The sequence below is a fragment of the Anas platyrhynchos genome, chromosome 1 (genome assembly GCF_047663525.1).
Source record: "Anas platyrhynchos isolate ZD024472 breed Pekin duck chromosome 1, IASCAAS_PekinDuck_T2T, whole genome shotgun sequence".
In the NCBI taxonomy this organism is placed as follows: domain Eukaryota; kingdom Metazoa; phylum Chordata; class Aves; order Anseriformes; family Anatidae; genus Anas; species Anas platyrhynchos.
The window spans coordinates 108,328,196-108,472,374 of NC_092587.1; the positions used below are offsets into that span (position 1 = coordinate 108,328,196).

A 144,179-nucleotide genomic window follows, 5' to 3' on the forward strand; every position below is an offset into this window, starting at 1 on the left:
CTGCAAGGGCAGGGATTCCGAGTCTTTTTTTTTTTATGCACCCACCTGGCTCCATTTGAGGGCTGTTTGGAAGCATCATTACTAATGTAAGTCTGGGCAGCAGAACTTGGTCTGCTGCAGAGGGTTTGCTTTTAGTTCTGAAGACATGGGTTCTTTAGGTAAAGTCTTACTGGGACAGAGGAATGGGAAGAACGGAAGCAGTAAAGTGACATCATTGAACCAAACTGCAACACCTGGAGTAGTGAGACTGTGGTGGTGATGGCTGCCATGGCCATTTTAATAACTAAATCCTTAGGTTGCATAATTGCTACAACAAAGCTTTATCAAGCAGTTGCTTAAGATTTTCTTAAAATCTTAAGATTTTTAAATGTGTGCATTTTTCCTTAAGCATACTTTTCCCAGAATAATCAAGGGAAACCATGGAAAATAATAATTTATTTCCATGGATTTTTATTATAATATTTTTTCCCCTACATTTTCACTTCAACCCTATTGCTGGGTCAGTGTAGAATGCTGAGTGGTGTAAGCACAATGAATTTGTTACTTGGGTCTTTGCGTAGCGTAAGAAGAGTGAGGCAACAGTGTAGGCAATGTGGAAAGACTTGAGCATTTTCTTGTTTGATTACTTAATATATTTTGGTTTCCAAGATATTTTTTAAAGGATCACTTTGGCTGGAAGACTAAAATTGAATCAAATGCATCTTGCATCCCAAACTAAAAATGAGACTTGGGTCTATAAGTTCTGAGTCTTGGGAATAAGTCTCCCCCATCATATGTAATTATGTGTGGTTTCTGAAGAGGTGAAATGTCACATTATGAAGAGATGGAAAATACATTAAGAGAGAATGAGTTCATCTTCTTGATACAGAACAGTCCCTGCACGGTAATGGAATTATGACAGCCTTGGACATTTGAGAAAGTCTATACTGCTGTATTTGATTTGTATATGAATGGATTTCCATTCTCAGTAATGGCTTTTTCTGAGCTACTGCATATTCTAAAATAGGAAATAAAAACATAATTTTGTGAAGATAGCACCTGCCATAATCATTTGGTGACACTGCAGCTTGTTTTGCAGACAAAAATATGAAGGAGGTACTGAAGTATCACTGAGGTGTTAATACTTGTGGAGTCGTATAACAGACAAAAAATACTTAAAAGTAGAGGACGAAATTATGGAATAGGTTGTACAACTGCTATTTCTACTTGCAGGTGGGCAGGGGGAGATGAGGAATGGGTGGAGGCTTTGACCTGACCCGGGACCTAAAAAGATGAAGGGAAGGCAGAAAACCTGTTAAGTCACTTATTATTGAAGAGACTGTGGAACAGGTGAATAACCTCCCTCAGCCCTTTAGGCAGGATAAATGGTAAAAATGCACTCTTGCACAGGATTTTCACTGCATCCTTCACTGATGTTGAACATAGTATTCTTTCTGATGTGCAGTGACCAGTCTTAAAAACATCTAGTGTAAATGTGTAAACAAGGTTTTCTGAAACTTTTATATACATACAGAGTATATACAGATATATTATATTGTGTGTATATATATATTTGTAGATCTAGACATGTACTGTAACAAGCCTGATAGTTCTTATGTAATGTGGTTCAAGCACACTTGTATGTAGTGTAACAGATTATTATACATTTTGGGCCTGTCTTTATAAGTACTGGCTGCTCTGTAAAGCTTCACTGCCATTGTATGAACAACCTAGGAAGAAAAGCTATTCTTAGGCATGAGTACATGGTTTCTGTAAATAAGAATCAACATAATTTAGAATCTGTAAAACAATATAAATCAAACAAACAACAACAATAACAAATAAGCAAAGTCCAAAATTCAAAAAAATTTCAGCAAACAATAGATTAGACATGCACATGGATGGGGTGAGACAGTTTTTGAGTTGGGCTTGCTTTCACTTTTGGAAAGAGCACATCATTTTAGGGAATGTGAAAAACTCCAACTTAGTGTTACGGAATTAGAAAGGATAAGCAAGAAATCAGCATGGAAATTGAATTATAATGCATAATATAATAGTGCAGTTCTGTTGGAAAAGTAAGTCTTAGTACTAAAGTGTTTTAAGAGCCATGCTTCAACTGGAGTGTGTAAGTCATTCTTTCTTACCAGCCCAATCGCCTTAGTTGCTGCTTTTCTCTTTCCTTTGATACATGCTTTACTACCGTTTTTGCACAAACTGTATGTTTTCATTACCTGTTCTGGCCGGTTTTTACTGCTTTAGTTAGGTTTACATTGATAATTATGAATCTCACTCTGACTATTTTAATCCACTGTCTAATTCTGTTGGATGATGCTTTTGTATAGGTCTCACGGATTTCATGGGGGCTTTGTAGGGGCTCGGGTGATCACCAGTGTATACCATATCTACTGGACTTTGTCTAAGGCTCTAGAAAGGTACTGCACACACTGTTTTCTGCACTCCTCTGTTATACTTCATGACTCAAAAGAACACTTTCACATAAATCACTTAATTTAGTGATCAGCTCAGTCTCTCTTAGCTTACCTGTCATTAGTGGGTCACAAATGGCAAACAGTAGCCCACAAATATACCATATAGAACAAGTACCTGGACCTATGATACAGTTTATATTTATTACTTTTTCTGAAATCACAGAATCAAGTGTTTTAAGATTACAACTGGTAAATTATACATATGTAATAGTTAACAAAACAAAATATTGGCCTTCAATGTGTCATAGTACAGTGTAGACCTTGTACAATTCAGTTCAAATGAATTTATATTTTGCATAACATATTAATTGTGGTGTAAACTGGCTGACATAGTAGTGCTCTAAAAATGTTAATTCTCTTATATTAGACACAAATTAGAATGAAAAAAAGTTTTGTGACACATCTTAGTTTTCAAAGGGTACCAGTATTTCAGTCAAGTTATCTATAATGCACAAAGTGACACTTTCCGGAATATGTTGACACCAATAGAGTGTACAAAGAGGCACATGAAATAATCTAAGAAAAAATAAAGGTTGTGCTTTCCTGTTAGTCTTCCCTAGAATACCTCTCTAATTTTATCTGATGTTAGGCAATGACCTGACAATAGAAATTAAGTATTTTTCATTGCTATACAGGGATACACACTGTCTCCAATTTACTTGAATACAGTGTATTATTTCCTATATCTGATGAGATTTTAGCAATGCATATAAGCTTGACTGTCAAGGAGTATGTTTCATATGATAAAACTATTAGAAAACTTCACAGTTCATACGATAAATTGTGTAAACCAGTTCCTATAAATTACAAGAGAAACTATGTTGTCACCTAGAGTGGTATACGTCTGAAGCAGCTCCTGCAAAGCCAAATGATGTAAAAAAAAATTACTCTGAATTTAGTTGCACTGGTGTTAGTTATACCTACATATTTTGCCCTGTGAATGGGACTAATGGAGACCCAAATACTTGTTCGTGTGTATGCGTATGTGAACATGTTTATACATCCACATGTATATGCAAGCGCACATACAAAAATATACATTTCCATTTAGCTATAGCTAAGTTCTGTGTGTCCACCTATGCATTTCAACACGGACTATACGAGATTCTATCTGACATATGTGGAAATGTTTTTAGTGTCCTTACAGCTACTGTGAGCCTCTGCAGACAGGTTTCAGGGCAAAAAGCATTGTGAGTTTTGGGTTCAATCTGTAACTCTGTACTGCGCAGAGTGGCCGGACACTATCAAGATGTTTGTTACAGGGTATCTGGAGAGAAGTTCTGCAGCCATTTACCTAGAAGATTAACAAGGTGTTTGAGGCTTTTCAGTGTTTGTATGCTGCCACTGAAAACTGGCAGAGCTACCCCAGAGCTATATATTGTGATGCCAACTGACTATCTGACAAGTTGTCTCAGGTTAAGAGTCATTACCACTACACATGATAAACCAGAAATGTTTGCATTAGCAATGTTTTTTGAAACAAGAATGTTGAACTACCTTTACTACACAAGCTGGCATTCAGTGTACCCAGAGTAAAACAAAAACAAAACAACAAAAAAACCTTATTGAAAATGTTACCAATGGCAAGTATGAATGCAGTGATGTACTCTCATAACTCTATAAAAACTAATCGGTTAATTAAAAAAAGGAACAAAGACCTCAAAATCAGCAACTTTTTTTTTTTTTTTTTTTTTTTTTTTTTTTTTTTTTTTTTTTTTTTTTCCCCTGAAAATTGCAGCCCGTGCTCAGAAAATCTAATTTTGGCTCTTGCCATAGGCTCCATCTTCCTCAGTGACAAAAAACAGCACAGCATTCATGAACATGAGAAAAAACAGTCACCTAAATGTTTTGCTGAAAACCCACCATTATTAATGTTTCATCCTTATGAATCCTATTTAAAGCCTGCCCTAAAGATTATCAAAGTCAAGGCTTACTGTCATTTCCTGGCATTTTGGAGTGGGTCTTAAGGGAGGCCATTACCCATTGGTTGTTGTAATTTTATCTAAAGCCTTGTGGCTGGTTCAGGGTCTTGGGTAGTGCCTTGACGGCAGGAAACAGTGCGCACAGAGGCTGAGCTGGAGTTTAACTTGTGTGAATTTAGACACTAATGAGAAAGGTACTTTTTGGTCATTTGAAATAGATTATTTGCTGTCTGTACTACTGTCCTTACAGGGAAGTGGTTACAGAAATAATTTGTATTGTTAAATAAATTGATTTTATGAGTTTATTTATATTGCATTTTTTACCTCATAATGAGTCCAGTGCAAGTTCCCTTGAGTTCAGCAGAATTTGGACTGGACGAACAGTGGAAGTAAGCAGATACCATTATTTTCAAGGAAATACTTGGAATGCATGCTTGGCTGGATGTTAGTGTCTAACTTTGCCTGACGTGGTGTGATGAGCTGGAATATAATGAAGCAAATGTATGTAAGTATATAAATGGTGAAAAGACTGAAAAGGCAGCTTTTTTAATGGTTCAGTCTGCATAAACCAAATCTGGTGCAAATGGTAGGACTCTTACCACCTTCAGTGGTAAATTACCGAGGTGCGTCATAAGAATTGCACACACCTTTCGCACCTTTATGGAATCTGTTGTCTGATCGCTTTAGGAGCATGGAAGTGTTTTTATTTTTTTTTTTGGTGATCCACAGACCTCTAAGACTTGCTAGCTAGAGCTGAAGTGTAACAAAGCTCCTTTGAGCACGAGGTGTCACAAACTTAGAAATCTACAACTTGTCTAAGGTGGTAGCAGAAAAAAGAATATACATCTATACAGTGTACACACACGTATACACATATACTCCTGTTTCATGCAGAAAGATTTCTAAATAAAAACAAACAAAAAAATAACCAGTGCCATACATTATGTAAACTCACAAGGTGTACTTTCAACACAAATTTGAAGCATAAATTAGAGAGAGAGCAAGAAAGAGAGAGAGAGATGATAGCAAACATTTTAAATATAGAATTTGCACAATTGGTATTTTTGTTAAATAAGAATAAATAAATTCATTACATCCGTTCACATACCAGTTGTAAAAACAATAAATTATTTTATTTTTTTTTCAGTGCTGTGTTGCTTTTTTTTTCTTTTTTTTTTTTTTCTTTTTTTTTAACAATTGTGATTAATCCACAAGATTATTTCCTCTCTCCCTTGTGATAAAACTGTTTCCACAGGAGGGCAGCTAAATTGAATTTCAGGTATACAGACAAAACAAAGATGATAGGCTTTTTCATAACAAGGCTGTCATATTTGAAAAGCAGATGCTCTGAAGAACACAGATTTTAAGGGGCTAAACTCCACTGAAAGCATTGGAGATGTGTCCCAAAAAACCTGCAGTGAGTTTAACACTGACTATTGTTTACTTCCATGCACAGAGTAATTCTCTGGGCTTCTTAGACAGTGTCTCTATCCAGAGGAAGCATTTTATGAATCTTATTTGGCATGACTTGGTAGTAATATAAGCAATGTGTGACCAACAAAGAATTTAGTTCGGAACACAAGTTGAAACGACAAAGTCACATACCTCGCATCGATTTTTCATTCATCAGTTACACGAAATAGCTATGACTGAAAAAAGCAAGGTTGGCAATTAGAGTCTGATTACAAAGATCTGCTAAAAAGCAAGTGTTAAACAGAGCAGGCTGGTCTAGTTCATCTTGCATTTTTAGGATTGCTTCCTTTGTCTGTCCCCTTTGCCCTCTCACCATATAAAGGAAACTTCTTTTGCACATATATTTGCTTTGTTTAGTTCCCATATTTATTTAATTTTTATAAATAATCTTTCTATGAAAAAGATAGTCTTGATCTAAGAAAGCTTTAAATTTATACCAGCTTATGGTATTCTTCCGGAATCTGAGCAGCATCCAAAAGCTTTACTCATTTCGTTCACTAATAATAAATTACTACTATGATGCAAACACAAATACTTGTACATTCTCTTTTCTGATAAAACACAGGAAAAAGAAATGCCACTTAATAAAGCAGCTGTATGCCAAGACAAATATTAAGTCTATGCACATTAAATCTCCTTATTTTTCCTCTCCTGATGGTTTATACTTACTACGAACTTTCGTGAGAGGTTCTGGAACATTTGTTTAGATGAGGCAAAAATCTTAACTTTCCAGAAATTTGCAAATATTCAGAGCCTTGATCTAAGTTAATGGGGTGATGTCAGTTATTAACAAGGGAATTTTCCTCAAGACCCATATTTTTTATAGGACTACTTCTATTAGGTCATACTATTCTTGAAAACTGAAGATGACTAGTAACATTCCTTTGTAATTCAGTTTTAGGGAGGATGAGGCCCTAACCCTATTCCTGTTTACTTATAATAGAGTACAAAAACAGATATTTCTCCAGTTTCATACTGGTAGATGTAGCAACTCTATGCTGTTTTAAAATCATCACATGCTTTCTAGAATTCACACAAACACGCCTCAGTTGCAAAAACATGTTTATGTCAGCCTGGAGTGAGACCTGACCTTCTCACTACACAAGCCAACATGTTTTCTTTACTGATTTCATGACTGGGATTTTTCCTAGAAGAGTCTAGGGAAGTTCAGTGCTCAAATACCACTGACTCACAGTTGTGTCTGAAAATGCTCCTACAGTTTTACATTCTCCTGGGTGGATGAACTGAAAAATAAAAGACAGATGGGCTTCTATTTTCATTAGTAGATCATGACCATTTCTTTTGGTACCTGTTATTCTAGGGCTTTATTCAAACCCTGATGATAAAAAGGAAGCAATTCTAACAGGGTTGGTGTCAAGCCTCCACCTGTTACCTGCATATGTTGAAATACCCTTCCTCGGTCACACAACTTCAACCAGACAATAATGGGATTCAGAAGCTGCTGCCAAAGAAAATTATTACTAGCTACTGCCTGTACTGTGGAAACAGTCTTATTGATATTGGGTAAGTCTTCCACATCCTGATGTGGTTTGACTTTCTAATGACCCCTCTGCCTCCCAAATGTGGTAGATATACAAAATATGAATAAGTTCTACAGCTTAAAAAAAATAAAAACAAACAAAAAAAATCAACAAACAAAAAGACAAATAGTTACAAACTTTTGCTGGTAAGATGAATACCAGAGTTAGACATGATGGACAAAACAGTGATAAAATATTAACTGCTTGCTGTGTTTTCCGACCTTTACAGCCTCTTCAAAAGATGTAGGTGCATTACACATTGTTAGATTCAAGGTGGAAGCCATAGAGAAAATAACAGAGAAAGCAGTTGTATACAGCCTCAGAATATCTGAGTTAGAAGACACTTGTTTATCTTACCTGTAATTTTTGGTTCTCTAACTAGTTTCTACAAAATACAGTATGCCTTTGTTTTGTGGATAAAAGGAACTAGCAGCTATTGTTCATCGACAAGAAGGACCCCGTGCTGTGACACAGCTGGAGCTAATGGAAAGTTTACTAAGTCGAAGGTATACACATTCTTTCTAGCAGCCAAATCCTCCTGTTATGTGTGTGTGACATACACATAGTAAGGAGCTGCTGATGGTGCTGGTATTTAAGCAATGTACTTGTGGGGATCCCTGGTCTGTGAACTGCTGCAATGCTCCTTTTGAGAATTTCTTGGTGGAAACACAGTATTTGTCAGAATTATGATCTGCTGTCAGGAAATTCCTGGAACAAAAATGCATTTCCTTTTGTCAAAACCAAAAAGTATTACTTTTTAAAACCAGCAGCAAGCTCTTCATTTTCCAGTAAAACATCTGCAGCCATTTCTGAAGACTGGACCAAGTCCACAGGGCTGTAGATATACTTTGGTCAATCACTTTGCTTATATAGTTTGTCTTTTTTTTTTTTAATAGAACCAAGTGATATAAAGTGACATACCAAATCAAATATATTTACAAAACAGTATAAAATAAGCTACTGTGGTATCATGGGTACAAGTGACATTTTCTAAGGACATACTGTATTAGAGGTAGGTGAAAAATGGGGAGATGATTCTGTAACCTTCAAATATCCCAGGATCCTCCATTCACTAGTTTTTCTTCTTTTTTATTATTTTATTTTATGTTTTTGCAGACGCAGAGGGCTTATAACAACTTTAATGCTTAGGTTTTTGACATATTAAGATCACCCTACTATTTTTTAAAGCAGTGCACATCTTCATTTGGTCCAAATAGGCAGATTCTGCCCATAATTTGAGACTATATGTAAGTACATCGAAGCCTTTGCTTCTCTCTGTCTGGGCAGACCTAATACCGGTATGTCAAAAATGGCTTCATCAAACCTCTTTTAAAGAAGATCACAACCACAGGTTAACACTTTTTCAACAAGCACTGTTTAAATGCTGACGGTCTCTGAGAGAGAAGACATCCTTTAGCTAGTTTTCCATGCCCATCTTTGCACTGGACAGTCCTGGTGTGCCATCCTGTGTCACATGTTCGAGAACAAGAAAGCCATGGCCCCGTAACCCACCGGGGTTGCATGAGCTGTGGAGTTACTTTGCTGTTGCTGCCACTGCCGGTGACAGAGTTAGTCATTTGCCCTTGCTTCTTTGGCACGAAGAAACTGTAACGTACATCCACGGGTTGAGTTGGGTCAGTCGCAAGTATCTGCACAATAAGAACCTCTTTTGTCGCAGAGTGTCCCATCGCATGCAAGAAATCATCTTTGTGACTCCAGCCACTATAGTTCATGACAGTCCCATTGATGTCAATGATTGTTTCTGAAGTGGAGATCATATATTTTCCATTGACAAGGTACTCACCATTTTTCTTTTTCAGGGCCAGGTAGGCAGTAAACCTGCTCTGGTCCTTAGTCTTGAATTGCCGAACTTTGATGTGAGTTGCCCCTTCTGGGATTTTCACTATATCTGTGTAGCCCTTACTGAATGAGGGGGGGGGAAAGAAAAAAGAGAAAAAGAAAGTACTCAGTAGCTGGTGTGAAATAAACTTTAAGTCTAATGAAGTTACCGGTACGATGCATCTTTACTTGAATCCATCTGGCTAGCGGCACATCTAAGATTAGTTTAATCGGGTTTCGTTATTTGTCTTGTGTACTGTTCTTTATGTTCTTGAAGAAATTTCTACTGCACTTACTTCAAATTGCTTAATCTTTAGCATTAGTAATGATTTTACATGAGTCAGATACAAAAGGAATGAAGAATAACAGATAGCTTATATATTTCAGCAAAGGGTGGGAGATATGAAATACGATGCACGTTCTGCCTGCCAAGGAAAGATAATGAGATATGCATTGGTTACAGCTGTTTCTTGCTGTCTTTGCTATAATGATGATTAAGGGAAGCATGAGCAGAGCAACAGCTGGATAGAGGTACCTTGGGAACATTTTAAAATAATCTTGATCACTGAGAAAAAATTTGTTTACTTTGAAATTCATAAAGCTGAAGATTAATTGTTAAGTGTCTAACACAAGGTACACTCAAATGTTTAATTTGTACCACAAAGTTCTCTTAGCTTCTACTTTGAAATGTTTTAATGCAGACTTAGAAGAAGATATTTAACTTTTCTACCAAAAGTGACAAGCATTCAAAACCTGCAAGTGTGCTAAAACTTTTTACTATCTCAAGTATATTATTTGTTTTAACTGTATGGATAAACAGACAAAAGTCTGAATGCTGCACAAAGCTGTACGCTACCAGCTGGACTTTGGAAACATTTATTTTCATTTCTAATCTTGTGATAAAACCATTCTGCAAGTACCTCAAATCTGAAAAGGTTAGTGCTGAAACATCTAGAGGAAAGGGAATGAGAAAATATACTTAAAATGTATAATAGTGAATGGGGTCCCTTGGAATTGTTTAAAGAATAGACTACTACCTTTGCAAATTTTTGGTTGCAAAAGTAAAGACTGCAGAGACTGCAGATTAAACACTAGTGCTATTCCCATGCTATTTCAAGCAGTTATAGGACAACTACTAAAAGTCCCTTGATTTAGCAGCTCTATAAACGTGAAGGAATATGGTGCAAAGAACAGCACTGCACAAATATTTTTACTTAACAGTTGCCAAAAGAGCTCTGTTAAAACATATTATTAAAGTTACAAAATCATTTCTTCAAAAATTAAAAGAAATGCTAGAGAATGCAACATTTTCTTCAATATTTCATGTGCAAAAAGAAGCATGTGCATCTTTCATTCTCCTATTTCCCAACTTCTGACTATTTAACTTTACAGCCTTTTAAAAAAAGTTATTACGAAAGAGTTCTCCAGAAGATTGTGTTTTGATTGCTTTAAGGGAAAAAAGTACAAACAAATGTTGTTATGGCAATTGTCTACAATGGAAAATACTAGTTTTCTCTTACACATTTAATAATTTCCCTGTACATTTAAAATACAGGTTGGTTTATAGTGGATAGCAAAGAGGGAGCTGCTATTTTTCAGTGGAGAAAGATAATTTTACTAGAGCCACTGCCCTTTTATATACAAAAATAGTTTACAGACAATTAAGATTTCACTATTTTAATGAAGTTTTTTTTTTTCTTTTTTTGAAGTCAGTCACTTGCATAAAGGAATCATCTCAAACAATATTCCCAGTAAAAAATAAATTCTTGACAACGCAAATTCAATCAAAATCAAGTTAGAACTGTTTGATTATTTATTACTTTCTATATGGGACAGCTCTTCAAATGCACTGAGGTTGAATTAATATTTTATTCTCTGACTGGTCTCATTTCAGTTAAAGTCATGATTTTTAGAATTAGATGGTACCTTCATAGGTATAATTACAGTAGAATCTCACTGATTCCAAGTATATCTACGCTACAAATCTGGCTTCACTAAAATTCATGGAGTCCCTTTAGCATCTTTGCTGGAGCCTGGTCTGCACCACAAGGATCATTGCTAAAGCACATGAATATTTTGCACTGCCTTCTTCATTTAGACAGCTGAGACATTTCAATATTTACAGATTAGAACAGATCTGGTTTATATAAATACTAAATTAGATGGAAATTCCATTCTTTTTGGAAGAGGTGTTTTGGCATCCCTAGGTGAGTAATCATTGGTTTACTGAGAAGAATATTGGTTATATTTATTTTTAGAAAAAAAAATCACTCAAAGATATTTTTGACTGCTATTAATTAGTATGTTGAAATGTATAGAAATAAAAAGTCATTTCAGGACTCAGATTTCAACTTGTAGTAGCATTCCATATGATAATTTGGAAGACACTAAGCAAAATAAAGTTTCTGTAAATTTTAAAAGATGGTACACTAATTCAGTTGCAAGATTCCGAGTATAAATGTTCAGCTAAAAGTTCCTAAGAGTAGGTCACTACAGCGGTCCTCTAAAACCTTGGAATCTATACAAATGATAGTAAAAAAATTTTCATTCTTTTATGAACCTTAAGAATGGAAGGGTTAGGGAAACAAGAATTCAGACAGAAGGCAGACTTATTTGACATTGGTAATCTGTAAAAAGCTTGCTGCTGCTCTCAATATGGTTAGGAAAAAACATGGGGATGTTGCTTTTCTTTTGTTCATATTAAGAAGTATTGTAGTTAAAAGCTGAATTCTGACAGAAAAACGTCTTACAGATAACTGCAATAAATATTTTAACTTAAAAGAAGTACATCTGGAGATCAATATGATCCTAGTGAACACTAAGGGATGTAGAAAATGCCACTTCTGACATCTCATCTAGTCATCTAAGCTCCCTGTATACTGAGTGGTGTGAAAAGGTACTTTTAGGGTATAATCCCTCTCAGCTGCCAAGGACAACTTTTACAGCTGTGCTCTACTGTTGTCTGCTGCTTCTCTCCACTAACTTACACAAGGATTCTGTCACTTAATCAGGTGGGATATACTTAGTGTTCAAAGATAGATGAGATCAAACAGATTCCCAGAGCATAACTTCCTAATGCAGCATCACCTGGGAAATGCAGTTTCAGATACAGAGTATTCTGACCTCAACAACTGTCTGATGCATCCCTCTCTTCCCTTCCCTCTCTTCTCTACAAACCACAAGTCATCTGCCACAGCAAGACTGGCAAATAACATAAGATTCTATGCCTAGGTCTGCTCACCTGTATCACTTGTACTTTATGTCAGAAATGAACTAGGTACAGTGTTTTGACAGGTGATTATTTGCAAGTTTCAGGGTATTATTAAGAGGCCAGCTGTAAATATCTGTAAACATCAAGTAAATTGAATTCAGAGAAAGAAAGAAGGAAGGAAGGAAGGAAGGAAGGAGGGAAGGAAGGAAGGAAGGAAAGCAGGCAGGCACAGACAAGTAGAGATACTATTTGCAAAGCAAGTATTTTTTAAATATTTACTAATACTCAAGATCAATACCTCTTTTTGGTAAAGGTTCCCATGACCTTTGTGCAGCTGGAATTGTCTCCTCCACATACCCCGCACTTATCATACTGGAGCTTTGAACCGATGATGCCATCACAACCAGTTCGGATGCATTTTCCCCGGACGCAGACCGAATTACTGTATGGTCGACATTCAGTACCATCAGTTACCTAGGTAATCAAATGCCTGTTAGTTAAAATTACCACAGATAAAATAAAAATAAATTGGTTTGTGAATCTAACTGGTAAAAAAAGTTACTTATTTACGTGACCCATACAGAACAGAGTTCCTATCCTGGCAGCCCAGACTGAGTTTCTCTAACATTCACAGCACTAAAGCAGATGAGGTTTAGGCAGAGGCTGAAAGCAGTGACAGATAACTCTAGCATAAAACACTAAAATGACCCTGACTTTAATGATGAGCTTACAGTTTATTAATAATAATGATATCAGTACTTGTGCATAGCCTCTCACTTGAGCATATCAGTTCACCTTATTAATGCATATATCCTCATAACATTTAGAGGCAGAAAACTGCAGATATAAGTGTAGGAGACAGTTCAAATTGCATCACTGCAAGTCAAATCTACAATAATTGGCTAGTTATTTTATATTAATTAGCTTTGTTTGAGTTACTCTAGATTCCTTTAATATATTAAGACTCCCTTAAATTCAGGGTAAAATTTATTCTTTTACTTATGGCACTCTCTCTCCTCCAAAGGCCACCAGACTCACAGATGAGTCTGCAGGCAAAAAAACATTTATCCGCTACTGAAAAGAAACCAGTGCAGAATCCACTAACAGACCCATATTTTTATGAACCCACATATTGAAATGTGAAAATACTTGACTAATTTCAGAGGTCAATTCTGGTCCTACTGTATAACCACTGGATCAAACCATTATATTTAATGACACAGTTAAAACTTTGAATTATATGACTAACTTATTTTCCCTTGCTGTTGGGAAAGATTTCTAAGATACAGGATACTTCTCAGCTTGAACATGAAGTCATGACTGGAGATGAAATTACCTTTTGAGAAAATACCACATAATAGCCAGTTCCTTTGGCTCGGCAGGTGAGCTTGCAAACATCTCCAGGAAGCACTCCAGCATACTTGGGGACCCATTCAACAAATGTTTTGACACCCTTTGCATCAGACTGATAGCCATTCCTTGCTTCACACTGCTCTTGTCGAAAAGATTTAGCTGTAGAATTATTCAAATCATTAGCGACTATTGCAGACTGTGCTATAAAAATCATCACGCACTCACACCTATTATTCCAATTTCTTCTTAACTTGATTTTTGAAGTTACAACACTTCATCTCTCTTTAACTTTTTTAGCAATCTTCCCATGCTATGAAGGACTAAAGCTAGCATGATGGTTCATTTTCCAGGACAAATTTATTTTCATTTCAACGTCCTTTCTGTCTGCAATCAGTGTGGGGTTGGGGGAAGAATTAACATATTGTATGAATGTTGAATGTCTTGCCTTGGTAAGCGCATTTTAAAGGAAGTACAATAGATCTTTGTTGTTTCCTTTCTCAGTAGATGTTCAATGTTTACTATCTATGAAAACAGAGGCTGGAGCAAGTACATAACATACCATTTGCTGGGCAGGGTGTGACATTGCAGGAGCGATAGATGGCTCTCTTGCCAGTGCAGTACCGGCCGTTGTTTCTAGGAGCTGGATTGTTGCAGTGACGATACGCAAACTGAACGCCTCCACCACAGGTACGGGAGCACTGTCCCCAAGGTCCCCAGGACCCCCAGTTACCATGGCTTGATGCCTGAAACATATAGAACAGTGGGAGGTAAGGGTGTGAATAAAGGTGCTAAATCTCAGAGACACTGCTGATGTTTTCCACAATTGAAAAGGCATTTTGTTGGTCATTTTAACTGGGGATAAAAGGCTTTAGAGCCTTCTTTTTTCCCAGTGAAATTTATTTCTGTCTTTTATCTGCAGATCGATGGCACCTGATTTGTAACTGTGCATGCAAGCACAATATAGGCCTTACTCTTAAAGCCAGCTTCAGCCCGCTCATTGAAGAAACACATGCATCAGAAATATGGACTATATTCTCATGTGCTGATCTCTTATTTTTTGCTATTCCCACCAACAGGCCCCCATAAACTAGCTCCAGGGGATTCAGCTCCCAGAACATGTTCATAAGGCTACCTACGAATAATAAATGCAATTATTATGATGAATAGGTATTGCTCTAAACAACATACGCAAGCGTTCTTAAGTATACCTGAATGCTGAATTCTAAAGTACAAGAGGCAAAATCCCTTATGTTGATGAGGGATGCTACAAATACAATACATGCTACAAATACAACAAACCACCCACAGTTTTGCCAAATGGATTATCTGTCCAAATTGTGGTAGTAGTCTACTAAGTTTAGGTGATCGCTGCTGTTTTTTCCTTTGTAAATAAATCATACTGAATTTCAGAGTGTTTTAAAGGCAGTAAATAAAGGCATAAAACAAAAATGTTGGCAGGAAAGTGGAGTAAAAGTTCCTTCCGAACCAACTAGTTAACATTTCAAGAATACTGGCAAGAGGTGGAGCCGTCAGATGCAGTTTGCAACTCTGCTATTTTGGCTCCCTAAATACAATATTGCAACAATTAACAGACGTTACATGAAGAAATATACCATTCTACAAAAAAGAGTGTTACAAAGGCTGTAACTTGATTTGAATGACTCTCATATTTTGTAAGTGTCTTTTCAAAGCTCTGCAAGGCTGTCTCTCTCCTGTAGGTGTAACAGAAAGGGCAGTGCTACTTACTGTCTTCCAAGTTAATTTCAAAGCATTTGAACTGTGCAGATGGCAATCTCATGAACCTGGCCACTCTCATGAACCTGGGGACTCTTAAGAGCTATTAAGTTGACAGAGGGGACTCTGTCACTATAAGTATAAACTATCTGATCCAGAAATTGTATCCTGTATGAATTTCATCAATCTTTCTCTTCACTACAGTTAGGTCCCTGGACACTTCTGGATGAGGGCTGTGAACTAGATTTACAGATTTAATTTACCTCAGAGTCCACTGCCAAGAAGTCAGGAAGCTATGAATAGTTCCTTGAGAATCTTTCCACACATCCTGAGACCTGACTTATTGAATGGGTGAGTCCTCTAGTCTGAAAGGATGTTCTCAGTTTTCCATGATCGAAGGCTTCCGTACTTCAAGAAGAAAACTTCCTGAATGAAACTTCCTGAAACTCAGTAGCATTTTTCCTGCATCCCTTACCAGTAACACTCCAATTACATGCTAAAATATACAGTAACTTTCAATCTGACTTTTGCCAAGTCCCTTTCCCTCCCACAAAAATCAGTGCCTTTGAGGGTTACTCCTTCTAAAATTCCCTAGGGTCATAGCAGGTAACTTACTGAGTAGTATTTTTTCTTCGTTTTGTCAACACATTTTCCCTGGAGGCATATCCTCCCTTTTCCACATGGTGTCCCTTCCACAGCAGGCAGCTTCTTAGTCAGACATACCATCTGACCTTGACGAACAACTGCACACCACAGGCGAGAGCACACATCCATACCAGGACACACTGTGTATTCGGATCCAAATGCCAATTTGCACTGACGAATGGCATCATAGGTTTGCCCTGGAAGCTCCTCGGGGCCCAGGATCTGCTTTCTTGGTTGGTCCAGCAAACAGTTACCTAAAAGAGCAATCCAATCTATTATTACTCATTACCTTGTTTTCTCTGCAGTGCTACTAGTATGTCATTCATATTACGAGAACTGATAATGACAGTGAGAATGACAGTGTCAAAGGACACTGATGTCAGTGGAAAGACTTTCTGAGGTGTCTGAGGTTTTGTACAAGGTCATATTGCAACTGTTGTGTCTCCCAGGAGTATACCAGGTGTCAAGCTATTTCCAATCCAGGAGTGTAAATTGGTTTTATTCAGGTCCTTTGCTCTTTCATTCTGTTTTCCTTTATTTGAATTGACTCTGAATACATTCCACTCTATCAATATGTGATTTAAGGAATGATCAAGACTCATGGAAAAGTAAACAAAATTCCCATTTGAATTTTGAGCCAAAACATCAGTAATACTGAGAAAGAGAAGCCAGAAAAATCACAAAAAACAGACATCTAGCTCATGAGGCACTTAAATACAACCACCACCACCAACAAAAACAAACAAACAAACAAACAAAAAAAAACAAACACAAAAAGATCAAAGGAAAAACAGAAGTTGCATATTGAAACTAATGTTGGTGGTAAATCTGGACTGGGCTTCCCTTGTAAAGATAGTTGGTGGCTTCTGGGATTAGTTTGAAGAGGGCTATAAATTTTATACAAAAATGCACAAAACAAACACAAACAAAAACCAACAGACAAGGAAAAAATAGCATAAATATAAAATACAGAATTGAATATGTGTGTTGAAATATACTGCAGAAGTAAAAATTTGTCTGGCACACTCTGAAAATGAGAATTTGCATTTAGGTTCTAGACAAGCTACTAATAGATTTTTTTTTTTTTTTTACTATTGAAAAAACTCAGTTGTTAACATGCAGAGCTATTTATTCAGCATAATCTCTTTTACACCCCATGAAAGGGATATGTGGTCTGGGCAAGCTTCACTTATCTTTGGCCAAAATGACTTACCACAATTTACATCACTTTGCAACATACACCAGTATTCTTTGGTTGGATCATGAATGAAAAAAGGCTATCTAGAAAAACTTTACTGTTTAAACTAACTGGAACTGAATTTCAAGCTATAGCAGTGAATTTAAGTAAATCAAATACCACATCACTCAATAGCTTGTTTTCCCTCTAGAACATACACTGTAGCTATTTTTTTTTTCCCTCTTAAGGCTAAGGACAATTAGCCAAATGAGCCAAAAAGTCTTTCTACATCATCGCTTACTACCAAAAAGCTAACTTGTCAAACTTGTTGTATTTATCCTTTGCTGACCCAGATTTACTCTAGCTTTATCTTTCATCTGGATTATGCTAGCTTCTTAAATAAAGACAAGGTGTGCCAATGCTAACTGATGAACTGAGCATCGTGAGATAAAGGCATTTAAAAGTATCCTAGCATTCAAAGTCTTTTATAGTATAAAATATTAAAGATATGGTAAAAAGTGAAGAAGCACAGATTTTTTTCTTCCTGTGGTTGTCAAAAATCTATTTTTTAAAAGCAAGAACAGCAATTCACTACATTATAATGTACAGAACATGTATGTACTACTACTCTCTTTTTTTCTCCTGAGTATCAAAGAACATTAGGGTGCCTTGGTCTAGAGCAACATACTTGACTGATGACAGTATTAATCAAGACACCTCATTCTCTTTCCTCAGTGTTATGTGCAATATAGCCTGGAAGGCAGAATAAAATTTGTGCAGGAAGCAGATAACCAGGATATAAATTAATTAAATTAGAAATAGTCCTTTCATTTTTTTTTTTATTTTTTTTTTCAGGTTACAAAGAACACCAAACACTCTGACTAAACACAATAAATTGCAAGCAATAATACTACAGTCTAGTGGCTGGCATGACAATAAAGGCAATTATTATCTTAGGAAAGAGTTGGCTAAAAGCAGATGGAAATAAATGTCACCGTATTCTGGACACTAATTGAACATTTTCTTTCTAAATGTCAAACTGCTGTCTGGGGTCATCTTATGAGTGTAAAACAAATGGTGATATAATGATAACAATGATTAAAGTTCTCAGAGTGGGCCTCGGGAGAAAAAGAATCAGCATCTTGATCGTCCCCAGCCCTCCTGGTTGACCTTGGGTGAGACATTTATACTGAAATTTATTTAGCTGACCATAACTGTATGTAATGCTGGTGTCTGCAATTCAGTCAGCTGTCATATGTTTTACTAGTTAGTACAGGCAAATGAGTCTGTGGTGTAATTCAGGGCCACTAATGCAACTGATGACATCAAACCACTAATGCCATTGATTACTCCCCTTCATAATGCAATGGGAACTTAAATATCTGCTTTAGGTGGAGCTACCTACATAGCAAATATACACTTTTTATAAGATGAATCCACTTATCAATACAACTTTCCAAATATATAAAATACAAATCTCAGTTCTTGAGAAATGGATGTCACAAAATTCAAGAGTTATGACGATGTTTGCTGTTAGAGTGGTATGGAGCAAGTTTTTAAATCTATATAGATAACTTAAAGCTTTGATACAATATTGACTACTTGTTTATAATAAAATACCATTCAAAGATCCAGGTTTCTGGACTTTATTCACATTTCATTTTGTTTAGTTATAAGGAGCAGTGGATGAAGTACTTCATATATTTACTTCCTCACACCAATACTGCTATGCCTGGTTTATCACAAAGCACACTTCATAAGCTCATGCCCATTCAGACCAAAAGCACTGTGCAGAATGCTTATGTTGCACATTAAAGAATGGGAGAGTCTCTTCTTGCTCAGTGTTTTCCACATAAACTTCCTGTGACTATACAAAAACCACTCACAAGCATCTTAAAAGAAAGCCTGGTATACGAAGATCTGTATTTTCTCATCCTTCTGTTGTAACTGATATTTTGTGCCTTCTTTGACAACATTATGCCTGCAGCACTCCTCAAAAGTACATCTGAATGGGTATTTTTTTTGTTCTCTGCTAGCAGCACTTGAGAGATATAGGATTTTCTCCTTTCAATGGGAAGACTACAAAAGAGCACCTTATCTAAAACAAAAAGGGAGAGAAAGCATGGTAGCTACACAAGTAATAAGTAAGTACATCTGCCACAGCTAAGGAAAAAAAACACTAAGAACCCCAAAAGCAGAAGTATGCTCATTCTGAAGCAAACATGGAAATATGGCACATTTGCTCTGTTTTATTATCAGCCCAAAGCAGTCTGAAAGGCGGCGTCATGCTCTACTAGGGTTCTGTGGCTTTTGGTATACTCAGTATGTGTTACAAATGAGAATTACAGAGCTATGGATTTATTCACTGGCTGGAAGAAAATAAAACCAGAAGCAGTTCCATTCCTATAACAATACATGTCCTCTCAGCACGATAATTTGTAGAAACTGCACTTTAAATCATTGACCTTCATCATTATTTCATAGATTGTATTTGTGTTTTGCCAAGACAAATCTTGATTTAAAATAAATAGCTAAAAATGATAAACTTCAACAGAAAAGGAAAGCTGTTATGTAGACAATGTCTCTGAGGGCCTAATCTATCAAGAAAACAGATTTCCTAAAAATTGTAGTTTTGAAATTGTAGCAATAGTATCAGTAACAAAATTACTTCATAGATCTGACTGAAGGTTCACATTTTCTGTGAGTTATTTTGTCCTATTGATAACTCTTTGAGACTACACGCCTGAGTGGTAACTACTCATGAGTATCAGAAAGGGCAATATACCCTAACCCATCCGTTAACAAACTGACAGATCCTAAGCATTTTGTGTGCAGCAAAGAATACATGACTTTGTGAAAAGTGTCAGCAATGGAGAACTGTTAAACTTCTTGTGCAGGAAGGCAACACTCATGCTGAACATGGAAACCATAATGCAGCCCTTAAGGATTTAAAGCACCTACCGACTTGTGCTGAAAAAATTGCAAAATCATATTTTTAGACCTGTAGGACAAATTGTTACAGCCCTGCTTAATTTCCATGTTCAGACTAGGATCAGACCGTGGATAAAAGTCCAAATTTTGAGCATTCTGCACTGCAAACAAGCCAAAGGTGAGATGTATGGTAGAAATGCTCTTTCTTTTTGTTATTATTGGAGGACGTAGCTGGCTGGATGAATAGGAAGGTGAAAAATCCAGACCACAAAAAAAGGGAGAAAATGAATACAACATTTCAGTTTGGATTGGAGATGAACAGAAGAGGATAGATATACTCATAGATACATACAGATAGATATATTCATAGATCTTTATACTCTGTACATGGTCATACATGGGTGGTGAGGAAGGTCCCTTTTTTACCCTAGTGAACACATACTGTAAAATTCCCAGGTGAGAAGAAAGGCAATAAATGTACCTAAACTCAAAAAGGAAAGATCTCTTCACATGTGGAAACTAACTTGGTAATATTAAGTCAATGCCAGAGTAATATGGACCATAAAATAGGACAGCACAGATTAATGGATCTAATAAAACTGGAGAGAAAAAATGAAGTCATTCTCCAGATAGGAGAAAAAAGGAGAAAATATTTCAGAGAGCACTAAAATTAGCCAACACAATATTTAAAAGCAAAAACTTTACATTCAGCAGACTTACCATACTTTTTATCCATAAGTATTTCAGTTACCATAACAACTTGATCCATTCATTCAGTTATGTCATTTTTATCTCAGCTTTTTGGAATTTGAATGGTTTAAGAACTGCAGTTGCTTTGGAAGCACAATGCAGACTTTAAAATTCATTTAAGAGTGCAGACTATTATTACTACTTGGTGGAAAAAATGAAAGTTTTGTACTTATTCTCCAAAGGGTAAATGACATGTTTAAAGAATATTACTTCTAAGACTTGGAGGGTAAGCTGCTGGGGCAGAAGCAGACTTTTCTCATGTACAGCATAGAAGAGTCTTAATACTTGCTTATGGCTCCTTTACATAAACATAATAAATATTGTAATAATAAATGCTGTAAATGGTAAGAAGAACATATACCCTTTGCTCGTATCTATCATTGCTCATATAGTCCAATGCTATGTAGATCATAGTAACCTCAGTTGCTGTGAGGAAGAGGAATTTGCTTGTGTCCTCTGTTTAAAATACTTTCTGAACTCCTATCTGTGGCATAATTATATTTTTAGACTATATTATATTTTAGATTATATTTTAAATTTTTAGAAAAAAATATATTTTAGATATTTTAGGGAAGAAAAGTCTAATTTCATGTTTAAAAAAGAAAAAAACAAAACACTCTGTTTCAAAACAAATTACTGCCAGCACACACTCCATCAACTCTGTTCTTTTCTTGTGCATTTGAACCATGCAAAGTCGGGGTGAGACCCTGACAGTCTTTTAGACTTTCGCGTTGTTTTGCAAGCACTTCCAAGATAGTTCTAAAGATGAGCAAGGAAAGAAAAATCTGGCATAAAATGTTCTTATTGCAAAAATGGATTGCAGCAAAAACTGACATGTAACCGATGCAAAGTGTGTGAAGCAAAAGATACATACCATGACCATCATCAAAAAACTCTGTTATAGTTGCTGAAGTGCATTTGGACCAGGGTTTGGAAGCATCAATGCTAGTCAGAATGGAGGACATTAGGCGCTTATCTTCCATGGAGCCAAAGTTTTCCTCACAAAATTTGGAGTCATCATGGGAGAGACCAAGCAAGTGGCCTGTAGAAATGAAACAAATATATAAAATGAAACAATTATCCATAGCAGAGTTTACCAGCCGGAGCTCACAGTCAAAGTAAAATGAAACGCATTATTTTTTCTCAAATTTCCAACAGCAGCCAAAAGCTTGAAATCTGGTATCTGCTCAAAACCAAAAAAGGTGTAACAGTTCATACCATTACATATAGAAATGCCCGCAGCTTACATGCCATCAAATTGTGTTGATTTAGATCTGATGAAGACTACGGTGAACTGTACTTTTTTATATTAGCCATGAATTTAGTTTTCGATGTTTACCAAATCATCTGCTGCAAGAAAGACTGATACTTCACTCTACAAAGAACTTCTGTGACTTCTTAGGAAGGTGTTACATGATTTTTCTAAATGAACACAATGATTTTTATTTATGGAGTAACTGAGCAAACTGTATGTGAATTCTTATACTGCACTCCTCATTGAAGAGTGAGCACCTGGATGAATGTGAGCCAGATGTGTGCTCAGGTGGCCAGAAGGCTAACAGCATCCTGCATTGTATAACATGGCCTGCAGGACTAAAGAAGTGATTGTCCCTCTGTACTCAGCATCGAGGTGCTGGGGCATGTCCCGAAAAGGGCAGCAAAGCTGGTGAAGAGGCTAGAGAACAAGTCTTATGAGGAACAGTTGATGGAAATGGGACTATTTAGCCTACAGAAAAGGAGGCCTAGGGGAGACCTTATCTCTCTCCAACTACCTCAAAGGAGATTGTAGCAGGGTGGAAGCAGACTCTTCTCCCATGCAACCAATGATAGAACTAGAGGAAATGGCCTCAAGTTGCACCAGGGGAGGTTTAGGTTAGATATTATGAAAAAAATGTTCACTGTAAGGGTTGTAAGGCATTGGAAGGGGTTGCCGAGGGAAAAAGTTGAGTGACCCTCCTTTAGAGATCTTTTCCAAACTAAACGATTCTATGTTTCTACCCTCTACAATATATCAAGCAACTGGAATAATGTTTTCCAATAGCCTCTTCCATGTATTGTGCCTTATTTTGTGGGAGGGTGCTTTTTAGTATTGTTTTAGTTAGGGTTTTAGCTTTATTTTTAAATGTATATGGTATTGGGTATTTATATCACAGAACACAAAACAACGTGAACACAGAGCAGCACATGATGTAACTTGCAAAAATCCTGAATAGGATTTTTGAATATGGTAGGTAGAGTTCATTCCAGTGATAGATGATTTCCTATAAACGTGGCAGCACCTTTCACTGTAGTTCAAAGATCCCTACCTTCTCTAGCCTTTGGGCAACAATAACAGATTGCAGGCAACCCACTTTGTTCCCTCTGTAAATATCCTGTTTAACATTTCCATGCCCACAATGGATTATCTCGTTGTCAATTTACTATCCAAGAGGTAGAAGACTGAATGGGTACCAAAGCTGTAGGGAGCTCAGGCCTGAACTTAACATTCACAGCCCAGGAGATGGTTTGTTGGACATCCAGGGTTTGACCAAGAGGGCTTTAATGATAAAGGCAAAGACCACCAGCCCATCACAGACACTGCAGAGGAATAAATGTGACATAATTTTATGTTTTGGTATAACTGCTGTGCCCTAGATTAAAAGTGGCAAAAATAGAATGGCAGAATATCATACTCTGATAGCCATGACAACAGTAATAAGAATTACAATGCGTACAATACAGTCTGGAAAAAGCAGAGTAACAGCAAATATCTATTTGTTTTATATAAATTTTCTGCTATATTGTTATCATCTGCTTTTGGGGAGAAGCCAAGAGGAAAGGGATGGAGGCAAAACTCACTGTCTAGCCATACTTGAGATTAGGAAAATAGCTATCTGATCAGAAATATATGATAAGGCTGCAGAAGACCAGAAATCATGGTTTCTGGCAGCTTTACTCCCAGTGATGCTGGGTTCCTGACCTAAGGATGTAGCTACAGCAGATGTGACAAGAGGCCCTTGATCTGTCATTTCAGTTGAACCAGTGATGACAAAGAACAGACAGTCTTACATCCACAGCTACTAAATCTGCACTGGAGGGGAGAAGAAGAATGAAGAGAGCATTTATTTTTTTCCTCTCTTCTGATGTGCACACATTATCATAGAATCACAGAATCATTAGGGTTGGAATAGACCTTCAAGATCATCTGGTCCAACCAATTAACCAACATCATTCAGCTATAGCTACTATTTGAAGAAAAGGCCCTGTAATATTATACAAGCTATCAAGAATTTATCCAAGCTACCTGGGTTAATGGTGATAAGAGTCAAATAATTAATACCCCTTTCCTTGCTGCTATTTGCTATTGCCATGCTGCACTGTTGCGTTCATAAATACATTCCCACAGGAACAAAGTGATTCAAACTTTTACACCAAAGGCACATCTAATTATTCCTGTGTTTCATATGCTAGATTCAGGACTATTATTTTCTTATAGGTAAAAACACTTTCCTCTGGTGATGCTTATTATATACGGGCCAGATAATGCTACTTTTATTTTGCACTGTCAAACAGGCTGAACGTCAGAAGGTACATGCCAAATTTCAATCTGATATAACATTATCAAAATACTTGCTCTGAAGATATGACTTCTTTGTTTTATTTAAGCCAAAAGCTGGCGTTGAGCAAAATAATTCACTAGTAGGACTATTATTTCAAACAGACACATTTCTCTGACAAATAACCAAATAATCAGTGCATCACTTCTAACTTTAAACAAATTCTCTGGGTGTCACAGGCTAAGCATTCAATGAATCAGCAGTTACTGTGCCAATGAGGGCTACCTCCAACTTTGCCAAAGTCTTAATATGCTGACAATGAATATCTTCAGGAAATATGAAGATGGTGTTGGTTTTGGCTGCCTTTATATAAGATGTTATCACTATGCTTGTATTGATGCTAATGCAGTGAATGGCACCAGGTCACACTGCATGTCTGAGAAGAACAACAAGCACAGCTGACATGTTAATGAATCTCAACAAATATCTAGTAGTAATATAACTAGAACAATTTTCTGCTGACATTATGTAACGTTTTGTAGCAAGTAAGACCAGTATTCTGCAAACATAAGCAAACATTTACTAGAGAGGGCTTTAGACCCATCCACTAACTTTTGTTGAGGTACTCCTGTATATACAGTGTGGTTCCACACTTCAATCAGGTCTGCATATACACTGTTTTGCTGAGTTGTTCAGGAGTTTCAGCCAGTTTCTAGTGATTTACTTGCATCTGTCCAGTTGAATATGCATATATTTCCAACCAATTAAACAGAAATATTTGCACAATATAAGCCCAACAAAAATGAAAATACCATGTTGATTAGACCTAAGTCTCACTATAGCAACCTTCTCTGAGGCAACTTGTATGCTTAAAGGTCACAGGAAGAATGCTTTTGTATTTATTGTCCCAAGATGGCTCATAGTTTTAATTTTAACACTGCAAGAAATTACTTCACTGCAGCATGTTTGTGAAACAAAGTAATGAGGTTCTGTTAGTGAAAAAGAAGTTTCATTTTAAGCCACTGTACTTGGTACTGAACAGCTCTGTGTGAATAACAAAAGCTGGAGGACAGTTCTAAAAGGTACATCTGACTAATGCTATATGTCACAGAGTGCATGTTCGGTGTAGGATATGAATTATAGTTGGATCTGAAACAGCAATTAGAGAGCCTAATTCTTCGGAGTGCTCAACATTTTGTACCATCACTGAGAACTACTCCAAACTCGGTGATATGAAGTATTGAGTCTTGTAGGGCTGACTTCAAGTTTCTTAACCTTAACACTCTCTTGTACCACTGCAATGCTCTTACTTAAGATACAACTTCACTTCTATAAGAATCCCTTTCTTGCCTAATCATTCTTCTCTATTCCTAACTGACAGAAACCCTACATGAAAACTTTTTTTTCCCCACAGTTTTTAGCCCCTGCTCCTTTTGCAATGAGATTTGTGAAAAAACAAAACAACTTAGCTTAGACTACCTAGCTGTCAGAGCAATCTGGTCACAGCACATTAAATCATGAAATCCTATAGCTGGGCAATATGAACGCCCCTCGCCTGAGTATGTTGTGCTTGAGCTTGCTCTTGGCTTCCAGGCCTAAAGATGGTGTAGTTTTTGTGCTTCTTTACTCTTCTCTCCAGCCCAACCATCCTCTCTTATGTTCTGTAAGTTGAACACAATGAGGACGGACCTCTCCCTGGACAGGAATCAGCACAGCTGATGTTGGAGTGCTGGGGACCTAGCAGTGGAGCAGCCTGCTGAGGCTGAGGGAAAGCCCTGACCAGACTCAACAGCCCTGAGCTACAACACCTCCGAGATGCACTGTCTCTACAGAGAATTTAACTCCTGAACTGCATACTGAAATTAGTTTCCTTCCTTTCCTTTTTCCTCCTCTGTATAGGACAAAAAAGAATATCCTTCATAAACAAGGAGCAACATTATAGTCAAATTTCAAGCTCTTCACTTTGAGCAGAGAGGCTTCAAGTTTCCCCATAAAATGGTTGCAAATTAATCTCCCTCTTGGAAATGGCTGGACAGTCTCTGTAGTTCAGAATAAATAAGATGAAATGCTTCTTAGACAACTATTCAACACAGAACATTTCAGCCTAAATACTTTGGCAAGAGTACAGGAAACTGAAAAAGGGTCATCTTCTGGAAAGTGTCAAGCTACTGGCTTCACCTTTAATTAGAGTGCACTGTAACTTCTAAACTTCATGGTGATAAATGAGGTGAACTGAGGACATACCTCATTAAAAGTGTCTATTTTGTCATATTAAATTAGGCCATTGTTCTAATGCATGATGAGAACTAGACACTGGACACAGCATACCTAAGCTTTTTGTGAAGCTTCTCAAAGTATTTGTAAATGTCTCTGACTACTTTTAAAATTAAAAAAAATATCTTTGAACAAGCATAAGAAAAGAAATTGTGAATAATTTCCAAAATATTGAACTCTGATTGTCAGCATTTGAGCTTCTAAATAAGCCATCAATGACATGAGTGAAGGTAATATCTGTTCATGGCATTAAATATATGAATTCTATCTGTCCATATTGGTTTGCCTGTTAACTTCGTATATATGTTTACAAACACTGAGAATGCAACTTTGAAATAATTTTATGAAACTAAAATTCCTAATTCTTATCACAACCTAAACCTTTTTCCATCCTAACTTCTACCTTTTAAAGCATTATAGCCAGACTAAAAACAGTTTAAAATATATGACAAACTTCCAACGACTCTTAAAACTGTTTTGGCTTCTCATTAGAAACAATCAAAATTCAAAATATCACAGCAATCTCTGATCTCCAAGGTATCCTCTTTTTAGTACAGATGTAACAGCAACAGAGTACTTCTGTACCAGTGCCCTTCATCCTTTTGGATCTAAGAACTAAGGTAGGGACACTTCCCTTTCTACTTGAAAAGTCTGTCCCTTTCCCACTCACTTGCACGAGCATGCTGGTATTATCACATATTGCTCAGGATATTAGGGTAGTTACTGGCATTGACTGGTAAGGGTGCTTCTTGTCATAAGAACCAAAGTGAAAAGGTTATAGGTGATTCTTCAGGAGATCCTCTATGTAAGCATGAATTAATTCCAGTGAAAGCTTTGGGCAAAAGCTAAGAGATGTAAAGAACACAAATTTTACAATGAAAGCTTTTAAAAATTATGCCAAATTTAGAGAACTTCAAACCAGGCTATTCAAAAAAGAAAAAGGGCTCCCAGCAGCTGTGTAAAATGATGAGTGATTGAGAACGGGTTAGTAGATCATCTCATGTTTTCTGCTTAATGAAGCATCTTACTGGTGTTGACAATTCCCACTGAGTGAAAATGACATAATATAATTTTACCAGCAGGATGGTGTTTAGTTAAGTTATGCTGTAGGAATGCACAAAATGGTAAAAGAAACAGATGGAGAGAAGGCAGGGGTTTACCCTACATGCAAATGAAGAGGAGCTAGTCTTCTTGTAAACTGTTCCCTTCCCAAACAGCCAAAAGACCAACCAGCTAGAAGGACTGACAGCCTTTCCTAACAGCCTTTCATCTCCCCCTGAGGTAAGAGCAGGTGTGACTACATCAGTAAACTGTCAGAACAGTATGAAAGCAACCTGCAGACTTTGGACCCTAATATATTTTGGAATGTAATCTGCAAGGGACTCTTGGCACAGCTCAGTCTGTTTAGATCCTCAGACAAGAAATGAGAGAGTCATCAGCAGCCATCAGCCCCCAGACCCTAGTTCACCTCCACTTTCTGCATTCCTGATAGTGAACCTTGCACTGCACAGGCTTCCTTACCCAAACAACTATTGGAGGCCAACACCTACTACAGCCCAACAGGGAACAACCCCAAAGGGATCAAAAAGGAATTCCTGCATCTGGTAGGAATGGGCCATATATTCCTGAAATAAGGTGGGAATACGCCGAAGCATTTATGGCAAGTCAGCTAAAATTTCTGTCCTCGCCAAATATCAGGATGCAAAGAGCTCTGCAGGTAAATCAGGAGCACATCAGAACTATGCTGGATATGTGGTAAAGCACATTATACAGCAGCTGTTTTCTTCCCAGGAACACTGGGAAGCAAAAGAGAAGTTTGGATATTTCCGAAATTTTTTTTTAAATATGTTGTCAGACTATCTGTAGAGGTTCTCTGAGTCTATAGTGTGCAAAAATTACAATAATCACATTTATTTTCCATTGATATCTCAAGCATAGTAATACAGACAGCAAAAAGCAGCACCAATGTATGGCAAGTAAAGGACAGCTTTTGCTAAAATGTAAACCATGATGGTTCATTCTTTTGGAGGAAACACCCTTGTTTATGGACGTACCGAGATCTCTAGTGCTTGATCTGAAAAGCATACCAAAGTATTGCTCTTGCACTGAATTTGACCACAGCACACATGCAAAGTGACACAGCACATTAAAAAATGCTACAGGCATTGTAATTTGTTTTCTTAGAAAAGCTCAGTGCAGATTAAGCACGTGTTTTTTAGTGAGCTCATGCCTTTCACCTAATTTTCAGTGGGGATGGCTGAGGTACAACAGAAGGTCAAGTGACTTGCCCAAGGTTACCCAGTGAGTCACCGTATCTCCTGGGATCAGGATTCAGGAACCTCCTGGCTCAACATTCCTTGGTCTAATCACCACCCCATGCATTCTGTGCAATCCTTTTGCTCCCTCCTTTTCTAATAGCAGATTGCATGCAGCAACTCTTTTAAAATAAAGCCATTTCTTTCTGCATGCATTGTTTTTCCAATTTGTACAAGAACTTGATTCCTCGTTAAGAACTGCACAGTGGTGTCACTCATAGATGGAAATCCTTTTGAAGTAGTCATGGGAATTTTGAGTAACAAATGATGAACCTAAGCAATAACAATTAATATATATATTTTTTTTTTTTACAAAACAGCAGTGTTTTGAATTACACAAGCTTACAAAAAACATGCACAGAATGTAAAACTGGCTATTCCCCTTTCTTCATACTTGAACTTTCCTTCCAATATTCTTTTTCTTTGACTGCTATCCATCACTTATGAAAGGAAAAAAAATATCACTCTCTCTTTTAAATCCCCAGCCCAGAGGCAGTTTTTAATATTTCTGGCTTAAAAGAATTCTTCGGACTGAAAGAAACAATAGTCTGAAGTGCAGTTTCTTTTCAGGAGCAGACATAAAAAAAGCCACAATCAGACATTCATACACCAGTCCTGCAGACTTTACACAAAACAAACTTCTACTGAAACGTCTTGTTACAACAGACTTCTGTGGGAGATCACAGATACATAACCCCAGTCAGACAGACAATTTGCAGGCAAGATTCTGTCCAGGCAATGCAGACTAGGCAATAGAAACCACTGTGACCACAAAGACTCAAATTATCATTAAAATATGTTGTCCATGCTACATCTGCTATGCTATGGGATGTGTACAAGAGAAGTCAAGATTTTAATGAAGTGAGATGTGGCAATTCCCATTTCATGTCTCCCGATTCAGAGTAACTCACAAGGAATATAATTTGCTGTAGCTTATTGTAAATGAATGAACTCCAGGAGAGTAGATAGTGGAAGAACGAATACATTACATTGCCTGCTGTATTTTTTTTTGGTAATTCTGCCTTCTTCTATATGGTTGGAGTACTAACTTGAAAAAAACTACTTGATAGTGTTTATCTGCCAAAGAGGAAATCAATTCCTACTTTATTCTGCAATATGGAAGACTGTGGGTTCAGGCATACACAGACAAAGCAAACTTGTATTGATAATGACTGTTCTGAAACATTAGGCAAAACCCTGCTTCATTCTCAATTCCCTTATGATTGCACAGATACTGATACTTCACTCTATCTATTTTGCTTCATGTTATGATGTTTCAGAATCCACGGCAGCTTCTCAAAGCATGGCACTGCTTAATCCAATTCTTCATGAGGTTACACATATACAATGATCAACATAACACCAGAAAACCCCTGAAAACTCAGGCAATGCTGCTGCTGTGTCTGAGTCGCTTCCCGAAGTCTCTGGTAGAGAATTTTGCCCTCAACCCCCTCGCTTCTCTTCAGAATTGCTTCACAGTTGGTGGAAAGGCAAAGATCTCTAATCTAGTCAGACTCAGCAGTACATGGTAGATAAAGAAAGGCTCAAGCATATTCAGGACCTGGGGACTCATTTTTTCCATATCATACCAATTTCCTCCTTCCCTATCTCCAATTATCCACACAAAGGCCATTACAAACTGGCTCAGCTTCACTAAAAATGCTAGATTTAATCACCATGTGTGCTGCAGGTGGAACAATTATGTGTTGCATTTAACTGAAGTTAACCACACTGTTATAGGACAAATGAGGAACTTTTAGTCAAAAATTTTAACCAGCACCCTTTTGTACATCAGATGCTTGTGTTTTGAAACATCGTTTAAAGTTTCTGCCCTACTCTTCACCTCTCATGAAGTTTTGACTGTCCATCTTCTCTCACAAGCAAAGGGGATATGTTGATGAGGGCCTAAATCAAGTGCTTCTGCTAATAGAATTTAAAATAGAACCTTGAAAAAGGTTCAAAGAGAAGGAATCAAATAATACTCCTGATGTATGTCATCAGAGTAGATTTGGATGACTCTACACTCTCTCTCTCACACTCCCTTTTTTGTTGTTTTAAGAAAGCAACTCTGTCTAATTATCATTACCTGGATATTTGCCTAAACTTTGTCTGTCATGAAAGAAATATAATATGAAAGTCAAATATCCTTCACCATCTTTTCATGTTCCTCTAAGATTCTGTGCCCTTGGCAATGTATCCCCCTTGAAATGAAAGGCTACAAAAGATTTGTACCTGTCAAGTCTGAAGCTTTCTGTTATCTGCTTTATCTTGACAGCCTTGAAATCAAAGGGCTAAATGTTCAGTAGTGGCAAAGAAAAGATGACTCTGTATTTAATTATGTTGAGTGCATATAAAATGACCACACGTGGTAAAACACGGAATTAGAGTATTTTTGGTTCTCCTATGTACATCAAAAGCAAGACTACTACTTAAACATCATACATATTGTTCTTGGTTTCAGTTTCTCCTGCAGAAGGGTCAGAGTCATATAGTTTTTTTCTAAAGTTTACATAGGTTAGATGTGGTATACATGGCCCTCTTTCTACAACTCTACTTCAGGCTCAGGCCCTGAAGAAATACTTTCAACCCCACTCAGAACTCTGTATAATGGTATTTTTGATGTATTTCAGTGAACTGCCTCAGTTCACTTCAGGAGTGATACCTCACTTCTGAAATGGTTTCCTTACATAAAATTGTGCTCTTTAATAAAATCACTACACTTTGTTGACTGCATTCATGTCATTGTTGTCTTCAGTGATGGTACGTGCCACAGAATGGGGGCATACGGAAAAAGATTTGCCATTAAAAATGTTGTTCTCTAGTTTTAGTTTCTGTATAGGTCCTTGATTTTAGGTGTTCAACTATGTAACACAGCTGGAGAGGAGGCTGGAATAACATCAACAAAAAAGAAATGAGGCTGAGAGGAGACCTTGAAAAGTCATCTTGTCCATCCCTCTGCCATGAGGTAGGATCAGCATCCCCTAAGCCACGGCTGTTTGGCCAGCTGACTCCTGTAAGACTCCACTGATGGAGATTTCACAACCTCCCAAGGCAATTCGTTCCTGTGCTGAACTGTCTGTATGGTTGGATGACTTTGGCTAACGCTTAAAGAAAAGCTCCCCTGCTGCAATGCAAAGGCCATTACCCCTTGTGCTGTCCCAGGTGGACATGGAGAATGATTTATTATGCAAATTTTTGCAACTATTATTAGATATATTTGAAGACTGCTTTTATGCCTCCCCTTCAGTCTTTCTATCTCAAAAGTCACATGTTAAAGATAAAGAAAATTAATGAACAGAGGTTTAATTAGTTCCATGTAGAATTTTTTAAGCTATAATCTAAAAATAAAATACTTGGAAAGAAGATCAGTAAACCATATTACTCAGGAGGATACAAGGAGTAATAGCATGCCAGCACAATTATATAACAGAGAAATAGGAACTTTGCAAAAGGTCAAATGGACAAGAAGGCAGAGCTTTCTCTGTATCCCCTCTTAAAAAAAATAATCTTGAAGATTGATGGAAAGAATAAAGATGCATGTAATTTAAGTTATTAAACTCATGTAATTTTCACTGAGCTAAACTGGAGCCTTGCCTGCTTAAAGACTGCAGAAAGGATGCTTTTGTGTTTAAGGAGTAGATTGAAACCCAAGAGGCAAATTTAATCCTTGGCTTTCCTTAAGACTTAGTTTGTGATTTTGGCAGTCACCAAATTTCGGTATCTCAATTACCAATTGATAAGATGGGCAGTAGCTCCAGTTCTTTTCTCCTGAACTCTTCTTATTTTGTTTTTGCAGATGATACACCCTTCAGGCTGTTGGATTGTTTGCAATGAAGCATTAAGGACTCCAGCATAGGAAGAGCTGAAGTCATCAGAGCCTTCTGAAAGCTACTTCATGACAAAACACAACACCAGGCTACTAAACAAAGAATTGTCATTATGCAAGAGAGACACTAAACGTAACTTGAAATGTGTTGATTGTATCTTTAGAAGATGTTATATTACAGATCTTTAGGGGATGCATAGGCTGGTTTATAATTCAGCATCATAAAGCCAACAAAATCTCCTATCAAAAGGCTAGAGTATTAGAGTAAAAATTAAAATCAGTTCTTTTTGTTTCCTGACAGTTATTTTAATAAAGGATATATGAATTAGCAATATGCCAGCACTGACCTATGAAAATATGTTAAATAAATGTTGAGATCATGGGTAATCATGGGTTCTTTAACACTTTCCTCCAGATGTTTCTGTGATGCAGGGAAGTACATGAAATAACAAAGCATCATTTTTTTTCTTTTTATAGTCCATAGTCTGATGACAACAAAGACTTGGAGAATATCTATATGCTGTGCCTAAGACAGTTCTGAGCAGAAGCTATGGAGTGCAGGGCTATGGAGGAATACCATGAAGAAGTTGCTTAAAGTCACATAAGACATCTCTGTGCCACAACATGGAGTTGAACTCATGATTTCAAGAAAGAATCCAAAAGACTGTTTTTGTGGCAGCAAAGCTACTACTGTCTACACTGATAACAATGTGAGAAAATAACTGCATATGGATTTACCACTAGTGGCTGAATGTCTCGACAGGCTATGATTTTAAAATAACATTTATGATGTAAGCACTTATACTCTTCATTCTGAGGAGAGACTATATTATCACTTTCAAAGCTACAAGATATCCTTGTTAGTACTGTTTTTGTTGTTTTTGTTGTTGTATTTTCCTCATTTTATGCACTTGACACTGTACAGAAATTATTCCTGATTTTGCTACATGCAACTAGGACAAGATTTGGGTCCTAGATGCTTTGTCAATCTTTATAGACAGGTCTTCACATCTTGTCATCTAACCAGCATACTAAGAATTTGGTTGTATCTATTTCTTTCTGTGCTTTTGTTTACAGCTCTTTACAGATCTTGCCTGTTGATTCTGCTCATTCATATTCTCCCCCTCAAAAACTACCAGTCAAAATCCAACTAATTTTTTCTAAAAGGAATAAAATAAACATTTAATGCATAATGTGGTAGAAACTCTGGCAACTCAAGCAGCATGCTTTACTCCACAGCAGGCTGCTTTTTGGCTTCCTGTGCATGTATCCAACCTGAGTCCTTGGGCTGTGCATTGTCCTGTTTGGTTGAGCTGCAGTTCCATTTACTTTGGTTGCCTTCCAGGGAAAGAACACAATCCTCAAAAATGCTCTTGGATCCTTCAGAGAGGAAACAGGAGCACTCAGGTCACCTTGAAGTCAAAGTAAGGACACCCAGCCTTTCTTCGGAACAAGTCCATACTAATGATGCTGTATCTACTACAGATGCACACTTGGCAGGGTTATTTAAAAGCTGCAGATAGTGACTCCAGTATGCCTAGCAGCTCACCTCACTCTTCATATTGACAAAAAGGAGCAGCTTATGCTTCGAGCCCTGAGAATCCCCTCTGTCTTGCAGGACATCTCCTACCCTGCAAAGTGAACTACACCGAATAACTAAGCTGCCGTAAAATTAAAACTACACTCTACCCCCAGGACAAGGGGGAACTTTAAGACTTCTGGATTGGAGGAAGAAATCTGGTCTCCAAATAAAATAAAGTAAGGTTTTCCTCAAAGTGCTTAACTAAAGAGTATCCGTGCCATGCTTCAATTTTTCATCCTATTTTGACCTTTAATTTAATGTAAGTACTCAAGCAATTTTAGCTGTGTTTTCTTCTGAACATCTCCCACTTGAGGCCACACACACAAAGGTCATTCTGTGATTTGACACCCCTCCTTTCTTCAAATTTTATGGTAAGGAGAAAAAAAAAGGATGTTATTTTAAACAACCTCAAACTAGAGTTTTTTTGTCCATTAGGGTACTTATTTATCCAACTGTTTCAATTCATGCCTTTTTTACATTGAAAATTATAGCTTTTTATGGATTCCTATAAACTTCCAAGGTATGAAAATGGCTCTTTTTCAAAAATGTGCCTCTAGATTACTAAAAATAATTCACTTGTGTTTACATTTTCTTTGAGTGGAATTCAAAGTAATAATATGCATATTTTCTGTTCATCCCTATCTTGACTGATCTATGCTTTTCATTTCTAATCTATTTGCACATATATCTGTTGATAAAATGACAGTTCAGACACATTGCCCATGACTTCACAAAACAGGTATATACCAACACCAGCATCCCCAAAGGGTCCTTCATACAGCCACAACAATGCCTACAAACTGTCATCAGTAATTATCATTTTTGGATGTCAGAAGATACAAACCATCCCTCTATCAAACTGGACTCTGCATGATAGCCTAAGTGAGACAAGCTATCTTTTTGTCCCAGTTCTAGTCCAGATTCATGATGAGTTGTCAGCTTTATGGCATCCAGGTTTGATGCCACTAAACTCACCTGTTGTTCAGCTGTCTTTGATGTATTGCCGTACTTATCTCAAAATGCTCTAAACTAGCAATTTCAGAGAGCTTTTCTTTTATTACCAAACCATCTTGTTTATTGAAATAAAGTATCTAGTCTGGGGACTCATTGTGCTGTAAGATTTTATGCTTTCATGCAACACATGATCCCTCTCCAGCTTCTGACCTCAATTCTTTGAGGCACTGTAAGCTGTAGTGTTAGTATCACTAATCATTGAAGGGCCTGGATACTACCATGCAAGCTGATTTTTCATACTTGGTGACCTCTGTTTTCTGAGCCAGGTATATAGCAAACACAGAACTCTTAGGCTCTACCTGCTAGCTACTTGAAAATTGAACTATTGCAATGATACTCCCAAAGCAAACTTTACTTTGGTTTGGCAAGAGGTACAAGGCAATTCAGAATTTGGCTCTCTCAAAGTTCTCCTTTCCTTGTTATTTCCTTCCAAGAATGTTAAAAAAAAAAAAAAAAAGTTCTCCACTTTTAAATTGCTGTTCACTCACCAAAATGAATAGCCCACATACCAAATGTATTTCTAGTGAACACAGGTCACGAAACATTAGTAAATTAAAAATAAGCAAGATGGCAGCAGTCTCCCTCAAGGAATGTATCATGCCAGAATACAAAATTTCTTCTGTCACTAATTCTATCTTAGATCTTTTGAAGGATACAAGTAAGGTTGCTACATTAAATTGCTGTACACTGAAGTGGAGACTGAAATGAAGTTAAGCAGTTTTTTAAACAAATCTTTAGCACCTAAATACTATTTCACTTATTTCAGGATTTAGATTAGTACCACATTTTACCATAAAGGTGGAATTTCAATACCATTAGAAAAATATTAGCATTTTGCTGTTTTCCACTAAAGCCTTGTCTGCAGGCAGTACACCTTCCCAAGAAAAAGTTTCATAACAACAGAGCATGCAAGTAGTTCAAAAAGGTGTGTTACTTTCCACTGTGTATACACTAAATGAATATGAATTATACCAGATAAGCCAATAAGCCAAACACCTTCTCAGGAGGGATATGTATTGACATTTTTGGACAGTAGCAGCAGCCTTTGAATTTTCACTCTGACTACTGCTTAAAAACGACACTGTCAGAAAGGAAACACCTACTGTGCGCCTTCACTTGCCTTCTGATCCCTTATTAGTTAACCCTGAAGTGCATATGTATACAGCCTTAATCCCCAAGCGAGTATCTGGACCAGGGGAAATCTGGAATTAATTGCAAAGTATTTTGGTTACTAATGCAGCTGTTACAAGTGTTTGATTTGGCAAGCGAACAGAAAAGGCACTACATACCAATTTCGTGAGCCACTGTAAAAGCTGCATGGAGGCCGTCATCTTCAATCACTGCACAGCTGCGCTCAGGAGAGCATATGGTCCCAACGTCTGCCATTCCCAGAGTATCACATGAATGATGCCCACATAAATCCTGCCCAGGAAGGAAAAAAAAGAGTCATTAAAATAAATTTTTACACCCATAGGTAAGAACAGGCTAAAGTCACCAGTCTTTTGCAAACAGCAGAACCAGCAAAATAAGTTTTCACCTATAGATCTCAACGCAGTTTAAAAGCATGATGATCCAATCCAATCCCTGCTAAAGTCAATGGGAGAATTTTCATTGCCTTTAATGGGGTTTGGATATGATCTATAATTAATTATTGTTATTTACATTTGTATTTCTGCAGTGCATACAGATGCTCAAACTTCCGTTGAGCTGGATACACAAAACACATGACACAGCAACATTTCTCCACTGACAATAAAAATAGAAGAAATATTGTCTTTATTTACAGAAGGTGAACCCAAACCCTGAGAGCAAGTTTCATATTCCTAATCAGTTCTTGAGCTACAGTTTGCCCTCCTTTTCAAAAGGCAAGTCTTATACTTGTACCTAAAGAAATGAGATTGTTATATATTAAACCTGATGTCACATCTGTCAAGTAGTACAATGATTAACAATGTATTACCCAATATACCAAGTATTTAAGCAATTCTCAAGGGTTGATTAAAAAGTCAGCGACAGGACAGAGTGTATTCCTTGATTCCTAGTCCTACTAGCTCAATGGCTAAGTCACGTACTTTCTATTTGCAGATATGGGGTGTCTCCAGAAACCATGCAGGTAGCACTAGTTTTTTTCTTTCCATTCCAGGATAGCACTACTACTGAAAGAGGCAGCTTTGGTCAGACATACAGCATTTTAATTGTCAGTAATAACTTTTCAGTACTGCTGCTGAAGCAGATGAAAGAATATCAGTTTGAATGGACAGATGTACATACGGTTTTTTGATTGAGAAGGAAAAGTAGGTACCATGGCATTTGGAGCACTCCCAGATTTTTCATTGTGGTTGAATGAAAATGTCATTTTCAAGGCATTACAGTATTATCAAATGTTATTATCAAAATGATCAAAGAGTACTTTTTTCCCCTTCATTTTTAAGACTCTCTTCTTCCCTTTAGATCTCCTTTTCTAAAGAATTTCTTTAATGAAACCTTTCACAATTAATCCATCTACAGATATCCTGTATGAGGCTCCAGGTCAACAATATTCACTGATTATAGCAGTACCAAATGTATGCGAGTTTGAAAACACATTCAAGTCCCACTGAAATCAAAGAAAACACTGAGTTAACAGATAATTTGAGGCAATATATCTTTACAAAAAAAAAAAAAAAAGTCAAGCTCAAATTAGATGAAATATTAGATATAAGGAACAAGAATTTCTGATCAGTTTTTCCTGCTTCCAAGTGTCTGGGTATCTGGGAACTCTTTTTTGTAAGTGCATTCTAGGTGCTACTTAATGTCAGAATTTAAATGCCAACATACCAATTACCAAAACAGTCTTACCAGAAGAGAAGGAATAAAGTTCAAAAACATTTCAATTCCCAAATTTTCACAGGTATAATCCATGGCTTAAGTAAAACCGCCTCTCTGCAGCAATGCAGGGAATTTTATTTATGTCTGAGTCCTCTCTAACTTGGACATTCAATTAGATCCCCAGATTTTGCTTCTGGATCTGCACTGATTATGGGAAGATACAGAATAAGGGTGCATGTTTTCAAGGACTCTAAAAGAAATACAGTTTTTCAAGTTTTATTTGGGCAAATATTATCATTTACAGCATTTCTGGACCAAGGTTGGAGAGGCCCTGATTGAGGTCATGTAAGTATACTGTCTATGATCTGGGGCATATTCAACAAGGAAGATGCAATACTTAAATTCATGTTAGTTTTGCTTAGGTTCGTATCAATCTAGCCCTCTATGCATCACGCTGAACCTGGCCCTGTCAACCTAAGGGTACATTTTATGTAAGGCGATTTTAAGTGGTTTACCTACAGCAGCATAGTTCGGGTAACAAAACTCAGAAAAACACACGGGCATCGTACCAGTATAAATACCTTTTCATGGTGATATAATTGGTCTAAATGAATGAGTATAAGCTGTATAGGAAGTAGGATACCTTTATAGTAGTTCAATTTTAACTGAATCCACACAAGTAGTTGAACTGAAATTCTTACGCAAACACCAAAAAGCACATAAATCAGACAGAAAGCAACTTACTAGAGGAGGTCTGAACTACTCTCATGTCGAGTGTGCCAAGAATGGTGTAAAATACATTAATTCGAGCCTTGTGTCTACATGCAGATTCTGTCATTTGCTCTTCTGTTGTACCTAGGGTGTCTTTATTACTCTTTATTGCTTACATTAGGACTACTCCCAGTATGGTACAACCATATCAGCACACATATGGCTCATGCCAGTGCATGATTTATTTCCATTTGTATACAGGAAGAAACTAAGCCAGTGATATGGCTATGGAGCTATACTAGCAGACACAACCAGACCTCACAGTGATTATCTGGATTAGACCACACGAGTATAATTAATATAATGCAGTCTTTCCAAATAGGCAATCTCAGAAACTTTCTTAGAGTTACTTCTGATGGGATCTGTGGATTCTGGAAAGTTATGCCAGGGCTGTTAATCATAAGCATCTATTCTGACTTTTGGCTGGTTAGTAACACTACTCTAAAAATTTCCAACACTATGCACGGGTTTTTTTATTTATTGTGCCACCTTCTTTAGACATCAAAAAAATAGCTTTGCACATATGCAACCACAGAAAGAAATAACAATGTTCAGTTACTTTTCATATGTTATGTGTTACTGACATTACACTATATTGCATGTCCAGTCACTTCATCAAAGTGTTGTTTTTCCATAACTTCCCAGAGTATGAAACATATTCAAGCATCTCAACATCTTACTCGTAACTTTCAAGCTCATTTGTGTAATAGTCGTCTAGACATAACAAAGCAGGTTTTACCCTTTCTTTAGATATAATTGAACTTCAGACCAGATAAAGTGAATTTCTTGATGGACTTTATCAGTTAATGGTCACTCCCAGAATATCCCACCTACTACCTAGCTCCTGCAACATCCCACGGGCAGCTGAAAAACGGTTGTCCTCAGATAGCAGGAAGGTGGTGGTGTGGGACCAGAGATCCCATAAGGGAGAAGAGAGGAGAACAACTTCACTGTGCACAGAAAGTGGTGGACTGATTGAATAAAATTGCATGTCCTTCAGGCAGCTAAGTGACCACATCTGGACTGCTCCCCCAGCATACTGGGCAAGACGGTGTGGGTAGTCCTGCAGCCAGCTACTGAATTCCAGCTGGGCAGTGGTGAAGCAACGTCATAAAGGGTCTTGGAAACAGGGACAGGAAATATTTTCTGGTGTTAGCTTCTTTGCATGAAGTTTTTATTGGAGGGATGTCTACAGGTTGCCCATCTGCTAGCAGAGCAGTGTGTGACTAAGCTCTGAACAGAGAACATGCACAGAGCCTTCTGGTTTTCATTGCAGATGTCAGTCCTCAGTGATTGCACAAGACGAATTTTTTAAACTAATGCTGACATTGTCAATAATCAGGCAGATTATCCAGGACTTGGCTCCACTCTGGTATCAACTCACAATCTCATTTACTCTTTATTTCTCTTGCCTCTGTATGATTTGAACTTTACATTTCTTCTCATAACATCCCATGGTACATACTACAGACAATTAAAGGCTATCAAGTGGCACTTCTGAGACAAATATTCTGAAAATTTGACTACTGGGTCTTTTCTTTCTTAACTCCTCATTCCCCAGTTACATACTCTTTCCCAATAGCACAATTTTTTCTTATGGAAAATCACACCTGTTTACACTTTCACTCATTTAGATCTTTATGGCAAACTTTCTTTTGACTTACACCTCCTTGACACCACAGATGATCTGTTAACAGCATCAATATCTGCATTTTTAGTTTTCCTGGACAGTTTTGGAAAGCAGTCTCAGACTCTTCTAAAGTAGCTTCTGGGAGATTAAAAGTTCTCATTTCCCTTTAAAACAGTTTCTCAAAAAACAGGCCCTGATATAATGATGTAATCTAAAAAAATCCATGTGCATCTCTTTAATTTTTCAAACTCCAGCTAAAGCACTAGGACAGCAGGGAGTCACATGATGCTTAAGATCAGTTTTGAACAATTATTTCACCATGGTGTGTAGCTTCCATTTAAAGAGTTGGTTGCTTATTAAGATTTGAATACTCATTTAATTGCCTCCAAACAGCAGCAGAAACTTCTAAGAATAAGTGTTTCTTGATATTTCTAAAGAAGGAATGCAGTCTGGCTTTTGATCTAGATTACAGTAGTTTCAAAATAGAGGGGTGAATAGGAAATGCATTTGCTGCATGAGAGACAATAGATGTTAAGCCTTAAGCTTTGGCAAACAAATGACTTAGGAAAAATGAGCTGTACATCATAAGACTAGCAGTTAATTAGACAGCCTATTAGAGGCCAGGTTTTCTTGGCATTTGTAAGTACATCAAGAACAGCTGGCTGTTAGCCAAGTATACGTGGCATTGTTGTGAATGAAGATAACTGTCGTGGCTCCCTGCTGAAACAGCTCATTTATTACACCTGAAATTCTTTCATTTGTGCAGTAGCCTTAAAAATGAGAATAAACTGTTTAGTGGAACCTGATATTAGACCAGAGACTGTGGACTGGATCCAAAACAGTATTTAAGCACCAACACAAACAGTTTGGTGGAATGTAAGTGCAGAAGAACAAAACTAGCTCATGTGTCTCCTGATATTTGAGTTCCCTATCCTTCATGGGGCTTGTAGCTTGTGACCTTATGGGCCCCAAAGTACCACAGTTTTACAGTCCTGAGCAGCTTAGCACTTAGGTTATACTTTAGTCCTTTATGGGAAACCCAGCCTACAGATGCTCTCAGACTGTATCTATGAGATGGGATTATTGGACACAGTTCCACATCACCTTCTTTTAAATCACAGCTAAAAGCTTTTATATCTCTGTGTTTGCTTGCTTGTTTTTCTGCTTTCATTATGATGGCCCAGCAATTAAAGACTTTGCCCCAAAAGACTCAGCTTCAAATTCCTCTGAGGGATGAGGACACTTAGAAGCATGTTTCTTAGAAAAATGCCCTAACCACCAGACTATGGTCTGCAATGAAGTCATGCACGCGTCTGTGCGTGTGGGGAGTCGGGGATCCTCCTGTTGCAGCCCACGTGCCAAAGGTTTCCATAGCCCAGACTGCAGTTAGTGCTTCCAGCACTTGATTGAGGGACCTCATTTTTGGTCCCTGTTCCTCAGACTACTTCTGTAATTTACATTCAACAGCCCTTCAGTAAATTGCAGAAACAGTCTTCCCTATGCTTTGGGAACACAGGCCTTCTTGCTCAAAGCAGTTCACTCCAATCGGCAGCTTCAGGTCATGATTTCTCTCCTTCCCACCACATGTATCTTGAATTACTTACTAAACGGTGACATAGCTTTGGTTAGAGGGGTGGAAAGTTTCCTTAACACCTGGAACAGCTTACAACCTACTGGTTAAGGACCTCTCCTGGGAGGTGGGCGATACAGACCTAAAATCCCTCAGGCAGAGGAAGGAATTAAACACGACTTTCCAACTTCCTGCACAAGTGTTCTCACCGCAGGCCTATAAAAGGAGGGTGGGGTCGCTCCATACTCGGGACCCGCAGATCCGTCCTCCTGCGCTCAACCCTGGAAAGTGGGTGAAAGTTTATTAACCTTGCAGCAACCGGGAACAGCACCTTTGGAGACAAGTGTGAATAAAAAGAAGGTAGAAAGACTAAGGCTTATCCAAACAGAAAGGATTACCAGTATCACCCCAGGAGAGCATGATGTCTGGAAGGTAAAAGGAGTGCAAGACTGAAATTGACAGACCACTAATGGTACACTGGAAACAAGGGCTAACTTGTAAACAAAGTAATTAGGGAATGGTCTATTTTACCCTTCAACTGATACTATGACACTTAGAAAGAGAGACTTTACAAGCCCAAATGGTTCAACACTGTTCTGGAGAAAGCTTGCTGTGAGAAGTCCTCCTAAGAAACTGGTGGGTCTGGCTGATGGGGATGTCCAGGTAGGGGCACAAGGGAGCAGGCCTGGCAATCGCTATAAAGCAGTCAGACCTGCTCCAGACAGACCCACTGAGACACTGCTTTGTCCTCACCTGCTACATTTTGAGTGGAAAGAATGAAGCCTGGTTAACTTTTGGGGAAAACAGGAGTGGCTATACCTGCCATACTTACAAACTGAAAATCATATATTTCCCTTCAGTAGGGAAACTTAAAAACTGAAGTCATCTTCCTTTCAGGTTACTACGTAAAAGTCAGGAATAAGTTTGGGGTATTTGAATACTGAGTAGTCTTTCTGAATTCTAAGTGAGGAGAAATTCAAGAAAATCCAAGGTATTTGTGATGTCCTGTTGGGACCTCCTGATCGGACTAGTAATTTAGATGTGTTCTTACTCTTTCTTTGCCATCCCAGGACACCCCGCAATGAAGTATTAGAAAGGGTCTAAATTGGACTAAGCCTTTGTGCTCTGAATGGACAAAGTAACAAAACTACTTTTATTCCTACAGCATTTAAGGAAAATGCAGTGGGATTACGTAAAGCACAGATTATTTTAAAATATTGACAAAATGCACAGAAAGCTTTTGCACTTTGCACGGGGAGGGAAAAGGCAAACACAATTTCAGTTGCAAAACAGGTGACCAGTATTTGATTTAGCTTTCCTATCCCATAAATCTTTTGCACAGAAACTCTACACAATTTCTGTGATTAGTGCGAATCATACTGCTTCTCCCACACAAATAAAATGTCCCATCTTATTTTTCCCTGGGACAGTATCTAAATGTTTTAGATTTGCAACAAAACTGGTGAAAAACCTACAAAACTGATTGATATCACATTATAATTTCCTCAAAGTAATGAAAATAATAATTAGTGAAATATGTTCTATTAACAATTGGTATGGTGACCTGTTTACAGGATAATAATTGTGAGGGGATGATAATACAGAAAAGAAAAAATAAAAAAAGAACCAGAGCCAAAGAAAGCATGTGCTCCACTCAATGAAATTATTATCTATTGAGTTGAAATAATCCAAAGCTTGCTGTTAAACTTCAACAGCACTGTCAGATTGACAGTTAAACTAAATCACACACACAGTTACTCATGTAATTACTGTGTGGAAAAAGGCAGGACAGTGGCCTTTGGCTCTAGTATGAACTTTATGTTAGCGCCAGGCTTGATGGCACTGTCACAGATGATACTAGCAAGCACTTAGGAAAGTATTCTTTCTTGTTGCCTGTATCTACTGTGAGAAATATGTGTTTTAATTTTCACATGATTCAGAGTTGGGGGGAAAAGGAAAGGAAGAGAACTGGATTTTGTCCAAGGGCACTCAATAGTTCACTTGAAATTTAACTAAGAGCCACTAATGAAATAGATTGGAAGAATTCTAAAGGATAATTACAGAGCAGGCTGGAACTCAGAAAAGAACAGTTGGAGTTCAAGTGCAGTTTGCAAGTCACAACTAATGTTTTTGTACTGTGACGAATAATCTGGCATGTATTTTCTGCATTGATAAGAACCTGAAGACTGAAGATAACCTGTTTCCAGCTTCAGAGAACCATTGGCAATAAAGGAGTCCAAACCAGACAAAATTTGCTGTTGACTTCACTGACATGGAGAACAAAGTGAGCTAATCTCTAGGGGTTTACAAGCTCTTCTTCCTTCTCACCACACAGCCACTTCTCTACTGTCACACAGAGTGGAGGACTCACCTGGCCACCAGATGATTGAACCCTTGCATCTCTGTATTCTGTGGAGGATGCTCTGAGGATCCATGTGCGCTACGGATTTACAGCTTCTGCCAAGGACTCAGCCACGAGGTAGTTGAACAGCAGGGGATCCATGTATTCTCTAAGGTTGCTAAGGCCATATGGCCCTAATGAGAGCTCTCACAGGAATTATCAGAAAATTACTACCTTTCTGTTACATTTCAGTACTGAGAAGTCAGACCCCCATTGTGCTTGATACAGGCCATACTGGGTCAAAATAACAGATTGGGAAAATTAGATATGGGGAATTTAAAATAATCACTGTGTAACCCAACTGAGTTTCTGCAATATTGAGTAATAGATAATTTCTGCATCCACTGAAGTTTTGCAGTCTCCTGTACAGGTGATAATAATGACCAGATGTTACTCTAGTTTTCTGGTCGTTATAGAGTAAATGTGGGATTCACTGCATCTAATGGATACAGATACACGGTCTGTGCCCCCTCTGATAGCAATATAGAGCATTGTGATAGTTTTAACACAAGTCACCTGTATCACACAAAGCTGAACTCACGCTCATGTTTATTTACTATTTATTATGCTCTGCAGCATGAGTGCTTTAAAACACTATTCAGATTAAATTATGAATGATGATGATAATGATTTGAACCACTAGTACTAATTTTATAATAAGGGAGAGCTGCCAGCATTCTTAGTCTATCAGTGGTTATTCATTTATCTTTAAACAAGTAATGACAACAGAAGAGGAGGAGGAAGTGATGGTGCTGAATTGTGAGCCTCTTTTGGTGTCAGAATAACACCCAAGTCAATGTGAATACAGGATAAAGATAATTATTATATTAGAGACTTGTACAGCAATAGGCATGCATAACTCAGGTTCTAGCTCCACATAAACAGTTGCATACAGCTGAAGACACATGTTCGACTGACAAACGATTTGCAAATATTATTCTGTTGACGCAGAGACACAAAGTTCGAGGTGGCCTCAGTTAGTAAACAAAGATGGAAAATGTACCTCACACATTTACTCTGTGCCTCAAAAACAAGCCATTTAGAGGAAGACATCTGGATGTTCAAAAATTAGCACGATGGTATTCAGAGCCCATCAAAACACTCAGCCATGGCTTGGCGTCTCGTAGCTAAGCAACGCACTTCATACATTCAAAACATAGTTGTAAAAGTTGGATCCTCCTGCCAATTGCTGCCACTCTCATTGAAAAGCTAAACTGGAAAAAATCTCGCTTTAGCTCAAAGTGTGGCTGTTTTCTACAAGAAACATCTCTGTTCCTTTCTCAATCTTTAACCCTTTTCATGTTTACATTCCAGGAAGAGCAGATAGCTTCATGTTGACACTTCGACTGTAAGCATATAACAATCACGTGGACTCCCTACAAAGAACACCATGAAAACATGTAGAGAGAAACTACAGTCCTGTAGTTTCATTGAGCCAAATACTGAAATACAATGCCAAACAGTGTCCCTGTGCACGCAACTAATCATTAAAACAGATTAAGTTAGAGTGAATTGCACTGTTAGATGCATTAAAATGTAAGCCAGGCAAACTGAGGCCTGTGCTTTTGTCTTGCAATGTACTTATGTCCCTAAGCAACAACACAAACGGTATTTGCGTCTTAAGAGGGGAAGATGATCACAGGAACTGCAACATTTAGTTTATGTACTACACACATCGAAAAGAAGTAACTCTATGAATGAAAGATGCATTATTCTGGAGTCTTTGAAAGTGGATTACTGATCAGCACACTCTTACTCTGGTGCAAACACGTCCATCCAAAGAATTACAGGTAAGTACCTGTAAAGCAAGTGCACTTTAAAGCCACATCCTAGGTTAATCCAACTAAGTTAAATAATTAATGTTAGGATTGACAGTCTGCCACCTTGAGAGTTTCTAAATCACAAGAAAACCCAGGGAAATAAATGGGAATACTGGCAGGGAAACACACCCCTTAGTGAAAGAGTGATGGATTCTGGCCCAAGGTTAATTAATAACCCATTAGAAAGGATGTTTATAGCAAAAAATAAGAACGGTATGACCCATCCTAGGTAGCCTGCTTTCATTCAGATTGTAATGATAAAAAAAAAAAAAAAGAAAGCTTGCAAATTGGACTGATGTGTTTTGAACTGCCAAAAAAAGGCTCCTGTTGCACAAGTGATGCCTGACTGACACAGAACCTAATGTTTCAACTATTTACAGCTATAAAAGCAAGCCAGGCACTTTTTTTCCCCCACTTCTGGAGCAACTCCTTCCACAAACCATCCAAGGCATCCTTTTTGGCAGGCTCCTGTGATGTAGAAAAGCAGGAGAACTCGAACTAACGGAAAGTCATGCAGTTATTTTTTTCGTACTTGGGGAAGAAAAAAATAAAAAAAGAAAACACCAAACCCAGACCGCTGAGGGAATATTCTTACAGAAGAACTTCATTGCATAAACTCTACCACATGTCTACTACAGCAATGTCCCTTAACGACCTCTGGCAATGCAACTAATTAGCAACTGGGCAGGGAGTGAGGCACAGCTCCGCGTGGGTGACTGGTAGGATGTGACCCTCAGCTGCTCAGGACAGCCGCTTCTCACTTGAGGAACAGGAAAGAGGCTGCATCCCCTCACCAGCAGCCCAACTCACTTGACTTCTCCAGCTCTGTTTACCTGCGGTTTGCATTTACGTCCCAGCCTTGAACCACAAGCGCTGCTGGCTTCCACTGCAGCGGAGCTACCCTTTCATGCTGGAAATAGCGTGTCGACCCACTCAGCGAGGAAGTCACATGTACTTTTAAGGTGTTCTGCACCAGTTTTGTTAACAGCAGAATAGGTTCATGTGGGGACTGACACAGGGTAGGGAGTGCCACCAGCCCCTTGAACAGACCATCCCCCAGAGAGAGGGTGTGAAAAGCCTGCTAGGGAAGGACACAGCGTCATCTCTCAAGAGGGGATATGTTGGACGGCGCCAGCTGAGCCCCCTGATCAGACAAGTTGCCACCTCCCCAGCCTGGCAGAAGTCCCAGCACCACACCGATGTGGACAACCACTGACCCGCGGTGGGACAACCTTGCAGGGGAGGACACACGCACAGGCACAGCCTCAACGTGCCAGGTTTCCGGCCCCACTTCATCCATCCCTGGTGGCAGTGCACTTGTGTGCTGGTCCCTGGAAGAGATGCAGCACAACCCAACCAAAAGCCAAGGTCATGAGTGAGAGGGCAATCACCAGGTGTGGCACAGCGTTGCGGCTCCAAGGCAGCCCTCTAACATGGGAGAGCCCAAGGACTGCCAGGGTGTCCCTGTTGTGCGCATCCCAGGATGCCTGCGGGATGGTGAGCGGCCGTCAGGTGCCCCGTTGGCGGTGTCGTGCTGTTGAGGTTCACCTACCTCGCGTGTGAAGAGGATGGCGGCATCGTAGTGCTCGTCGTGGTCGTCGTCGAGGCGGTTGTGCTGGTGCTGCCACTTGCAGAAGTTCTTGAGGGTGGTGGCAGCGTTCCGGTTGACCTCCAGCCCCTTCTCCTTCTCGCCCAGGACCACCACCTTCACCACGGCCAGCCGCACGTGGTTCTCCAGGCTGGCGTGCGCGTACAGCCGGGAGGCGATGGAGGCCAAGGTGAGCAGGTAGTGCTGCAGCCCCTTGCCGTACTTGCGCGCCATCGAGGCGTCGGCCACCAGCAGCAGCTCCACCTGCCGGGCCCGGGAGACGGAGCGGCGCCGCCGCCGCCTCCGGCCGCCCCCCGCCGCCCCCTCGACCGCCACCGCGTCGCGGGTCCCGCAGCTGTGGCGGGCGGGCAGCGCCTGGAAGCTGAAGCGGTCCCTGCGGAAGAGGTGGGGGACGCGGGCCGGGCTCTCCCCGTAGATGCCGGCCGCCTCCCCGCCGCGCCGCGCCGGCTTCACGGTGTAGCGGGCGCGCCCCACGGCGAAGTAGCCGTCGAGGCCGCCGCAGAGGTTGAAGACGGCGAGGGAGCGGGGGCTGCCGTCCACCGTGCCGCGGTAGGAACAGCGAGCCGGGGTCCCGTCCCGAGCCCCCAGCGCCTCGTCGCGCTCCAGGTCGAGGAGGAAGCGGCGGCCGCCGGCGTAGAGGACGTAGCCCGCCCTGCCGCCCCCCGCGTAGGTCGGGTCGAGGCGCTGCACGACGCCGTTGGCCCCGCGGGGCGGCCCCGGGGGAGGGCCGCGACGGGACGGGGGAGGCGGCGGCGGCGGCCGGGCTCCGGCGGCAGGTGCCGGCGGCTGGGTCGCGGCGAGGTGCAGCTGGGCGGCCAGCAGCAGGGAGAGCAGCCCCCGCAGCATGCCTGGCTCGGCGGCGGCGGAGCGAGCAGCGGTGGCGATAACAGGAACGGGGGGAGAAGGAGGGAGAGGGGGAGAGGGAGAGGAGAGAGAGAGAAGAGGCGAGTTGTCCCTCCCGAGCGCGAGTCAAGTGTGGGTGGGAGAGGTAAGGATGTCAACAAAAGCCGCTCGCGTGTGAACTTTGTGTTTCTCTGCAGGGAAGAGCCGGGAGCACATGGAAGGAGAGAGAGAGGCGAAAATCCCAAATCGCTGCTGCTGGGCAGGCAGAGGGGGGGTTGGGGGGAGAGGAAAAGGAGGAGAGGAGGCTCGGAGCCGGCAAGCGGAGAAGTTTGAGCACTTCCCACTCCTCTTGCACTTCTCCGCTGTAGTCACTGGATCATCACCATCAGCAGCAGCAGCAGCAGCGGCAGGGGCAGGGGGCAGGTCTGCCGCGACTCGGCACTTTCTCGGGCTCCGGTGGCTCCCTTTCTTTCCTTTGCCCCCTTTTGTTTTGAAGAGAAGGAGGAGAAGGGGAGAGAAGAAAATCAGGCACCAAAAGCCGTCTCGATCGTCTCCGGTGAGATGATGGTTAAAAAGGAGGAAAAAAAAAAGCCGAAGAAGCAGAAAACGTCCCGGATTTTTGTGCGAGCCCCCTCCCTTTATCTTTTTCTGTTGTTGTTGTTATCCCCAGTCTGCCGATGTGAACAAGAGGAGAAGGGAGAGAAATGTGAAGATGAGAGGAGGTGGAACAATGAATTTATAGCGGAATGCCATCCTGCAATGGCAATTTCAACAATTCGTCACTGCAGGCTGCCTCTTAAAGGGAGAGCTTCAAAACCACCACTCCCACACTTCCTTCTCATTTAATCAGACAGAGGGAGAGAAACTTGAGGGGAGGGGGAAAGGCGGGGGGGGTGGGGGGGGGGCGCGGGGGGAGGAGAAGAGGAGGGAGAAGGAGCGAGGGAGAGGGCGGCAGGGGAACGAGCGAGAGGGAGGAAGCCGGGGAGGGCAGGAGTGAGCGGCCGAAAATGTTTGTGCACGGAAAACACCAGATTTCCTTTGAATCGCTTTAAAGCCGCAACGGCGCCCGCCGGTTTGATATTTCACAACTGGCCGGGGGCGCTCGGGCCGTGCTTACCTCCCGGCGCTGCCGCTCATCCGGAGCCTCGGGGGGGAGGGCTGAGGCAGCCTCGCCCCCGGCTGCCGGGGGGCCGGGAAGCGGCCGGAGCCGTCCGGGGGTCCCGCGGGCTCCCACCGTCTCGGGGCTGTCCCCCCGGGCTCGTCCCCTGCCCCCGCACCTTGCCGGGGCCAGCGGCAGCGCCGAGCGTCGTCCTCCCCTTCCTTTGTCTCCGCGGCCGCGGCTCGCCCTGCGCCCAGGCTGTCATTAAGTCCCGGCAAGCTGTCATCTAGTTTGGGCAGACCGTGATTTCCCCCGAGCCCCCGAGGAGGAGAGAGGGCGGGGAAGAGTTAGCGCTCGCTTTGACCTTACAGATGACTTCAGATGCTTAGATCATCCCCCGCGGGCTGACACACGCGTCCACTCGCGCCGTGCCCCCCTGCCCCCTTTTCCCCAGCTCCGCGCTCCGACAGGACAGCACAAAGGGCAGATGTCAGGGCCGACTTTTTCATCTGTCCTGCCCACGCTGGCACTGCCCCTAGGCAGAGCAGACGGGCAGCGGCTCGCTCAGGACAGCGACCTGAGCGCACGACCCCCGCCGAGGTGCCCCCTCCAGCAGCCGGTGCCCCTTCGTGCCTCCGTCTCCCGGCAGGCACAAGGATGCTCTCGGCTCCCGCTGTGCCTCGAGCCGAGTGCCGGGAGCAGGTGCTCCGTAGCTGCGGGACTCCAAGAGGGAGGCAGCTTCCCAGCCTCGCCCGAGCTTGCATTCAGCCCCCCGCCCCGACAGCTCCGGCTGCAAGGGGCTGATGTGTGCGGGGCCAGGCCCGTGGCGGTGGGATGCTCGAGGTGGCACACCGGTGCTCTACCTCCAGAGCCTGCAAAGAACAGGTTAACTGGTGCCACGAACGATTCAAAAAATAATTTTCCCGGGTAAAAGATTACATTAACATACACCCAATCTTTAATTAGATCACCCTGGGGTTATGCTTATGAAATATTTAATGCACCAGAGTTTTGCAGGTGTTCTTTTTTTCTTTTCGCATTTTTTTTTTCCTTCTGGAAACAGTGATACCTGCAAACAAAAGTTCATTTCTCAGACTCCTGGTACTTCTTTTTCTACATTTCAGCATTTTGCTATCACCAAAGTTCTTGACTGGAGTCAGTAAATTCCAAAACTGAGTTATATATCAGGAAGGTCACATGACATTTTTTGGGCATTTATCCAAGGCTACTCAACATTTTTCAAATTTAAACATTTTCTCAGTTATTTTTAAAAAGTTATAAAGTTTTTTCTTTTTTTTTTTTTCTCTTCTCTTCTCTTCTCTTCTCTTCTCTTCTCTTCTCTTCTCTTCTCTTCTCTTCTCTTCTCTTCTCTTCTCTTCTCTTCTCTTCTCTTCTCTTCTCTTCTCTTCTCTTCTCTTCTCTTCTCTTCTCTTCTCTTCTCTTCTCTTCTCTTCTCTTCTCTTCTCTTCTCTTCTCTTCTCTTCTCTTCTCTTCTCTTCTCTTCTCTTCTCTTCTCTTCTCTTCTCTTCTCTTCTCTTTTTATTCTCCCTCTCTCTCTTGCTCTAAAGGGAGGCAAAGACAGAGAAGAATAAGACATGTTTTGATTAAAAGAAGAACCTGTAATTTGTCTTCCACTTTTTCTTGGATGACTTTTAGTTTTCATTTAAGCCTAGTGTTCAGCAACACCAAAATTTTTATTGACTTCAGTGGGACCTGATCAAGTCCTGGATTCACATATATGTTTAGGTCCAAACTCCCCAATACCTCTGGGAGAGGTGCTAAAGATGAGATCTGTGATACGGAATGTAGTTTGGATAACAACCTCAGAAACTCTCATTAAAAAACTGTTAGTTTGTTCATGAATAGGCATATAGCACACAAGAGGCCACTGTAATGTTCTCCCATGCTACAGCATAATTCCAACTGTCAAGCTAGTTGGACAGTTGTAGTTAGCCTAGGAAAAAGAGAAATGCTTAGATGAGTTAATGGTAATTAAATGGTGCATCTCATTGCTTGTCTGCTGTGTTGATTTCCCAACTTTCCCAACTTTCCACAACGTCCTATTTTGCCAGGCAAGGATCTAGGTTTTCCAGGAAGATACAAATTAACCCATGCAGATTACCCCATAGATTATGAAGTATTTCCTATTTACATTTCGAAACTGTAATAACTCATCAGTGCAACAGTGGAAAGATAGGTCAATCATGCCTCATATAACATGAGGAAGCCTCTTCTAGTCTGAGACTCTTGAAGTTGAAGGATAAATCACTTAAACGAGTTGTCTTCTTTTTCCTCCCAGTTTTGCCCTCTTAGACCCTTTTTACAGTTACAGCATACCCTTTAAACAAGAAAGCATGTTAGCATGTCCCAAGTTGTAGATGGCACTAAATCCTTGTCAAAAAGTTCTGACCTGGAAATCACAAAACTGACCTTTTCTAACTGAGAGATAGAGAGCCACAAATCCTCAGTTAGCTTTAAGGCACAACTTAAGTTTTGTGCACTTTGGACCAAATTCAATCCTGATGTAAAAAGATGCAGTCCTCTTGAGTCTGCAAACTGCTTTCATTAAGGCTGCATTTCAGCCTTTGGATTTGTCCATTAAATTTAATTCTTAATTATGCTTAACTCTTTCTTCTAGGGAATTAATTTTTCTTCAGGTTTTGTTGTTTAGGTGTTAAGAATGCCTGTAATTGCACAGATGAATCGATATGGGAGATAATAGCTTTTTATTGTTGTTTTCTATAAAACTATATGAAGACTGAATCAAACACAAGAAAATCCCCCGCTCAATATGTTCTAAAGTAATATAAAGCATGCAACATTTGATAAACTTTGATCTACACAAACCTGATGGTGGGAACTGGACCCAGGTTTTGGCAAGTTCCAATCCAAGCATCTACCTGCAGCAACATGCTTCCTAACATGGGGCAGCTTTGTCTCTCCTGAAAATAGAAAGCCTCTGTTTACTTTACAGGACATTTTAAATATGCATATCATCAGGATCAAGCTCACATGTGACAGGAAGCTGTTCCAGTCTTTATCTCCCACAAGTCTTTATCTATCAGTGATACTTAACCACCTTTCAAATTCACCATGGTTTATTTGTCTTGTCAGCAGTTTTAGCAATCCAAACATTATGATTATAATGGTCAAGTTTATTCATTTTAAAGATTTCCTATGGTGATGCATTAAAACCACTGAAGACATTTATTTCTAAACTGCTCATTATTAAATAAAATACTCATTATAAGTCATTTTGCAAAGAAGTTTCAAAAATGTATATTTTTGGTTAATGTTCTGGAAATGTCTAGATATATCGGTATTTGGAATAAGCTATACAGCTTTTGACTCTTATCCTAGGAAAACGGCATAGTCTAAGTTGTCCCTTATTTGGACTACGCGTCTTTAAGTGGCTTAAATGTTTTTGGAAACCCATTCAGGACGGAGACCTCCTGGTAGTTGTTTTGACTGAGTCTAACTCATGCTTTTTGATATTGAAGTAGGATTGTGGTTGATAAATAAGCCAACATCACCATTACTGGTGTACCTTCCCACCAGTCTTACCAGATGAGTCGGAAACTGAGTGCTTCTGGAGACTGAGCAAACTTCTTCCTCTTTCTCATATTGCACGTGGCAAAGACAGTAGTGAGAAGTTTGCTCTTGGTTGCACATTGTCTCATTTCAGGGCTGGCATTTCCTCTGTATGTGGTTGTCATTTCTATGGAGACCAGGCTGAAGTTTTTGTAGAACCTAAATTATTTATTTAAAGGTCTAGTAATGAAAATTCAGCCTTTAACTTCAGAAAACTCAAACAATTAGAAAATATTTTCATTATGAAAACACACCGACTGGTGTTCCTAGGTGTGTGAACTCCTGAATGGCATTTGTACCTCTGACAAGCCACCACTGCACATGACCAGCAGCTGTGGCTGCTGTAACTGGCCACTTTTACAATAAAAATGTCTTCAGTTACAAGAAAACTATGAGCTTAAAGTAGTTGTGTTTGGTAAAAAGTGTAAGTGTTTTGGGTGTGAAGCACTGTAGCTTTAAGGCAAAATGTTTTACTTGCTTCTTTATGGTCAATGACATCTTCTTCAACTAGAGCCATGTGGGAGCAAAGGAGACGCCTTTGGCTTGGGGTTTATGTTTTTATAAGTGGCATGTGTAAGTAATGTATCAAGTATATAACAGTTCCAGCAGGCTGAAAATTTTACATTTGACATCAGCTCCATTTTTCTATAAGGGCTAAGGAGGCAGCCTTAAGGGGTGCAGTGTTGAAGCTGGGTTGGGCACAGCTTAAATAGCTGTATTGTTTTAGTGTAACAACACAAGAATATTGTGAATTTGTGGGTACCATATCAAATTAAAAAAGGAAATTGTCTGAGGCCTGGCCAGAAGTCAAATTATTAAGGTATCCACTTATAGGGAGGAAAAGAAAAAGCTAGTGAGATTTTTGTAAGATTAATCATATATAAAAATGTATCACATAATAAAAATATGTCTCTTGCCTGCACAGCACTATCTGGAGGAGGGATGTGTTTACTGATCGAAAGAAGCTACATGTATGACATTGTCCAGTCAGGAGGAAAAGAAGGCGCAAATGACAAATCATATTTCCTAGGTATTGACCTAGAGAAAAGACTGGAATTCAGTTCCTCACCTTTCCACAACTGATGCAAGAAATGAACTCACATAAACCATAACATAAATGAATAATTGTGACCACTGAACCTACTACAAATTTTGTTTAAAAACACATGTTGGGTGGAGGTAGTGTTCTGCAGGAAGTATCAGATGTTAGTGTAGTAAGTATAAAACACTTATCCTTATTATTATTTTTTTTTTTTCTGAACAGCAGCAACATAATCAGAGGAAGGGTAAGATGTTAAACTTATAAAAAATGACACTTGTTATAAAAATACCTTTTAGGAGTGCAAGATATGCACATGATGTATTCTACAGCTGTTCTTTCAGAAGACTAGAAGGCCTGAAAAACTCTGGAGTCTAGTTTGTATGAAGAGCAGCAGACATTTAATTAATCTCAGTCCTAGAATTTTATAGCCAGTATGTGGCCTCTGAACATCTCTGCTCTAGTTAGCAGAACATCTGTAGTAGAAAAACAGAACTTAAATAAATCCAAGTATACTTGTACCCCTCCAAACCTTACCCCTTTTTATGGTTATTTCTTTAAACATTTTTCCAAAGATTTGTATATTCAGCTTCTCTCTGTCCTCCCTGCTGTAACGAGCCATGTCTAAACAAAAAACAATTCAGTACAGATTTAGCAGGCAAATAACCTGTTCTCCTCCCCTCTACCCAAATCTTCATTCTTTTTTTTTTGCACATAGGCCGGGTATATGTTCTTGCATATATCCTGAAATAAATAGCTGGATCTGAAATACTGGGGCAATTACAACAAAATAAATGCTTTTTTTTTTTTTTAATTAAATATAATAATAATAAAAAAAAAAAAAAACACATAAGTAGTTCTCAGTTAATACAAATTGGGATAGTTCCATGTGGGCAAACTGTTAGAGGCATAGCTTTATGAATTTACACATCCATAAATGATATTCCAGTACTGTAGGTGGAATATCTTTTTCCATGTCATTGGAGGCATAAACCAGAAAATGTACTTCCCTAGACTTCAAAGTTAAAACTGAAAGAGTGATTAAAGAGACATTTAAAACAAACATTCAATTGCCAGATCTCACCTGGCATTAATACACACACGGCACCACTTAAGATATCAAGTTCTGGTTGCCGTGCACACAGATTTTTCCATCTGAATCCCAGTTGCCCTTGAACTCGAGGAGAGAGAATTTTGCAGGTCCTCTGAAGCAGGAGGCAGGGGGGAGCACTGTCAGGTGGCACCACTGCCTGGCACAGATCTCCCTGTTACTTGCCCTCACTCAAAATACAACCTCTTCCATGAAAGGGAGAGTTTGAGAGCTTACTTCCTTTCCTACGGAAATGTCTGTAACAGCAACCTACGGTTGGAAACTTTTTGTGAACACTTCTTTGTCTTGTCCTTTGTCTCAGAAGGCTCATGGGTGTGCACAGGGCACATCTGTGGGACGGTCATGAATGTGCTTTTGGAGTGACTCTCCCAGTCATTTCTGTTTCCTCTGCTCTGGTGTGCCTTAGGTAGAGGTCATCGAGCACACAAATGGGATCCATTTGGGATGAAACTAAACCAGAAGGTATGCTTCAATGGGTGTACAAGGCACGTAACTGCATTAGAGATAACTCAAATAAATCCACTTATTCTCCTCCTATTCTGTACTCCTGCTCCTCCACCCGCAATACTCATTAAAGCAGACAATCATTGTTACTACTGTTGAGGAGCATCAGAGGGATGAAAACAGGCTGCAGTATCAGCCAAATGATGCACAATATTCCTTCCCAATTGTAAATGTTTTAGACACTTCTGCAGGCGAGGACGTTGAACAAAACAATGATAAGAGAACACACACGTAAGACAGGGAGGTAGTCTTTTGAAAATATTTTACCATCTTTAATGCTGGAAAGCATACATTTTAATGATTAGCACTTATCCTGTAAGACATGCACCTCCATCAAAAGGGCCAGGAGGTCCATGTAACATGGAAATGCTTTGTTAGTCTTATTCTGAGGGCTTAAATGGTTCTCAAGAGGTGCATAAGACTCATGCTGCCTTGGGCATAAGGGTACAATTCACCCTAAAAGAAGAGACCTAGCATAAGTCTCATCACAGCTGCAATATTCATTTCTGGAATGCACCCAGCAGGTCTTATCCAAGCCACTACAGACAGGCAGTTTGAGTTTTTCCAGTTCCTAATGATTACACAGTATCCTGGAGTCACTTGGACAATTTCCACTGAGAGTGAAACTCTTTGTATTTAATATCCCCCTAAAATAAAAGTGGTAGAAGAAAAGGGCCTCAATCTTTTTCTTCTTTTATTGCTTGTGTTGAAAAGGTTTAGCCCACAGGGGTTGGAGCACTGGGCAAAACTACAAAATATGCAGCACATCCTGTTACACTGAAGTGGGCAGATCCTCTCTAGTAACAACCAGACTGGTACAATGGAAGACTTTGTCTAGTTTTCCTGATCATATGGTATTATAGCATGCATGGTATTTCATTATGGTTTCCATTTCAGGAAGTGAAATGGTGGAAATCCCTAAGTATCATGACTCCATTTTCACCATTGCTCCAGGGGGAGTGGGGGGTGGGGTGTTAAAGGAGTGGGCAAATCTCGATGGAGCTGTATTACATGATACTGTAACGTATCACAGGAAATTATTTCCCACTCTGCTGGAAACTCAGAATGTCGTCAAATATAAGTCTTGACAAACTTCAGCTGCTATGTTGCAAAGAAATTTGCAGATAAATAAACAAATGGAGTTACCAGCAGATATATCCTATGGGCAGAGCAAAGAATAGCTTGATCTTATGTTGATCTGAGCAACCAGTCTAGCAAAATCCATGTACCATGAAGTTCAGTGAAAGAAAAATCAGAGCAGGTCCACTAGACAACAACCATACCTTCAGTATGCATCATTCTACAAAATGCCATTCCTACCTCATCTGACCTGGAATAGATCTACAAAGCAGTGTGCAAAAGACAGGCACCCACGGAGGCAGCTTACCTCTCAACACATTATAAAAATATGGGTATTAGGACAAGGGCAAGAAACCTCTCTATCAACCAAAATTTCTGTTCTCCTATTTAATCTGAGTTACAGAAATTTCATCATATCTTCAAAGCTTGTTCCTAAATTACCTACCATCTCTCTGAACCCTTCTGTTTCTCTGCTCCTCTGCCTGTAATATTTTCAGATATTTTTTCTCCCACGAGGACATTTTGAAATGCACATGTCACAGTCCAGATCATAACAACACCACGCAGCCTCCTTTCCTCCCTGAGGTTTACGGGGTTTTATATTCTCCCGTATGAACTGAAAAATGTGTATACTCAAGCCCTTGCCAATGAACAGCATGATTTTCCATGCTTCATAAAAGCTCACCCATCCCCTGTGTAGTAAAGCCATTCTCCTTTGCACAGAGCAGAAGTTTGCTACTTCAAAACACAGAAACCATATGGTGACATGTTTTAAAAGAAAACATAAAAAAAAGCACAGTAAGAAACAAAACAAACCTTCTTCTCCCATCCTTCCCAACCAGAACCCAACTTTTTCACACAGGAAACTAGACCACTGTGATCACCTGGTCTACCACAAGGTTCTCTCTGCTGTTGCATAAGAAAGGATGAAAGTTAGCACTGTGTTTCTGTTTGGCAACTTTAAGTTTTCCTGTTGTCAGCCTTTCCACCTTCTAATGTGGTCAGTGCCTTATGCCCTAGGCAGTGAGAGGGCAGAAGGGTGTTAAGAGGGTGTTAAGGGGTAGTTGTGCTTGAGCCTCTTCCTCTGCTGTGGCTGGGAAGCTGAGCCTCCAGGCTATGTGCAGGGGTGTGCGTACATGGTTGGGTTTGAGAGGGGTCACATGCTTACGCACAAAATACACAACTTGACCCACTGCCTAATGATGCCACTGGACTTCTCTGATTTTCTCCCTAGCTGGAACAGATTATTTCTAAAAAAAGTTTCTAAACATGATTTTAATATTTCCAGGGAGGAGATGACAGCCATTGGGGTTCCCACACTTATTAACCTATACCATTTAAAAGTTGCGGCTGACTTTTAGTCAGAATTCATTTAGCTTCAGTGCTCAGCCATTACACCTTATTAAACTTTCGCCTGCCATTCTGAAGAATCTGCTACTTTTTCCCTAGTTTGTAAAATTACAAATAATGGCCATGTTGCTCTAACCTTTTCTTTGAGAGGCTATAATGCAGTAAGTAACTTATGCCTATGCAAACATATTTTTCAATACTTCAGTCATTCTCAGGTTCCTTCTCTTAGCCTCCTTCAATTTAGCAAATCCTCTCTAAGCTGCAGCTACTGCATCTGGATAAAGTGACACTGCTCACGCCAGTGTAGAATACACATACTGCTTGACTTGCTGTAACCCCATTGGGCAGAGCATCACACTGGGAGCTCACATTAGCTATTAGCTGCCACAGGCTCTTCCTCGTGGGGCTTCTTCAGAGTCCCTGCTTCTCTGGAGAGCAAGTTCCTCTTCTAAGGTCAGGGCTTACATTCTTTGTTTCCAGATGTATTGCTTTGCCAAGTAGCTATTCTTCAGGATCCTAAATTCATGTCAGTGACCAGCCTGTTTTAAAGCTTAGACTGCCTCCTGAAATTATTTTATGATTATATGCCTATTTCTAGGTCACTGATAAAAATAAAAAATTGTGTTGTGCCAAGAATAATGGTCTTTGGTATGCAGCAGCAAAGTCTGGCTTGATAATGAGCTCTTCTTTACAATCACATGTTGAGGTCTATCAGTTTTCGACAGTCAACATTTGCTGCATATTTTCTATGCGTAGGCAAATCCACATGAACCACACTGAGCAACTACACTGTAATAAGGCTGAATAATAGCCGTCTGTCTTACAGTGACTTTCTTTTCCTCTGTCTGCTGGAGCGTTTGTGATTCAGGCCCATGGCTGCTGTCTAGAACATTGCTGCCGGGGTCTCACTGAGCAATGTGATGCTTCCTGGGTGGCACTGACAAAGACGTGACCTCACTCCAGCTCTGTTTTGTCTGCTCATACTTACATGCTTCTACTTATAGAGCTCAAGTAGCACCTCCCTCCTGTATATCTCAGAGACACACAAAAACCCGTCTTCTCCTGTCTGCATCTTCTGAAGAACTCCTCTTGGTAACTTCTCATTGCAGATGTTTTCCTCTTACTCAGAAGGTCTGCCTACACTTTATTGTGACCTTCACCTCATAACTCTACTCATAAGTTGAACTTAGACCCGTTTCTAGTGAAGGGTAACATAGCTGTCTCACTTCCTGTTATATTTTAAGGATTATGGTGAAAGACATTTGGTGAGGGAAGGAAAATCTGCATATTCTCAATAAAAAAGACTTAACACATATCACTGTGCATATAGTGTATTCTCCATTTCCATTCCCCTTAGGGAGTCAAAGCTGAGGCCCTGTATTCAATTTTATTTATTTATTTATTTTGAATCTGCATGTTCATTAACAGTGATACAGAGTAGTCCCCATTATAGCTGACAAGGGAATTATGATGCAGCAGAGTCTTGCTCCCACTTTGCACATGAGGAAATTAATGACTGCACAAAAACGCAAGGCAGTGGTGTATCAGACTGTCTGTTCTCTGCTGTATAGCCCCTGTAGACCTTTCTCCTCTCTCATTTGGTTAAACCTGTTTTTACAAGCACCCAGAACAACTCAGCTCAATTGTTCCTGCTGCTCCTGCTCTGCAAACCCAAAGTGACTCCTTCACATATTTCTCTTGAAGCAGTGACATGCATGGGGCAGAGGCAAAATTCCAAAACAAAGTAAGCAGACACTGTTGGTCCATGAAAGCCACATGAAGTTGGAGCTCTGATGGCTTTCATTATGTTGTGGTGTAGGCACCCTATGTTCACATGGCCTGGTGAATTTTAGTAAGCTCAACCACTATTTCGAGTTTCAGAGTTTCTGCAGATTTGAAGGCAGTAGGTAGGCGTATATATTTGGCTGCACATGGTGGAGATGATTTTATTTTTCAGTGTTAGAAAGCAAATCTCTCACTCTTAAGCTTCTGTACTTACGCTTTGCTGGGATAGCAGGGAAATGCTAGAAGAGTTATTGGTCAATAGCTCTTATAGTAAAAGTTAGTAATGTTTCCCAATAGTAAATGTTGTGGGAAAGACATGAATTCCTTTCAAGTTCTGCATCAGATTTTTTTTCCTTCAATCCTTTCCTCAGATCTGGGGAATTCCAAAAAGAAGGGTTTTCATACTGAAACCAAAGACATCTATATTGTTAATGGGACTGTCAAACTGCTGTTTTTACAATGTGTGATTCAGAGAGCTCAGCCACCCACATGCTAGCTGTAACCACAACAGGCAACACTTCAGAGCATCCTATCTGAGAATCCATCTGTACGGACATCGCAGACAGACCTGAGGCTCCTTTGCTTACGCTCCGAGCTGCCTGGAGAGGAGCCAGCTCTAATTTAGAAGTCCTGTAGACATGTTAGCTCAGTTATGTGTTTGAGCAGATATCAAAGTCCTTGCAATCATCTGGGTTGAGATGATGCCTTGTAGGTAAACCTCAGTTCTCAGGTGATATAGAGCATGTTGCCTCCGTGGATGTCAGAAGAATTTTGCCTCAGAAGAAAAACATGTAAGGGAGTACGTGTTTCTTTACTTTCTGTTATGCATATGACATAACCCTTCCTCTTGCCCAGTGCTCAGCCTACACCCAGCTTCAGAGAATACCTGCTTGCAACCAGCAGCCTCTCCTGGGAAGATCAAGCAGCTCCCTACCAAACCCCACCCCCAACCCATCTTTCCCTTCCTTTGTACCCACTCATGCCTGGCCAAAATCCAGTCCTCAACTGAAGCTTGTAGAACTCCTTTCCTAGTACACATACTTTACAGATAAGAAAGGTAAGCCTTGCTTTAGGGAAAACAACAACAAAACAAAACAAAAAACCCCTAGCCTGAGGTCACATGTCACACCCAGAAACAATATCAAAGGCTCTCGGTCTCTGCAGACAACAAGTTTGCACCTGAATCATTTGGAAGGCAAAATCTTTTCAGGAAAAAGGCATCCGTTCCAAAATACAGTATCAATTCATTTGTTTAGTTTAGCTGAATCCCATGGTTTTGTGTTTTCATCCCTCAATCCTCCCTACCAGAGAAACAAATCTCCGGTAATTTGAACACATGTATGGTCTTCATGAACTCCCAGCATTGGTAACTTGTTCCATATTCTCAGTACCATTTGCATTAAGTAGTTCTGCCACATTCCCCCTTTACTCCCAATGCAGAGAAACAGATGGGTAAACAAAGCAAAGAATGACCGTGTCTCACTGCACAACTGCACTTTTTTTTTTTTTTTTTTTTTTTTTTTACACAAACTTTGGGACTAATTAGGTCATTTTATAATAAGGGAAATTCCTGTAAAACCTTTTTTACTTCAAACAAAATGAAACATGGAAGCATTCTGGATTACAGCATGTAAACTGATGTGGAGATAAGATAGTCTTTGTTTTGTTTGAGGCTCAGAAAGATACTTTAGGTAATGTTCCTTGTCATTGGCAGCCTACTTACTTTACCAAAATGGAATTTAAAGCTATCATTTCCAATTCTTTTTTTTTTTTTTTTCCACAACATCTTTACAGGAGCAGGAAGAAAGTGGTAGTGGGAAGTCTTTCTACAAGAGGTTTGCTGAATGATTATGAAAATTTTGTTACACTTAAAAATTGTACAGAATAACTCCTTTTTTTTGTTGTTGTTTTTCCTCCCCAAAAAGTCAAATTTATGGATGTCTGTCTTTTACATTATGTTGATGCTGCCTACAGCTTTGAAAAAACTCACCCTAAACCAAAACTGAAATTCATGAAACCTCTCATCTGTAAAAAGGGTGTATTCCAAAAGGCTGTTAGGTAGCATTTTAATCAGGGCCCGAGACAACTGGTATTTTACTGACTCAGGTGATTGTGCTTAATGATTGTTAGCAGTATCTAGTGACTGTGAATGTTCAACCTGTATTTGCTTTCCCTCCTCTTTTGCCTCTCTTTGCCTCCATAAACAAGTGACGAAAACCCACCAAAAGCCAGGGAGATTTTTGTGACCCTTCAGTGCATTTGCTACACTTTGTGCTTTCCAGTTCCCTTACCTCCAGCCAGCAGCACTTTCGATATATGTCACTAACAGGTACTGTTTCAGTATTCCTGTTGGTCTCAGTCACAGACACAGTGTCCTCTGCTTGGGCAGCATTGGTAGCATGGCCTCCAGCTGCCCTGGCTGTGGGTTGGCGGCTTCTTTCCACCTTTCCCCATGCCCACGAGGCTGTTTGCTTCCAGCTGTGTCCCGCTAGGAAGGGCTGGTGGCTGCCTCCAGGTTGATTTCTTGCTTGCCTGGAAGCCCTTCCCTGTCATGGAGCTGGGGAGGGAACAGGGATGAGGCACGAGCGACTTCTTGTTGAGAAACAGGAGCTAAAATTAAATGAGACCAATCGCAATTATAAAAACAAATTGAAAAAAAAAAAAAAGCCTTCACAAATAACAAAGTTGTCCTTAGCTTAATGGCCACAGTTGTTGCTGTTGTTATTGCTGTTTTTTGTTTGTTTTGTTTTTGTTTAACATGACACCAACAGAAGTTCTTTGATTAAAAATCAGTACAGATTTGGTACCTGGCAAGGCTAACGTCTGCTTCTATAGATTTCGGAGACTGCAGCTTTTAGTCTGGAAACTGGAGAACTCTAAGCCCACAGCTCAGTGGTATTGAAATATCCACTGCCTCTTGAATATACATAAAAATCTGTAGACATTATGGTTTTAGTGCTATGCTTGGTAAACAAGCATATTCAAAAGCTAGCTTTTTATACCCCATCACAGCTATGCTCTTTTATTGCCAATTTCTCCACTCCTCTGGTCACCAAATAGTCACACCAGGAAGCTACACAGATTCAGTAGATAAACATGTAATCAGGCTAAAAACAGGTGAAATTATCCATAAAGGGACTGACACCAGGCAAGGAGCCTGAACAGCATCTATTTCTCCAAGGTCCCCTTTATCACAGCATCTGAGACTCTTGCAGTCACTTGCAGTGTGGCATTGCACCACAGGGACGTTCACATTACTTTCTTTTTCAAGCAAAGCAGATTAGAAAAGTTGGTATTTTAACATCAGGTATTGTGGCCAGAGTCACACAGAAAGTCTGGGCTGAAGAAACAAACTACTAGAGCCAAGGCAAGCCCAACAGCAAAGGTGTTTTCATTTAAACAGGAACAAAAAGTCAGCCCAGCAAGTAGCCAAGGACCAATACATCAGCCTGACCTGGGAACACAGTGACCCGCATTACCATAAATTGTTTCCTCTGAGACCTGCTGACGGGCTGTGAAATGAGAGCAGGCTGGGCTGCAGTCCCGGGCACGGCAGGTGCTGGAGCTGGAAGTGCTATGCTGCTCCCCAGCACAGCCCCTGCCGCAGCACCCGGGCAGATACAGCGCAGCTGCCTGCTAGCAGTGAAGGGGCAAAGCTGATGCCTCTAAGGATCTTCTGGTCTCCTCATTCACCACTGATTGAATCCTTCAAGTACTTCACGCTGCTCTGTGTGTTGCCTTTTGTTGTTTCATTATGTAAGGGATCAGGTCTTTGGCCTTCTGGCTTGCAGATTCATGGATGATCAAAGCACAAAGAAAAGAAAGACAGGCCAGTGTAGTGTCAGCTGGACATCCTGGCTGAACAGTGACACGCTGATGGGCCTCGAAGCTGTGAGAAATGAGGAATCTTTCAGAATTTGTAACATATATATATATTTATATATATATTATTTTTTTTTCCTTGTTCTTGGACTTTTTCAGGATATGTTGAATGTGGCAGAACCTCATCCAAACACCAAAACCATTCAAATTTGCAATAAGCTGGAGTGTGTGCAAATAATGTATATGACAGCTTTTGGGAAGTTTGAACAAAACCTTTTCCACAGGTTTCCAAGCTCACATTCCAGATTCCAGGCCTGAGGCCTTTCTGGAAGTCCTACATGCCATTAAAAGTCACTGAGAAATGGCTATGGGGTTTTAGAAAACACCACATAATTTAGTAATACATTCAGCAATCCATTGAAATGGCATACTTTGGAAAAAACATTAATGTGGATTTATTGTTCCAAATCACAAAAGATTTAGAAAAACCTGTGAAAAGGCTAGTCTTTTTATTTCTAGAAGACCTCAGCTAGCATATTTTATCTTCTCCTGCACCTCTAATTCACTTTGTTCTTGAATCTTGGAACAGATGAGCTCTTTAATACCCAACCATTTTCAAGCACAGTTTTCTTACTTACGTTTAAAAGCTTCTAAAACCTATTAATATTATCACTATAATATTGAAAAGAGTCCTGATATTTCATGCATTTGACGTTAGGACTATGCAGGCAAATCTACAGCTTTGCCTAATAACAGCAATTGAAAAAGTAAGATTTTACAAAGCATTAATTTTACATGACACAATTTTATTTTTATAATTCTGTTTGCCTAAACAAAAGCAAACTTGCCCTGCATAATTTTTCCTTTACTGATGTTAGTCATACAAATATTTACTGACTCACCTAAGCCAGGGTTTCAACTAAAACAGTGTTTATCCAGCTAAATAGGGTAATTTTAATGGTAATATAACATTAAAATGAAGAATTTTCATATACCTCAAAATGTAAGTTTTTCCCTCGGTAAAAGGGAAGGCAGCTTGTTACATTCCAACTTGAACTATGCTTTATATTATAATGCAGTAAATGAATTCATCTTGCTACCTATCAACTCAAACCCAGTTATAATGGCATTGTTATATATCAGCCTGTTCAGAACCTTATTCGGCTGCAATAATCAGGCCTTCCTCCCTCCTTCCCTCCCTTCCTCCCTTCCTTTTTTTTTTTTTTTTTTTTTAAAGAAAAACAAACAACCTGGGAAATTGGAGGGGATCCATCCTCCAGGAGCAAGGGGCAAAGGAGGCACCCATTGTGCAGGCTGTCTGAGGGATCATGAGCTCTATTTGTAAAGACCTTTTTTTCCCTGTTGTCTTATTTTAGCTTTTTTTTTTTTTTTTTTTTTTTTTTTTTTTTTTAAAAAAAAACAACAACAACAAACCAAACCAAACCAAAACCAAAAAACAAAACCAATAATAATAAAAGGTATAATACCAGTTATAATACCAGTTGTCACAGCAGTGTTAGAAGTAAGCAAGTACTAAATCTTTCTTCATCTTAGGCCTTGCTTTATATTTTGGTGATGTGAAAAACAGAATGTGAATATAAATGGGCCCATTGCTTCTTTTCTAGTTTTCTCTAATTTTTTTACTTTAAATGTAGCACCAATTGTCTGCTTCTGAGGTCATGATTAATGAGAGCAACCCACATCCTTAGCAAAACCAGGAATGCCTCCTTGATATTTTCCAAGTCTGCACCAGCTACAATATTCCCTGAACTCCAGAGGAGTCATCCAGTTGACCTCAGTGGTTTTGAGCTCAGACCCAAGGTGTGTGGTGGTATGTGCAAAAGAGAGGATCTGGATCAAATTCCCTTTTAGTGTCTGTTTTATAGAGGAAGGAACTGGTTAGTGGGCCTTCCCACCTCAGGTCTCAGTGCTCAATGATTTCATCATCCGAGAAAAGGAGGAGAGTTATGAAGAGTCTCTAACTTTTGTTTTCTAAAAAAATGCCTTTATAATGCCTCTGCATTAGAAGCATCTGTTTTTATTTATGAAGCTTTCCATATACAAGGGGATATCACACATTTTCATTCTGGAGAGCTTATTCTTGATTAAAACAAAACAAAACAAAAACCCATAAAAGGAAATTAAAAAAAAGAAAACAACAAACAAAACAAAACACACACACACAAAAAACCCTCATACCATGGAAGTGTCTCCAAAGCAAGTGAGACCAGGTGCCTGGCTCCTTGATGAGGTAATGTCACCCATGCTGGCCCTGGTTCAGCAAAGCACTCAAGCTCATCCATAAGCCCTGTTCACTCCAGTGGGCCATTAAGCCTGGGCTCACATTGGACTTTCTGTAACAGCTGTCGAACAAACTCATCGTACTGCCTCCCACACAATGATGCAGAGAGAAACCTGATTAAAGATGATGTAAGAGGCTACCAGTGAAAGCCAAGTGCTCTGTGCAACAACAAGTTTTATTGATCTCATAAAACTCAGGAACTCTTCTGTTAGCCAGCCACCTATTTTTGACTGCCATATACAAACAACTAATTTACTATTCACATATATAGAGAAATAGATCGCACTTGCAATAACTCCCAACATTTAAAGTATGCCATAATAGAAACATCAGCACTCTTCCCACTTGTGCAGCTACATAAACCTTGTCTCTCGGTTGGATATATCTAAGGGCATTTAGGCTGCCAAGGGTTGCTCTGGCTGCTGGCTGCTCAGTGCTATTGCAGCAGAGGCAGGGATGTCAGAGGACCTCTGTGAGTGGTTATGGTGCTCAGTGCAATCCCAAATTGCCAGAAGAAACTCTCTTCTCTCCATCATCAGTGACCACTCTTTCATAGCTCCCTAATATTTGAGCAGGGAATGAACCTTTGCAGGTTTTAAAGTTGTGCTGCTTTTAAGACAATATTCAGGAGATGTGAGAGTTCCATGTTGACAGTATGGAGAAAAACAAGGCTGTAGCAGAAAGTGACTTAGAATGGTGGAGAGAAAGAGGATGAAATAGGGAAGTCCCACTCTGATATATCACCCATTTAAGGCATTATTATTACCTGTTTAATTATACTTACTCATTTACAGAATTGCTCTGTTTCATTTACAGTTACTTTGTTTCATTTCTCTTGGCCTGGTTGTGCAGAAGGCTAGCTAGTTCCTTGACAGGTTTCAACTTCAGCTGAAATCAGATACTAGAGGAAATGAATTGGATTTATGCATAGAAGGGTTGGTCAGGCAGGATCTATGTTTATTAAAGCACTGTCTGGCAATTCTCATAGGGTGTCTTTATACCTTGTAAACTTCTAATACAAAAGGACATTCAAAATAAAGTAAAAAAATACAACAGGGTTTACAGGTTCATGCATTTATCCATCTCCAATCCTATAATCCATCCTTCGGTGGTGACTTGCATGATTCTGGCCTGATTCTACAACTCTTTTCATATGGAAATACGTATGCTCATATGAATAACTGTTTAAAATCAGTGCTGGTTTTTATTATATGGTTTATGCATTTCAGAATTGGACCTTCTGAGAAAAAATCTGTATTGTTTGCAGATAAAGTATTCAAGACAGAAAAGGATTACTTACAGACAAATAACCAAATGGGAGACTATATATGAATTTCTTTTATATGAGGAAAACAGTGCAGATATAATATTTCTGGGGTGAAAGGAAAATACTTTTAAAAATATTCACTTGAATTTAAAGCCATAAAAATTAGCCTTTGAGAACCATGAAGTGGTCATCCATTCCACATTTCTGTTGAGGTTATAGATTGTAACGAGAAAGAACGAAAGGGAAACTTTGTCTGGTGTTAATTAAGTTTACTAACATAAAAACACTTTTGTTAGTTGTTGATTAGTTCTTACATTCTTAGAAGAAAAAGAGTCTGTTACTATATGGCCAATAAAGGATACCATCAGCATGTAATTTCTTTAAATATTTGTCTTCTTAATGTATACAATGCTTTTCCATTTCTAATCCAAAGATTATTGTTGAATGGGTATCCCAGTATGGAAAACTTATAGTGAGCAGGCAATTACATTTTTATTTGCTTTTAATTGCTACTACTTATTCTATTCAAAAAGATATTATTTGAACATGTTAGACTCTCCAGCCCAGCAACGTTATCTGTTATTCAGAACAGATAATTTATGAACAAGCACAGATTACATTTCAAGTGAAATAACTACAAATCTGTAGTTTCTAATGACATGGTTTTGTTGAAGAAAAAGTATTTTGGAATTAGTTACCTGAAATGCAAATTTGACTGTGATACCAATAGAACCTTTTCACTAGAAATAATTTATTCTATGACAATCAGATTATCTTCTGAGCCTGAAAAGAAAAACAACTTCTCATTCCCACTAAACTGGACACCAAACACTGAATTTTCACCTTTCTGCTACTTCTGGCCCAGTTTCTGGAATAAATTAAGCCATAGAAGCTTTAAATAGGGAGGGCTCATGGTGTCTGAGCTTGCTTAGTGAATTGCTTGAAACAACAGACTCTTGGCTTCAAAAATTATTTGAGATGCTCTTTCCATTGTAAAAAGGATTAATAATAACAAAATATTGCTATTTAATGTCTCCAGAGTCCTTAAAGCATGGAAACACTGTGTAGATGAGGTAGAACCCTTCACTACTCCCAGCATTCAAAACCCTGCTGGGTACTCATAGTCTTGGAAATGTCTGCTTTTAATTATGCACATTGCTGTTCTGCCAGATAGCAGGTGGAATAGCTTTCAATTCAAGAGGGAGCTAATATAAACTCCTCTCAGCAAATTCTCTTTAAAAGGATTCTCTTTCAAGGCTGCCTGTATGAAGCTGAGATTCTAGATATGCTCACAAGAATATTCTTCTCTCAGCTAATTGCACAAGAAACAAAGTCTTCTCATATGTACTGATAAAATTCAGTAAAACTTGAACTTCCCCTGCTCCTCTGTTATCTGTCTACTAACCAGATACATGTCTGCACTATAGTTTGGTGAAAAAACACTCTCTCTGTATCCGCCTTGGCATAACTAATGCAGACCTGCCATTAGTTTTCATTCATTCTCACCTTCAATTCAATCTGTTAGGGAATTTTTCTTCCTTGTATAGAAATTTTTTTCAGGTTTTCCCCGCATTGTCTATGGACAGAATGAACACAGCTGCATACACGGCATGACTGAAAGCCAGGCATTCAAACTCCCTATTTTGTTACGAGTTTGCATGTGCCAAAGGGCTTTTGTCCACAGGGTACTTGTTGACAGACATAAGGAGGTAGAGGTTTGAAAATTCCTGGAGATATTATTACACTATACCAATAATATCTGTCAGGAATCAGGAGGAATCATACAGAACGAGTGTCTGATCCTCTAGAAGGACTTGAAATACTTTGGCAAAGTTTAGTTAGAGAAGACAGCTAATTATGGACTAAAAGAACATTTGTTTTTAAAGCCCTAAATCAAGAAAAGGCAGGCCCTATTGCTTTGCTGAATAAGTGTCAATTAAATTAAAACTGCAACCAAATGAAAATAACCAAATGTCCCCAACCTCCCATAAGCCTCTTTTCTCCTTGGTTTCATGCCCAACAGGTTTCTCTGGTGTGTATGGGAGAGGGAAGCTTGTAAGAAGACAATATGTGCTGAGCACAGCCACAACTTCTTAAAGTGTTAGTATTTCTCTTGAAAACCAGATGAAAAATGTAGGATACTACCACTCAGTAACTGAATTGTACTATGAGAACTATAATCACCAGTCCAGCTGGCTGCATGTTGACCTCTCAGCACTGAAGTGCAGCACATGAACCTTTCAGTTCAAGGTCTTGCTAGCAAAGTGGTAAAAACTCTCAATGGCATTTCTATAAAAACAGCAGACACTCTACACCACAGACTCATTTTTTATTCAGGAAGAAGCTTTCCCCAGAAAAGATAACTGATTCTTCTGGTACTATGAAGTGGTAGAAGGAGAATCTGGTTAGGAACTTACTACCTCTGTAATGGGTCTGTAATACAAGCAGGTAAATAGCAAATGTAAGAGGGCAGGAGACTACCTGCATTTTGCTCAAGAAGACTGCTTTGAAACAAAACTAAGAAAAACGTTTATTAACTTCAGTCTCATGAAGGTTATTACATTTCATTCCCTAACTCTCAAAACGTGAGTTTCTTATACATATTATTAACATTTCTTAAAGCAAGCGATCAGCTCCCCAGCTATTGTACAGGGATGTTACTGTAAATTTTCACCAGTTGGGGATGTAGCCAAAAAACATCAAAGGAGGGCTTAGGTGGAGTTTAAGATGGGTATAAGCTATTTGCAAAGCCTATGGAACAGCTGGCATGCAATATAAGTGTGTTTCAACCAGCATATAGCAATGCTATGTCTGCTCCCCATATATGAACATCTTCCTGAATAGCCTGTTAATCCCCTCTATGACACTGAACACCATAAAAAGTATGAGACCCAGGCTAACTGAAGCATGCACAGGACTATGAAAATACTTGCATGTGGTAGTGATACCTAGCAATCTTAAAACAAAACAAAACAAAACAAAAACAAAAACAAAAACAAAAACACACAAAACCAATTTTGACAAATGTGAAGTAGAATAATAGGAATGATCCCATGACTATGGAAGGTTCTCTCTTACTTCAGTGTGGTCATGAAATATTGTATGACTGTAAGGCCCCTCAAGAGGCAGTACACCACCTTGACATTTAATACATTTACTGCGCAAGACCCTTCATATAGTGACTGTGGTCACTTAGGTAGTTATTATAAACTATGTATAACTGTTGAAAAGAATATCAGATAAAAGTATGAACATTATTAAAATGGTAGGCAGTATTTCTTGACCATAGTTTTTTTTTTCTTTTTTTTTTTTCCCCTATTTCAGAAATCATCTGTTAACTGCAGTATCGGAACACTTAATATAAGATACTAATGCAGCCAATTAAGAAGTAGTCCTTTATGCCCAGGTTGCTTCAAAGCATGTTCCAATACAAGAAATTTTTCCTGTGTCTGTCTTACACACCGAACAATAAGAGGAAATGATAAAGCTGGACACTGTGGCAAAAGGCTTAATGGAAGGAATGTGCTTCACTTCTCACCTGTCTTTCCCAAAATGTGCTGGCAGCCAAGTATGATATTTGAGACAGTTTCAAAAGAATGCTTCTCTTCTCAAATAAAATGAAGCTTTATTCAGATACTCTTTTTAATTCTGAAACCCAAAAGAGGCCACGTACTTAACATCCCCAGAAGCTGGGCTGGATTAGAATGGAAATACTGGAGCCAGCACATATGTTGCTACTTCTTTTGGCTCTCTCTCTCTTTTTTTTTTTTTTTTTAAGTTAAGGTCATTATTAAATCAGCCAAAGGGTTCAGTTTTGCATGGTGCTGAGTGACCTGAAACTCTGGGAAGGCAATAAAAGTTGAGTAGTTGAGAGTGCTCAGCCTCTTCTGGGAGTCTCCATATGGTACCTGACAAAGCATACAACTTCCTGACATCTGCTGAAGCAGCAATACCTGCAAAGTGGTGACTCTGCTCAAAGAACTGGGGGAGCACTGGAATCTGACTATTTAAAGATGAACATCACAAATATCCCAATATATCAAATAGCTCCTGACATCTGTAGGCCAGAGAACTGCTTAGCATTGCTGTACTGGGTAAGAACAACCATAGAACTATATCTTTAAATTTAAATGGAAACAGACACAAGCGCATATCTTGCTCAAAAGTGCCCTCCAAATTTCCAGTCTGTGCAATAGGTTGCAAGCAAATCTATTGCCCTTGCAAAGAGGTTGTTCAAGACCAGAGAAGTTCTAGTATGTTACATGACTTTGAAATTATTTCTTTAAGTTCTGGAAAATAATCTAGAAAAAGCATGTAATGTCACAAAATTGTATAAGATAACATTTACATAGGTCACTGAGGAATTTCCCCAGATTTCCCAACACATTCTTTTTTTTTTTTTTTTGTTTCCCACACCTCCATCCCTTCAGAAAGCTGTGTATTTTCACAGAGCAAAACTATACCCTGTAAACATGTGTTTTCCTTTTAAAAGAGTAACAAAAATTTCTGTGAAAAAACATAGACTTTCACGTGAAAACTATTTTTTTTCATGGTTTTCAACATCAACAGATTTCAAAAATCAACAGATTTCAACTGTTTAAATTTTCTCTATGGCTGCCAGCATCTTGTTTTTATTAATTTTTCAGAAACTTATGTTGATCTTGCAATAAAAAGTTTAAATTTTCCAGAGAAAATTTTCTTGTACACATCAGTCATTTTCAGTGAAGAGCGAAAGTATTCTCTCTTGCCCTGATCATATCTGTTTCATACTTATAGATCTCTCTTACAGAGGAAAGAGGAAAGTAAGGATAAATAAATGAGAATCAGAACCAGTCCAGCAAGAATGGCTTTACCACATCCCAGCTTCTTCCCCAGCCCCTCTACCAAAGCGTCTGACACTTCATGGCTTCCCCATCTATCAGTTTACTGTCACACCTTTAATTCCACAGCAAACAAGACTGGACTGTAACCAGAGGAAGACCAGAGCTCCATGTGGTCCTGCCCATCTCACAAGTCAATGAGACACAAGCATTTGTACTGTGAGTACTTGTGATATCAACTATTGCAAATCGTCATCATTTTGCATTTCTCTTTCCCCAGATCACCTGCAATCTAAACTGGATCACACTCAGTTTAAGATATTTAACAAAGAAAGAGAGAAAAGCATTTTCTACAATTGTATTTTGGTGTGGAGCTTCAGAATGTCTTTGAAACAAAGTGCTCTTGCTTGCCCTTGCTTACTGCACTTTGGTTCAGTTCTCAGGGGGGTTCAGCAACTGATTCATTTCAGAGGCACCTAAACCAGATGCTCTGTTCCAGTTGGACACCAATTATATTTCAGTTCTTAATGAATACCATAGCCCAAAGCAACAATGTGACCTTTTGGCAGATTCAGATGTGATGGGGATGTTCTGTGCAGCAGTGCAGACTAAATCTAGTCTAAAGTAAAAACCCTGTGTTACATGTAACAGGTAGGGAGGGGACTGAGCACCATTTGCCCTTACAGTGCCAAATTGTTTGCTAATCTAGGAGCAGACAGAGAATGTTAAACATATATTTGCATAATTGGACAAATAATTTCTTCTCTACCGGGGAGTTTAAATTTTCAATTTTAAACACGCTAAAGCCTTTAATAATTATGACATGATTACTATTATTAAACCTCCATTATTTTAAATTTTGCTTCCAAGCACTTACTTACTACTGCTTACTATAAAGCGCTTTCATAGTCATAACTATAGTATTTGTCAACAGGTGCCTTTTACTATGCACTAACTCTGTCTGCTTTCACTGCACTCAATTCATTAGCACATTTTCTCGACACGATTGTGTGGCAATGAACTGAGAATGAAGCTCTGTTCTGCTTTAAGCATTCCAGAGCAGCCTAAGGGTTGAGTAATTTCTCTGGCTGTACCTCTCTATCATTGGAAGCCTTTCCTCTCACCACCCCTTCCAGCTCTAAATGTTCTTGTGTTGTTACTCTTCATTTTTTCCTTCTTTTTCTCATGTGGCTTTCTATGCAGTTACACCCTTCACTGGTGAGGTAAAAAGTCTATAATGTCATTGCAGATCTCCTTGCGATGGAGAGTGGCCAGCATCAGACACTGTCCCAAGGAGCTTTACTGGCTCAGCGAAACAAGGTCATACAGAACTCCTTCCAGTATTTCTGTTCCCATAGAAGAAGCTGCTCCCCAGAAGAACCATTTAAACCTGGAGAATAAAACATCTGGAAGATATACTTATATTGTGGTTTTAATTCACACACCACTTAATGACACACAAAAATAAGAAAACTTTTAGGAGTGCCTGCTTCTGATCTTGAGTACATGCAGTCATTGTGCATCAGCTGTATTTTTCTAACTTTTCTTTAAGAGTGAGTTGTCAAGTCTTTTAAATAGCTTCCTTTCTCACTGATAAATCATTTTCATATTTGTTCCTCAAACCGACCTTTGTAAATAATGAGGTATACGGCACATATAATATTTTAAAAATCTTTTGTGGACTTGCATGTTTCTTCATTTTAAAGATCTATTAACTCTTTTCACCTCTCACGGTCACTCTTTCCCTTGTAGTTGAAGAGGAAGTTGATTTGCATAAAGCAAACCTCAAGGATCCAGAAGTAGAAAAGTCAAATGCAACCCCACTCTTATTTGCTGATTACAACAGAAACTCACAAAATGTGTCACTCTTCAGGGGCAGTCCAAAATGGTAGGACTCAGTTGCCTAAGTGCAAGAAAGCTGTGCTATTGGAAATGTCTTGAACTTGCTGTGACATCCATGCAGGGCTAGCAGCACTAGAAAATGTCCTGTGGGAATCTTGTGTCCTTCTGGATCAGCACTTACAGACCAGGTGGGATCCCTAGGGCATCTTGAATGTCCCTAAACTCTGTGTTCAGGCCACTGAATCAGTACTGAAATGCAGCACTCACATTAAAGGAGGTGTGATTCTGATTCCAAAGTCTGTGGTGCTGTTGGACTGATGGAGAGAAGGGATACTATCTAGAGGAACCTGGACAGGCTTGAGAGGTGGGCCTGTGCAAACCTCTTGAAGTTCAATAAGGTTGTGCATGTGGGTCAGGGAAATCTCAAACACAAATACAGGCTGGGTGATGTGGGGATTGAGAGCAGCCCTGGGTAGAAGGATTTGGGTGTGTCAATGAAAAACTCAACATGAACTTGCAAGGTGCACTTGTAGACCAGAAAGCTAACTGTATCCTGCGCTGCATCAGAAGAAGTGTGGTGAGCAGACTGAGGGAGGTGATTCTTCCCCTCTACTCTGCTCTCATGAGGCCCCACTTGAAATTCTGCATTCAACTCTGGGTCCTCCAGCATAAGGACAGGGACCTGCTGGACAAATTTCAGAGAAGGACCATGAGGATGATTAGTGGGCTAGAGCATCTCTCCTATGAAGAGAGGCCAAGAGAGTGTTGTGTTTAATGCAGTAGGCAGCTAAGCACTACATACATATTTGCTCACTCCCTGTCCCCTGCCCTCCCACTGGGAAGGTAAAACTCATGGGTTAAGATAAAGAAAGCTTAATAGGACAGAAAAAGAAGGATAATAATAATAATAATAGAAACAAGTAATGCACAGTGCAATTGCGTGCCACTTGCCGACTGATTTGAGTCAGTCCCCAGTCAGTGACAGCCTCATTGTCCAGCTCCCCAGTTTTGCTGTTCCACATGACTACATATGGTATGGAATATCCCCTTGCCTGGTTTGAGTCAGCTGTGCTGGTTGTGTCCCTTTCCAGCTCCTTGTGAACCCACAGTGTCCTTGCTGGCAGGGCAGCATGAGAAGCTGAAAAGGCCTTGGCATAGTTTAAGCACTGCTCAGCAACAAATAAGATATCAGTGTGTTATTGACATTATTCTTCTCATCCTAAATCCAAAACATAACACCATACCAGCTAATAGGAAGAAAATTAATTCTATCCCAGATGAAACCAGGACAGGGAGTTGGAGTTGTTCATCCTACAGAAGAGAAGGCTCTTGGGAGACCTTATAGTGTCCTTCTAGTACCTAAAAGGGGCCTACAAGCTGGAGAGGGACTCTTTATCAGGGAGTGTAGTGACAGGACAAAGTGTAATGACCTCAAACTAAGAAGGCTAGATTTTGATTAGGCATTGGAAGAAATTCTTTACTCAGAGAGTGGTGAGGCACTGGCACAGGTTGCTCAGAGAAGCTGTGGTTGCCCCATTCCTGGAGGTGTCCAAGGCCAGGCTGGATGGGGCTTTGAGCAACCTGATCTAGTGGGAGGTGTCCCTGCCCATGGCAGGGGAGTTGGAATTAGATGATCTTTATGGACCCTTCCAACCCAACCCATTCTGTGATTCTACAATTCCTTCATTTCATAATTCTATGATTCTATGACTAAACTTACACTGATGACACTCCTGATAAAGGTAATGAGATAAGGACCAGTTTTTAGACTTCACAGGCTGAAAATAACTAGTTGGAAAAGTGAATAGGTAAACCATATTGATGTCTCACTATATTTTTAAACATATAAATCAACATAATTTCTCCTTTAAAATCATTATACTTCATAAAAACAAAACAAAACAAGAAACAATTCACTGTCTCTATTTTTTCATTCTTGTTTCTAATATATTAAGACACCCTCTTTCTATGTTAATCAGTTCCTGTCTATAATTATAAATGCTTGGAAGATTTATTTTTTTCATAGTTATGTTCTAGGACATACATAGTTTTAGGAGATAAAGGTATAAAAAAGTGATAAAATAAAAATACAAAACATTAAAAGAAATAAGTTTTTGCAATACTGGAGCTAATGAAGAAACAGAATTTTTCATAGCTCAGAACATAGAAGAACTGAATATGAATATGAATTAGAATATGGGTTCCTGGAAAGCCTATATGTTTTATGGAATGTTTAGCAAATACCTTATGCTCCATATATATCCCAGGTTCCATTACCTACTAGTACATTTTAAATAAGTAACTATAACTAAGCCAAGTAAATATAATTGATCATCACTTCTGATTGTGATTTGATTTTATGAAGAGCTGCAGAGTTAATTTACAGAAGTCTTGTATTGTATGCATCCACTTTTGGCTTTGAACTTACTACCTCTGTGACAACATAGAAAGGTTATTTTCAAAGCTGGTAAGGCAGTAAAACATAAACTTTCATTATAAAAACCTGAAACAGATTATTTGTTTTTCAACAATGAAAAATTAAAAAAGAAAAAAGTTAATACTGACCATTGCTTACTAAGACCTTTAAAGGTCATTTCCTTTTCTTGTCTAATTTCTATTCATTGAAAGAAGTGGAGTAAATGAGGAAGCATTAATTTGTGTACCTTTATAGCAATAAAAGGTATTTTCTAGATGCAACTAATCTATCTCTAAAAAGGAGTTGCTTTGTTTTTTAAGCTTGAGAACCCCTGCTTTTTGATTAAATCTTGGATTAAGGCCTTCTGGAGGACAGAAAGAGCAATCAGTAACACTGAAAACCTGGATGATTTACAGGCTTTATGGAAACTGCAGAGGGGTTAGGCAGTGGGGCCAGTAACTCTCTTGTTTTATAACTTCTGCCTTGCTACTGGTGCTTGCAGCAAGAAACCATTTTATCAGGCAGGTGGCCCCAACAAAGAAGGGTCAGTTGGTGGTAATCTAATCTTTGAAAGAGAGAGTGTTTTCAGTTGCAGGGATGAGAATGATTCAAAAAGCTTCTCAGTGAGAAAATTAAGTAGGGACAAAAATCTATTAAAAATAATCTTGAAACAAACTAAATAATGGACAGAATTTGTCTTCTGTTAAAATGCTATGTGAAACTGCACTAGAAACAGTGATAATAGTTAAAAAATAGCTTTGATTATAAATAATTTCTCAAGTTGCCAACCTGTCTTATTAGATACTGCCTAACTCCATAAAGAGAGAGTGAACTGTTGTCAGATTTTCTGCTGCAGAAAATACTCTCCCTTTTGATTGTTCTGCTTTTCTTGGATGGCTTGGGAACATGATGAAGAGAAATTCTGCCTGGTGTATGGTGTGTGATTTCACAGACTGAGTGGGCCAGGAAACCTAGTAGCATTACCATATTATTGCCACCACTGAATCACATATAAAAAGATAAAACATATAAATCAAATGAAACGTTAAATCATCCTATCTGCATGTTGTTACTGAAATGTTCTTCACACACGGTTCACTTACCTTCAGAATAGAAATAGGTTCAGCAGTACAGGTCTAAAGACAATATATATATGGAGTTTGTTAAATGTAGTGGAGACCATACTTATCATTCTATTTTAAAGCTCCTTTACCCACATTTTTACTGGGCAGTAGGCCCTGCTCTTACATCTATGAGTTATTTTACACATACTTTGTATAAGTCAGTGCAGCACAGTTAAAAGTGAGGAAAAATATGACTGTCTAAAAATTGGCAATAGCAGACAAGCCTAATTCCTGCCCCATATTAATTGTGAAAACACTGATATTCTGTTGGCTAGAAGAGGAGTACATTCAGCACTGATACATGCTTTTTTCATGATCTTCATTTAGTTCTGTTTAGAACAGATGTTTTGTTTTAGTCAGGTACAAAATTCATCTATTTCTTTATGTGGAAGCTTTAGGCTTTACAAAATTAATTAACAATCAGTCTGTAATACTGACTAAGACACATATTCAAATCAGTAATCTGGAAGAGTGGTAGATGGTAAGGGTCTCAGCTCAATTAAAGTGGGAAGCCTGGACATGTCTGCTTTAGTGATAATGATTTTCTTGTTTTTCTTTCATTTTTTTACAGCTGCTTTCACTGAAAATTCAGATTAGGTCATCCACCAGACTCCAAGGTACGGAGACAGGCAAGACCAGAAGCAATATTGTAGTGGGTTTACGTGGCAAAGTTTTGATAGCAGGGGGCCATAGAGCTGTCTTCCATGAAAAGAATCCAGAAGCTGCCCCATGTTAGGTAAGGGGCCTGCTGCTAGCCAGAGCTGAGCCAATAAACAATGTTTGTGCTGGTGAGAGCATATTTAAGAAAGGGGGAAAACAGAATCACAGAATTGTCTAGGTTGGAAGACACCTAAAGATCATTGAGTCCAACCTCTGAACCTAACACTAACAAGTCCTCCACTAAACCATATCGCTGAGTTCAACATCTAAATGTCTTTTAAAGACCTCCAGGGATGGTGACTCCACCACTTCCCTGGGCAGCCCATTCCAGTGCCTCACAACCCTCTCAGTAAAGAAGTTCTTCCTAATATCCAACCTAAAACACCTGTGGCGCAACTTTAGCCCATTCCCCCTCATCCTGTCACCAGGCACGTGGGAGAACAGACCAACCCCCACCTCACTACACCCTCCTTTAAGGTATCTGTAGAGAGCGATAAGGTCACCCCTGAGCCTCCTTTTCTCCAGGCTGAACAAACCCAGCTCCCTCAGCCGCTCCTTGTAGGACTTGTTCTCCAGGCCCCTCACCAGCTTTGTCGCCCTTCTCTGGACTCTTTCGAGCACCTCGATGTCCTTCTTGTAGCGAGGGGCCCAAAACTGAACACAGTACTCGAGGTGCAGCCTCACCAGAGCCGAGTACAGGGGGACGATCACCTCCCTAGCCCTGCTGGTCACACTGTTTCTGATACAAGCCAGGATGCCGTTGGCCTTCTTGGCCACCTGAGCACACTGCTGGCTCATATTCAGCCAACTATGCACCAATACTCCCAGGTCCTTCTCTTCCTGGCAGCTCTCCAACCACTCATCTCCCAGCCTGTAGCTCTGCTTGGGGTTATTGCGCCCCAGGTGCAGGACCCGGCACTTGGCCTTGTTGAACTTCATACAGTTGACCTCAGCCCATCGGTCCAGCGTATCCAGATCCTCCTGCAGAGCCTTTCTACCCTCAAGCAGATTGACACACGCACCTAACTTAGTGTCATCTGTGAACTTACTGAGGGTGCACTCAATCCCCTCGTCCAGATCATCAATAAGGATATTAAAGAGGACCGGCCCCAGTACGGAGCCTTGGGGAACACTACTAGTGACTGGCCTCCAACTGGATTTGACAAAATAACAACAGCAACAAAAAAACCTGCTGTGGAGAAGTAGCTGGGAGAGAGAGGAGTGAGAAACAGCTTTGCAGAAACCAGGGTCAGTGCACAGGAGTGTAAGTTCCCCTGTGGCCTGTGGAGAGGCCCTTGGTGGAGCAGGCTGTCCCCCTGCAGCCCATGGGTCCCCCATGGAGCAGATCTCCACACTGCAGCCCATGGAGGAGCCCCCGGTGGAGCAGGTGGATGTGGCCTGGAGGAGGCTGTGGCCCATGGAGAGCCCCTGCAGGAGCAGGCCCCGGGCCAGAGCTGCAGCCTGTGAAGAGGAGCCCACGCAGGAGCAGGGGGTCTGGGGGGAGCTGCCGCCCACCCATGGGGGACCTGTGCTGGAGCAGTTTTCTCCTGGGGGATGGATCCTGTGGGACGGAACCATGTGGGAGCAGTGCTTGAAGAGCTGCTGCCTCTGGGCAGCCCCCGCAGGCTCAGCTGGGGAAGGACGGCATCCCAAGGGAGGGACCCCATGGGGAGAAGGGACAGAGAGGGACCGAGAAGGAGTGGCAGAGATGAGGTGTTAGGGACTGACTGCAGCCCATTCTCCATTCTCCTGTGCCTCTCGGGAGAAGGAGGTGGAAGAAGGTGGATGAGGGGAAGGTATTTTTATTTTATTTCCTTTGTTTCTTACTTGTCTAGCTTGTTAGTAACAGGCAATAAATCTTACTATCTCCCTACTCTGAGTCTGCTTTGCTCGTCACGATAATTGTAGAGTGATCTGCCCATCTTTATCTCAAACATTGAGCCTTTTGCATTGTATTTTCTTCCCCTTTTCCTTTGAGGAGAGAGAGAAAGAATTTGCAGCAGAGCTTGGTTTCCCACCCAAGTAAAACCACAACAAATATTCAACCATCACAGCTCCCTTCTCTGCAGCAGAATGTTCTGAATCCCAGCTGACAGGCAACACCATCAAAATTTCCTCAGGAAGGTCCAATTTAATTCCTAGCTTTTTTTGAGAAAAAAAAATCACCTTTTCAGTCAGCAACACCACTGACATCTTCCGAGAATAGGTCCCATGGAACGGTGTAACTAATTCTTGAGCAATTGCAAATGACTACTATCCTTTGCAAGAATATGTTCCATATTTCATGAAAAACACTTAATTCTGCCAACGACTGAGAGCTGCACAAGTTGCCCAGAGATGTTGTGGAGTCTTCCTCCTTGGAGACAATCAAAAGCCACCTGGACATGATCCTGAGTAACCTGCTCTAGGTGGCCCCGCTTGAACAAGGGGGTTGGACCAGGTGACCTCCACATGTCCCTGCCAACCCCAACCATTTAGTGATTCCCTGATTCTATGATATTTGGTGATTTTCTGTCACTCTGCAAGTGCATTCCATGAAAACACAGCAATGAGCTGTGAGGTACTTAACAAGGGTTAAAAGCCTTTCGAGGGCATATATCCCTCTCCCCGGACCTTCCGTGAAACATATACATATATATCATCCTTAAACGTTACCCTAGGATGCTCTTTGAAGGACTGCCTAAAATCATTATCCTCCCATATCTTGAGGTTTATGTGATTTAATTTGTGTGGGTCTCTTAAGAGCTATGCCATCAAGCATGGATATTAAAAGTCTTTCACTGGTACCGACAGTGGTGTACAGTTTGCCAGATGAGCGTGTCTTCAAAACCCTGTAAGCCTTTTTTAGTGAAAAGGACCAGGGAAACCTGCTTGAAGAGGGTGTGCCTTGTGAAGGAAGAATGAAGACAGTGGCAGAAGGAGAGGTAAAAATAGAAATGATAAAACATACCAAGTTGTTAGTCTGCACTCTTAATTAACAAACATTTCTCCTTGATTAGCATCTTCCAAGTAATGGGAACAAATTCCAAACATTTTGAATGTCTCCTCAGAACAAGTCCTGTTCCTCAGTCTGTCCCACAGCACTTGAGACAGGGAACTGGACAGACCCACAGGTGGTGGCCAGGCCCAACCAAGAGTCCACATCATAAGGTAATGTTGTGATGAGAGAGATCTGTGTCAAACCAGGAAGTCAATACACGGGTCAGGGCCAGGATCAAGTCCTATAATTGTTGTGTCTGACTGTGGGACCAGACCTGTGCCAAGGCAGGACCAGGATGTGGTCCCATGGGTCAGTCTGGGCCATGGCTGGGCAGGATAGGGCAGTGAGACCAGCCCTGCTGTGGCCTTACTGGGGCAGGGGCTGATGTTCTGGGGTTCTGGGCCCTGAGCAGGATGGGGAACTCAGACATTTAAATATACATTTAAAGTCTCCTAGGCTGATTGAGCTGAAATTGTGCTGTAGAAACCTGAGAGAGGGGAAGAGCTCATCTCAAGGCTCCTTGTCTCGGATATTTCTATGATTATTCTGCTGAGAAATCTGAATTTAAGGGTCTTTCATTACAGTATATTCTTCTGTCTGTGTATCAATTATCCCTTTCTCAATAGGTGAAAGGTGGGAAAGAGTTCTCTTTGGGAGAATGTCTGGACTGTATAGTTTTTGTGCCACAGGAAATGGAAAATAGCACAGAGAAGAGAGGAAGACAGAGGAAAAACATTAATGGAAGAATCTGGTACAACAAAACTTGTCAGCGTGGACTGGAGAAAAATATATTTTTTTAACCTATTGTTTCTGTTTTCAGAATAGTCAGGGTAAACAATGACACTGCGATACACCCAAAGTCTCTCACAGAAATTAAAAAACAAAAAAGGCATAAAAATTTTGTGGGACTTAGTGTGTTTATTTTGATTTAAAATATATTCGATAGTTAAAAACTTAAAATAGTTCAAAATGAAATGTGGAATGAATCTAAAACAAATCACAACATTAATTCTATTGGATTCAGCAGCAGAATTTTAGATAAGTTCACTGGACTGTCAGTCACTGAAGCCCATCTGACCTGAAACCCTCATGCTATTTTTTCTTTGTATGGAATGAATTTTTGAAGTATTTTCCTTTTCCATATCTCACAGAAACAAAAATGGGAAAACTATAATGGCAGACCCTTCCTAAAAGCTCTTTTGTTTATAACTTGTCCTACTCTAGGTTCTAAAAGCTCTTTTTTATTCAATTTTACTCTTGGAAGAAATGGTAGTAAAACAAAATGGAGAGCTGTCTCTAACCAAATGCTAAAGCAGCAGCAGAAGAAACTGACATTAAAAAAAGACAGAAAATCAAACTAAAGATAACATTCTTTTTCCTGATATCTTTCAATTAAACCAATCTTGTAATTCTCAAGAGTCTATCCTTTATTTTTAAAATAATCCTTTCTGTTTAATTAAAATGACCCTATAGTAGCTTCGGACAATTCAAGATCATTTACATCTTGTTTTACATCACCTTTTAATGCTGTAAGATGAGAAGAAAATAGTGTCTGGCATCACTGCTACACAGAAGTCTATCTAAAAGCCTTTGCATTTGTTCTCATACAATAGTCACTGTAAAATGATATCTCTGCCCATGGCTGGGAAGTTCTGAAAGATTAAGCAATCTTCATCTAGCAGAATGCAAAGCCCAATTTTCCTCCTTTTCAAGGCCTCCTGCACTGTACGCTTACTAAAAATTCAACTTTGCTTTGTGAAAGTGTAATGAAAGGATGAGGAATATCCCTTTTAAGTCAGTTGCTTTGCATGATTTACTGTAGTTTGTTGGAAGGCACTACTCATTATACTGTGTTTTATCATGGCTATTAACATTATCAGTCGGTACTTGATATAAAGATTACTCTTGTATAATGAGCATGATGAAAGACCTGTTTGTGTTTCTTATATCAAGCACACTGAAGATCTCTTGCACACTAATTAGCTGTATGAGAGCACTTGCAAATACAAAGCACTCTAAAAACCTGAGCTCATATTTCTTGCTTTGTATGGAAATATACTCAAAGCTTAGCCTTAAATGAACTACGCTTTAATTTACACCTAAATATATAACAAGAATAACTTCTCCAGCTCCAGTGCAACTTTGTAAAACCTAGGGATCTTCCCAAACAGATCTAATTAAAAGTTTATTTGTTAATTCAACAACATCAACATACTAGTGAGTCATCCAGGAGCTGTTACATATCTAAAATTACACAAAAATAAGGCTACTGTTGTTCTACAACCTGATTCCATACTACTATGGTCTGATGGATTCTGGTTTAAAGAAAGAGTGGTTTCAGACCAGAAATGTCATGATGGTACTTAGCCAAAACCCTTATCATGTAAGGCAAAATATACGATGAATAGCTGACATTATTCATTCTCTGAAGTAAGTCCAAAGCAATTCAACATAAGTCTGTAAGTGCAAATTATGATAAAGTAACATTATTGTCCAGGATCAAATATCCTTGTATCAAATGAAAACTTGCACTCTTTCAGGGATTTTGAATTTACAAAATAAACTGTAAAGCAAATAAATCCATATCTGACCTAAAGTCAATTAACTAATGTTAAGTTTTCTCTCACAGCTATGTTTACTCTACGGTCATGTTTTCACTCTCAGGAACTACCTCCCCCTTCCTTATCTTGTGCTACCTGTAGCAGATATTACACAACAATAACTATAAATACAAAATAACAGGAAAAGATATTTGAGATGATGCCAAACATGTAGCAACAGCAAAAGGAAGGACTGGAACAGGCCTCTGACTGAAGTAATAATGGCATGCAAATTAGTAGTCTCACTGTCTGAATTATGTGATGCAGCTAGCTTAAAACGTAGTGTATCTTCAAATTATAGCAAATTATTTAATTAATAGATGAGACACTGACAGCATTTATCCAGTTACTATTTAGTACCTTCAGAGGAAGATAATGTTTTTTGAACAGTAGTATTAAAAATATCTTATTTGTAGGAGCATGTCATTATTTGCTACAGGCATGCCAGTGGGAGATAGCTAAAAGGGTAGTTCGAATGACTGGGAAGGGGCAGTCAGTTACAGGAGCCAAGGAGAAGAGCAGAGGTGTGAGAGGCCTTGCTGGCTTTTGGTAATAGCTTGATCAGATTAAGTAGTGAAGGGGAAAGCAATGAAAGGCTGGAGGGGGCAGGTTTGACAGGCAGAATTAGGAGTTATGAAGACAATTTTGGCAAGAAGTACAGGTGCACTCATGCATTCAAGAAAAAAAGAGAAGGCCTCGATAGGGAGAGAAGTTGGAAGGCAGAAAAGCTGCTTAGGTACTTTTTTTTTTTTTTTTACAAGACATTTACAAGAATGTCTTGTAAATAGTTTGAGAGGAAAGCAAAAAAGAGCTAGATGTGTGGGGTGATGAAGAAAGCAGTGACAGATGACAGTGCTTTTGTAATTCAGTAGGGCAGGAGGGTAGCAATATTTCTAGCAGTAACAGAAAGATAGGAATGCAGAGTGGGTTAAGATCCTAGCCATGATATATTTAGGATAAACTCTTCAGGAGTAAGTATCAGAAAGACAATATTGCAGGAAATAGATGAAGGGAGGCAGCCTGAGTTCAAAACAAAACAAAACAAAACAAAAGGGCTAAGGCTGACCTTTTGTATTCTTGCATCTGTTTTTCCTTAATTTCCAAGCAGGTAAAAAAGTAATGTACTTTTCCACATTAGATAAAATCACTATGTTCTCCCTCATTAGCTTCAGGAAGGGGGAGAAAGACGCAAAATGAATTTTTTTTTTTTTGCGACAAAGATGCTCACATTATTGCCCTTCAATCAACAGTTACTTTACCTGTTCCGTTTATCCTGTACCACACTTTTTCTACACTTTCTGTTCAGCCAAGCAGGGTTTTATTCTGTTTTTCACATTTTGGACCATCCTTCAGGTCTGCACAGACACATAACATGCTCCAGCATAAGAATTTCCTTTTTGCTGTCAACTAACAGCACACATGGCAGTTCACATAGCTTGTGTCAAAGCAAGTCAGAACTCATTACAAATTAAAGGGTGGCCATATAGTGTTTTCTTTAGGCACTCAATTAAAGGCAGGTGTCTGGCCCCTCATCAGTTGTAGGTGGTCTTTTCCTTTTGAGTTGTTTTTCTTTTCTTGGTGGTGACTCAAGTGCTTTCTTCACTTTCGAAATCTGTAAAGCAAACCATGATCATTTTGCAATATTCTCTCTAGTTACATGTGCAAAAGTTTCCAAGTAACAGTCAGGACTTGGTAAGTAATTTTTCTTTCTTCTTCTAGGTACACATTTATTCCAGATTTCTAATGTTGGTTAGTGATCTCAAAAGAAATGGAATAACAGATGCACAAGTGTAAATGGCAGATGAGCCAATTTTCCATTGATGAGTTCAGAGGACACTGTAAATTATGCCTGCTGCCGGAAGACCCCAGAAATGGAACAGTCAATCAGATGATTCCTGCTTTGTTTATCCTACAATTCTAGGACTTGAAATTTAACCCTTCTCTTTGTCCTTGTGTCTCAACAGAAAAGCTGAGAAGGCACCACATGTTTGGATTTAGCTGCTTTTGCATGTAATTGCACAAAATTCGCATTGCCTCTGGGATCTTTGCCAGGGTACATGCTGACAGAAGACAGCGTAGACCTTGGTTTGATAATGAACCTTTCTTCAGTCATCAATATTTTACATGAAATAGTCTAATTGTAGGGCAACAATGTTAATCTTAGTGTGAAGAATTGCAGAGATCCAGGCTTGGCCTTTGCTTAACACAAAAAGACAAGAAAATGCTCATGGGACTACAGGACCAGGATATTTTACTGTAACAAAAATTTCATTTAAAATGGACTGTTTCGTAATATGACTTTACTAAAGATGAGCTCCCTCCTTTGGAAAAAAAAATAATTAATTGTTCTTCAGTAAATAGTCATTCACTTGCAGTTGAGCCATATCATGCTTACCTTAAATAAAAAAAATGCAAACACCGGTTGTAGCATTTCATTTCTTATTGTAAGCAGTGGTGCAGAAGTAAGTTTCACCCAGTCTTTATACAGCTGTGCCTTGCAGGAAATGGTGCATGGAGCTGCTTCCTTCACCTTTCCCAGCTTCCATCTGTGCCAAGATCATAGGCTGTTAATGCTCTGTAAATGAAGGACTCACCCCTCCAAAACATCCACAGTGCGTAGCTAACTGAAAGCGGGTGGACAGGGAAGGAGTAGAAGGGTAGGAAAAAGGTGATGGAGGGAAAAGCGCCTGCCTGTGTGTCAGGGATTTCCAGATGGCAAGGAGGCCAGCTGGGGCAAGAGCTGAACCAGGCTGCCTGACACCCAGAAGCTGAGGACAAATGGCTGCTGCATGCACACAGTATGCCCAGAATACATTAGATTTGTCATGCATGTGCAAGCCATCTGTGAAGCAAATGCTTGGTAGGCCTGGTGAGCTAAGATGGAAACATGAGGGCCCCTGCAGAGCACAACTGTCACTGTAAAGCAGCTCCTTCCTGAACTGGCTGAGGTAGCCATGTTGTATATCAACATCCGACTGCCAGCATATAGGGTCTTCCAGTGACAGCATGACCATGAAAATACTATATGAAGCTGTGATGCAAGATGTGCCAGTTGTGCCCATGAAATTCACATCTCTTTAGGAGTGGGTAATTGTGTACATCAATAGCTCATTTAGTCAAACTAAAATAGCCACTTTCACCATTTTCTACACGATGCCAGCTGTTGCCAGTGAAACATTAACCTTTCATCCCTTCCCTTCATTACATGGCACTGTTAGAGTGTAAGGAAAACATATCCAACAGTCTGTTTGTAATTTAACCTGTAACTACTGCTATTTTGAATTCTTCAGGAACTGATTTTAATGAGATATTCCAGAATCAGAAAACCATAGCAAAAATTAGGTTGGAAGGGACCTCTGGAGGACAGGTAGTCCAAACTCCAGATTAAAGGAAGGGTAGTTACACATTTACACAGGGTTATGTCCAGATGAATTTTGAAAACTTATGACGATGGAGATGCCACAGCCTCCCTGGGCTAGTGCTCAGCCACTGTTATGGTGAATCAGTCTTTCCTTCTGTCTGGCTAGGGCTTCTTTCATTGCTAGTCATGACTGTTGCCTTTTAGCCTTTCACTGTAAACTCTGATAAGATCTTCTCTATAATGTATTCTCTGTAACTCTCCTTTAAGTAAGAAGGGGATAATTTTCAATGACATTTGTATCCTGCTCATTTTTTCTTCTACATAGAATCTTTTATTCTTTGATCATTATTTCAAAATTACCAATGAGTTGGTGCACACTGGAAATTAGCATTTCACACACAGGCCCATTTCTTTACTGCACTGTAGTAAGCCTGTTACCAGAAAACATGAATAGAGAACCATGCCTAAGAATTAGAAGAAAAAAACAGTTCTAAAATTTTAAAATATTGTCTTCTTTTTGAGAATATTTGTGTAGTCTGAGCAAACTACTGCTATCCATTTTTTTTTCTCCCTTGGATTTATAGACTGGAAAATGGGACATTTTTTTAGGTAGATTTTTTCCTACCTACAGGAATATAATGAGCATAAATGCAAAAATTGCTCTATGCGTACCTCAGAGAAAAATGTGCCTTATTAAACAAATTTTTTCATGTCTTTCCAAAATCCAATCAGAAAAAAAAATCAAAGGGACAAAAGACACACATCAAACTATTACTGAAATGCACTGGGTATTATACAACAATTGGCCATTTGTTGCTCTGAAAATCTAATTTCTCTAGCTATAATCCTCCTTGAACCGGTCTAAATCCATGACTGGCAGAGTGGAATACAAACATTTCTCATTAAAAAATTGCTACATCTTTGATTTAAATTAAGCTCCTCAGATAGTGATACATATGTGTTTTAGGTCTTATGACATGACCATGTGCATCATAATGCAAAGATGCACGATACAAAGGTTTTGTCTTTTCTACTTGGTTTGTTATGTTAGTGCAATATGATCTTAACTGGACATCAGAAATGCAGAGATGGAGATGATGCGACACTGAACACCATTTTATCCTATAAAACAATTGGAAGAAATGCATTGAAGCTCATCTTAAGCAAACAGTTGGTATTCATCTCATATATATATATAACCTAGATACATATACTATGTATATACAAAATGCAGATTCCATGGAGATCCTAATGGTTGTCCTGGCACAACATTTCTGTGATTTCTCTCTGTCCAAAGAACCCCCCTACCACTCACATTGTCTTTTCAAGAATTTCTACACTTTTAATTATTTTCTAATTTAATATATATATATATATATATATTTCTAAAAATATCTCCAAGCATAAGACCAACTTTCTAAATGTAAAGATCCATGCTTGAGTCAATCTTTAACAGTTTCTCAAAGAAAAATGTATCAGAGTTCTTTTTGTCTCTGTATATTCATGACACATATTGTCTTAGAATGGCAGCAATGAGGGAGGGGATTGCTAACAACCATATGACAAGATGAGATAAAAGTGACTATTTTTTTGTGGTCTTCACTAGTAATCTTTGTAACAGAGGTATAATATGAAATGCAGACATCCCTCAGGTTAGAGAAAACGTTTTAAGTAGGAACAAGAGTACGAATCAGATAAACAGAGACTATTTATACTCTATTGGAGGCAAGTAAAAAGGCTATAATGAGCAGCTATAGACAGGCAATGACATAATGACTAATGAAAAGTAATAGGAAAAAGCAATTGGAAAAATTCCCTTCTATGAAAAATAAGTAGGAAAAAAAACATGCTAACTGGAAAAAATGCAAATCTCAAAGGTGTCTGATATCCTTCCTGTTATGTTAAAAGAAATGAGGATCTGGAAGCAAAAAAGAGGGAAAAAAAAAAAAAAAAAACGCAACACAAAACAAATAATCAACTTGTTTACAAGGAAGATCATAGCAGCTGCATGACCAGCAGGAATGGAATGGGACGGGACAGTCTGGCCCAAGTGCGTGCTCCAAACACACACAGCCTCCCCACAGGAGTGACAATATCCTCAGCCAATAATCTCTTAGACAAAAATATAACTTCAGCACTCCTCCCACAGACTGATGAGTAATGCTAAGCACGGGGCCATGCAGCTTCTGAGACTGGATTAACTGTCCTGTGGGTTTCCTTTTCTGCTTTCCCAGTTTTCCTACTTCTGATGATACATATGGTTAGATCCTTCCCAGACACTACTGTACTTGCTGATTTCTAAATCAGCTGCTATTGAGCCAGATGTCCCAGCACAAAGGCACATCTAACCTGTCAAAATGGTTGGGACTATAACTCCTGGAGACATACCCAAGTCCACAGGGGTACTTCTGGCAGTGCTGTTGGAACAGTCCTTTGAACATCCTGAAAACTATCCAGGTGTTTTGTCTACTCCAAAGAAAAATGCAGGGTTATTTCCTTCACTTGCTGTGTATCCATTTCCTCCCCCTATTTTTCCATCTCTTTTTCCTACATTTTTCCTTTTCCCTTTCTCTTCCCAGTGTCTCTTTGTTTCATGCTCACTGTAATGCTGCTATTCCTCTGTACTTGGTACTTCCGCTCCTCCCCTCATTGTAGTCTTTCTCAATTTCTCTCTTAACTTATCTTTTACTTTTATGTATTCATCTCTGCTATGATTTCAGCTGTTCCCTTTTTAGTTATCCTCATCTTATTCCTGTCAGATGCTTCTCTTTGGCAAAGTTACCTTTTGATGCTCCATTTATGTTCAATTTCTCCTTTCTTTGCTACACATAGAAAAATGCTAGCGAAAACACTCACATACTACATGGACTCAGAGGACCTCAAACTGCTGAATCTCTGTTCTTCCTGAGAAGGCCCCAGATCATGTTAGTTCTGTGATACCTACTGATAACATGAGCATGATAACTTTTTCACAGTGGCCTCCATCACTGCAGTCCCACCTGCCCCCATACAAACGTACTGTTTGATATCTTTATTAACGACATAGACAGTTGGATCAAATGTACTCTCAGAAAATTTTCAGATAACAAGAATGACCAAGATGAGTGGTGCAATTGATACCAAAGAAGGAAGGGATAAAATCCAAAGGGACCTGGACAAGCTTGAGAAGTGGGCCCATGTGAACAGAATGAGGTTCAACAAATCCAAGTGCAAGGTGCTGCACCTCGGACAGGGCAGTCCCAGGCATGAGTACAGACTGGGAGAAGAACTCATTGAGAGCAGTCCTGCAGAAAAGGACTCAGAGGTTCTGATGGATGAAAAGCTCGACATGAGCAAGCAATGTGCTTTTGCAGTGCAGAAGGCCAACTACATCCTGGGCTGCATCAACAGATGGGTAGCCAGTAGGTTGAGGGAGGTGATTGTCCCCCTCTACTCTGCCCTTGTAAGGCCTCACTTGGAGTACTTGTAGTGGGTTTACGTGGCAAGGTTTTGGTAACAGGGGGCCATAGGGGTGGTTTCTGTGAGAAGGATCTAGAAGCTGTCCCATGTTTGGGAAGGGCCCCACGGTTTTCCAGAGCTGAGCCAATAAGCGATGTTGTTTTGCACCTCTGTGAGAGCATATTTAAGACAGGGAAAAAAACTCTGTGCCACACAGCAGCTGGGAGAGCGAGAGGAGTGGGGAACAGCCTTGCAGGCGCCAAGGTCAGTGTAGAAGGAGGGGGAGAGGTGCTCCAGGCGCCGGAGCAGAAGTCCCCTGCGGCCTGTGGTGAAGACCATGGTGAAGCAGGATGTCCCCCTGCAGCCCATGGAGTACCACAGTGGAGCAGGGTTCCACGCTGCAGCCCGTGGAGGAGACCACGGTGGAGCAGGTGGCCCTGCACCAACGGAGGCTGCCGCCTGTGGAAGACCCCTGCCGGAGCAGATTCTGGGCCAGACCTGTAGCCCGTGGAGAGGAGCCCACGCAGGAGCAGGTGACCTGGCAGGAGCTGCTGCCCGTGGGGGAGCCAGGTTGGAGCAGTTTGCTCCTGAGGGATGGACCCCGTGGTAAGGACCCATATCTGGAGCAGTCCTGGCAGAGCTGCTGCCTGTGGGAAGCCCACGCCGGATCAGTTCATCAAGGACTGCATCCCGTGGGAGGGACCCCACAGCACAGGGGACGAGAGTGACCGAGAAGGAGCGGCAGAGAAGAAGCGCTGTAGACTGACCATAACCCCCATTCCCCCGTTCCCCTGCGCTGCTCGGGGGGAGGAGGTGGAAGAGGGTGGATGGGGGGGAAGGTGCTTTTGGTTTCTTTCCTTTGTTTCTCACTTCTCTAGCTTGTTAGTAATAAGCAATAAATCTTACTATCTCCCTATGCCGAGTCTGTTTTGCCCATTACAATAATTACTGCATGATTTTCTCGTCCTTATCTCAACCTTTGAGCCCTTTTCACATATTTTCTCCCCATTCCTCTTTGAGGAGGGGGAGTGAGAGAGCGGCTGTGGTAGAGCTTGGCTGCCCACACGAGCGGAACCACGACAGTACTGTGTTCAGGTCTGGGGCCCCCAGCACAAGAAGGATGTGGAGCTGTTAGAGCAGGTCCAGAGGAGGACCACAAAGATGATCAGAGGACTTGAGCACCTCTCCTGTGAAGAAAGGCTGAGGGAGTTGGGGATGTCCAGCCTGCAGAAGAGAAGGCTCTAGGGGGACCTCATTACAACTTTTCAGTACTTGAAGGGGACTTATAAAAAAGATGGGGAGCAACTCTTTGCTCAATTAGATGATGACAGTATGAGGGGGAATGGTTTTAAACTAAAAGAGGGGAGATTTAGATTAAAGGTTAGGAGGAAATTCTTCACTCAGAGGTTGGTGAAGCACTGGAACAGGTTGCCCAGAGAGGCTGTGGAGGCCCTACCCCCGGAGGTGTTCAAGACCAGGTTAGATGAGGCCCTGGGCAACCTGATCTAGTGGGTGGCATCCCTGCCTATTGCAGGGGGGTTGGAAGTATATGGTCTATAATGTCCCTTCCAACTCAAGCCATTCTATGATTCTGTAATTCTACGATTCTACTATCCTATGATCCTATGATTCTATGACAAGTTGTCCTCTCTTGCAGGCTGTGATGGGGTACTGAGGTGGTGGAAGCACAAAAAATGATGAATTCGGCTCACAGAGAGAGTGCGGCAAAGCCACACATGCCACTGGAGTAGTTCAGTGCTCAGACACCCAGCAGCTGAATCAGGGAGGGAAAGGTTCAAAGAAGGTCAGCATCTACAATCAGAAACATGTTTTGGGCCTGAGGACTAGAAGAGTTAAAAATAGAAACATGTGGGCCTAATTACAGAACAAAGGAAAAGGGGCTAGAAAATGGAACAATTTGGGGAAATTAGGAACAGTTGATCACCCAGAGTTTTGCAAACATCAGATACTGTTCCCACTTTCCTTACAGAAGAGATCTGCATCACATAACAGACGACCCACCCTCTTTTCATGTGAATAAAATACATAGGGGACTGATAACATGGGATATGCCCTTGACAAAATAATCTTTGCATGGAAAGAACAGAAGTTTGTCCCCACAGAAACTCCACAGACAGAAAGGCTCTACCAGCCTACAGAATACAAAACCTGCTTCCACAGGTGTGCCTGTCCTGTCGCTGAGCAAGTTAGTTCCCATCTTCTTTCTCAGTCTTTCACCACCTTGCTCCCACTTAAACTGTAGACTATAGAATTGGATGGATTTTCCTTCGGTTACTTCAGCTTTCTCTGGCTTAATTTAATATATCTATTTATACAATACTAAGACTTTGAAGAGTGTCAGGTTCAGTTATACTGGCTCTTTTGGAATATGGTGCTTTACCTCGTATATCTGTATGTACACAACCTTTTCTAGGCCTTAAAATTCTAGCCAATACAGTGATAAATCAGTAGAAATTATACAACAATGAGAATGCAGTGGCCTCATGGTGGCAGAGTGTAATCAAATGTGCTTTTGATTTGGGCTTGAATCCTGCCTCAGGGCTTAGATGTCTTGACCCAATTATATTTGCTGTTTTGAGTGGCCTCCATTCTTGTACAGATGATAGAAGACCGTCTCAGCCAGGAGGCAAAGAAAAAACCTATCGTAGTGAAATTGTGGCCAAACCAAACGTGGAAATTACTGGATCAGTGTATCATACAGCTACTTTTCTTCTCTTTCTGATTCCAACAAGGCATGTTTAAACTTCTGTCTGGCTCCATGCACTGCTCCAATGCTCCAGCTGGACTTTTGTTTTCACATTTGCCAGTACTACATGAGAGTGAGGGCAATGACTCCTTTGTAATGTCTTATTTTACCATGATGAAACCATGATGAAACACCATTATAAAACATTGTCTTTTCATTCCAGCATGTATAACACAAATTTTGGTATACTGAGTCTGGATTAAGACGAGGATATTATATAGATACAAAACTGTTTCTTTCTATTAAAATCTTATCAGAATAAGTAAGAGAAATGCCATGATATTAACATGGTAAAATCAGAGTCATTATGAGTTTTCAGAGACCACGGGAAACCTTTATGGAAGAAATGTCATCTATTTCAGAAGAAATGTCAGCTGATACAGAAGCACTGAAAATTTGAGTGATCAGTTTTGATGATCATCTCTGGTGATTACATAGGAAAAATAACTTACTTCCTCTCCTAGCCCAATTTAAAAGTGCTTTACCCTCAGAACAACAAGAAATATCACTCAACCTTGAGAACTCACACTCCTATCCAAACTCTACCCAATACAGAAGAAGTACAGAAACTAATGTAGCACTAAACTTGCTATTGAACCATACAGCATCATATTCCCATAACTGTTCTTGGATACAGAGATACTTAGATGCTGATAATTGAATAGTTGTTTTTACCATGGAAACCTGCTGTGCTTTTGTATGCACCTAGTGCTGCTCAGATAAGGCATAAATAAGTATTTTAAAGTAATTGGAAGAGATTTATTTTTATTACCTTAGAAGACAGCAAAGGAAAAGTAGCTGATTTTAGAAAGCACTCTGATTCAGGAATCACAGAAATTCAAAGAGCCACTGAAATGTATTGCAGAGACCTGCATTTTTATTTTATATTTTTTAACTGATTATTGCATTTTGGTTTATGTCTGGCCAGTTTGGCTTGGCCAGAATAATCTCATGTTTGACTGTATTTGTTCAGAAATCTGTGAGTTACAAATGGATAAGAATTCCCTTGAATTAATCCACTTTCCTACACATCGGTACCTGGTACGTGAGGGCATCCTACCAGGCATTCAGTTGTGCTTGAGGATAAAAGTCCCCTGCAAACCCAGATCTGCCTGCCCATTGCTAATGGGTGCTGTAAAGCATTTCAAACATGTCTGAATCAGGCCTTGGAAGTAAATATACTAGGTAGCTAGAAGTAAGGTTTTTATGAAATAACTACTAGCTTGGGATTGTTCAGGTATTGCATATATGCTTGTATCAATTCTCCAAATAGCAGTGCACTCACAGTCTGAATTTTAGATGAACTGTATTATATGGAAAAGTAAAATGTAAATAAATGTAAATGTGAAAACTTTTTTTTTTTTTTTTTTTTTTTTTTTTTTTTTAAGAAAATAATCTACAAGAATTGAAATGTAAAACAGTTTCCATCTCATTGCTTTTTTATTTTTAATTTTACTTTACTCCTGAGAGTTCCCAGTAAGGAAGCCATATTACATGATAAATTCCAAAGCAATGTTAAATATATAGTGCCTAAGCCCATACACCATTTTACTGAGAGTTTACACCTTAGCTGAATTATTATATCACTGTGTCATCTGCATGTTATTCTTGACAACTAGAAAGGGTGGAAGATAATTAAAAATGAATGTATTTGAACTAATTTCACTATGGGTGATATTTAAAAACTTTCCTCTAAACAGAGATGTTCTCCACTTGTTCAAAATAATAAAGAAATATCTGAGAAAACGTTATTTTGGGTCCAAATGATTTCCATTGCCAATCTGACTTCCTTTTTAAATTTATCTGTCTTTTGTACGGACATTGTCACTTATGTCTATCTGAAACTATTCTAGGAGACAGAGAGAGAGAGAGAGATCAGTTTTAGAGTAGATCATAGAAATTGTCTCCTATGGACATTAGCAAATGGTGAGGAAAAGGTAAAAAACAACGTTTTGTAATTTCCAAAGAAATATTTGAAAGAAAATTTCCTCTTTCCTCCCTGATGTATTACTGAAATGACAATTTCTTTCTACTTCCAAGCAAAGAAAGTTTCCATAAACGCTTTCTTAATTAACCCCAGTATATTGCTAAGATAAAGTTTAAATACTTATTTTCTGCAGTTCCCAGAGTTTGATTTCTCCTTCTTTATGTATGAGTGTTATTCAAAGCTTGATCTCCAGTGTCTAAATGTGGAAAGGATGATAATTTACACTAGAAATAGCATTTGGGAAACTTGGGTATCTGGAGAGCTGGTTTGAAAAGAAATTGAAAAATGCATTGAAGAAAAAAAAACTGTCAAAATTAGACTGGCATGCTTAAGGATTTAAAACACTGAGTTTATTGCATAATGGACTGATTAGCTACACTTGAATTCATTACTGAAAAATATTATAGTTAATTCTGTTATTCTTCAAAACTATGCAAAGATAAAAAGTGCAGCTAGTGTTTGAATACACAGACTTATCTTTGGGTTATTCTTTTAAAGTATATGGTGTGTTCAGTATTATGGAGTACTGGACATGTTCAGACAACACTCTACTAAGAGGGTGGCTGAATATTCTCTTCAGTTTGACTCCAGGGCACTGTTCTTGGTTTAAGCTTACCTTTTCCCCCAATGGCTGTGGAGCTCAACTTTGTTTCAGTGGGAATATATTCACACTGGCAAGCTGAAAATTTAATTTCCCTGTTCCTGTAACAAATTTTTGAGTTTGTGTTCAGCCCTGTTTTTGCATATCATGAGGAAATTTGTTGTCCGAATGCTTCAACTAAAATGTTGCTTCAGCTACTGTCTTGGTAAATGGGATGGGAACTAATCAAAAAGCTCAAGACCCCAACCTAAATTCAGCAATGTAAAAAGCTGTAGGATGTTAAGGCCTTCTTTTTTCCCAGATATCTGCTCATCACCTCTATCTGAAAACCCATCTTTACCACTGCCAAAATTAATATCCTAGCTTGTGAGCTGCACACATGTAGGTATATGCAGATAGGAGTACAGTCATCTTTTCTCTTCTGATTTCACAACAGTAAAGTATCCCTGGGAGGAGTCCATGAACACCTGAGCTCAGAGTTACTGGGCCTAACAGCAGGACAGCAATGTTTTCCTGGGTTGTGCAGTGAGGATTCCCAGTTTCTGACTAGTTGGTTCCTGCACAGTCAGCTCTCACAGGCAGTAAATAGTTTAAGCATGGAGAGAATTGTTCATGCTAGAGGCCAACATATCCAGTTTTTATCCAAATCCTCTATCTGGTCTTTAATCACAAAATTTCATGCACAAAACTACTCATTGGAGAAAATGCAGAACATATGCCTTTAACTTTACTCTGTGTTGTGTGTGGCTTCATTCCTAGCTCTGCTACAGAAACCACTTTGAGTTAATGGGAATAGTAATAGAAATTTCATGCTTACACATGCTAGAGATTCATTTCAGTGACATTATTTATCTGTCTGACTTTGCCAAAGGTAAGAAATTCATGTTACAGCATGCAAAAACAGCATCTAGAAGGAAACAGGTTCGAAAGATCTCAAATTTCGAAAGCACGTGCCACACGTGGACTTTCACTCAACTCATTCTTTTCTTGAGATTTGCATTTGTAGTCAGAGTTTTCTTAGTTAATGAATTGCAACCTTGAAAAGCACTTAGAAAATGAAAACACATTCCAAACATTAAAAAGACCACGTTGAAATAAGCTCACATTATTTTTTGGAAAAACATAAAGAGAATTTAGGAAGATTTCATGCAGATTCAATATTGAAAAGACGTGCCAGATAAAATGGATTACCTAATCATGCTAACTCTTGAAGACAAAAGGACAAGCACACTTTGTGTATGTCAACTTACAGAAATCCTATAAGTCCACAGAAGTATTCTTGTAACTTTAAACATTCTGTAGCCTGCATGCTCCTGGGATAAGCTTTCTAATATTACATTTTTCTATAGAAGATCTTGCTACATAGAACTTAAGTAAAACCTTTTAAAAATACAATGAATCAAACACACAAACACAGGTAATTAATCAAAGTAAGTCTTGGAAATGGCTGCAGTTAACTGTGAAAAAAAAAAAAAAAGTAAAACAGTTGAGCTAATTGAGGAATGAAGTGAAGGAGAGATCCAACAGAAATTAATTCTATTTCCATTTCAAGCTTTGGATGTGGATACTATAAATGATAGAGATAAAAGTAAGTCAGAGTAACTCTTTTTACCACTACCTTCTATTTCTAAGTTGATATTACAGTTTTCTCTGATTGTGTCACTGCAGTTTCATACCTGATTGTGCTCACTAACACCCACTTTGACAGCTTGCTTAGGGGCATTTGACAGCAATAACAGCAAGTGAACAGACCAGATAGTGAAAAGGAAAGCAGGTCAGAGAGTAGCAGATGGCACAGTTCTGCTTGGTTCTGCTATTCCTAAAAGGCTTATTTAAATAACAACCTAGAAACAAAGAATCCCATATGACTTTCAATTATTATTATTATTTTTTTCCCTAAAAATAACTAGAAAATTTAGTTCATTACTTTAAAGGAACTGTATTTGAAAACTGAATATTTTCAACTGAAATTAGCCTATTATAAAATGTGGTAGAGGATGGGAAAAGAGTCAATTTATTTATTTTTTACATTTTCCCTTCATGCAAATTTTCACCATTTGGAGAAGTTCTTTACATAACAATAGCCTTCCTAGATGACATCAAAGATTTGTCCAAAATTCTTTTATTCTGCCCATTGTGTAGGAAAGAGCATAAAAATGGGTATGTAAGAATACTTCCCCCCCCAGGATGCTCTTGCAGCCTCCAACAGTTTGTAGCTGAGAGATTCCCTAACTCTACACTAATATTCTTGTGCTTAATGATCTTTAGTGGGCTTTTTATTCTGGGATTTTAATCAGTTTCTTTCTGAACCCATATAAACTCTTAGGATCCACAAAAAATTCCACAGCGAAACTAAGTAAAATATAAAGGCCCTCAAAACATATCTGTTGATGGTATAATGAACAGCTGCTTTTCTTCATGCCTAAAACTGAGATACAAGCTAGATGTTTGTGTCAATGAGCCAATATAGCAGCCTAAGTAATTTACCCTTTATGTGTAATATTCTGGACCCTGTTACTGCTGAGAGAGTGGTTCCTGTGTGCTATATATTTTCTGTATGTAATGAAGGAAAAAGAAATGCCTGTACTGACGATTTACAGTGGCTAAACAGCCAAAGTATCATAAAGAATGGCAGTTTACTGAAGAATGTGTGAGTTGAATGCAATGTGTTGTGCTCAAGGAAAGACAGAATTAATATTGTTGAAGCATCAGGACTGGTTTTGTGAGACAACACACATATTGTAATTCCTAAGAGTCTAACTCACTGTTATATTTAATCTCTCTTTCCATCCTTAGTTTACTTAAAACTGTCTGGAGAAGGGACTTTCTCAGAGCAAGCACCTCTTTGTATTCAACTCAACAGAGAATTTGTATTAACTAAGGTTTATAAGATGATACTTTAATAGGATTAATAACCAGTAACAGAATACACAGTAGTCACAGCTAGAGATATTAGGGAAAGACTTCAGAAGACATACGTTTCTATTGTCAGTTTGACACAGAGAGAGAGAGAGAGATAAAGAGAGAGAAGGAAAAGAGCACAGAAGGGCCATGTCTGTTCCTTACCTCTCTTTTTTGTAGTTCTTTAAGTTCTTGGCAAGCATTCTGGGTTTGTACTCTACACACAGGAAAGAAGTCTTAAAATTCTGAGGAAAATGTAGAAAGGAAACTTGGTATATTTCTTCAGGACTGATGGGAAGATGAAAATCAAGAATGCTGTTAAATAATAATATAGACTCAGTAGAAAAAGTAGAAAATAGAAAATGAGATGGAAAATACAGAGTACAGTTGGGCTTTAATGATGGATAAAATTTTCCATTACAGGAAATATAAAACACTGGAAAACATTTGAAGAACTATCATTTAAAGTTTTGGGTTTAGTGGGAAATATTCCTGCCCTAATTGTATTCATGATACAATCTCATAACTATGGGAACATAAATTCCCTTTAAAATGTTGACCTTTCTTCTTTTTTTTTTTTTTTTTTTTTTTTTTTTTTTTAAGTCTTTTATATTGTATTAACTTGTTTGCTTTGAAGAGAAAAACACACTCCTCTATGTTTCCATTCCCCTCCCAATTCTCTTCCTTTAATGAGATGTTTGACTAAAATATCATCCTTCATTTTACTTTTCTCCTTTTTCTGCTCTTTCTGTTTTATTCTCTGGCAACACCAGGCTGCTTTCTCACTTCATATAGCCAAACAACTTTCTTAAACCCAACAATTCTCAAATCAGCACCCAAACCATCATTTCTGTTGCCTGTAAATGTTTTGAGCATATATTCTTTTTTAATTTCTGTCACCTTACTCTTCAATTCTTTCCTGATTGTCCAGTTTATCTTGGTTCATTCTCCTTGATGGTTCCTTCTTCGGATTTAAGATTGTGGTGACTAAATACCAATAAACAGTTTACATCATCAGCTCATGGAATAAGTATATTTCTTTCTCACAGCCAGGCTTTCCCAAACACCCTTTTTCAGAGACACTTCAAGGTATATTCAGCTGTATTTTAGGCAACTACCAAGGCAAACAATGTAAATGTTGCTTGTACTGGATATATTTAGGTAATTCAATGTGGGCACACCTCATTTCAAGGTATAAATATATCCACACATATCTCATTCTCTTCCATCTCTAATTGATTTTTCTAATTTATTTTTGGCAACTAGGCTGTTTTATCAGTTTGTGAGTTTGCTTATTCTGTAATCCTGTCACTGTTGTTGAGCAGTTTTCTACTCCTGAAGTTAATTTATTTCTACAGCCTGAAAACTACTTTCAGCTATGGCAGATTCTCTTTATTTGGACTTCTCAGACTGGATAGATATGGCCTTCTGTATTTCATCTGCCAAGAAATGAACCACATTTTAGGCTGTTATACAAATACAACATTCCTCTTAGATCTACAGCCTTTTGATAGGAAGCCTCAGTTTGTGAAGAAATCTGCTTTCTAAAGAAATGTTCTTCAAAGAAAATGAAAAAAAAGATAATCGTTTGTTAAAATGGGTGCATATGGTTCAGACATTCTGATTTAATTCCAATTCAGCTACCAAATATATACTTTTTTTTTTTGTGAATACCAACCTTGCCAAATAAGATTATTTGTGATGAAATTAAACTCCTTTGATAGATAACTTCCCAAATCAAAAGGGAGATTTTGTGTAACAATGAAGAAGATGAATTTTGAGCTGAACATTAACTAGGAAGAGAACAGGAACCACCCAAATTACAACATAGAAATTTGGCAGTGGCAGTTTCCAATTCAAATTCCTTAGTTTCCTGTGAGAGTCAAACCTATCCTAAGAAGATGAGACAAAGATGAATAAAACAGATTACTGAAGCATTTCCAATATTTGTCATCATTGATGAGATTAAATGTTCAGATCTCTAGTAAAAGGTGAGTCTTAAATTCTCTTGAAATGTAATTTGCACTTACATTGTGTAGATCAGATTGTGAAGGTGAAGGTGAATGTGGATATAAAGTTTTTTTTTTTTTTTTTCCCAACTCTGACTGGTGGGGATATCTATGAGACAGATACCTATGAGATTCTAAAAAACTTCTTAGTTCTGTTTATCTACAGTTCCGTTACTTGGGAATGGGGGGGGTGGGGAATATTTACTGTCTTAATGCAAAACCTAAGAGTTACCTATATAGAACAACAGACAATTGTGCAAATATCCTTGAGCTAGTGGAAATCTGAGCCAGTAATTCCATGTGATATACTGAATAGCCTTGTATGATTGGGAGCAGTCTAACCACTGTTAGATGGAAATTTGACAGAGGCTGGGTCTGCACCCCTAACAATAGACACAATTAGCTTAGATCGAGCCTTTTGATTATGTAGACATCAAATTGACCAAGGATACATGGGCTGTACAAGACTACCTCTGAAGATGTGTTGTAAATTTGGTCTTGCTCTGTAACAGGCAAGCTCCAAGCTTACACAAGTCAGTGGATATAGGCAGCCTTATATATCTGGATAACAAAACAAAACAACGCAAAACAAAAACAAAACAAAAACCAACAGAAGAACCCACTAAACATCTCAACTGAAACAATGCTATACACTATTTTTGTTATGCCTAGCCTTACCATTATTATTATTTGTACAACAAAATGTACATAATCCCAATGGGAAAAAACTTAACAACTTCAGTGTGACCAAAAGGTCATTCTCTCTGACTGGAATTACATTTACAGTTTTCACAAGATGAAAAACATTCGGTTGCACGTCAGATTAAAATTAAATTCAGAGAAGATTACTAATTGCTTGAAATTTGCTCACTAAAAATAAGGAAATGCTTGTCATTCCAATGTGAACATGGTTAAATTTTGACAAAAAGCCATTACTAAAAGCTTAGTGATTACTATGTGTTGTTAGTAAGGAAGGTAGTTTTTGCACAAGTACAAGCTTGGTAAGACTTATAAATTCATTTTAAAGGAGAAACAAAATTTCAAATTGACTAAATCAATTGGACTTGAGAGCACTTGCTTCTTTTTCTTAACAGTCACAAAAGTGCATAAGTATTTCAAGCAGCTTGACATCTATATTACATAAGCATAGAGCAATTCAGCTGCTTGGAGAGTATAAAAAACAACTTTGACCTTACAATGGAGCCATGCTTCAAAAGACTGATTATTCATACAAACAAAATTGCTCAAAAAACAACTGCTTGAAAATATTCTCAGAAAGAAAATAGATTGTTCTGAGACAATAATTTAATTATGATACAACAAACTTGATTGATATTTTCTTTTAATTCCTAAGGCTTTTTCTTGGGTAGATAGCTCAGGCTCCATTCCTGAAAATACTTATTCAAATTCCTAACTTCACTGCTGTGAGTAGTCCCGGGGTTTCAACATGTCAGACTGAAACCTTTTTAAGTGCTACTGAGGCCAACCTTCTGTTCCCCTCTGTTAACTGCGGGTATCAGTTCTTCACTTTGTCCCACCATTTCCATTTTACCTCGTCAGCTTTATAAGTCTGTGGATCCATGATAGACTTGGACTCCTCTATATGAAGAAGTTATGCTGTCTAAACCTTAACAAGGCACTCAAAACACCATCTCTCCCAAACTGGGTTTGATTGTTACAGTGCATAAGAAAGAAGTGGGTTCCAGCTTTTTTTTTTCCATTCTCTGAAACAAACTATAGTGAAAAAGCCACATAATGGTAATCAAATGTTTCAAAATAGATCTTTCAGGGACTTTTACTGAGCATTTGTGCAGCTTCCAGCACTTCAGAACATTGTCTGTCAGCTGGAGTCTGTATATGCTAACATAATAAATGTTTTAATCATTTTTTTTCTCTACTCAGTACATTAATAAAAATGAGTTTATTTTTGTTTTACATCTGCTGATATTAATACCTTGATAACTATGTAAATATGGAAGCAAAAGATCAGTTATTCCATTTTACATGTAAGCCAACAAAACTACTCTTGACAATTGACATACATGTTCTGATTTTATTGCATCTGCTTTGATCTGAAATATTTTATGTAATTATATGTATATATAAAAATGTTAAAGTCCCTGCTTATTCAGAGTTTTATTTCAGTAGCAGAATACAGTTCTGCAGTTTGAGTTGCAAGGTCCAAGGACAGTCCATCCATACAGAGGATCCACCAACTGGCAACAAATGAGCAATAACATTCTTCAAATCGTATTTATCTTAAATGTTCAGGCCCGTATCAGTGGATTCCCATGAATTATCTGAAAATCATATGTGTGATATTTTCTGATAACAGGAAACAGAAAATACGTCCATCACTTTACTTAACGTAGTTGTTTTAATAGCTCTTGTACTTTCACAACTTCAGTGTAATTTCTTTCTTTCTTTCTTTCTTTCTTTCTTTCTTTCTTTCTTTCTTTCTTTCTTTCTTTCTTTCTTTCTTTCTTTCTTTCTTTCTTTCTTTCTTTCTTTCTTTCTTTCTTTCTTTCTTTCTTTCTTTCTTTCTTTTTCTTTCTTTCTTTCTTTTTCTTTTTCTTTCTTTCTTTCTTTCTTTCTTTCTTTCTTTCTTTCTTTCTTTCTTTCTTTCTTTCTTTCTTTCTTTCTTTCTTTCTTTCTTGCAAGTACCTGCTGAGCTCCTGGGATACAGAGAAAACCATTGTGATTGCTTAGAAGCTGATTCCCAAGAACCTGCATCATCATTTTAAGCTTTAGTCCATAATCAAAAGCTGTAACCTCAGTTAAAGAATTTGGTTCATACTCAGGTGTTTGCGTTCATTTTTAATTCAGGTACTCCTTCATGCAGTAGTCATACGTCCTTCATGGCAGCATTGTTTTTATGTAGTTTATTAATCAAGTCAAGCTAGTAAATTGCCCTGTATTCGATATGAAAGTTTTCTGAAGTTTTTACTTTACCATGCAAAGGAAGACAGGGATTTCAACTGAACTAGAGTTAAACAAACAAACAAAAAAAACACTAACAAAGAAACACCCATTAACAACAGATATTTTTCCCCAAGCTAGCTGTAACTCACCTCAGTGAAAACATTTCAAACTAGGGTTTTCCTTAAGGCTCCAGTGATCTGGTCCCATAGCTCTTAACAGTGAAACGCCATTCTGATTAAACACATGTTAAGCTGTTTTAAAGAGGTAACTCACTTGGTGCTTTAGATGCATATACTAATTTTATTGGTATGGAATCACATTTGTATGCTTTTCTCGCCAGACAACATCTAAGCTTATGTTTCGCTATCTTACATTTTTCAAATGCTTTTTAAACACAGAGAAGGAATTTTGCACCGACAATCAAAATAAGCCAGTCAGCAGAAATGTTTCATTTTCCACCTCTTAATAAATCATGTGGAGTCATCATATTCATGAATTCCAGTGTAATTACATTTACATGTATGTCCTCAATTTCCATAACAGAGGTTGTAATCCAATAGGAAAATTTGAACTGATAGTCACCTGTTGAATTTCCTTTCAGGCAGAACTCATTCATTTATATCTGCTAGTCTCTCAGTGAAGAAAAATTAACCTTAACACTAATATTTTTTATTTCCTCATTCACTTTTCTTTGGTTTCAGCTGAAAAACTGAAATGCTAATTCCTACCCCCCCAGCTCCTTTTAACATTGTTCTCTTAATTGCTACACAACATATCCCCCTATCAATATAGGTCAAGAAATGACCATAAAAATGTCACACCTATTGACTTACAAAAGCAAAGAGTAGGACTGTAAATATGGAAAGCTCCTTTCCATCAAGAGACACATGGTGCACACAGTGTTACTTTATTTGTAAGATGCATTGTATGGCCACTAACTCATGCCAGTGAGCACCTCTTTATTCTGAATTAGCTCTGCTTCTCATGAAATTGATTATTTAACTTAAGCGTTCTGATGAGCTCTGCTCCTCTTCTCCAAAGGCTGACATTGCTAGTGCCTTTTCCCTGGAGCCAAGAGGAAGGCTGCTCCAGGCACTCTTTGCCAGGGATGCTGAAAATGAAGCAATGGGGTCCCACCCTTCCCCTGTGCTGAGGAATCCATATTGATTCATTCCACAGCTGAGGTCTCCGAGTTCACAGCATAATGTGCTGCAGTCATGTCCCTAAACTGGCTTCTTATCAGACTTTAAAATGAAACATTATGCTTTCTTTCTTCAATACTAACTTTGCCAGAAAGGAGTTTTTCATTTTGAAAACAAAAGTATATGCATGGGGTAGAAATATTGGAAAAAAAAAAATAACATCTGTGACCTGATAACTCTTTGTTAGGAATTATTAGTGTGATTCAAAGTACATAAATAGAACAATTAATTCAGCTCCTTCCTGGTAAGAAGCATCACATTTACTTTTTCTTCTGTTGATTACAAATGTTGCGTGATTACTTTTAATCCAAAAGCAATAAATTTTTACTGACTGCTTAATCTGATCTGTAAAATGAGCTTTCTGTTTTCATCAGTCACTGATTTATTATATTTTTGAGAGGTAAGAGCCAATGTTCAATAATGCTTGGTTTTAATGTACCACATCTTTTTTCAGTTCTTACTTTTACTACAGTTCTGTTTACTTGAATTCTTTATTCAGACAAATTGAAACCAGTAGTGATCAGTAAGTTCCAAATCTATTTCTTCAAAATTTCTTTCTTTCCTTTTTTTTTTTTTTTTTCCTCCAGGTTTTCCACTTGAGCCACAGATATAGTACCAAGAACCAAAGACATTTCAGATCATTCAGCATTAGTAAAGTCTACAAATGCATGTAAACTTCCTTTGTGCAGTTCTTATAATGGCCAAATTCAACACTTTACCCTGCCAGAAAATGCCAGGTGTTAAGAGAGAAAAATTGTAGGTACTTTCTTAACTGTATACCAGATTATGATAACATAAATGATAATATAAAACAAGTATTAACTTGTCTCTTACTCCTGCTTGCACATGCTATAGATGCAAAAGACCGTTCATGTAAGTGCCATGTATTGTGCAGTGTAGAATAGATACTCCAACAAAATCTGGTCCCTGAAATATCCAGGAAGAACCCTGTTTGAAAGTCCTCAATGGGAATAGAAAAAAAAACAATGGAAAAAGTATATTATTAATATTTTGTGGTTATAATTTGAAGTGAATAACATTAGGAAATTCACAGTTTTCCTTCACTCAGTAACTGTAACAGAGACTCTTTGTTCTCCTGCAGACCATATTCTCAATTATGCTTTCCTGCATTTCCAGGTTCTGAACCACAATGACCATATTAGAACATGATACTGGGAAATATGTTCCTTGGCTTATTTGCTAGAGTTTGCTGTGGAAATGGTGTAAGGATGAGTATGGAGAATTGAAAAGTATGCTGATGATGGCTTGATCACACTGGATGGCTGGTTTCTCACCTAGTGCAAACTACTACAGCATCATTAATAATGAAGTTATGCTAGTTTAGGTCAGCTTGGCATATAGTTCAGTATCTCTCTCTATGTGTCTCCTGGTTAAGCCACAGCTTCGCTGAAGGAAATTAAAGCAATGAGTGAGCTTTAAAGGGATTGTACATGTCTCTTTCAAATGAATGTTCCATATAATAATATTACAATTAAAGGCTGTATCTTTATTTAAAACATACCTGGCTAAAGGGGTATTTGTTAATTACTCATCTGTGAAACATCACAGAAAATCATTAAAAATGAACCTATGAATGCAATTATTTACAAGCAAAGAAAAACAAATTCATCCTCCCTTCAGCCTCCACAATAAAAGGAGAGGTTGAATCTTTTTAATTCCTGTGGAAATGGATAAAACGTAGGTGCCTTTTGTCTCAGTTTCCTTTCACATTTCTGCGTCCTGGATTTTTTTTTTTTTTTCTCAGCAAAATAAGACCTGAAATTATGGCCTCTCCATGCTGCATTACATGCCTTAAGAAAGAACACTGGAGAATTTCAGAAACTGTATTGGAATAAAGTCTTCCAAACTGCAATATCAGAGTGATTTGCTTATTGTTTGAATATGAGAGTGATCCATTCCAAATGCTCTGGAGAAATATCTCATTGTTCAACCGTCCCTTCCTTCCCCTCAGCTCCTTTTCCAGGCTTCCTCAGGTTATTTTCATTTTACTTTTAATGGAAATTCCTTCTGACCCTAATCTGGTGCTTGATGAATTCAGTCTTTCGCATGTAACAGTCATACTAGCCTTTAATCCAGTTTACAGGAAGCAAGGGAGAACAGAAAGAAACAAAATAGAGATCAGTAGAATCATGACAGAATCAAAATCCACCCCCAAATGGGAGAAATTAAACAGTCTTCTGACTTCAGTAACTGAAGGACTTGTTAAATATCTTACTGCTTTTTACCTGAGTTTGAGCCAATGTTCAGGATTCTCTAGCCTCATCAAATTATGGGTTATAGTGATGCTTCCAAAGTCTGCTTGGCAATTTCTCTCAGTGCTCATGTAGCCAAGGTCTCGTAGGTATTACAGGCCTCTGGCTGATCTCTTATTGAGCATGCATACTTTGCATGCCTGGCTGCATAAGAAGTTCTCATGACTGATCTCCCTCAAAGCCAAATAACATGTCCAGACAGACAGCCATCAGCACCATCTTGTGGTGCTGGCATCACCAAACCTTTAAAGCTGTCATGGCACAAAATCTGGAGGGGAAGTCCTGGAGAAATCAAACAGACAACACCTGAAAAATCACCATGAACATGAAGCTGATTTTTATCTACAGCCTTATTAATGCTACATGCCATGATTTCTTTACACAAAAATTCAGATATATTTCAACATAAAAAAGTCTAGCTATACTAAAAAAAAATGCAGTTAGCATTTTTCCTTATAGCTAACTGATAAACCGAGAAAGGGTCAAGATTTTATGGAGGATTTCTCCACCTACAGCCATTTTCAAAGAAGCAAAACCTTTCCTCTTGCATTGTGGACTGACAGTTCAACTGGTCAACTAATTTCCTCACTCTTTCACTTGCTTTACTTTATCATAAGGATCTGATATTTCTTGAGAAAAGAAAACAAAAACACAACACAACAGGTTGATGAGTGAGACAGACTCAAAACTCCAATTTTTATGAGATGTAATTTAAGAAACTGCTGGACTTGTTGTTAAATTGAGGAGCTGTACTTTCCCCCTTTTCACCTGCTCATACGTATTTTCTTCTTTAAAAGGAAAGGGTAAAAGACTTTTTTTTTTTCCAAAGCATGAAAAGCTGGTGAATGGGAAAACTAACTGGAGTGGTATAGGAATAGTGTTCTTGTAGTAGTGTTCTTTAGGAATAACTTCAGAATACCCTTGCACCCACAGGAGCACTATATCATAGAGTAAATATTACTTTATTCCAGAATAATCATTGTGCTTTCAAAGTAAAGTTATCCTTCTATGGAGGAAAAACAGGAGAGGGAGGGAGTGCAAGTCACTTACTCTGGGTTGTAATTTCCTAGCAGCTGTTCCATGCAACTCAACAAAGAAGTTGTCTGGAAAAAAAATAAAATCTGGAATACATAATGGAAAAAGCCTTATCATTAAAAAAGCTGAATAAGAAACAGTTAAAAATGAAAAGAGAAAAACAACAACAAAAAACAAAAAATCTCAGCAACTATCACCCAACCCCCAAATACACTGATCTAATACAAACACTTATCAACATGGTCCAGCCCCAACTGTTGCCCAAAATAAATACTATTCTTTTATCAATAATCCTGAAACATAAGACCAACTTGAAATCCCTTTGGAAAAGAAACACATGTATTATTAAGGCTCAGATAACATACCAGATTTTAATAAGAGTCCACGCAAATTTCTGAAAAGTGTGCAAAAGTGGAGATGCTACAAAATATGTTAAGGCTCTTTCCTTTCTGTTAGTTTTGAACTGAGTCCATTACCACAGATGTTTCTTCAAGGTAACACTTAATTTTAGTCAAATATATATATTTGTGTATGAAAAGTTTTGAGAAAAATCTATTCTCTTCCTACTAAAAGCTGTGGTCAAAAAAACCCACAAAAACAAACAAACAAACAAACAAACAAACAAACAAAACAAACAACAAACCCAGACCAAATCAAAAAAAACCAAAAACTCACACACAAAAAAACAAACCATGAATGGTTGAAAAAAGACTTCTGTAAAAAGCCTTAGTTTTATCAAGTTTTATAAAGTTTGCAGACAGATTGGAAGAAACCTAGTTTCTGTGCAAGAATAAGACTTCAGATATTAGCGTACCTTTTAAAACTAATAGTAAATTCTGTCTGAATGATGATATTTTTCCTGTTGATCTTCATAGCAAATCCATGTATTTGACAACAAAACTGACAAGAAGTGTACATTGTTTTGTGAAAATTACAACTTTTATCTAAAACATGTTTTCCTTCAAATATATTACTTAGTGAAATATTTCAAGTGTAACTCCAAGATATTGAGTTATACACTGCAGGTGTGATGAGCACCTTTATTTTGTTCCCAACTTTTAAAGCCTGCTTTCTAATTTTCTTCCACATAGCCTTCTATGGACATGTCAGTAGCTAACTCCCTCTCTTTTTTTTTTTTTTTTTTTTCTTTCTTTTCTTCTTTTCCCAGATTGCTCTTCTTTATGCTTTCCCCTCCATTCAAGAATCTTGTAACACTACAAGATTTTCTATTTAGCCCATTCCTGTCAAAATAATGAGCAGCTAACTACTTGGTAATAACCTTACCACTCGATTTGCTAGCAATTTACAGTTAAATCTGATGCTTCCCCCCCCCCTTTCTTTTTTATAATGTGTACTTAAAACAAAGTCATCCAAAAAATAAAAGTAAGGAAGCTGAAACTATGCATGTAGAGCAGCATTTCAGATTGTCTCACATGTAGGATATGAAATAAATTCTAAAGCAAGTCAGCCCAGCTGTTCTTACTAAGTGGGCTCCACATGGCCTGCAGTTAATTCCCTTGTCATGCCACCACCCCCGGCAACAAGGTACAGTGTGTATGGGAATATACGAGGAGGACACTCATAAGAAATTTTACTCTTTATGTGACAAATTAAATATAAACCATGTTGTAAGAAAAAATGTAATTTCTACTACAAGAATTTCGGCTTTAGTGTGCTGCCTGGAAGACCCTCTTTACTGGGTGAACCAGCTCTGTAGAAAGATGTTCCTTTGATTAGGCTGTGCCATAAGATGCCAAGTTTCTCAAATCTTGAACTAGAACAGAGAGTTATATGAAAAAAATGTCAGTACTTATAGCCCTATGTGGAGGCATAATCTTATGGCTTTCCAAATGCTTGTCTGGCAATGAGAACAGGGTCACTGCAATGGCTTATTAACTGTCATGCCTACAAAATAGGATATGACAACATTAGCAGTCACCTTGCTTTAGGTAACTGTATCATAGTTTCCTATTATCATCTTATATCATCTTACTTCTCTAAAAAGTGTCCTTGCCTGCTACAGTGATACAAGGAAAAAAAAAAAAAAAAAAAAAAAAAGCCTTTCTGTGATGTGTATTGCTTTGTTGCCTTTGGACAAGGCTGTGCACTTCTTAGAAACTGATGTGATCTAAATCTCATTTCTTGCATTCAGAATTTTTTACACAAATTCTCATCTCACTGCTGGTGGTTTTACAGCAATGTAATTCAATAGAGTTACAACTCATGGCACCTAAAACCATGGTGCCTTTGTGATGGGATGAACTGCCCTCTGGCTTTGATTAGCTGCCTAGCTGCCTGCCTTTCAAAAGCTTAAGTCAGGAAAGAGAATTTACAGAAGCCCTTGTTGAGAGTAGTATCTACACTTCTGATATTATTTCAGATCTAAAGAAATGGTCACAGGAGTAAGTGTACCTCCTAGTATTGTGATCCCAGTGGAAATTGTTCACTGGCTGTTTACTCAGATCTTAACTATCTATTGCCACATAACAAAGTGCCATCATTTCTGGACATCTTGTTCACTCCCTACTGTTCTCCACCGTCGTGTCTGGAAGTGTCATCAACCAACACAATATCACCAAATGAGTCTGCTCATGTGGCTCTACTGTAGCGGCATTCTTGAAAGGACTGCTCTCATTCTCACCTCTCTGGACAATCTCAGATGACAGCAAAGCCAACCATTATTGAAAAAGATTATCACACATTAACTTCTGGTTACAGTTTTCCAGAATCTGTGCAGGCTGCCTGAAAATGAAAATCACATAATATTCCTTCCCTGTCCATGAATTTTTTGTGGTTCAGTGTTTTTGCCATCTTCAGTGCAGTAAATAGAATGGCAATGGCTCACATATCATAGTTTCAGGAAGTTATATTTGCTCAGTTTTGACAGTTTCAGTATAGCATCATATAGAATGGTTTGGATTGGAAGGGACCTTAGAGATCATCTAATTCCAACCCCCCTGCCATGGGCAGGGACACCTCCCACTAGACCAGGTTGCTCAAAGCCCCATCCAGCCTGGCCTTGGACACCTCCAGGAATGGGGCAACCACAGCTTCCCTGAGCAACCTGTTCCGGTGCCTCACCACCCTGAGTGAAGATTTTCCTTCTTATATCCAATCAAAACCTACCTTCTTTTAATTTAAAGCCATTACTCCTTGTCCTCTCACTGCACTCTCTGACAAAGAGTCCCTTCCCAGTTTTCCTGTAGGATTACTTTAAATATTAAGTTCTTCAGGCTGAACAACCCCAACATCCTTAGCTGGTCTTCACAGGAGATCAGCCTGTCTTCATAGGAGAGTATGTCTTGTGATGGCTGTACTGAAATACCCTTACTTAGTCAGTTTTAAGTATTATGGTATGGGATTATATATTAAGTGGTATCCTTCTCATTTTGTCATTCCATATTTAAGAATATTATGCCAGAGATAATAGTTTAGTAAGGACTAAATATTTCATTGCTGCAGCAATGAAGTCGAACACAAATACTTGGAAAGCTCACAAGCAAACCTGGCCCATCTGTAAACACTCTATTGGATGTGATTCTTTAATGCTGTTATAATGCTTTTGTACCATTCAATATCTTAATTTGTTCTCACAACTACTGTCCTGCCAGCAGTCTTTTATCATAAATATATGTACATATATAAACACATACTAGGAAAACATGAAGACATTTTGACTAAATATCCAGGATAACAATCACAATTTGACTTTGTTGTTTGGTCTTGTACAGGAGGGTAAAGGGGTGCTGAAACAGAGGAAATACACATTTTGAAAAGAATTTCAAAGATCAGTAATATAGGACAGTCTTTGACTGCTGAAGATGATTTTGTCCAAGCCACACTGACTTTTTTTGGTAGATTTATATAAAGTTTTCTAGGCATAAGCCAAGCAGATAAGGGATAAAACAAATTTTTACAGCTCAAAAGTGCTCAAATACATTTCTTTTAACAACACACCTCTTACGCCTTGTGGTGTACAGTTGCTTAAATGGAACCTCTAAAATAATCTTGAGGAGACACTTGTGTTGTGATTAATGTACTTGATTGTTGTACTTGGTGACATCATAGCCAAGTTTTAAATATTTTCGCTGTAGGGTGGTTTTATTACACAGCCAGTATAGGAAAACTGTAAGTCTTTTTCTTTTGCTCATGGCTCATGAAAATGAAACTTCAAATGTGGTCAATGTCTTAACTTCTTCTTGCAAAATTGATGTTGATTGGTTTGAAGAAACCTTCTCCAAGCTGTAGGCAGCATCTGTTGTCAGTCAGAAACAGTAGTGCCACAGATGGACGTTACATTGAAATGCTTGGTATGACAGGAGGGGCTGCACAGCTGCTACTTTGCTGTATAATCCCAGAAACTTCATTTGTTGCCATGAGGGAGGGTGAGAAGGGTTTCAGTGAGATGGGATGGAGACAGCAAAAGAAAAAAAAATCCCTTAAGGTGCCTGATTTTTTTATTTTTGTAGTTTTTTTTAGTTTTTCATTAATGTAATGACTGTATTTAAAAAAATACTACTCTGTACTATTTCCATATCACTGCTTGCCTACTTAATGTTATACAACCTCATACTTGTCTGTAAAGGGCTAGACTATAGACCTTTCAGATCTTTTTCAAAGTTACTATTACTGTATCTTTTTCTTTGTCCAAAAACAGGGATAAAAACATCTTACATTCTTCTGTCTTTGGCTTGCAAGGCATCTCTGAGAAAGTTTCTGTTGCTTCCTGAGAAAATGTACGAAAGGCATTTCCTTTTACAGCTCCTAGTATTAGCATACATACTTCTGTTTTCCTGTACTCAGAAAGCTTCCTGATGTATTCCAGATTAATGAATGAAGGTGTGTAGATGCTCAAAGGTGTTGAAGGCACCCAACTTGCATAAGCATTTTTAAGAATGAATCCTAACAGTGCCCACATTCTTCCTGCAGTCAGTCTTTAGGTATCTCAACTTAAGGACAAGTTTTAGGAAGTTAATATATCTCTCCTCTGTATGTAAGTTAGTTTCTGCCACTTAGTTCAGTGCTCATGATTACTTGTTCCAGTGTAAGTAGGCATGGCCTTAGTTTTAATGGATTTCAAGCTACTCTACAGCTTTTTAATTTGTATAACCAAAAATGGAGATACCTAAAGAAATCATACCCAATGAGTGACCAAGATTTTCAGAAACATCACTGTCTGCACACTTATGAATGTTCATCATCCTTACATCAATCATCAGCTGTGAGTTGGCATATTGACTCATTCTCTCTTCGGTGTTTTTTTGTGTGTTTGTTTTAAAAGGAGACCTAATTTTCAATTTCAAACTGAATTTCAGGTGGAATAGGTGGTTCTATAGAAAGGATTGCTGTATCAATGAACAAGACATCCTGCAGAAGGGTCCTTGTGAGTGTTGGACTCAAATTTGTATGAACATTATTATTTCATTTATAAGTAATTACACTTTTCAACAGATTGATTCTTAAAAAAAAAGACTAATTCTTCTGTAAAACCTATGTTTTGAAAAATAAACAAACTAAATACTTTTTATTCATCATTTTAAATGGAACAGTTTCTCCAAGCAATAACGCACACTTCATGATATCTTACCCTGCTTTCAAAGTTAATATTAACTGTGTTGTATCATAAAGGGATGGGATTTAAATAACAAGAAGAATTTTTGGAGAGTGCAGCTAATATAAAACTTACAGCATCCAGTGCCTATTGGCTTACTGCTGAAGTTTATCTCAGACTAGTGATTTGAATTGTTTTCCCATCTCATAACTATGTGCTCTCTGTCTCACTTGAAATTATATAGCATACACAAGTTGCACAGAGGCCTCAGATCACCCTCAGCAACTTGTTCCTTGGTTACTAAAAGAGGTTGTAGCTTGAACATACTGCATTTTAGATATGCTTTCTTTTCTAGCTTTTCTTATTCTGGTTTGGACCTTGTCCAAAAAATCAAAGCCTTCAAATATTTAATTTCTTACTGCTGAGCAACATGACTTTGTGCTAAACAGATGTAATAATACCATATACAGAGTGGGAAAGAGTGGGAATAGAAGAGTTTAAGAGCACAAATTGAAATATGATATGAAGCTTGTGAAGGACCTGCAACAGAAGTGCTATGAGGAGCGGCTGAGGGAACTGGGGTTGTTTAGCCTAGAGAAGAGCAGGCTCTGGGAAGACCTTATTGCTCTCTACAGTTATCTGAAAGGGAGTTGTGGGGAGTTGGAGGTCGGCCTCTTCTCACAGGTAACTAGTGCTAGGACTAGAGGGAATAGCCTCAAGTTGTGCCAGGGAAGGTTTAGGTTGGAAATTAGGAGACATTTCTTCTCAAAAAGAGTAGTCAGGCTTTGGAATGGGTTGCCAAGGGAAGTGGTGGAGTACTGTCCTTGGGGGTGTTCAAGAAAAGTTTGGACCTAGTGCTTAGGGACATGATTTTGTGGGTGACATTGGTAGTAGGGGGATGGTTGGACCAGACGGTCTTGAAGGTCTCTTCCAGCCTTACTGATTCAATGATTCTATGATGAAATAGACTATTTTGTAAAATATTGTTATTTGAAGATATACAGACATCGTTGCTCCATTCTAGTCTTCAGCCTCAGAAAATACTAAGAGGAAATGGATGGAGATAATAATTTATGCAGTCCACCCATGAAACCTGGAAGAAGATGGGCATATAAATTGTGCAAAGAAGTGAGAGAGTGCCTCTTCTTCAGCTGCCATTGTAATTCTTAATATTACAAATTGCAGCAAAGGGAAGCATTTTCTACACACCTTCACAGATATCTGTGGAAACATTAACTTTGGCAGAAAATAGCTATATTTTAGGCATAACTGTCTGATATACTGGCCTGAGGACCTACAGAGAATGATTTCTTCTCCTTTGGAGTTAATGTTGCTTCCCCTTTGTGCTCTGATAGAACTTGGCTTTCCTATGTCTTATGAAAGACAGATTATGATGTCTCAATGAAGGAACATGATTAAGTAAAGGAAAACAATCTGTTAGTCATTAGTACTAGCTAAGTCTCTACCAGACTGTGATTTTGCCAGGCTGTTTTTATAAGAGGTACTAACACATGAAAGTGAAAATATTAAACATCACTCAGGAATCTACAGTTCAACTAAAGGGCTGAGGAACTGGATTTTCATTTTAAGTTGTATGTGTCACAGATAGAAGCAATAGCTGTAGAAACACCATGGCCATCAGTGTGTTCATGTTTATAGCAAAGACAATATAAAGATAACTGCTCTAGAAAGCTGAGGTGTCTTTATTTTTTTTCCTACTTATGTGTGGCACAATATTAATGCATTAATGGAAATGAATTTATAGTTATGTAATAATTTACAGCTTCTAAAATGAGCCTCAATACTCTGCCTCAGCATATGTCTGTGGCAGTATCTGTATTGCAAATTCTATTTCATTAATGTTATCACTATGAATATAGTGATAGAATGTTATCACTATGAATATGAAAGTTCTATTAGTGACATTTTAGGCATGTTCCAGCAGCTTAGCAACAACTGAAGAAACAGAGACTGAATAATAGTAGGAGGAAAAGCTGAAGGAAATCTAGACAGACCTTTTACATTCTCAATTTGGTATAAAAATTAAGAGAGAGTGGGATTGCATTGTCAGACCTGTAGAACATAATATGTAAGGTAGTGATAAGTTATGAAAGACTTGTTTATGAATGACTTTCTCAAGTTTCCACTTGAAGAAGTCTGTGCTTCGTTATTGCAAAGGGAAAGGTGGAGACGACCTTATGTATACACTTTCCCTTTGTGTATCCCTGGTTAACTCCTTCCTGAAACACAGGCTAGGTGCCAGAACTTTTCAGGAAGTATTACATGAAGCTTAATGTCTCATGAGTTTTAATGTGCTGTGAATAGTTCCTAATCAATTTTTGAAGAGGGACTATGAAACAATTTCTGAATAAACAAAAACCATACGTCACAGTGAACCCACTGTGGGCAGTAAGGGAAGATAGCAAATAATGCCTGCTATAACTCTGCTGCAGGAGAGAAGCACAAAGGGAAAACAGGACTAAAGGAAAACCTTTTTTCATTCATACAAGAGGAAAAGTGACAATAGAGGGCCTGCACCCCAGGCTGTTTTTTTCTACTTCTTCTTGCTTGTTCTACCTCATTCCTCAGGGCCCTCAAGGGATGCTTTGGAGGAAAATAGGATTTTGTTGGCAGCTAAGGAGTTTGGATTGGCTCCCCACAACCTCCTTCCCTGCCCCTGAAAGTGGCAATAGAGGTGGCAAATAGCCAAAATGGAATGTATTCCCACAGAAGGCCTATCTGGAGTTGTCAGGAGTATTGTCTCTTTTTTGAGACAACCCAAAATACACAGTGGGAATGAAAGTGCCCCCCAGCCCCAATGCAGTGTGCCATGCACCAGCATGGTCAAAGCTGAGTGAAGAGAGTAACAATAGGAGCTACATGTAGCTATAAGAAAAGAAGCAAAACACTCCCAGTATACAATTCCTGTTTGATTTCTACATATTCCTATATCCTAGAGATGCTAAGTCTTTTGCTCTTTTCCTGATACAAATGAAAACCAAAAATCTCTGCTCATTATTTTTCTTCTTTACTTTGGTCCAATTAAAACAGAAGCACAGAAACAAAAAATCTGTTTAAAATGTGATGTTCATCTTATCGCTTTACATAAGAGCTCAAGTCCTTGGAAGAACCTAGTTGAGAAATTAGCAGTTTTACAGATTTGCAGTTCCCCAGGGATAAATTAAAATACTATTTATACTCTTTATGTACTCTTTATTAATGGAGAAAGATGAAAACAGATATCTCCAAGGGAACTTTGTATAAGACACAAATTGAACTTAATGAGAAAAATCATTTGACAAATCTTGTCAAGAACTGTGACAAGAAACATCTTGTCAAGAACTATGTTTCTGACTGGACTAATTTTTAAGTTAGAACATGCCCCAGCTTGTACTGATGTAAATGTGACTGAGTGCAGAGACTCTGACAAGGTTTGAGAGCACCAGATACATCCACCAGGCCAATTTAATAGTATTCAAATTAACCTATATCAAATATATGAAGGAAACCCTAGATGAACAGTTGTAGTTTAGCTTGAGCTGAATTTTAAAGCAGCCTTGCTGTCTTTAACATATAAAAATATAGGATACATTCTCCAAAATAAACATTATATTTTCTGAATATAAATTGAATAAATATGAGAATTTGAAGTTTAAATAAATTAATACACAGCTGGAGACAGACTCTGCCTTTCTTTGAAAGTACTCAGACATATAAAGATATAAAAACCAATATCAGAATTAGTCATGCACTAAGTTTAAGGGAAAAAAGTGCTTAGAAAATCCTGTAAGACAAAAAAGATCTTGTAGACAAGTGTTATACGAATATCCACAGGAAGAGGTCCTAATAATCAAGAAGCCAGCAGTAATAAGTCTGTACAGATTTGGTCACTCTGGGCTTGGTTTATCATCAGACAAATGGTCTGTGATCCCAGCTCAGTGGATTTTAGGGACAGCATGAACCACTGCCCAGTGCTTCATGCTTTCTGGGACTATCTCGACTATCTCAGACATGAAGAATGGTAGAATGGTATTGTCTTCACTTTGTAAAAGGACAGCACTTTTTTTTTTTTTTTTTTTAATGCCTACTCTCCAAGATAGATATTAAATAATAACACCAGTTAGTATCAGAAACTTGGACTGATATTAACCAATTCTTGGGAAGTGAAGTTTTCTATCTACCCAGCCTTCAAACCCACCAATGTGCTCTAAAGCCACTCCCATTTAAAAGCTGGACCTGTAAATCTTTCTAGACAGGGATACTGTTTAGATCCTTCTTTTCAAACCATGCTGTAGATAACTTTGTCTTTAGAACCACTACATGTCTTATATACCCAGGTATGGAAAACCAATCAATTTCAGTGCATCTGCAGAACCTTTCTCAGTCCCTCCCAACAGGGATCTCCAGATGAGAATAGCCAGATGAGAATTGGCAACATGCAAAATTCGGCTGTGCTTTCTTGACCCATTCGGGAATACTCTTTCAGCCAATCACTGTTGCTAGCTGGGGTACAGGTATCTCGACAAATATGTTGCACAGTTTTTATTAAATGACAAGCACCTTCTGGAAGAGACAGAAGGCTGAAATAGAGACAAAAGGAAGATGATTTTGATAAGAATAGTTAAAATTGTAAGCAAAAACAAAAACAAAAAAACAAAAATCAACATAAATAGCATTAATTGGAAATTGCAAGAGCAAGACTGTGTAAACGTACCAGTATACATGAGTGTATAGCAAGGTTGTATGAATGTGAATGTGTGGTCAAACCTGTTGACTTATCAACTGTTCTGCTCTCGTTGCTCATCTTCCTTAGCTTCAGAATTATATCCTGTATTTTTTCCATCATTAAAATTACTGCAAATACACATTACAAGCAAACTTCAAACCTCAGCTAGATTCAGAAAGTTTTTTGTCATTTTGTTTTGATTGGAAAGACTCAATACAAACATCTTATTTATATGAAGATCCTACCAAGGCTGGAACCACACCTTCTTTGTCAATAATGAAAAGAGTTTGCATAAATTTGTCTTTAGGTCCATGTCACACCACTTAATGTGACCCAGGTTAACTGTAGTGACAGAGCAGTCTGAGGGCAAACAGCTGTTTATATTATTCAAGCTGAAAACAGGCTTGTTTTCAGAGCAGTAGAAGGTATGGAAGGACTATGTAGATGTATTATTTTAAAATATTGTTGACTATAAACTGTAAACCAAAGCTATAATGAATTCAAAGTGCAGCTTACAATAAAAATCAATAAAAAACTAGAAGCTAAACCACAAGTAGAGAAAAGCACACATTAAATTCTGAGCTTCTAGTCATACAGTCTTGCACCTCCTGCCTGTACACATGCTGTCACTTACAACCATGCATAGAGCCATGAGCTCCAGTTCTCTGTTTACCACTTGCTTTAAGATGGCTGTATCCATCCTATTTAGGAGAAGGGGAGAGTGTGAGACTCATATGGTCCTCATCATAAGGGAGACACTGCTTAAAACTGTGGCTGCTTCTTGGTTTGCTCCAAGCTAGAAATAGTTGACAGTCAGCATGAAGGGAAGCACGAAACATCATGGTTTGGGCTCAAGCCTGAGGCTGAGCCATGAACTGACAAGGGAAAGGTCTTTTGATTCTGATTTTTCTACCCTTGTAAATCTTTTGTTTTCCACTGAGCTGCTGCTAAGGCTGACTTCATTGTGCTGAGTAACTCCACCAGCTTGTCAATATAACAGCAATCTGCTGCTCTTCCCTTGAAGAGTTCGTAACTGCTTGCAGAGGAGTAGTCACTAACCTGAAATACTGTCAGGCTTGTTTGAATTCTCTCCTGTTTTGGAAAGTATCCAGCACAAAAAGGTGGGTAGAAAGGACTAAGTGACAACTCTCTGATCCTACAGCAGCTGCTGTGGACTTGGCTCTGAGATAGACAGGCGTCAAATTCCACAACTGTCTTAGAGATCCGTCAAGATTGTTCAAGAAAGTGCTGTCAAGCTGCTTTATCTTTCAAAACAGAGAAGGTGAATTTTGATCCTCTCCTTATGTCACCACATCTTCAGTGCATTTGTAAAATGGCCAAAGTAAAGGGCAGCTGCATTGCAAAAAATTTTATGGGGACTTGTTTAGCACAACCTATATGTCTCTGCAATGCAAGGACAAAGAACTGAGATCCATGGGAAAAAAAAAAATCACAATTTAAAATAAATTTAAAAAATAATTTAAAATAAAATTAAAATAAAATACATAACAATAATAATATAAATATAATACAATTTAAAAATAATTTTATAAATATAATTAATTAATTAATTAATTAATAATGATATCATTTCTTCCATTGTATGGGATGAATTTTCTTTTCTAAAACAAAAATAGTATCTGGATTTTTCCTCTAGAATAAGCAATGATTGCTACTAGCCTTAGTCCAAAGATCAGGGAAAGGAATGCTGACCTGCCAGCTACAAAACAGAGGCATTAATAGATTCAGAGGCTCTAATAGAGCTGCTCCATCTCCACATTTAGAATCCAAAGGGTCACTTTTCTGGTTTTCTTCATTTTTAAATAACTCCAGCTTCTCTACCGTCACAACGATCCACATACCCGACTTCCATGACAGGCAGGACAAAAGATCCTGTTGTAAGAGCAGGCCTAGCTAAGAGCTTGCTTCCAGGCCTCATACTTATATTTCTTCCACAAAGACCAGTCAAATCTGTATTCTAAGAGGCAATTGCTGAGTTGGCTGCTGCCCCTGGTAACGACAGTTTCAAATAAAATTCAATAGAGGAGAAAAGAAAACTACACTTCTTATTAAGAACAACAAAACAAAACTAACTACCACTAGAAAAAAAAAAAAAAAAAGGAAAAAAAAAAGGAAGGGTTTTAGGTAATGGTAATTAAAATGAGTTCAAATTTAGACCAGAATGATAAAACACTTCTGAAAAAAGGTTACTACTTAAAGGTCAATGGGGCAAGAGCCTCAAGTGGTATGAAGTAAGACAGTTCCCTGAAGTTAATGAAGACCTGACTGTTTATTCCAGGGCTGGATAAATGTCTGTTTTCAGGAGATTCAACATGTGAACTGGAGTGAGGGGTAGTCCTAACACTGCAGCATCCCCCTCACAACCTCAAATTTTGATTGACTGAACAGTCACCTAGGCTAATGGGCAGAAATAGTATGAGAAAAGTTTAATTAATATCACAGGAAATGCTCCAAGTATGTTTAGAAATGGAAAGGACAACATTAACATGTCAGTAAAGATTTCAAGATTTCATAGATTTTTGATTTAGACCTTTATTGACTTGATGACTTGACTCATAAGTATTTCCTTTTTTTTTTTCTTTTTTTTTTTTTTTTTTTTTTTTTTTATCAAATCTGTGGATATAGGACAAGAAAAGACCATAAATGCTTGGAGGTATGAGATGATCAGGGTTCCAGCAACCCATAACTGCATCACCTCAGAGTATTTTACAAGCTGTTTATGACCTAGGGCTGGAAAGAATACCTGATATGAACAGGGAAAAAAAAAAAAAAAAAAAAAAAAAAAAAGAATAAAGGAAGGGAAAGAATGTTTGATTCCTCTCTTTTCTAAAATGAAATCAAAAATACCACCCTGATGGTAGAAAAAACTATACCATTATACTGAATCATGAATCTGAATCACCAAGTCCATACCAAAGCAATGTTCAAGGCAGAAGAAATTAAGAAGTTTCTTTGTAAATGACAGCTTCTCTTAAAAAAATACGACATCTTTCCAAATTCCTTTCAAGACATTTTCAACTATGCTAAATTGAAACAAAAATGAACCCACCAAATCCAGAATTTTGGCAAGGCAGAGCTAATTCTTATACTGTGAACAGCTCTTGCTTGAAAGGCCAGTCTTTTGTTAGCATGTATTTCCTCCTAATTGTAAAGAAACGTAACACAGGAGAGGCTCCAGTGCTATCAGAAACATGAAATGGTATCTGCTTTTTGCATTTAGTATTTGTTATGGAACTAGTTAAAAAGTTTCTAAAAGCCTAATTATTTAATATCAAAAAACAAAGAAAGAAATAATGTGGCACTGTTACAGAAGACTGAAACATTACTTACCCAAGAGTTGTACTAGACCATTCGAGGCCTGCAAAGTCCTGAAGCAGCTAACCAGTGCTCAATGTCAAGAAAAAAAAAAAAAAAAAAAAAAAAAAAAAATTCTGTACAAGGAAACAAATCTCTCTAGGTGAAATCTGAAATGAATCTTAACTCTATTCTTATCAGATTCTAGTGCCTGCAGGAACTGCTATAGCTCACTCTGAGGAAAAACACTTGAACTCAGCATACCAACACCTACTTTTATGATGCCTTTTCCTGAGGAAAAGTTAAATCAGTTCACTCCATAAAGTCAGCTGAAAGGTATACAAATTATAATTGTGCATATGGGTTACATGTGAAATATGAAATCGTTCTGCCAGTGGAATGGAAAAACAGAGGTGGTAGGAGCTGTATGAGTGAAACACTGGAATTACTCAGATTCTAACTGATAGAACAAACGGATGTCCCAGCTTTTCAAATAACCCATGTTTGACCTCTAAAAAGACTCCCTTTAAGATCATTTTATTTACATTAAAGCTGTCCACAATAATAATAATACATTTCTAGGAAACTTACAAAGGTCAGGCCTAGCTACTGATTTGGAAACTCTGTGTTTAGAAATTAGTTTGAATGTTTTCTTAAGTGAGGAAGCTGTTTCATTAAATTAACTCTTGAATTTTACTTTTAGCTACAAAGATTTAGAGATAAGAGGAGTTACTGGATAGCTGTAATTAAGCATTGAAGTGGCTCAGCAGTGGGATCCAGAGAGATGGCATTCAGACTCTAACATGGAACCAAAATTTCAGATTCACAATTATGGTTATATCAGAAATCACACCTGAGTTAAATGAGGCTCTATCAGATTCAGAAAAAAAAAAAAAAAAAAAAGAAAAGTTGCTGTCCTGTATTACATTTGGTTCTGTATTGGATAAGACTTTTTATACATCGTGATACTTTTACCTAGCTTTTATAATGCACATTTCATCCTGGTGAGACATTCTCATGCTTTTCTTAAGTATGGAACAGGATTTTATCTATTTATTTATTTATTTTGAGAAAAAGAGAACTGTGAGCTCTGACCCACTATCCTAAGTGAGAAAGTTTGTGAATGTACTCCAGTTCTGCTGCCAATGTGGTGATCTTTGCAAGGGACAACTAAAATCTCAGACTGAATAAATTCTCAGAGTACTACAAGACTGAAGAATCTGTTCCTTTTCCAGGAAGAGTAACACAGATATCTTTGTATGCATTGTTCAAGCAACAGAAGTTGTGGGAGGAGGGGGGGGAGTAAAAGCAGAACAAAAGATTCCAGCAGTTTGACTGAGCATTAGTTAGAGGAAGAAAGAAACTAGAGCCTTTGCAGATGAGTTAAAAACAGCAGCTCACAATGTCCAGGTTATTCAAACAGGCATGGAATGCTTTAATGTACTTTCTGAAATTCTGAGGAGAGTTTTTTTTTTTTTTTTTTTTTTTTTTTTTGGTACAAAGATATTGAAAACAAAAGTACATGGATTGAAAGTATTATAAAAATTAAAAATTTGTTCCTGAACAGTGGCCACTAGGTGCCTATATGTCCCTATATGAAAAAATGCACCACTGGGTCTAAAAGGTACAAGAAACACCTTCCTAATATTACAATTCTGTGGGAGATTGCTCTGAAGAATGCTGCCAGATCATTAGTGGGAAGTGAATAGGTACATAAACATGACTTGAAGTCAATCTCTACACTATCACACTATCAGAGAGTCAATCTCTGGTGCTGGTTGACCTCTTAACAAATAACATGACCGTTTTAAGATTCTGGCTAGTTCTAAACATTCAGTTAAAAACTGTATTTGAGGAAGAAGAAATGCAGACCACCAACCTAAAAAGGACTGTTTTTACTGAACAGCAAGAGATTTAGAACCTTAAAAATGTACCAATTTTGGGAAATCTTTAAAAACACAAAGATTTATGAATCCAAATGATGTATTTGGAATAATATTGAAAGGAAAATGTTTACATACACACTACAGGAGGGATTTTTCAGAGAGGATGAAGAATGCATACCTGGTGGAAATATGAGAAAAGGCATAATTTCATGTCAGACTACTCACAGATGTGAGGAAGGGTGGGTGGTTGCACAGTTTTCCTGGTAAATGTATAGCTGAAAGGAACTATTTTTGAAGTATTCTCATAATCTGAACAGGGAGTTAGCTCTACTGAATAAAGAAAAAAATCAGTTGGCTTGTATTTGATGCGAAAGACAACATTAAAAAGAGATTTTGCAAACAAACAAACAATCAAACCAACTCTGCTTGCATTCAGTTGTGCATTTCAGGGTCTCAGGGACAACAAAACTGGTGAAGGGTGTAGAGAACAAATCCTTTCAGAAATGTCTGAGGGAACGGTGGTTATTTAACTCAGAAAAAAAGAAGCTAATGGGAGACCTTATCAGTCTAACTAACTACTTCAAAGGAGGTTGTAGCAGGGTGGGGGTTGGTTTCTTCTCCCAGACACCAAGCGGTAAGACAGGAAAACATAAAAATATAGAATCATAGAGTGGCTTGGGCTGGAATGAACCTTAAAGGTCATCTAACTCCACCCCCCCTCACTGTTCCCAGGCAGGGATGCCACCTACTAAATCAGGTTAGCCAAGGCCCCATCCAGCCTGTCCTTGAACACCTCCAAGGGCATCCACAACTTCTCTGGGCAACCTGTTTCAATGCTTCACCACACTCACAGTGAAGAATTTCCTCCTAATGTCTAGTATAAATCTATCCCTTTTTAGTTTAAGACCATTCCCCTTTCTCCTATCATTATCTACCCAAATAAAAAGTCCTCCTCCATCTTTTTTGTAAGACCCCTTTAAGTATGGAAAGGTCACAAGGTGGACCTTTTATGGTCCACCTTTCATGGTCCACCTTTCAATGGAGACCAAAGAGAGGTCTTACCCAGAGATTTCTCCAGGCTGAACATCCCTAGCTCTCTCAGCCTTTCTTCATAGGAGAGGTGCTCCTATGGTCATCTTTCTAGTTCTCCACTGAACTCACTCTAACAGGTCCATGTCTTTCTTGTGCTGGGGGTCCCAGACCTGGATGCAGTACTCCAGGTGGGGCCTCACGAAGGCAGAGTAGAGGGGGACAATCATCTCCCTGGACCTGCTGGCCATGCCTCTGTTAATGCATCCCAAGATGCAGTTGGCCTTTTGGGATTCAAGTACACACTTCTCATGTTGAGCCTTTCATCTACTAGAACCCCCAAGTCCTTCTCTGCAGGTCTTCTCTCAATTAGTTCTTCTCCCAGTCTGCATTCCTGTCTGGGGTTGCCCCAACCTGGATGCAGTACCTTGCACTTGGACTTGTTGAACTTCATTGGTTCACATGGGCCCGCTTCTCCAGCCTATCCAGGTCCCTTTAAATGGCATCTTTTCCTTCTTTGGTATCAACTGCACCACTCAGCCTTTCGTCATCTCCAAACTTGCTGAGGGTGCACTCAATCCCATCTTATATGTCATTCATTAATTCAATTAATTAATTGAATTCAATTAATATTGAAAAGCACTGGTCCCAAGACAGACCCCTAAAGGGCATTGCCTCAAGTTGTGCCGGGAGTGCACAAGTTGTGCCTTCACTGAAAGGGTCATGAAGCTTTGGAACAGGCTGCCCAGAGAAGTACCCAGGAGGGAGTCACCATCTCTGGAGGTATTCAAAAGAGTTGTAGATGTGGTGTTCAGGGACATGGTTTAACAGTAGACTTGGCAATGCTAGGTTAACAGTTGGATATGTTGATCTTAGAGTATCTTTCCCAACCTAAATGATTCTATGATTCACATAGGCTTAACATAGATATTTCAATGTTAGAAATGATTAAGTGAAACAAGCACTAGATCTGTTTTTGCCTTATGACAGATTTTTCTCCCAAGTCTCAATTAGTTTCTTCTCAAAGGCATATGTGCTGGCTACAGCTGAGGCCAGACAGCAATATCACTAAAGACAAAACACAAAGGTGAAAAATGCCCTGGCTTGACTGCTTTTGTAAGAAATGCTGTCTCAAGGGCTATGTCTTGGTAGAAAGGAGCACTTAAAATGAAATTGCTGAGAAAGAAGATTAGGAAATTTTAAGTGTTTTGAAATGTTTTCAGATGTAATGGGGAATCCTATCCTGAAGTATCATTCCAAGGAAAAGAAAAAGTCAGTATGAACATTTGCTAAGTGGGTGGGTCATTTTTTTTGTTGTTTGTTTGTTTCATCTGTCTTTATAATCACATGAAACAACCATAGCTGCAATCTTGCTGACACAGATTAAATCAGATCTTTATCTTGCTCCTTTCAGCATCTCCACACTAGAGATTGGGAAAGGAGTTTTAAAATTTTATATCCAAGGTCTGCAAAGAAAAAATACATGGCATTAATTAGCCAGTAATCTGGAGTCTGAAGCCAGCTATATATGTGCTTATATGACTTGACAGGCCATTGTACAGGAAAGTGATCTGCCTCAGAATCAAAGTATTACTAGGAAGGTAAGAGTCTTTCAATGCATTATTCAGTCTTGTTGTGGAAATGTTGGATATGCTGATTTAAAGCTCACATACAATGATGTATATTTACGAGTTTTATTTCTATAGTCACTGGGTTAACAATTAAGAAAGCATGTGCAAATATGCTGGTCAAAATGTTTAGCTCACAAGCAATACTTTATTTTGAAGTGGAATGGAATAGAAACTTTAATCACTGACTATGTCATTTCAATAAATACTGTGGAAAATTTCAACTGATTTTGTCAAAAAATTATGAAATCACTCCTCACCCCATTTAGTAATGTTATTTCAAGAAGAAATATCAATAAACTTGTGAATGATGATGATTATTATTTTTTTAAGTAGATATGTCTACAAGCATTCCTGATTATTTGTGTATGTATGGGTGCAAAGAACTGTTCTTCAGAGGAGCATGGGGCTTACTTTCAGAATGATATGTTTTCATTTGTCAGAGTGTGAAAACAATGAAATAAACACCTTTGGCAATGTAAGCAAGAACTATGTATTTTGTTCCAACTTCACATATGTTACATATTTCAACACTTTGTCCTCAATATATGCCACATGTTTAAAGAATACACAGAAAAACTACAAATGAAAATTTAATTTTTTCTAACATTGAGTAGACCTGAAACTTACAGTTTGTATCTCCTAGGCAGTAACAATTTCTACAGTTATAAATTTTCTCTGACAACACATTTATTCTAAAGTATGCAGCAATAAGGACGAGGCACTGTTATTTAACAGTTCTGGCCCATCATCACATCTTTCAGCATTTTTTGTCTAAAGCACATAACATTTTGATTAGATGTCCAATATTTCCTGAAAATCTGTTTATTCTTTCATGTTTATTTTCTTTTTTTGGTTTCGCACATATAAGTTTTGTCTTTTTCACTTTGCTTTTTCCCTTGCATCGAGCAGAATCTTTGCAGATTATGTCATAAGTGGAACTGGTAAAACATTCTTGCACTGAGAACACTCAATTCCTAACCCACTAATTTAAGGGTGGAACTATTTCTGGAAATATTATGAGCCTGATGAAGAACTTCTTATTCTGTGAGTATAAAGGCCCTAGTACTCTGATACAAATGGTCTGTGCTTGGATGTTTTCTTTACACTTGGTTAGTTGGCTTTATTATTATTATTTTTGTCTAAAAGATAAATATCTCTTACTAAGTTTGCATGCTGATCTTGAAATCCACTTTTCAAATTCAGTCATATATAAAAAGCTTTATCGTTTTACATCTTATTCAAGGATGGATATTGCCTATTTCTTCAAGCCTGTAAGAAATATAAATGTCTGAAGAACTGGTCTGTTGTCCCAATAAGTCCTATCATCTGAAATTATTTAAAGGGAAAGAACAGAGCAGTGGAAAATAATCTATTGTCTAGTGTCCAGAAAGCAGCAAGTGACATTTCTTTTTCCTCTTCAAGGAGTGAAAAAGAAGGTGGTTTTACAAAGAAATTATGTTACCTATTGATGGAGAGCAAATACCTATGACAGACAGAGGAGGAAGACAGAGGAGGAAAGGATACCACAACTGCAGGTAGTGTCCATACAGAAAATGATTTTGTTTGCTGCTGTCAAGTTTTTTTTTTTTTTTTTTTTTTTTTTTTTTTTGTGTGTGTGTGTTTGTGTTTGTCTCTTCATCACCTTTTTTTTTTTTTTGTGTGTGTGTGTGTTTGTCTCTTCATCACCTTTAAAGTTTTGTATAATTTAAGGAGAGAGACAATATGGCCCCTCGCTACAAGAAGGACATCGAGGTGTTTGAGCGGGTCCAGAGAAGGGCGGCGAAGCTGGTGAGGGGCCTGGAGAAAAAGTCCTACGAGGAGCAGCTGAAGGAGCTGGGCTTGTTCAGCCTGGAGAAGAGGAGGCTCAGGGGCGACCTTATTGCTCTCTACAGATACCTTAAAGGAGGCTGTAGTGAGGTGGGGGTTGGCCTGTTCTCCCATGTGCCTGGTGACAGGACGAGGGGGAATGGGCTTAAGTTGCGCCAGGGGAGTTTTAGGTTAGATGTTAGGAAGAACTTCTTTACTGAAAGGGTTGTTAGACACTGGAACAGGCTGCCCAGGGAGGTGGTGGAGTCACCATCCCTGGAAGTCTTTAAAAGACGTTTAGATGTAGAGCTTAGGGATATGGTTTAGTGGGGACTGTTAGCGTTAGGTCAGAGGTTGGACTTGATGATCTTGAGGTCTCTTCCAACCTAGAAATTCTGTGAAATTCTGTGAAATCTGTGAAATATGTAGCGATATTGGTAAAATAATTGAAGAATACAGCCTTCTCTTAGTTTTTGTCTGTGAGTGCTTAATATTTGGGCATTATCTTGGCTTTCCACATTTTAAATTAGGATTTAATTCCTGTGAAAGGTGTTAGACTGGCAACCCAAGAAACAGAGAAAAAACCTCAAATGGTGCATGCATCACACCCTTCATAAAAATACCACTGTAGACTGTAAAATTAAATTAGAATCCTTGTTTTTCCCATAGATCAGATACACCACAAGACAGAGGAATGCAGGGGATTTTTTTTTCTCCATTACCCTGCAAAAGTTTTTCAACATCAACTCACAATACTTCCTCAAAGTCTGTGGCTATTCCTATTCCATCTCCAAACCTCTTTAATTAAACCTGAATAAAAATTATGTGGTCATATCTAGTACAAGTTATGCTGCCATTTTCTGTGATGTAAACACCTAATAGTAATAGGTCTTTACCAGTTTTTCCTCTCAAAGCTGAAGAATTATCAACATGGTAACACATCACATGCATGATTCAAGAGTTGTTATATTTGAAACAGAGATCTAAAAGGAGGGAGAGGCATCATGATGGATGGCCACTGGTATCTTAGTGTAAGGAATTGTTCAGATTGGTTCTGAGGAAAGTATTTAGGCATGTCTTGTGTTCTCCAGAGGTTCAGATATAATTGTAAAAGAAGAAGTGTAAAACAAGCAACCATTTTTGTTTGGTTGGTTTTGTTATTTTCCTAGAAGAACAATCAAAGATAATGCACATTTTTTTCAATTTACATCGAAAAATGGAAAAGCCACAGGTAGATCTGGTATTCAGTTATGGTATTCAGTTAGGATTAAAGCAAAGGGACAGGCAGACTTCAGTGGCTACCATTATGAAGGAATCAGCTACAGCCTCATAACTGCCCAGGTTAAAGATTTGCACTCCTATTTTTGTTTATAGACTTCAAATATATATTTGTGTCTGGTATACACTAGCAGTGCCCCCATAGGGAGGTAAAGAAGGTGAAAACTTTAAAATACAATGTGGTCTTGCCCTAACCAGGAACACAACTTAGCAGGTTTACATCCTTGCCAATTCTCCCCCAGCATCTCACTCACCTTTTCTTGGAAAAAGTTTTTATATCCTCACATTCCTTGGACCCTGAACATTGAGACCACAGACCAGGGCAGAGCATGAAAACAGCATTGTTATCCTTCGTCTATGAGCTCCCCAGGGCAAAGAGAGACCAAATTGTTTTTATGTACAAAACAAAGTGCATCTACTTGGCCATGTATTGACCTTTCCTTCCAGCCCATTGCTGGAAGCATCCCAGCATCAGCTGTGGATTCTCCAATGCCTGAACAAGAACCACCAGCCCACAACTCCCCTTGTTACTCTCAGGAGGAGCTGAGGGGTCAGAGCACACACTCCACAGGGGCTCTCAGCTGCCATGGCTGAGTTGACTTCAGCCCCCAATTCTCCTTGCCTCCAGTACCAGCTGTGTCACATACTTGGGGAGATACCTTGGGGACATGCCATGCCCAGTCTATCAATATGCTGCTGATGTTCATTCTCATTGACTTGTTTTTGTTCAATACAGATGTATTGAACCCCAGCGTATCAGTCTTTTTATTTTACATTATGGATGTAAAAATTAGCTTGATCTCTAAAAACTCTTTCCCAATTTAAATAAGATGAAACTGATGTTCTTTAGTGGGAAGAAGTCTTTTAACATGCCTATTTGGTTGGTATTTTCCATTAGACAGAAGGTGTTGCTTCAGCTAGTAGCAAAATAAAGTGATGATGCTTTCATCAATTAGGTTAGAAATGAAAATCTGGTCCAGAAATGAAACTTAAGCTCATGCACTTAATGGGAACAAAATAACATCTAATATACATTACTGAGTAAATACTTTTTTTTTTTTTTTTTTTTCCATTTGACATAGACTTTGTAACATAGACTTTGTAGACTTTGTAGCTTATACAACTTTGGGTATTCAATGCCTTTGTAGTTTTTAATCAGACTACCTCAGTGAAACCATGGCTTACTCTGGTCCTTGCTAATGAACAGCATGAATACATGCTGAGTTGCTTAAATTAATGAAATAGGGCATATAAAGTGTGGGTGGGGAGAAAAAAAAAAAAAAAAAAAAAAGAAAAAGACAGTAGTTTTCCATAAAGTAGTATTGTAGTATTAGAGGTTTGATTGAAAATCTTAAGCTTTCATTTTCTTAGGAATCTATGAAATTTTCTCCTGACTTTTTTATTTTTTTATTTTTTAGTAGAAACAGTGAAATGACCCTTCCCTCTCCTCTACCTCCACACCCTCCTCTAAAAAAAGAAACAAAGAATTTTGTTTGAATCTGAGTACGTATTATTTTGTTGTAGAAATAGCAAAATGAATAAAAGCAGTTTAAAAATGTACTGAGTGACTTTTATCTTTGAACAAAACATGTGAATGTTTTAATTATCTCTACATAAAGATTTTTTTGTGATTCAGGGACATACAATGGTTGTCAGAACCAACATACATCTAGACGGTATCAAAAGATATATCTCTAATGAGCCAGGCAAAATGAGCATTGAATGAGCACAAAGTAACTGATATAGAGAGACAACTGCATTGTTAATACAGCTAGCCAAAGTACAAAACTTTGTCAATAAAATGACAGCTACTCACATGTATTTATTAAATCAACATATTCATACAGTTTGGTCTTACTGCATCTTGTCTCATCATCAGCGATTAAAATGATGATTAAAAAATGTGGAATCCATTATTTCATGCATTATGAGATGCAGAATGGCCTATTTAATCTGGTTATTACCCAATGAACTGTTTTTTTGTGAAATCCATCCAAGATGCAAATGGCTTTTTCACATAAGCTCAAAATTATTTTACTGTTGCAAGCAGGCAACCTAATTCCCAGTGAAGGGAGTGGTCTGGATAGCAATATGGAAACAAGCTTTTCCCTTCTGGGGAGCCAGTGGTCATACTCTCTTAATAAAATTAAACCTGTAGCTGTGGTGGAAAAGATACCTAATAAGAGAAAGCTGGTTAAGTAAAAAAAGTACAAGAAGTGTTGCTCTGTATGTATTTTGATCAGGGAATTTCATATTGGCTCAGTATAAATGCATATAAAAAGGAAAGAGCTCTCATTTTACTTTATGAAAAAAAATCTTCATTAACAAGTCAGCTATGTCAGTTCTACTACTGTATATAAACAAAAAGTTTCCATTCCTGCTAACAGTTCTCTGATCTGTAAGGAAATGTAAAGTTCATTAGCAAGATTAGGTACAAGTGGAGATCTATACTTCCAGACATTAGACTTGTAAGAGTATATACAACCTAAACTTTTATGTTTAAGAAACACCACAGATGTGAGAGAGATGCTTAGTGTGCATCTTTTTTCCTTAAGCTTTTTTTTTTTTGCCATTTTTTTTTTTTTTGTACTTTCCAGTTTAAGGCTAGAAGAATATCAAAAATCAAGGGGATACGGGATAGAGTAGGAGGAAATCTTATTTTAATTGTAGTAAATAGTGTACAAGAAATACAAACAGCTGAATAGAAAGTGTTGTTACTGTTGATGTCTTCCCAGTCAGATTCAGTGGTACAGAAGCACATGACATTTCTCCCACATAATGGATAAAAGCAATCAATATTAAAAGAAAAACAAACAAACAAACAAACAAACAACAACAACAACAACAAAACAACAAAAAACATACAAACAGAAAAGTTAGAAAAATAATTCTTAGTTACAGGCCAAATAAAAATTAAATACCACTCATTGCTATAGCTATTGAACTTGAAGTTGTCCAGTGTAAATCACAGAAAAATCAACCATCATCAGTAACATAGGGAGCATGTAAACACTTCAGGAAAAAGATAAAGTAATAGACAATTCTATTTTACATTGAAGCACTTGAAATGTAGGCCGTGTTCTTCACAAAATTCTGCCCCTGCATTTCAGTGGAAGATGAATGACGGTGTATGCTTTTATGAGAAATCTGACAATCAGATTTAATATTTCCTTGTAAATCTTTTGTGAAAAGCAGAGGCAATTCTGCTCCACAGCATGTTTTGGAAAGAAGATATTTTCTTATGGCTACTGCTTACCACAAGAAAAAAGGTGTTATGGAGATGGTCTTCTACCTTGTTCTTTTAAAATAATTTAAACCAGAGAAACATAGGTGTAAAATATTAGATCAGAAAGGTTGAACTGACATTGAAAAGGTAGAAATAAACAAACAACAACTAAAATCCCTGCTTTCCAGTTTCAAATAAATCACAGTCATGACAATTTTCAGCCACCTCCTCTCTTCCCTTTTACATTTTGAAAAGCTGATTCTCATTTTTTCTTAGTTTGGTAGTGTTAATTTTAAGAGTATGCTAAAATAAATATTTTGCTAGATTAGGGTTAAACGTGGTATTATTTTTAATGAATTATTGAAGGAAAAATGAAAAAGATGTTTCCAAGGCATGGATTGAGCAATATCAATAAATGCAGAGTACATTTCTGGAAAGCTAAAGGATGTTTTGGAGGGCAGGGACTCATAAAGGAAGAGCATCAATGATAAGGAATTCGGTTCCTTTATGAATTAATGTTAACGATTACAAGTCGTGTCAATATAAAACCAACATGGTGGAATTTATCAGGTCCTATAAATGAATTGTCCCTCTTCTACCAGAAAACACAATTTAATTATAAGAATTAACACTATCTATTTATCAACTATAAATCAGATAGCATAGAAGTGAATCATAATACATTTTTTCAGAACTCAGTTATATTTGGAGAAATTCCACTATTTAGTCCCAAGAACTGAAACAAATTTTAGCACATTAGTTATTTATATGTATACATTTGGTCCATTTCCGAGCATTTTTTTTCTCTCTCTCTCTTCCACTGCAATTAAAAAAATGCTATTAAAATAACCATTCTTTATTAAAGCAATACATTGGTTGACCTTGTCTATAGAAGAGGAGAAGGTGTTATGTGTATCTTGGTTAGCGTTTTCACATTTGTTTTACCAAGTTCTGACTTCAAATAATTCAAATGCCACACATATATACATGACTAGAGAGGCTGGTGAGTTCAGTTTCAATACCTTCTAGCCTTATAAGAATACAAACAACTCAACTTAAAAAATTATCTCCCAGTTTAGACTTTTTTTTTTTTTTTTTTTTTTTCAAGGGAGGGTTAGAAAGCTGACAAACAATGCATTTGCTACTTGTGAGCTTGGTCTGGGAAGTGCTGGCTATGCAAATGGAACTGCTGATGGGGCCAGGTCAGGGCTCTGGATGGGACTTGGTGTTCCTGTTCCCATCAGCTGTTTTGTCAAGACAGCCTACACTGGAGGACAAGACTTCCTGAGGGATGGATTGTATTTCATCCCCACTGCCCTATCAGAGGGGAAGGAAGCACACTCTACTCCATATTTCCAGTCTTTGTGCAAAAGGACAGGGATGAATAACATCAGAACAACTATGTAATGCTCCTTTCAAAAAGGTTTACCTTTTACTGTGTACAAAACCTGACCATAAGATATGCTTAGATATAATTTCACAATTGATTAAAAAATCTGGGTTTATTCATCTTAATCTGTGTTTGGAAAACCTCAGAAACATGGAATTTACAATGGTTTTGAATCATGGAGAGAGGTAGCACAGGAAATATTGAATAGTCATTTCTATTCATTTGCTGGAAGTGTTTTGATTGGTCAGCAGGCATTAAGGTCACTGGTTTAGTGACCACACAAACTCATTTTCTCATAGAGGAAGTTCAGCAGGGTAATTTCACACTCAGTTTGTATTACAGGAAAAAAAATTTCCACCCCACCATATTTCTCTTAACCTTCACAAATCATGTATAATATCTTAAAACAAATGCCAGATTTGAAGATATAGGATAAAATATCACAAAGTTGTGTGAGTATGGCCCTATAAATCTAAGTGGCATACTAAATGACATGTTATGTACATGTTATTTACTACAGGGAAGAATAAACAACAAAAACACACACTTCCCTTTCTCTGAATCAATAGATTTTAATACTAGCAATCACAAATGAGTGGAATTTGATTTTTATAAAAGATTAGGCTATCCATTGCAATGTTTAATTTTTGTTATTGGAGAACAGTTCTTTTTCCTCAAAAAAATGTTGGTTTCTGTTACTTGCTTCTGCTATTTTGAGAAAAAAAAATAAAAAAAGGATATATTTCTAGCTCAATAATACTTAGTATTAACTTGGACCTTAACAGATTGTATGAAGTACTGTTAATTCCTGCTACAAAATGATGAAATGTTTGGCATGCATGTGGATTGCTTCAGAGATCCCTTGTTGTACTTGCATATGATTATATTGTACTTTGATAGTCACATGATATGCTGATAAAGAAACTGTGGACAAAACACTTGCTGAAGAACAAACCTGAATCTAGGTAAGGACCTAAAACTGTATTAAATATCTCTTTCAGTTTTACGCGTATAAAAGGCAGTTGTGCAAAGTTTATCTAGTTCATCTAAAATACTCTGGGACTAGGTAATCAGGGAATTTTTATCTACGCCATTATACCAGATGCTTGTTGGGTAAGAAATAAACCTTACTCACACAGACTGCAGTTTCATCACAGGAGATTCCTTCTGCAACACAGAGGCCTATGCATACATAGGAAATCAGGCCTTGAAAAAAATGTAGTATATAAGTTTGCTTAACCTGTTATCTTTATGGCTCTTAACATGTAATGTTTGTATTTTGAACAAGTAACTTCAGTATCATCAGATGGGCATAAAGAAAGGATTTGGACCACTGGAACATATTTTCTTGACCTGTTAAGCTCTGTGGTATGCCAGCTGTGAAGGACTTACATGTATATAACCATATCTTATTTTTTATTTTTTATTTTTTTAATTGACCATATGGAGGAGAAAATTTCCTTAATACTGCTGGGAGTTAATTAGCAGAACCAAAATCACCACCTCAGTCTTTCCACTGGAAGCTTCTGCATCATTCCAGTCTCCCACTGTACACAACCTTGTGCCTTGGCCAGCCTCACCAGTAATTCATGCTCTATTTTTGGAAATATTCCACACTTTCTATGGGGTGCAGTGATTTAAAAGTAAACTAATGTTTAGTGAGAAGATGATAAGTTAGAGCAACCAGAGACCAAATGTTTATACTGATTCCCAAGACTGTGCTTACGTGGTAGACAGTGAGGGGCTTTAAAAGATTTCAATATTGTTTTTTGATTATATTAGCCTCCTGTGTGGAAGAGTTGAATGGCAGCAGCATCACTGCCACTGTGACTGCTGTGCAGAGAAAAGGAACACTTATCATTTCCATCACTGACTATTTTGTTTGCCATAACAACTGCATTGAATTGACATGTAAAGATGGGATGTCTCTTAGCTGCACTGTGTGTGCCCCAGTTTCTCAGAGAGAACTTCTCTTTGAGAGGAAACTGAAACCTTTTGCAACCATCTTTAATGTCACAATAATTGTACCTCTCTCACAAGATGTTTAAATTTTCCTTATTTCCTTGAATTTTCCTCACCTCTTCACAGTTTAGTTGGAATAGTTAGCACATCATCAGGACTGCTCTGAATCCATCTGGCTGCATTTCTTTGTTGAAAGTGCTGCTCAGGGTTTTCATACAGCATTACATCCCAGGTGGACTAAACATTTTGGTCATGTTCATTTTCTCCTCTGTTCCCTGTGGGATCTTTGTGTGCTTGTATGTGACAGTGGTGTTGAAAAGCCATCATAAGCCATACAACTCTGCAGCAGCATCCTGAAGCACAGGATGCTGCTGCATCCTCCAGCAGCATATCTGGAGGGGGCTGGAAAGCAACCTCTATGCTTTATATTTGCAAGATTATAATTAATTATTAATAAAATTACTGAAAAGTAAGAGAAGGGAAATGTCATTTGCTAGTGAACCCCAGTGAAGTTGCGAATACTGAAATCACAGCATATGTCTCTTCTTAAAGACTGTAGATTATTACAGGCAGACTTTTTTGTGGTCTATAATTTTGGTTTTCTACTTCTGACTATGCCAAACAGCATTTTTGTTTTGTTCAAACAGCAATCAAGAATGGTATGTTATCAAGACACAGTGCTATGACCTTTGGATTTAAAATGAATATTCTAGCAACTTGGAGCCAACACATATATTACATTCTAAGGCTGGAGGAAGGGTGAAAAGAAGGAAACTTTTTTTTTTTTTTTTTTTTTTGTGGTAATGACCTGCCACCTTGAAGACATGAAAGAAGAATTAATTATGTTCTTCATTTCTCTTCAAGATTTATCAATTTTGTTGTGTGAGTACAGATTTTACAGGGATGTTATATCAAGAGCATTCCATTTATTTTGGTCAACAGCCAGAGTGTTAAATTTCTAAACAGTTTACTGAAACTGGATGAACACATGGACTTGGTATGTCTTAAAATACAGAAATAATAACGATTTTAATGAGGTCTCTTCCAGTATAGGTATGATATAAATAAAACAATCAAGTAAATATTTTAATAATTAAATAATGGATTCAGTTTACTAATTAATTTCCTTCCCAGGAGAGTGCTTAGCAATGTTGGAGAACTTTCATGCAAAAAGTCTAATCAGATGTTAACGTCTAATGTTAAAGAAAAAAAAAAAAACACAAACCCCACCACCACCAACAAAAACCCACAGTGAAACAAATCTTTGATTCTTTAATATGCCATCCTCTTAACAACTACTTTATTGCAATAAAAGAAAAAGTAACATCTATGTTTCCCCATAACCCAGAATGTTGACTTTAATTGCATTAGATAGATGGTAGGTATCTCATTAGGTTATGTCATTCTTTTTTCTTTTGTCATTCTTTTTTCTTTTGTCTTTCCTGAAATCAAGTACTCCTTGATCCAATTCTTGATTTTCTGATAGCATTAAACTAGAGTGAAGGACTCCTAATTTTCAAGGTATCAGAAAACAAACAATTAAATGGAAACAGAGATAAGTGCAGTTCTCCACACTGAATCAGTAACTTTTTAATACAAGGTCCATAACTACTGCATGAAATTTAGACTAGAATGGGCTTTGGTGCAAGCAGGTTGACGATGTTATTGATCAAATATTTTCTGGTGACAGGATGGGCGTAGATAGTCAGCATTTGTCTAACTCTTGCTAACTGTGTTATGACGGCATAGTAATTCTATTTATTTTTTTATTTATTTGTGTTAAGGAGAAGGAAAGGAGGTCATAGATTGAACTGTATTTTTGTCAGATTAGTTTCCCATTAGATCACTCTGTGCACTAGTACAAGCATTTGTCCCAGAATAATCTAAGGGATAATGCAAGAAAAATATGTGGCTGCAGAAAGGGGAGATTGCTTAAGCAGGAGTACAAGGGCCATGAAAAATCAGGTCAGTAAAGGTTTTACAGATTCCTGCACCAGCATTCCTAATTTACTAGAAAAGAAACAATGTTACATTTAAAAAAGATCCAGAACATCAAACCAAAGCTTTCTGATGAGTACTGCTGACTACATGCACCTCTGTGAATCTTGACAGACATGAACTCTATTACACACAAATTCATTTGAAGAATAAAGCTGAAGTTTTCCCCTATATAACTTCATAACCTAAATGCTTCTGGTTCTCACTATAGTAAATAGAGTCAGACAGGCACCTCCTGAAGAGGGATTTTAGGATCTAATGTTTATATTGCCACTAGTAGTTGCTTATTAAAATGAAGGTATTTAAAAGACTACATTTTGAAGACATTAACAGAATTTACTGGACTTAGGACGCTGTTGCTAAGTTGCATAAAAGGTAGGAACCAAAACAGGTAATTCCAGACTACAGGTTTATTCATGTTAATGATGATAGCAAAGTGCCCTGAGGAACTTTATTAGTTTGCTTTTTCCAAATGCAGTTCACTGATTTGAACACTATACCAAACTAAAGGACTTAGACCTACAATGAGAGATAAGCAAAAAGATAGCTTAGTCAAGGTCACACAAATTCTTGTAAGTATAGTAGCAGAAGTTAGGCAGCTAAATAAGCCTTCTGGTTTAAACATGTTTTTGAAGTATTTTTGTGTGGATCATGAGACCTTGTGCTGTCTTTCCCTGTTCTGGATGTTGAGACTAGTCAGAAATGAAAGGTTTCATTCAATGCCAATTGTGATAGGGGGTTTGAGAAACATGATTATTAATGAATATTTATGTAGGTCTGTGTGTAGATTCACCCTTTCTAATAAGAACACCGGATTTTCAGATGTAAAACGAGCCTTATCCTGTATTCTTATCTGATTTTAGTTTAAACCCAAACTCTATGAATGTGAAACTCAAATGCCTGGAAATTAAAATACAGCTGTCTATACTATAATCACAGAACTGTATGTAGAAATGTTTTCATTAATTCCTGATCTGCCTGTTTTGACAGCAGCTTAGTTGTCTGATAACGCAATGAGACAAATTAAATCCTGCTTCAGGCAGTAGACAGACCACATTACTGAAAGAGAGAAATTAAAAACTGTTGAACATCTGTTATTACTGTGAATTTAATCTGTAGAACAACTTCTTTATTTTACTTCACATATTTAACTTCATTATTGAGGAAAAAGAGAATGTCTTGTGGTTAGAACATTCTTTTTTGAAAAAAAAAATAATTAAAAAAATCTGTTATTTATTCCCCTATTTGCCATTGATTTCTGGGTGACTTTACACAAATAAACTAGTCTCTTTGTACCACAGCTACCCCATCATCAAAATGGGAATATTATTACTGCTCAATTTATGAGGTGCTGGGAATACTAATTAGTTTCTAATTTACCTCATCTGGAAATGACACAAAGTACTTCCTTCCCTGAAAAGGCTTTGAGACTAATGAATGAAGAGTACTGTATATGAAGCCAAGCATTGCTAAATTTTTGATGGTAGAGAAACTAGTTATAACAGAACCTTTGAATGTGACTGAAATTATATGATGTATTTTGTATGATGTACCCTCAGCAAGTTTGCAGACAACACCAGCTGAGTGGTACAGTTGATATAACAGAAAGAAGGAATGCCATTCAAAGGGACCTGGACAAGCCTGAGAAGTGGGCCCACATGAACCTAATGAGATTCAACAAGTACAAGGTACTGCACCTTGGTCGGGACAATCCCAGACATGAATACAGACTGGGGGAGGAACTCATTGAGAGAAGCCCTGCAGAGAAGGACTCGGGGGTTCTGGTGCATAAAAGGCTCAACACGAGCCAGCAGTGTGACCTTACAGAAGTCCAATTACATCCTGGGTGGCATCAACAGAGGAATGGCCAGCAGGTCCAGGGAGGTGATTGTCCCCCTCTGCTCTGACTTGTACTCCCCACCTGTAGTACTGCATCCAGATCTGGGTCCCTCAGCACAAGAAGGATATGGAACTGTTAGGGTGGGTCCAGAGCAGGGCCACAAAGATGGTCAGAGAGCTGGAGCACCCTCTGAATATTTTCAGCAATGACTGACATTATGTTTGTTGATGAAACATTGGAACATTATTTCGAAAGTATAGCATATTGGTTACTTTCCTGGATAAATGATAATCATAATAAAAACTAAGAAATGGCAAAACACAAAGAAATTTTACATGCCTTCTCTTTTGTAGTTTATCCCGCATGCACAGGGTTGATTGTCTGGAATTTTGATAATATAAAGCCCCGAGGGTGAGTCACAGGAGCTGAGACTCATTGAGGAAAATTTCTTATTAACATGGGTTCAACATGGCAGTGGTGCTCTGAGTTGTTAGAGCTTGCACTACAGTAGATACACAGTGCTCTGCCAAGCTGAGTTGACATATCATTTACAGTTGGCATTAATTTGCGTGCAATAGTCTCCAAAAAATAGTTTGTCTGCAGTATCTGGCATTGAACAGTCTGGACAAGTACCAGGAAAGTAGGAATATGGCACTTGCATTTGGATAAAAAGTGCTGAACTGAAATCACATGGAATCCTTTAATGGCTAAATTAAGTCATTAACCCCTATCCCCCCATGCACACCACAACATAGTGCTTTATTGACACATTTCCTCTCAGTGTAAATTTGAGCTAGAATCAAACATCACAGCTCAGAGTATTCTCACAGTTAGAGTACTCTCTTTAGGTGCATTTAAATGGAGTCAAACTATGACCCCATTCAGTACAGAAAATATGTAGTGCTATATTTTTGCTGAGAATTACTATAGATTGAATCCACCCATAGGTACCAATTAGAAAAAAAAAAAAAGAAAAAAGAAAAAAGACATTTCAGAGGTGTATAGAAATAGATAAGAAAGAGAGAAAAATAAAACTAAAATTTAGGTAGTAGCATAAAAATAATAATATGCAATTATAAAATGAAGAGAGGGCAAGTCTTCAGTTTTGATGTAAAGTACAAATCTGTTGTACATCTTACAATTAGATTCTTGAATGCGTCCAGTGGAATTGGCTTGATATGGTTAAATCCTGCCATATTTCAACTCTGTGTTATGCACAGTGTAACGATACTAAAAAAAAAGTAAATGTCAAGAAATTGAAATCTGTTCTGAAAGATGGAGACACTGATACCTTGCAGAAACAAAGACTGTGACTTAATTAGAATCATAGCAAGCAAGTTTAAATAAGGTATAAAGTAAAACAATATAATAATAACTTATATAATTTTATATTAATTATTATGATACTAATTTCTTTACTAAAAGGGTTGTTAGGCATTGGAATAGGCTGCCCAGGGACATGGTTAAGTCACCATTCCTGGAAGTCTTCAAAAAACATTTAGATGTAGAACTGGTAGCATGGTTTAGAGGTGGACTTTAGTACTAGGTTGGACTAGATGATTTTAGGAATAGGGTTGGACTAGATGATCTTAGAGGTCTTTTTCAACCTGGATGATTCAATGATTCTATGATATATCATATAAAGTAAGGGAAAACTAAAAATGATAATACAAAATGAAAGGTACAAATATTCATAAGCAAGGCTACTTTTTACTTCAAGTATTGGTGATTCAATCACAAACAATTCAAATGAAACCAGTAGAAAGATTGCTGTAGATATTTATGCCAGGAGGTTTGGTCTTGCAAAAGAAAATAGGTGACTTCCAAGAGAAATGGTCTTTCATAAAAAAGACCTGATGATAGGTTCTGAGATGTTTCTCTGACAAAAATAAAATTTACATCAGTCTCAAAATACTAATGTAACTCCTACAAATCTGCAGAATATTATATAGGATTATATACTTAATGGTGTCATCACGGGGAGAACATAAGACCACATAGGATAACATTTTTTGGAACAAATAATCACCTATAAAAGATGGACAAAACATTATGACGAGTCTCTAGTGTTTGTAATTTGTAATGCTGCTTTCGAAAGGAACAGGATGGCTACAATGAACTCCTTATTTTGGATGAATTAACAACCATCCTACATCCTTTTTTTATTTATTTTTTTTACCCCACCCTCACCCCTGCCCCCAAATAAAAACATGAATCAAAATCTGGAAGTGTAAGAAAGAAGTGGCAACTCTTTCTCCCCCACCCTCTCCACCTTCTTTTGTGGAGTTCTTAGAACTTCAGTTCCTTAAGGAAATGTCAGTATTAAAAAATAAGCTAACAATAAATGACATGCCATAGCTAGCTTCTTTATTCTGCATCTCAGCAACTTGCAAGAAGAGCTTTGCCTCAAAAACTTTTGAAATGTCTTCCGTCTTTGTGTCCCCACTGAATGAGATGAAACGTTTCCTGGACAGTGAAAAAAGGATAGCAGGTTTGGCATTTAAATTGTATCTATAAGCACATTTGCTATCTAAACTATGTAATAATTATTTTTATCTATACCTCCCTAATTCTCTGTGCTTTCTGTGAAATTATTTTTTTTTTTCATGTAGAATCAAAGAGATCATCCATTTTCAATGGCTACACTCACTATTATTTCTTTTTATGAGCATTTTAAGGAGTCTGGCAATTATCTGTTCATTTGTAAGAGTGATAGCTGATCTGAAATAAAATAGGAGAAAAAAGAACAACTATTTCAGGTAGATGTAAAGGTTATTTCAACCTCATTTATGGTATATTAGTTGATAAATTAACTAAACCTGCTACAACAAGAAGGCAGAGGTAGAGAAAAACAGTCTTTATGTGACATGCTATGAAAGAGTTGACAGAGCCTAGACTTTGTTCACGGATTCTGGACCATTCAAAGCCCCTGGTAGCTCCTCACATCTGCTTTGAAGCCACCTTTCTTTCTCCCCTTGTATTATTTATATCATTGTTTATATCACACAATTTGAACCTAATCATTTATTTTCAATCCTGATGTCTTCACCACTCTAACACTATATCATTGTCAGGTAATGGAGCACACATCAATCAGGCATGATAACTCTGATATTAAGTTGGTTTTGGGCATCTCTTGCTAAAGCAGAGACTGGTAATATCTTATTATCTTAAAAAGAAAAACAAAACAAAAGAACAAACAAACAAAACAACAACAACAGATACTGAAGAAACAGGCCATCATGGCTAGCTGTTTGCTGTACTTTGTGGTTGTAAAATATAGGCATCACTTTGGATCACATGACAGGAAAAAGATAAGGAAGCAATAACTAAAGTCTTTCTGGCTGATTTTGGAAGGGCTACAAAAGAAGATATGTTGTGTACAATCTTGAGTTGGGGTCTTCACAGAGAAGAAATTAGTGTGGCTAAGAGGTGACTGAATCCTCTTAAAACCTGTCAGTGAATGTAACTGTATATAAGTGAAAACTAGCACTAGTGATTTTAGGGTGTTAAAAAAAACAAAAACAAAAATAAAAACATAAGGATAACATCTTCCTGACAAGATTACAAGATTTTAATTTTTATTTTTTTATTTTTATTATTATTTTTT

The 144,179-nt window shown here is 38.4% G+C and overlaps 1 protein-coding gene and 4 long non-coding RNA genes across 5 annotated transcripts; 2 read left to right on the forward strand and 3 right to left on the reverse strand.

Annotated features, from left to right (window-relative positions):
• Positions 1–2,584: 2,584 nt before the first annotated feature.
• ADAMTS5 (ADAM metallopeptidase with thrombospondin type 1 motif 5) lies at positions 2,585–49,720 on the reverse strand. The gene is made up of 8 exons (XM_038188002.2): positions 48,144–49,720; positions 36,881–37,013; positions 21,919–22,086; positions 16,157–16,440; positions 14,367–14,550; positions 13,791–13,966; positions 12,753–12,928; positions 2,585–9,327 (listed from the first exon to the last, which is right to left on the reverse strand). The coding sequence occupies exons 1-8, from the start codon at positions 49,044–49,046 to the stop codon at positions 8,757–8,759; spliced, it is 2,595 nt and encodes an 864-aa protein (XP_038043930.1). The 5' UTR covers positions 49,047–49,720; the 3' UTR covers positions 2,585–8,756.
• On the forward strand, positions 49,460–57,059 carry LOC119718719 (uncharacterized). The gene is made up of 2 exons (XR_005269820.2): positions 49,460–49,599; positions 49,714–57,059. It is a non-coding gene; the product is annotated as an uncharacterized lncRNA (long non-coding RNA).
• LOC110351302 (uncharacterized) lies at positions 51,597–64,481 on the reverse strand. The gene is made up of 4 exons (XR_002398559.3): positions 63,410–64,481; positions 62,894–63,212; positions 52,990–53,084; positions 51,597–51,704 (listed from the first exon to the last, which is right to left on the reverse strand). It is a non-coding gene; the product is annotated as an uncharacterized lncRNA (long non-coding RNA).
• Positions 64,482–82,744: 18,263 nt separating this feature from the next.
• On the reverse strand, positions 82,745–108,170 carry LOC140001454 (uncharacterized). Its single transcript, XR_011806683.1, has 4 exons — positions 107,870–108,170; positions 99,656–99,778; positions 86,831–86,981; positions 82,745–86,047 (listed from the first exon to the last, which is right to left on the reverse strand). It is a non-coding gene; the product is annotated as an uncharacterized lncRNA (long non-coding RNA).
• Positions 108,171–126,826: 18,656 nt separating this feature from the next.
• Positions 126,827–131,692, forward strand: LOC106014518 (uncharacterized). Its single transcript, XR_003499176.3, has 4 exons — positions 126,827–127,039; positions 127,979–128,113; positions 128,492–128,604; positions 128,780–131,692. It is a non-coding gene; the product is annotated as an uncharacterized lncRNA (long non-coding RNA).
• The last annotated feature ends 12,487 nt before the right edge of the window (positions 131,693–144,179 follow it).

Bases quoted from the DNA above. Each gene is read 5' to 3' on its own strand.
- ADAMTS5 (XM_038188002.2), bottom strand. From the start codon at position 49,046: ATGCTGCGGGGGCTGCTCTCCCTGCTGCTGGCCGCCCAGCTGCACCTC. The intron at 14,551-16,156 runs GTAAGTTACCTG...TATATGTTTCAG, and splicing joins CGAAGAAAAAATACTACTCA to GCATCAAGCCATGGTAACTG. The intron at 9,328-12,752 runs GTATTGATCTTG...CCCCTCATTCAG, and splicing joins GGAACCTTTACCAAAAAGAG to TAAGGGCTACACAGATATAG.